This window comes from Petromyzon marinus, chromosome 51, assembly GCF_048934315.1.
Source record: "Petromyzon marinus isolate PM22_M1 ecotype Great Lakes invasive population chromosome 51, UKy_Petmar_22M1.pri1.0, whole genome shotgun sequence".
NCBI lineage: Eukaryota > Metazoa > Chordata > Hyperoartia > Petromyzontiformes > Petromyzontidae > Petromyzon > Petromyzon marinus.
Window position 1 is genome coordinate 947160 of NC_133717.1, and position 129137 is coordinate 1076296.

The window sequence follows — 129137 nt, forward strand, 5'->3', positions numbered from 1 at the left end:
GAGAACCCACCGCGTTATAGCAATGATCAGCTACGGCAGAAAAATTCGCCCTACCGTGTTTCAAATCTAACTTATGCTCGCGAATGCGGTCAGATACATGTCGTTTCGTTTCCCCAATGTAACAATCACCACAAATGCAACTCAATTTATAGAAACCAGGGTACTGTAAGTCAGGGATGATATCCTTTACGGATGGGATCAGATCACGGATTTTGTGTACTGTACTGAATTGGACCTGGATCTTGTGTTTGTTTAGAATTTTGGAAATATCTTTGGTAACGCCTGCTATGTATGGTAACGTGATGATTTTCATAGGAGTCTCAAGAGGTTGTTTCTCCATGGTAGGAGAAACAGCTTTGCGGATAGTACGGTCCGAGTATCCATTCATCTTAAGGGCCAGGCGTACATATTTCAATTCACTGGCCAGGCGGTGTTTGTCAGGGATGCAGTGGGCCCTATGGTGTAGTGTTTTGATGAGGGAATTCTTCTGAGCCGGATGGTGGTGGGAATCAGGCTTCAGATACGATCCTGTGTGAGTGGCCTTCCTGTAGACAGAATGTCCCAAAGAGCCATTGGACCTCCTCTCAAACAGAACATCCAAGAATGGTAGCTTGCCATCATTCTCCACTTCCATGGTGAATTTGATGGATGGGTGTATGGAGTTAATGTGGTCGAGAAATTGGTTCATTGCTAGTAGGCCATGTGGCCAAATGACGAAAGTATCATCCACATATCTCTTCCACAGGGAGGGACGTAGGGTGGATGTTTGGATGGCATCTATTTCAAATTTATCTATGAAAACATTGGCTATCACTGGTGACAAGAGGGAGCCCATGGGAGTACCCTTATTTTGTTTGTAGAAAGTACCACTCCAGGTGAAGTACGTGTTGGTGAGGCAATGTCTAACCAGTGCAGGGACATCAGGGTTCAATCCATGTTGGACTAAGTCTTCAATTATTGCTATGGTGTCAGGTACTGGAGCCTTGGTGAATAGAGATACCACATCAAAGCTAACGACGAAGACATCATCAGGGGACAGTGAAATGTCCTTGATTAGAGAGACCAAATGAGTTGAATTAAGAACTGCTGAAGTGGTCTTGCCAGTACAGGGAAGCAAAGTATCCGATAGGAAACGGGCTAGTTTGTAGGTAGGTGAGTTGATCGTGGACACAATGGGCCGCAGAGGGGTACCACCTTTATGGATCTTGGGAAGACCATAGATCTGGGTGGTCTAGCAGCCGAGAGTTTTAGGGAGAGCCTTTTGACTGGTTCGATTAGGGAAGTCGAACTGGTAATGATCTTGTTGGTTTTAGTAGTTAGGCTGTTAGTCGTATCTCTATTGATTTTGGAGTAGCTGCGATCAATGAGGTCTTGGATTTTGTTGTTGTATGTGGTTTATCCATAATGCAGTGGCATTGCCCTTGTCGGCCGAGAGGATGACTATGTCATCCCTCTTTTTCAAATTTGCGTGTTCAGAGCGCTCGTCTTTGCTAATGTTACTAGTGGGGTGTCTTAGCATTCTTGAGGATGGTGGCAATCTCAGCTCTAGCAACGTCTGTTTGTATGTGTCCCAAGCCTTTGAGGGCCACATCGACCTGGGAGATTATATCCTCCACTGGGATATGTTTAGGGGTAACTGCGAAATTCAAACCTTTAGCTAGTACCGATTTTAGATTGTCAGAAATTGGGATGTTACTCTGATTGATAACAATCTTGTTGACATCTCTTTACTGTGTGGTTCTGTTTTTTTCTTTGATAGGAGGTAGAATTTAGCGATCAGGTTTGCTTTGCATTTGGCTGACAGTGAATCAGCAGAGGCAGCAGTTATGTTGTCAACGTGGTTCCAATTAGAAGGGGACATTTTTTGTGTTAACATTAAATGTGATTGTAAGATAACCTTGTCTAAATTATCGAGTTCAAATCGGAGCAATCTTATTCTCTCTGAGATTAGTGATAGGCTAGCTTTAAACAAAATCCGTTTAGCGTTCGGTGAAGAGACAGCAGCAGATGTGAGCGTGAAAGCGATGGGTATTACCTTATTGTCGCGCCATCTCTTAAGGAAGGTTAGCGTCTCGATTAGCTGTGACTTCTTGTCTCATTGTCTGTTAAAAACTCTAACATATAAGTGGAATTCCTCCCCGTAGAGGTGGTTAATTCTAGATTTGAAGTTTTCGTGACTGCAATGATCCATACTCTTTGGTTCTTTCGGTAAAGTCACATAGGTAAAAATAAGCTCTTATTACAAAATAGCTCTCTTTACAGTAATTTTGCTGTGCTAGTTACACCTGATGACGGAAGTTTGTTGCCTCCAAAACGTCGTGATTTGATTTTTTATTTTTACCTACGTGACTTTACCGAAAGAACCAAAGAGTAAGTACAGATATATTTTATAATTTCTATATAGTAATTACATGCCCATGTCATTTATGTACTTATCTTCCCTTCAACTAATATACTCTGACCAAGAACAGAAGTTACCATAGGAAGTTGAGAAAATAATAATGGGTAAGGTTTACTTTTGATCACTTTGCAGTCAGCTGTTCTTAAAAAAGCAGTTCAACACGGAAACGAGTCGAAAGCGCTAGTAATACGGAATTAAGAATGATACTCAAAACACTTGTAAATGTTCTACACTTCATCGCAAAGTTAAATGACATTATCAACGTTTTCCCTTCTACTAAAATTGATTGAAAATAATTTTGAGATAAATTGTATCATGGAAATAAACCAAAAAATTCTAAATAAACTCATTTTGCATAAAAACATATATTTGAGCGCCCCACGGTTTTATTTTTTAGTTACAAATGTCCAAAAATATTCTGATCAGCTGGTGACGCCTTTTTTAGTTCACTTTAAAATAAAACCGTTGGTTTTAAAAGAAAATTATGGAGTTTTTTTTTACAGATGTCCAGTCTGGGCGGTTTGGTCTACAGTGGAAAAGGTGGCAAACCTTGTGCACCTTTAGCGGCTTCAGTCTCACACTGGAGATTGACACCCGCAACTGCGAAACACCCTTGGCGATTAAATTAATCATCGCAATTCGATCGTGAGTATATATTACCACTTCCGACACTGCAGCGCCCTCTAGCGTCTGCAGGGGGTCATGCGTAACTCACTGCACCACATGACTCGGAAGCCATGTATCGTGGGGGAGCTTGTGGGATCGATTGGAACTGATGCATCGTCACATCCCTGCTGCCAGCGACACCGTATTGTACAGCCTGTTCTCAAATTTAATCCCATGCCCAGTGTTTGGTGTTTGAATAAAATATAGTGTCCGTAGAGGTGTCATCATGTTTGTAAAGCATTTCAATTAGACTGCGTTCTGAGCTGGGGTAATACAAAGATCCCCCGTATAGCCTAAGCAGACTGTTGGGGGCAAGTGCTGTTAGCGAGCACCTATGAAGGCCGGCACGGCACACGAGTGCGTGTATGTGGCCAACACCACGCCCGGCCACCTTTTTCTTCCCGGTGGCGATGTTGACACACCACACCAGGGACTAATTTGAGGCTGAGTCGATCGAGGGGAGGCCCATGATCGTTTCAGATAATCGTCACTGGTGTTGGCCGTGAGTCGGAATCGAACTCGAGTCGCCGGGGTTGGTAGCGCAGTGTAGCACTATCCGCTGCACTGCCAGAAAAAAAGGGGAAACCCTACTATCATATTTTGGAACTGGCAAAGGAGGTTCCATGATGTAGATGCTCACCCCGAGCCCTCATTACTCTGATAGTGGCATTGTCTTTGGGCTGTGTGCGCCTTTTGGCGTCCTCTGGTCTAACACCGTTTGAGACGAGGCTCAAAAGAAAGCTGTCTCTGGTGTGTAGCAATCAGTTTCAAGGACAATGCATCATATATTATCAGAGTATTTTTTTGTTTGCATTCTGACCACAAGCATTGTGGTTAATGCAGACATGATTCCTTATAAAAGGTTTCAGTTTGGTGTTTTAACATCTTAACACCTGTTTTGTTGCAAGAAAAAAGGGGAAAACCCTATTATCACCTATAGCTCGGTCCGAGCTGTTTTATTGCCAGAAAGGATAAAACCTAATCCTATTTGTCATCATTCTCACAGTGCTGTTTGTTGCTGGCCGCTTGTTGATGCGGTTTTTTTGTCGTTGGACCTTTGCGGCCGGTGCACAGCAACTGTGGGGATACCCCAACATCGATAGCTCAAAACTTTCCGTCGAAATAGCGCGAAGCGCGTCATTCATTCAGAGCAGCCGCTCCCTCCCACAGACGCCCAACGCGACGAGACACACGCACACCCTGGGACAGCCAGACACAATCTGGCTGCAGGAAAACCATTGCGAGAACTAGACTTGCGATATATATTTTTTTAGGGTACAATAAAAAAAATGTCCCGATACGGCGATTATCGCGATATCAGAACTTAGTAATTGTCTTTAGCAGTTGTATTGATTTGGGCATTTGGTTATACACGCGAATTAGCGCCCTGTAAATGAAGGGAGTTTCTGCTGTTGTTGCATTTCTAGCGTGAATGAAGATCGCTTTGAAGGTCTTCAAATGCAGTTGTCCCAACATTAGCCCTGCCATGAACCTTTACAATGGATAACGCTTATATAATGCACATGCTGTTAGGTACACGACACATAACTACACAGACTTATTAAAACGACTCATCACTGATTGTTGGGGTTATGCCACGAAATGGATCTTAGCATATCTTGTGTCGCAAGACCCTCCACCACCTGACAGCCGAGATAGAGAGCAATTCTCGCCGCCAGATTGAGCAGCGATTAGACGCAAGTTACGACGTTTCGCTTGAAACTGCGCCAAGCATCGTCAGCACAAGATCCCCACTCTCGCTCTCCGTGTGAGTCACGTGCTTTCTCAAAAACACATCGGCGACCATGGCCTATTTAGCTCTGTCCTAGATGTATACTCAACAACTTGTTAGTCTAGGTGCAATGTTAGTCTATGTGCAGTGTTAATCTATCGTCAATGTTAGTCTATGTGCAGTTTTAATCTATTGGCAATATTAGTCTGTGAAATGCTCGTCTAAACTAAAACTATTTTTTCTTTTACCAGGTGAGGTCAACTTAGCTAAGTAGCTCTTTTTCAGAAACGACCTGTCACAAATGATAGTTCCACGAAGTTTCTTGTAATGTGGACACTTATAGCAGTCAAATACTCTAAACGCGTGTTGATTCTAAGTATGAAGGGGAAAACTGGAGGATCCGCAGAAAAATCCACGCAACCACGGGAGAGAGACTTGCAAACTCCAAATATACAGCAGGCGTCAGGGTCGGGATCAAACCCACGACCTCCTGTATACCTGGCGAGGTAGTATAACATCTCGCCCCTGTGGCGCCCTCTATGTGCAGTTTTAATCTATATGCAATGTTAGTCTGGGCAATGTTAGTCTATGTGCAGTGTTAAACTCTGGTAAATAAATGTTAGTCTTGGGCAATATAATCGTGACAAATTAATTAATACTATTTTTTTATTTTTCTTCGAAAGCCACACTAAGTCATATGACTCTTTTTCAGGAGGGTCCTGCTACACTGGGTTTTTATTTGAAGACGTTTACAGCCAACCTAATTTACATTTAGTATTCCATAAATATTGTTGGCAGCAAATAAAATATACATATGTACGCGAACGAGCACCAACAATCGCGATGTGATGATATATATATTTTTTATTGCTAAACGGAGGTTACGATTATCGCAGAACCGTGACATCGTGCGACGCCGAGTGGAGCCGCGTGGCGCCGCGTGACGCGCGCAGCGTGAATCCGCACGCCAGCGCGGGTCATGGGCGGCACCTGGTCGCGAATCGTGGAGCGAGCCGCGTGCTCCCTCCTCCGCCGTCTCCGCGCTGATGGCTCACTCATGCTGCCATACACACACAAAGACGAAGAGCCCCAGTATAGCCTTCGCGGACTATTGGGGCAAGTGCCATTCACGAGCACTGATGAAGGCCGTCATGGCACACGACGGCGTGGTGTTGGTTATAGCACCATGCCTAGCCATATTTGTCTCCCCACTTGTAATGTTTACACACAGCACCAGGTACTCATTTAAGGCTGAGCCGACCTAAGGGAGGCCCACGGACCGGTTCATAAAATCGTCACCCTTTGTGGACCATGCGCGGAAATCGAACTTGGGTCACCGGGTTCATAGCGCAGTGCACGTAACCACTGCGCCACCGCTTGCCAGGTGCGCACAACTAAACATGCACACACACGTACACACGCACATCAACAGAGGGTGCGTACTGTAATGATGGCTCCTCAGGGCACATATTTGCCCTGACTTGTGTTATCTTTGGGCACACCGTCTGCTGAACTACGCTCCATCAACCTCCAAACATTATAATGGGGTTGATGGGATTTCTGCTGAGTGGACAGCGTCAGCTGGCTTAGGAAGAGCCACTCTCCTGCTGTGTCACGCCTCGCTTTATCGTACCGTTGGACTGCGTGGCAGAGTGATGAGTCCCAGCACTCGCTCGCCCCCATGTGTGGCACGCGTAGTGGGGCCTGGGTTGCGCGTGTTCCTGAAGAGCACTGGAATGCATTCCAGCTGCCAGAAAATACCCACAATGCTGTTCTCTTTTCAAAATTACCCATATAAATCTGTCTAGAAAATTAGCCATATAGCCGTTTAAAAAAAGTGTCCATAATGCTACGTATGGAAAATAACCCATAATTCTGTCTAAAAAATGACCCGTAGTGCTGTCTATAAAATGAAACAATGCTGCGTATAGAAAATGACCCATAATTCTGTATATAGAAAATTACCCATAATGCCGTGTCTATATAATTATCCGTAATGCTGCGTCTATAATTATACCATAATGCTTTGTCTATGCAATTACCCATAATACTGCATCTAGAAATTTACCCATGAAGATTTTCTGCCTAGAAAATCACCCATAATGCTATTCTGCCCTGTCGTGAGTGGGGAGCACGGGGTGGGAGGATGGGGGGAGGATGGGGGGGAGCAAGGGGTGAGAGGGGTGGGGAGCAAGGGGTGGGAGGAGGGGGGAGCAAGGGGTGGGGAGCAAGGGGTGGGAGGAAGGGGGAGCAAGGGGTGGGAGGAGGGGGGAACAAGGGGTGGGAGGAGGGGAGAGCAAGGGGTGTGCTCCGTGGCAACCGTGGCAGTGGCGACGGCTGGCCGCACAGGCCTAGGACGTGTACGGGTAGCGGCACAGCGCTCTGCCAATGAGCAGGAAGAGCACTCCGGCCAGCACGGCCTGCGGCACGGCCAGCGCGGCCACGATGAACGACCAGCCATAGTGCGCCCCCACCGCGCCGTCGGGGCAAGCGGAACGCGCCGGAGGCGACACGCCTCCCGCTTCTGCGGACACGTAGCCCTCCAGGGAGACCAGCGCCTCCAGCCACAGCACCAGCAGCAGCAGCACCAGCAGCAGCAGCACCCCTGCACCAGCGGGGGAGGGCGGGGGGAGACACGGGCGTGCCCACACAACACACAACGAGTCGTGATCCACTCGGCCGTGAGAGGTCTCGGAGACTCTGCAGTCTCATTCACGCAGAGTGGATGGGAAAAATGCATGCAGTGGGTAATGGATGGCAGGAGGAGATGCGTTTGAGTCAAGGCCGTAGCCATGGATTCAAAATTGGGGGGGATCAAATCTTCCAGGGGTCTGGGGGTCCCCCCCCCCCAGAAAAATAAATAAATTTGAAAAGAATTTCCTGCCATTTCTTGCCTAAAATATTAAAAACTTCACTAACACATAGGATGGACTTTTTATTTATTTTTTACAATAATGTCTAATAGTGTATTGTAATTATTACATTGCTCTGTTTTTCTTTTTCCTCATCTTGTTTCATTGTATGTAATGGCAGAGCTTAGGGATTAATAAAGTACAACCATAACCACAATCATATTAACAGAAATCTATTTTATAGCAATATATCGGGGGTGACATTTTGAGCATATAGTATAATTACGGCCTTGGTGTGAGAAGTTGTGTGGAAAGAGCGGTAGTTTCGCGGTTAGTGTACTGCGATACGAACCTGGCTATCCGAGTTTGATTCCCGCTCATGATCAACAACAGTGGCGAATATTTAAACCGCTCCAGGGCTTCCCCTAGGTCTACTCAGCCTCAAATGAGTACCTGGTGCGATGTGTAAACATTGCTAATAGGGAGAGAAAGGCGGCCAGGCGTGGTACTGACCACCCATCCCCTCTTATGCCATATCGGCATTCATAGGCTCTACTCACTAACAGCACTTTCCCCAACATTCTGTTAAAGCTATACGGGGGACCTTTGTCTTCTTGTCTTTGGGGTTGACATCAGACCACAAGGCCACGTGTTTAATACCCACACGGGAATCCGCTCTGCTGGTGGATGCAGAGCCCCCCAGCGTAGACAGTGGGGGGCTCCCGCGTGGACCCCTCTACGGGCGCCTCGACACGCCGAGTGAGCGACTCGCAAGCGGAAGGATGCGAGTTTAAATCCTGGTTGGGGTGGGGGGTGGGGGGTGGCTGACTCAGCCCATCATCCCTACCTCTGTGGTCGTTAAAATATGTTCTGCTTTGTGGGGAAGTCAACAGCGGTTGGCCTATAGATTCGGCTCTCAGAATCATAATATTTATTTAGACTGGAGGAGAAATCCGATGGGCTATGAAGCTCTTTTTCACAGGATGTCCAGTAGGGGTGGGTCAGAAAGTTACAACAAGTCCTGGTCCACAGCTCTACGACTACTATTTTTTTTATTTTACCAGGTAAGACCCACTGAGCTACGAAGTGGCTTATCATCACGTGGACATCATCGCAGCAAAAAGTCTCTAAACGCGTGTTTCTAAACGTGGAGGGAAAACCTGAGGACCCGAAGAAAATTCGGCACGACCACGGGGAGAACACGCAAACTCCTAATATAGAGGCGTCAGGGTTGGGATTGAACCCACGACCTCCTGTATATCGGGGCGAGGTCGTTAACATCTCGCCACCACTTCGCCCTGCAGGGCTGGGCACCAAGATGAGCAGCAATGCCTCCCACGCTGACTGAGCGGCAGCGAACCGCTCGCGATGCCGGGCCAGTGGTGTCCTCACCAGCGGCGACGAAGATTCCGCCTGCCACCTTGTAGGCCAACGCGCTGTTCTTGGGAGAAGCGCAGATGGCGAGCAGCCCGGCCACCAGCACCAGGCCCAAGGCCACGAGCAGCAGCACGGTCCACGACTGGCGCAGGGCTGCGGGGACACGCACAGAGATGACAAAGGTCACCCGTGTCGCCTTTAACAGGCCGTTGGGGGCAAGGGCTGTTAGCGAGCAGGACGACACACGAGGGGGTGGGTGGCCAACACCACGCCCGGCCGCCTTTGTCTCCCCGGTGGCGATGTTAAAACATCGCGCCGGGTACTTATTGGAGGCCGAGTCGACCTAGGGGAGTCCCAGGCCGGGTTCGTCGCGCGAACCGCCGCCGGCTCCCCCGCCCCCCACACGCACGGCGCTTGCGGCGCGCAGAGGGCGGCCTGCGGCTGCTGCTGCCCCCCCCCCCCCACGGCTCTCCTCCACTCGCGCGCGGGTGTGAGCCGCAACACACGGCAGGGTGTCACCCCTCACCCCGTGCAGGTGAGCACGACGGCCTCCCGTGTAAGATGATAGCGCACGTGAGATGATAAGCGAGTCTTTGTTATACCCGGCAGTGATTTTCACCCATGGGGTGACGCGGACCCCTAGGGAGTGCGTGGCAATGTCCCAGAGCGTACGTGAGGTGATTTGTAAATGTGTGGAATTACTCATTGGTTTTTTCGGTAAAGTCACGTATGTAGGAATACCATAAAATTATATTAAAACAAATCAATCACGACGTTTCGACCGCAACACAAGCGATCTTCATCAGGTGTAAAAAAACAAATTACGGAGGTAAATACAACAAGAAGATGAGAGACGAGAATTCAACAAACCTAGGAAAAATTACGTGATGCACAACCAGTCAGGTCAACAACACCGTTAGACACTTACCTGGCGGACCACGAATTTCAGAAGAGTGTTAAATTTCGTGTTTAACCTCTGGATTGAACATACCAGCATAGATAGAATGAACAAATACGAGGTACAAGTCAAAAATACAAATACAGAGACACCAAGAGGCAAGGACGGACAGAGAAGCAAGGTCGGATGAACAGAAGCCTTAAATAAGAAGTGAAGGTGAGGGGAGGGGGCAGAGAGAGAGGGAGGAGCAGGAGGAAGCACGGGAGGAGCAGGAGGGAGCACGGGAGGAGCAGGAGGGAGCACGGGAGAAGCAGGACGGAGCACGGGAGGAGCAGGAGGAAGCACGGGAGGAGCAGGATGAAGCACGGGAGGAGCAGGAGGAAGCACGTGAGGAGCAGGAGGAAGCACGGGAGGAGCAGGATGAAGCACGGGAGGAGCAGGAGGAAGCACGTGAGGAGCAGGAGGGAGCACGGGAGGAGCAGGAGGAAGCACGTGAGGAGCAGGAGGGAGCACGGGAGGAGCAGGAGGGAGCACGGGAGGAGCAGGAGGAAGCACGGGAGGAGCAGGAGGAAGCACGGGAGGAGCAGGAGGGAGCACGGGAGGAGCAGGAGGGAGCACGGGAGAAGCAGGAGGGAGCACGGGAGGAGCAGGAGGAAGCACGGGAGGAGCAGGAGGAAGCACGGGAGGAGCAGGAGGAAGCACGGGAGGAGCAGGAGGAAGCACGGGAGGAGCAGGAGGAAGCACGTGCTGCTGCTACTCAGCAGAGGCGGGGGGGGGAGGGGCAGGAGCAAGTAAGGGGCACACCACGTTTAGGACAGAATTGCACAGGTAACTTCCCCGTAGAAGTGTGTTAATAAAGAAGTAAAGCTTTTGTGACTGCATAATTTTAGTCACTGTTTTTTTCGGTAAAGTCACGTATGTAGGAATACCATAAAATTATATTAAAACAAATCAATTACACCTGATGAGGATCGCTTGTGTTGCGGTCGAAACGTCGTGATTGATTTGTTTTAATATCATTTTATGGTATTCCTACATACGTGACTTTACCGAAAAAAACAATGAGTAATTTATGCAGTCACGAAAGCTTTAATTCTGTGTGGAATTATATCACACTTGAGTCATTGGTGAATAATCATGTAGGAATATGCTAATTTAAAATAACTACGATAACATTTTAAACCCACATGGTAACTTAGAACGATATAAAGACCTTTCTAAACTCATTCATCGTAAACAAAGTGGTTACCAAGGGTAACCAGCGAGTGGTTACCAAGGGTAACCAGCGAATGGTTACCGAGGGTAACCAGCGAGTGGTTACCAAGGGTAACCAGCGAATGGTTACCGAGGGTAACCAGCGATTGGATACCGAGGGTAACCAGCGAGTGGTTTCCAAGGGTAACCAGCGAGTAGTTACCAAGGGTAACCAGAGAGTGGTTTCCCAGGGTAACCAGCGAGTGGTTACCAAGGGTAACCAGAGAGTGGTTTCCCAGGGTAACCAGCGAGTGGTTACCGAGGGTAACCAGCGAGTGGTTTCCAAGGGTAACCAGCGAGTAGTTACCAAGGGTAACCAGAGAGTGGTTTCCCAGGGTAACCAGCGAGTGGTTACCAAGGGTAACCAGAGAGTGGTTTCCCAGGGTAACCAGCGAGTGGTTTCCAAGGGTAACCAGCGAGTGGTTACCGAGGGTAACCAGCGAGTGGTTTCCAAGGGTAACCAGCGAGTAGTTACCAAGGGTAACCAGAGAGTGGTTTCCCAGGGTAACCAGCGAGTGGTTACCAAGGGTAACCAGAGAGTGGTTTCCCAGGGTAACCAGCGAGTGGTTTCCAAGGGTAACCAGCGAGTGGTTTCCAAGGGTAACCAGCGAGTGGTTTCCAAGGGTAACCAGCGAGCGCGAACAAATTGCGTCACTCGTGCAGAGCGCTTTTTTATTTGCTGGCGGCGGTTACTTGCGACTTAGGACACCTCACAAAATTGACAATTGGTTAAAATATTTACATTCATTATTCATACATTTATTTTCATTTATTTTCACGTGTGAAGGCACACACACACACGTGTGAAGTCACGCACACACACACACACGTGTGAAGTCACACACACATACGTCTGAAGTCACACAAACACGTGTGAAGTCACAGATAACGTGTGAAGTCAAACACACACACACACACGTGTGAAGTCACGGACACGTGTGAAATTACACACACGTGTGAGGAGTCTCTGTGTGTGGAGTCTCTGCGTGAGGAGTCTCTGCGTGAGGAGTCTCTGTGTGTGGAGTCTCTGCGTGAGGAGTCTCTGTGTGTAGTGTCTGTGTGTGGGGTCTCTATGTGAGGAGTCTCTGTGTGAGGAGTCTCTGTGTGAGGAGTCTCTGCGTGAGGAGTCTCTGTGTGAGGAGTCTATGTGTGTGGAGTCTCTGCGTGAGGAGTCTCTGCGTGTGGAGTCTCTGTGTGAGGAGTCTGTGTGTGGAGTCTCTGTGTGAGGAGTCTCTGTGTGAGGAGTCTCTGTGTGAGGAGTCTCTGCGTGAGGAGTCTCTGTGTAGGGAGTCACTGTGTGAGGAGTCTCTGTGTGTGGAGTCTCTGCGTGAGGAGTCTCTGTGTGTGGAGTCTCTGTGTGAGGAGTCTCTGTGTGAGGAGTCTCTGCGTGAGGAGTCTCTGCGTGAGGAGTCTCTGTGTGAGGAGTCTCTGTGTGTGGAGTCTCTGTGTGAGGAGTCTCTGTGTGTGGAGTCTCTGTTTCCTCCGGGGTCTCCGGTTTTCTCCCATAAGATAAAATAAGAATAAAAATTAAGTACAACGTAACCGGTATTGCTAAAACATGCCAATGCTGAAACATTATAATGTAAATTAACTAAATTGCATAGATGTTAACCCATACAGTTTACCCCTTATTCTTGTGTTGGGAAATTTAATTTTTAGGTCCATATGGTGTATAGGCCTTTCAATATGGGAACTTTGCGTCTGTTTCTCCCTTGTGATGGGACTTTGTAAGATGAACGTTGAGATTCATAAGGACACGGGGTGATCAATAAGGTATGAATTGGTCTGTTATAAGGTAGGCACTGATAATTGGTTGACAGATTTGCAATTGGGATTGCACAGCAGCATCACTTCCTCCTGCAAAAAACATGGCAGGACCCTCCTGAAAAAGAGTCTTGAGACTCGGCGAGGCTTTTTTTTCTGGACAAACCAGCAGAATAATAATACTCCTACACTGTTGCATTTGAGCCACACTCACCGAACAGCTCGTGGCTGTCAGACGTCGAGTTTCCCTGCAACACTTGGTCCGGCAGGGGAAAGAGGCGCGAGGGGGAGCAGTTCTTCCTCCCGTGGGGGGCTGTGGGGAGAGGGGGGGCGGGATACAGACACGAGAGCGGGAATCGTACTGCTGTAGACCCCCAGAAAGTATTCTATCACCTCCTCTCATCCGGGGCCACGGGGGGTGGGTGGGAGGCGATGGGACGTGGAGTCCGTGGCGGGACAGTTCGCGGGCGTCAGCAAGGCTCCACGGGGTCAACCTTCTTTCCAAGGGGCCGAACGAGAAACTTCCCAGGGTGGAGGGCAGGCGGAGCTTTGAGGTGGTCCAAGAATTCCAAGCTTTTAAAAACGGGCCCCTCTACATGAATAAAAGATACAGACGCATTCAATTAATTTCGTCTGGTGAATGTCAATAAAATACAAATGCTTGGGGGTGGTCTGAAGGAGTGGGGGGGACGGGGACGATCGACTCCCCCCCTCTCCCCCGCCGTGGGTCCCTTGGATCCACTCCTGACAGCACGAGCATTGCAGCCGCGTGCCCCCACGACTCACAGCGTTGTGTGGCGAGCGGTGGTGCAGTTGTTGGTGATCGGAAACCCGGCGACCCGAGTTCAGCTCCTGTTTCGTGGCCGATGTAGTGAGCGGTTTCGCTTTAAATCGAGGAGCCGATGATTGCCGACTGCACGTCGCCACGGTGGCTAGGAGATGTTAACTACCTCGCCTGGTATACAAGAGGTTGTGTTTTCGATCCCGACCCTGACGCCTGCTGTATATTTGGAGTTTGCGTGTCTCTCTCACCATGGTCGCGTGGACTTTTTACATTCGGGTCTTCCGGTTTTTCCCTCCACATTCAGAAGCATGCGGTTAGAGTATTTGGCTGCTATAAATTTCCACATGATAAGCAACTTCGTTGATCTATCATTTGTGATGGCCAGGTCGCTTCTGAAAAAGGGCTACGCAGCTCAGTGGGGCCTTATCTGGTAAAATAAAAAAACATCGCTTAAATAGTTAAAAAGAATGTCCCAGAGCTGCGAGTGGAGTGAGGTGAATACTCTCTCGTGTTCACGTTCATTCTAGAACGGTGCCAACGTTGGTTCAAAGGTACCAACCAACGCAAATTGACTGGGATGGCCGGATACACCAACGCAAATTGACTGGGATGGCCGGATACACCAACGCAAATTGACTGGGATGGCCGGATACACCAACGCAAATTGACTGGGATGGCCGGATACACCAACGCAAATTGACTGGGATGGCCGGATACACCAACGCAAATTGACTGGGATGGCCGGATACACCAACGCAAATTGACTGGGATGGCCGGATACACCAACGCAAATTGACTGGGATGGCCGGATACACCAACGCAAATTGACTGGGATGGCCGGATACACCAACGCAAATTGACTGGGATGGCCGGATACACCAACGCAAATTGACTGGGATGGCCGGATACACCAACGCAAATTGACTGGGATGGCCGGATACACCAACGCAAATTGACTGGGATGGCCGGATATCTAACCTGCAAGCGGAAGAAAGTCGCGAGTTCACAACCTGGTGCAGGGGTCGCATCAGCCCATCATCAATCTGACGTTGATAAAAATAAGTACCATTCCGCAGAAGTCTGCAGTAGCTGTCCGGTGTAGTTTTTCGTCCTGTCATAGGAATATGGAATTTCCAGCACCTGAGATGTAGCACAGATTGGGTGGCATGAGGCAGGCTGTTTTGCGACAGAGCCACCCACGAGCCGATTAATATTAATTGCGTCTTGCGTCTTTGCTTGCTGTCATGAACGCTAAACAGATTATCTTCATTAGCGCTTCTCATTTTCTTAATTACAATATATCGATTGCAGTGGAAGGCATCTGAGATGCAACACAACTCTAAACAAGTAAAGAGTCGACAAGACGTGATGTGCCGCGATGATGTCCCGTGCGACTTGGCGGCAGAGCCTGCGGGACATTCCAGCGAGGGCGCTCAATCGCGATGCTGGATCGGGGAAGTCGTGTCACTGCTGCTGGGCTCGCTCGCCCTGGACGGCCGTGTCTCAGTGACCACCCCCCCCCCCCCCAACACACACACACAGCTGTGCAACAACAAACCTCAACCTCTCAGACAGTTCATCCGAAGCTGCTTCTTCTGCTCGCTTCGCTTTCGCACAAACGCCCTGCCACACGACGAGGGCCGCCGCCGCCGCGGCGAGCGTGGGCGTCCGTGCTGCGTGGGCCCCCCATGCAGCGCCACGCGATCCCGCCGCCAACACCGACCGGCGGACGCTGCGACAGTCGCCGCAGCACTTGTTGCACTTGACGACAAATGACGATGACGAGGAGGAGTTGGAGGAGAAGGTGGCGGTGATACCCGTGCATCACGTGGGTGGGGGGCTCTCTGTGATTCGCTCCACAGCGACCAGACTCGGCAATTCAGCACCCCCCCCCCTCCCCGCCGTGGCTTGATTCGCGACGGCGAGCGCACGGGCGGGCCGAGGTGCGGGGGAACTGGCGGCGGACTCACCCAGCCAGAAGTTCCAGAGGCTGCCGCGGTTGTCCTCCCCCGAGATCCAGCAGCGGAAGAAGAAGCCCTCGTGGAGGAAGAAGGCGTCGCGATGCTCCTCGGCGCCCTGCTGCTGCCCGCCAGCTCCGCTCGTGGTCTCCGCGCTCAGTGCTGCGTCCTGCAGAGGAATCGGCAGCAGCAGCGGCGGCCGCTCGCTGTGCGCACTTGGCCCCAGGCCACGGGAACCCCACCCCCCCCCAGGTCTCGAGTTGGTTTCGTGCGACCCAGGCGAGAACTCAAAACGACCACAGCGTGAGTCTCATTCGCGAGAGTTGAGCTGGGTCACCACGATGATGAAGGCAATCCCGTGACAAAATGAAACACCAAGTACGGCAATGAAGCGAATGGCTATGAGAGCAACAACAACAAAAACAGCCAAATAGAATTCAGAGCCAAAACAAGAACATTGAAATCAACCGATAAACAATTGCATTTTAGAATAAATTGAAAACGGGACACAATCGGAGTTATATTCACTCAAACAACATTCTCGGCAACAAAGGTGGTTCATGAGTAAAATTAAGTTGCAGAAACATCGCAGTAGATTCGCGTGATTACTGCGCTCGTGAATAAACAGACAAGAACGTGCGTCAAATACGAACACAAGTAAATTTATCATAAAGAACTGACAGTATCAGTTCTTTATGATGACTTTGATAGCAGTCTGATACTTAAGATATCCATCCAGTACGTGGGCAGCGTGTCAGGGTTCACGGAGGGGTCGTTAGCAAGCCGTGCTTCTGGAACACGGAGCACCTCCTGCTATTCCAACTGAACTATTAAACTAGTTTTATTTACCAGGCAAGGCCCACTCAGCGATGTAGATCCTTTTCAGAAGTGGCCTGACCACAAATGGTAGCCCAATAAAGTGGCTTATCACGTGGACATTTAGAGCAGCCACATACTCTAAACACGTGATGTTGATTCTAAATGTGGAGGGGAAAACCGGATGGCCCAGAGAAAAATCTACGCGACCACGGGGAGAGAGAGAGAGAGACACTACCTGCTACCCGAGGCCCTGCTGTCCGAACGAGGTTACACCAGGCCCTGCCGTCTGTACGAGATCGCACCTGGCCCTGCGTGCGCCGCGTGCCCCTCATAGCGGGCACGCCGCGCACGCGCCAGGCTGGCACCGACCAGCCCACGCTCTGCAACCCGAGCCACCCCCCACCACGCACGCGGCACGACCCCGCACGGGAGTCCGCAGAGCAGGGCGCCCAGAAGGGGCGTCGCTGCGAGGGCTGGGCTCTTGTCAACAGCTCATGATGCTGGATGTCAGCTACAACGAAACGTCGTGCAGATTTGTCAAAAACGTAGCTTTCTCTTCAACATTACTCCCGCGGTTCGCTGAAAAAAATTATCAATTGGTACATTTGCCCTCGTGACTTGATTTGGTTGGCTCAGTCGGGTGGTGGAGGGTTATTGTTAAAACATTGATCTTATACCTTCAGGATCTAACCAAAAACAAATGCTTCATGAAAAATTATTTGTGAATTATGAATTTATGAAATCATATAATTGGCATACCGTGAATTGCAGTTTCTAAAGCAAACGTTTGATGGGGAAAAACAATTTTTGTTTACAACTTTATTTTCCTGAGTTGTATTATTTCATGAAAATGTTGTCAGGGTTCTGTCCACGACCGCCTGCCGAGCCTTCCTCTCGCGTCGCCAACGGAGGTGTCCAGGGCCTCCAATGCTGCCACGGGCGTGCTGGGCTTGGTGGGGAGTTGCCACCTGTGTGCTGGTTTTCCCCGGCGTTGTTGCTATGCTACGCACTTCTAAATCTACATTGAAAACTACTTTCTTTAAAACTGCATTTTTGTGTTTAGCTTGTTGTCCTTCCCCCCGCACCCCCGATTAGCACGGTTGGTTACATAGGGTGCGAAAGAAGTTTCTACATACATACATTGAAAGAAGTTTCTACATACATACATTGCAAGAAGTTTCTACATACATACATTGAAAGAAGTTTCTACATACATACACTGAAAGAAGTTTCTACATACATACATTGAAAGAAGTTTCTACATACATACACTGAAAGACGTTTCTACATACATACATTGAAAGAAGTTTCTACATACATACATTGCAAGAAGTTTCTACATACATACATTGAAAGAAGTTTCTACATACATACACTGAAAGAAGTTTCTACATACATACATTGAAAGAAGTTTCTACATACATACACTGAAAGACGTTTCTACATACATACATTGAAAGAAGTTTCTACATACATACATTGCAAGAAGTTTCTACATACATACATTGCAAGAAGTTTCTACATACATACATTGAAAGAAGTTTCTACATACATACATTGCAAGAAGTTTCTACATACATACATTGAAAGAAGTTTCTACATACATACATTGAAAGACGTATCTACATACATACATTGAAAGAAGTTTCTACATACATACATTGAAAGAAGTTTCTACATACATACATTGAAAGAAGTTTCTACATACATACATTGAAATAAGTTTCTACATACATACATTGAAAGAAGTTTCTACATAATACATTGAAAGAAGTTTCTACATACATACATTGAAAGAAGTTTCTACATACATACATTGAAATAAGTTTCTACATACATACATACATGGAAAGAAGTTTCTACATACATACATTGAAAGAAGTTTCTACATACATACATTGAAAGACGTTTCTACATACATACATTGAAAGACGTATCTACATACATACATTGAAAGAAGTTTCTACATACATACATTGAAATAAGTTTCTACATACATACATTGAAAGATGTTTCTACATACATACATTGAAAGACGTTTCTACATACATACATTAAAAGAAGTTTCTACATACATACATTGAAATAAGTTTCTACATACATACATTGAAATAAGTTTCTACATACATACATTGAAAGAAGTTTCTACATACATACATTGAAAGAAGTTTCTACATACATACATTGAAAGACGTTTCTACATACATACATTGAAAGACGTATCTACATACATACATTGAAAGAAGTTTCTACATACATACATTGAAAGAAGTTTCTACATACATACATTGAAAGAAGTTTCTACATACATATATTGAAAGACGTTTCTGCATACATACATTGAAAAAAGTTTCTACATACATTGAAAGACGTTTCTACATACATACATTGAAAGACGTTTATACATACATACATTGAAAGACGTATCTACATACATACATTGAAAGAAGTTTCTACATACATACATTGAAAGAAGTTTCTACATACATACATTGAAATATGTTTCTACATACATACATTGAAAGACGTATCTACATACATACATTGAAAGAAGTTTCTACATACATACATTGAAAGAAGTTTCTACATACATACATTGAAAGAAGTTTCTACATACATACATTGAAAGAAGTTTCTACATACATACATTGAAATAAGTTTCTACATACATACATTGAAAGAAGTTTCTACATACATACATTGAAAGAAGTTTCTACATACATTGAAAGACGTTTCTACATACATACATTGAAAGACGTTTCTACATACATACATTGCAAGAAGTTTCTACATACATACATTGAAAGAAGTTTCTACATACATACATTGCAAGAAGTTTCTACATACATACATTGAAAGAAGTTTCTACATACATACATTGAAAGAAGTTTCTACATGCATACATTGAAAGAAGTTTCTACATACATACATTGAAAGAAGTTTCTACATACATACATTGAAAGAAGTTTCTACATGCATACATTGAAAGAAGTTTCTACATACATACATTGAAAGAAGTTTCTACATACATACATTGAAATAAGTTTCTACATACATACATTGAAAGAAGTTTCTACATACATTGTTGAGCCGGCTACTTGTCCTTGGACATCTGTGAGTCTTCCCGGGACATTAAAAGTCCCGGTATTGTCATTTACATATTACAAAAACAATATTACACTGCTCGAAAGGGTGCGTTATAGGTAGATCTCCCCACGTTCTGGCATTGTGAGATATTCCTCTTCCCACGACACGCCATTGGTTTTTTGTTGTTGTACCTCGGAGGTTTCAAACCCGATCCGTGTGGGTTAGAGGTCAGGGCCTCATCTTGCAAAGGGAATACCGCGAGCTCCCAGGATGTGAGCTATCGCATGGCACTGTCACGCAGATCGATGGCCCTCTGCACGGCGCCACGCGCTTCCCCGTATCTCCGCTCATGGTCAGGGGCTTCTGGTGCAGAAAAAAAATCCGCGGGGCAGCCAAGAAGGCAACGCCCATACCAACATGGCCACTGTTCGTGCTGTCATCGCTCCGTGCGTCGCTCAGCCAGTCCCAGCTCGAGGTAACTCGCTGACCCGTCCGTACTGGACATCTGTGATGAAGAGCTTCATAGCTAATCGGATTCCTCCTCCAGTCCATGTAAAGATTCTGATTCTAAAGTTCAGTCGGTTAAAAAACAAATCTAGATATAGCGTTCGATTGACGTTAGGATCACGTGGCTTGATTGTACACCACGAAGGAGAGAGGTATCGGGCGAGGCATTCTATTTCCAGATGACCTTGCGAGGGTATTCCCCGTGGTACAAGCAGAGGTATGCAGACGGAAGGCTGCAGGCAGATGGCGGAAGGGGTTTTCCCAAACATTTTGAGCCAACGGTGGCCACTCCACCAGGCACTGTGATGATTCGTTCTGGCGGATATCTCATGACCAACAATGAGCCGGATGGTACACTGTTATAGAGGTGTACAAACCGATATACGTTCATTTTATTGACGACGATGCGTTATTGCGTTCGTTAACAATTAACACATTCTTGTCAGTTTGTCTAGTTTGTTTCGTTATTACGGTTTTTTTCGCTATTAAAATCCCAAATTAATATTTTTTTGGGTGGGGAAAAAAAGCTAAATAGCATAGAGTAAATGCACGTTGTGTCGTTTGTCTGCGTGTGCATTTTATACGGTTCCAGGCTGTTTGCCTAGCTGCTGCGTATTGTCGCCTCACCGCTCATTGTATGTACTGTGTATGTTGAACTTCTTTCGCACCGTACGCAGCCAACCGTGCTAATCGGAGGTGCGAGGGAAGGATAACAAGACATTCGTTTTCAATCTAGAGGATTTAAAAGTGTATAGCTCCAGTGGCGTCCTAATATCGGAAGAGCGTTCCAGACGGCCGCAGAAGTGCATCCCGAAAGCACGCGGTGGCGGCGACCACCGTCTTGGTTCGATGGCCAGCCTGAAGCCGCTGCTGTGAGGATGTCGACCAGAGTTTACAGACCAAGGCGCGTAGATCAACCTGCGGTTCGTTGGCCACGCGGCTCCCTCCCTCGTCCTCCCACGATTATGATTCTTCGTTTATTTGTGGTTAAGGCCAGGGCCGTCCATGGTGGGAAGGAGGGGAGGCTGGGGGAAATCCCACCGTGTGGGCCCCCCCCTATGTATTCAAACTAAAGCTGAAGTATGACATCTTACACCGTGACGTCGAAGCACAGGGGGGGGGGGGGGGGGGCAAAGCGCGGGGCCCCGGGCGGTCAGCCCCAGATTCGCCGTACCCGAGGGACGGCTCTGGGGTTAGGCCACGCAGTGATCTGGTCACTTTGGTGTCGTTAAGACCTTCTGACACCCGACACGGCCAAACAAATTCAACTGTACAAGCGTTTAACGACGCGCCAATCGTTATTGATTCAGAACAAAAAAATCCAGGATCTTTATTCTGACTTCCTAGACCGTGCGCTGAAGATGCTGGTTGCACTTTTACGCTGAGCGTCGCGCATCTAATCGCTGCTTCATCCGGCCGTGAGGATCGTTCTTCAACTCGCCGGCGTGCGGGCTAAAGCAGTAATTATCGTTGGTGCGCTGAATACTTGCACACCACGTGACAATTCAATTTGGCTGTGTCGAGTGGTGGAGGGTCTCAATGACACGGGCACACTGACACACGAACATGTGCACACTGACGCAGGGACACACTGACACACGTGCACACTGACACACGTGCACACTGACACACGGACACACTGACACACGTGCACACTGACACACGGACACATTGACACACGTGCACACTGACACACGGACACATTGACACACGTGCACACTGACACACGTGGACACTGACACACGTGCACACTGACGCAGGGACACACTGACACACGTGCACACTGACACACGTGCACACTGACACACGGACACATTGACACACGGATACACTGACACACGGACACACTGACACACGTGCACACTGACACACGTGCACACTGACGCAGGGACACACTGACACACGTGCACACTGACACACGTGCACACTGACGCAGGGACACACTGACACACGTGCACACTGACACACGTGCACACTGACACACTGACACACGTGCACACGGACACACGGACACACTGACACACGTGCACACTGACACACGGACACATTGACACACTGACACACGTGCACACTGACACACTGACACACGTACACACTGACACACTGACACACGTACACACTGACACACGGACACACTGACACACGTGCACACTGACACACGGACACATTGACACACTGACACACGGACACACTGACACACGTGCACACTGACACACGGACACATTGACACACTGACACACTGACACACGTGCACACGTGCACACGGACACGCTGACACACGTGCACACTGACACACGGACACACTGACACACGTGCACACTGACACACGGACACATTGACACACGTGCACACGGACACACGTGCACACTAACACATGTGCACACTGACACATGTGCACACTGACACATGGACACACTGACACACGTGGACACTGACACACGTGCACACTGACACACGTGCACACTGACACATGGATACACGGACACACGTACACACGTGCACACTGACGCACACTGACACACTAACACACGGACACACTGACACAAGTGCATACTGACACACTGACACACGGACACACTGACACACTGACACACGGACACACTGACACACTGACACACGGACACACTGACACACGGACACACTGACACACGTGCACACGAACAGCCGGGGGCCGCTGGGAGCCACTGACCGTGGGCGCCGCGGCGGTGGCGACGGCCGTCGCGTTGGGCCCGGGCGGCGCAGGGCAGAGTTTGGTGACGAGCAGCCAGTAGTCGGTGCCGAACGCCAGCAGGGCGAAGAAGGCGGCCCCTGCCGCCAGCAGCGCGGCGATGAATGTGGCGACGCTGAAGCTCACCGTGGCAGCTCCCCGCCCCATCGCGGCGCTCCCGATCGGCGCTGGCGGTGCTGGCGGCGGCGGCGGCGGTGATGCCGATCACACAGAGAGACAGCCACCGCGGTGGCGATTCCTATTTCTCATCATTCGTTTGGAAATGAGAATGAGTCGTCGTGTTTGATGATGAGAATGAGTCGTGCTTGATGATGATAATGAGTTGTGTTTGGTAAGAATGATTTGTGTTTGGTAAGAATGAGTCATGATTGATAAGAATGAGTTGTGATTGATAAGAATGAGTTGTGATTGAGAAGAATGAGTTGTGATTGATAAGAATGAGTTGTGATTGATAAGAATGATTTGTGATTGAGAAGAATGATTTGTGATTGATAAGCATGAGTCGTGTTTGATGATGAGTATGAGTCGTGCTTGATGATGATGAGTTGTGTTTGGTAAGAATGATTTGTGTTTGGTAAGAATGATTTGTGTTTGATAAGAGTGAGTCGTGATTGATAAGAATGAGTCGTGATTGATAAGAATGAGTCGTGATTTGATAAGAATGAGTTGCGATTGATAAGAATGAGTCGTGATTGATAAGAATGATTTGTGTTTGGTAAGAATGATTTGTGTTTGATAAGAATGAGTCGTGATTGATAAGAATGAGTTGTGATTGATAAGAATGAGTCGTGCTTGATGATGATAATGAGTTGTGTTTGGTAAGAATGATTTGTGATTGATAAGAATGAGTCGTGATTGATAAGAATGAGTTGTGATTGATAAGAATGAGTTGTGATTGATAAGAATGAGTTGTGTTTGGTAAGAATGAGTTGTGATTGATAAGAATGAGTTGTGTTTGGTAAGAATGATTTGTGTTTGATAAGAATGAGTCGTGATTGATAAGAATGAGTTGCGATTGATATGAGTCGTGATTGATAAGAATGATTTGTGTTTGGTAAGAATAATTTGTGTTTGATAAGAATGAGTCGTGATTGATAAGAATGAATCGTGATTGATAAGAATGAGTTGCGATTGATAAGAATGAGTCGTGCTTGATGATGATAATGAGTTGTGTTTGGTAAGAATGATTTGTGATTGATAAGAATGAGTCGTGATTGATAAGAATGAGTTGTGATTGATAAGAATGAGTCGTGATTGATAAGAATGAGTTGCGATTGATAAGAATGATTTGTGTTTGGTAAGAATGAGTTGTGATTGATAAGAATGAGTTGCGATTGATAAGAATGAGTCATGTTCGATGGAGCCGCTCTCCTCAACACCGGAGGTGTAAGAATGAGTTGAGGTGTAAAGGAGAGCGCATGCCTCATCGCATCTCAACACAGAAGGGGGCACCCCCAGTGGCATCAGCCACAAAGCCATCGTTCTCAGGCTCAGCTCACAGTATTGAAGTGCTCCGTGTCATCCGCTCACTTATCACGCCACTGATTTTTGCCAAATATCACAATGTAGCACCCTCGTGAAAATGAGTCCTGAGACTCGGTGGTATTTTTTTCTCCTCCCCGAGATAAACCACGTTGGCTATTGCTGCCGGTATAAAAGACTTTGGTTTTAGACGTGAAGCTCACGGTGCACGCGTTATACGATTTGTTGGTGCCCACGTGATCCCGGCAGCCACTAGAGGCGCTCCCGTTCACCGCGATCATCCACTGCTGGACGAGGCTCTCCCAACGACGTGCAGATGTTGGGGTGCGGCGGGGAGGGGGGGGTTGACCATACTTCACCACGCTGGTCACTACGGGTTGGTGAAGCTAATCGGCGAGCATAGACGTATTTGGAGCACAGTAGAGCCCTCTGCTACCCACATTGCCCAGCAGCAGCAGCCTATAACACCTGGTATTAAATGCATGTTGGTCACCCATAGACGCTTAGCTTCCGCTCAGGCGCTTTCTGGGGGTGATGTTGGTTATAGGCTAATGTGAGATGCATAATCGAGTAAACGTCCTAAACAACAACAAGACGAGCAGATGAGTGAGGCGCAGAGTGAACGGCTCCGTCTCCCTTAGTCTCCATGAGTGATGCCCGCTGCTCAAATCAGCATTGAGGCATTGGTGCACATCTCCTGTTCACCGCCCTACAGTGCTAGAGAGTCCTCAATCCTATAGCGGGGGCCGAGTCTATCCACGAGACCAGCACTGCTGACTTCCCCACATAGCGGTACTCAATTTAGTGACCCCGGAGAGAGGGACGATGATGATGCGCTGAGCCGCCCCCACAGCCAAGGGTTCAACTCGCAGCCGTCACAATTGCGAGCCGCTCGCTCGACCGCTGTAGCCGTCGTGACGCGCGCGGCTCAAACCCCGGAGCCACGCCGCCACGAGTACAAAACCTCGACACATTCATCAACAACGGTAGGCGACGTTTCGGCCAATGGACCCTTATTCTGTTCACCAGGCTACGAAGGAATGGGGTCCCACCCACTCTCCTCCACTGCACCCCCACACGCACCTGCAGTGGCCGCACCACGGAGCTCCGCTCGCGTGAGTTGTGGCCGGGGCCGTCCTCCTCTCCCGGGGCTGGAGGTCGTGCGAGCCGCCTGAAGCGTTTCGGATGTCGCGGAGCCGAGGGTGAGGAGGGGCTGTGGTGAGGATGGTGAAAGCTCAGCGACAATTGGCGAGGCTGAGTGGATTTTGGCTGCCACGGGGTGAGGCTGGCGAGGTCTGGCTGACTTGGGGTGAGACTGGCCTGGTCTGGCTGACTTGGGGTGAGGCTGGCGTGGTCTGGCTGACTTGGGGTGAGGCTGGCGAGGTCTGGCTGTCACGGGGTGAGGATGGCGAGGTCTGGCTGACACGGGGTGAGGCTGGCGAGGTCTGGCTGACACGGGGTGAGGCTGGCGTGGTCTGGCTGACACGGGGTGAGGCTGGCGAGGTTTGGCTGACACGGGGTGAGGCTGGCGTGGTCTGGCTGACACGGGGTACGAGTAACGATGCTGGTGAGGCTGCGAGCCGTGGTCGAGGTGGGGCCGCTATTTTGGGACTGGTGGCGGGCGGGCGGCCGAGGCGAGCCGCTGGGTACCTGGCATGCAGCAGCAGCAGCGGCGGCTCCCTCCGCACTCTCCCCCACCTCCCGACAGCCAAACTTGGACTTAAACTCCGAGAGGGAGAGAGGGAGGGAGGCGCAGATCACCACCACGGAGCCCTCGCAGCCGGGCAGTGCAGAACGCCGCCACCCCAGTCAGCATGCCAGCGGTGGCCCAACGTTGGTATGTGGTTGGAACTGTTGGATTAACGTCGTGCCAACGTCGGCTAAACGTTCCCAACGTTGGGCCAATGTCGTTACAACTCTCCGTGTTTACCGGGACACATGTGCATTTCCAATTGTAATACTGCAGTGTAACACTACACGTGTGTGTGTGCAGCAGTGTCACACTACACGGGTGTGTGTGTAGCAGTGTCACACTACACGGGTGTGTGTGTAGCAGTGTCACACTACACGTGTGTGTGTGCAGCAGTGTCACACTACACGGGTGTGTGTGTAGCAGTGTCACACTACACGTGTGTGTGTGTAGCAGTGTCACACTACACGTGTGTGTGTGTAACAGTGTCACACTACACGAGTGTGTGTGTGTGTAACAGTGTCACACTACACGTGTGTGTGTGTAACAGTGTCACACTACACGAGTGTGTGTGTGTAACAGTGTAACACTACACGAGTGTGTGTGTAGCAGTGTCACACTACTACGTGTGTGTGTGTAGTAGTAGTGTCACACTACACGAGTGTGTGTGTGTGACAGTGTAACACTACACGAGTGTGTGTGTAGCAGTGTCACACTACTACGTGTGTGTGTGTAGCAGTGTCACACTACACGTGTGTGTGTGTAACAGTGTCACACTACACGGGTGTGTGTGTGTAGCAGTGTCACACTACACGTGTGTGTGTAGCAGTGTCACACTACACGTGTGTGTGTGTGTAACAGTGTCACACTACACGTGTGTGTGTAACAGTGTCACACTACACGGGTGTGTGTGTGTAGCAGTGTCACACTACACGTGTGTGTGTGTAACAGTGTCACACTACACGTGTGTGTGTGTGTAACAGTGTCACACTACACGTGTGTGTGTGTAACAGTGTCACACTACACGTGTGTGTGTAACAGTGTCACACTACACGGGTGTGTGTGTAGCAGTGTCACACTACACGCGTGTGTGTGTGTAGTAGTAGTGTCACACTACACGCGTGTGTGTGTGTAGCAGTGTCACATTACACGAGTGTTTGTGTGAAGCAGTGTCATACTACACGGGTGTGTGTGTGTAGTAGTGTCACACTACACGCGTGTGTGTGTAGCAGTGTCACACTACACGCGTGTGTGTGTAGTAGTGTCACACTACACGTGTGTGTGTGTAGCAGTGTCACACTACACGTGTGAGTAGCAGTGTCACACTACGCGGGTGTGTGTGAGTAGCAGTATCACACTACACGGTGTGTGTGTAGCAGTGTCACACTTCACGTGTGTGTGTAACAGTGTCACACTACACGGGTGTGTGTGAGTAGCAGTATCACACTACACGGTGTGTGTGTAGCAGTGTCACACTTCACGTGTGTGTGTGTAACAGTGTCACACTACACGGGTGTGTGTGTAGTAGTATCACACTACACGGGTGTGTATAGCAGTGTCACACTACACGTATGTGTGTGTGAGTGGGTAAGTAAATACACGACAATGTGTAAAGAGGGCGAGTGAGTGGATGGGGTGGTTTGAGTGAGTGATCAGGTGGGTTGGTGAGTGGCTGAGTGGCACGCTAACACACTATACCTGTCTGTGAAACATAGCACCTTACCGAGAGACAGCCTGGCGCTATGCGAACGACAGCGTGCCAATGTCGCGCGTGCTGGTGCTGTGATTGACAACCGACACAGAACGCGCTCGCAGCACCGCTGGTCAGCAGAGTTGTTGCCACAAAGACAAAGATCCCCCATATAGCCTTAACAAACTGTTCGGGCAAGTGCTGGGAGCGAGTCGCACCTATGAAGGCCGGCACGGCACAGGAGGAAGTGGGTGGCCAACACCACGCCCGGCCGCCTTTGTCTCTCTAGTGGCGATGTTTACACACCTCATCAGGTACTCATTTGAGGCTGAATCGACCGAGGGGAGGCCCACAACCACTTCAGATTATCGTCACCGATGTTGGCCGTGAGCGGGACTCGAACTCGGGTCGCCAGATTCGTAGCGCAACTCGCTCACCGCTCCCCTCCCATCGTCCCCCCCGCCATGTGCTCTGCATCGCTCTTGGCATCTGATACAATGCGCACAGTCTACGCTGTGTCCGTGTCAACCAGTGGCGCCAGGCCGTGGTCAAGATTGCGCAATTGTTATTATGTTACGCGCTTGTTTGCCCGTCCAAGATCGGGTGTATATTGCAGTAAATCTGAAATATTAAAAATTGTTCAGCTCATGATTATTAATGGTGGGGGGGGTTGCCCCATGTGGAGTGACGTCACCCCCTCATGGTTATTGGGTAGGAGTGCGGCATGTGGAGTGACGTCACCCGCTAATGATAATTATTAATGAGGAGGGTGCCTCACGTCATCCGCTCATGATTATTAATGAGGGGGGGTGCTTGATGTGGAGTGACGTCACCCGCTCATGATTATTAATTACGGGGGGGTGGTCCTCATGTAGAGTGACGTCACGCGCGGGACACACACATTCTTGGCTTATTATATTAGTAATGATCAATCTGCCATGAGAGCCTCGCCGAGTCTCCAGACCGGTTTTGTTTTATTTCTATTGCTAATTTTTCGCAGTAGAGGTGCAATGTCGCTGCTGATGTTTAATCCCAATTGGAGTTTGTGTTTAGCGTTGAGATGTTTGTCTGACACCACAGCCACATTGTATTTGTGTGTCTGTGTGCAGTAGTGTAGCAGTTAGCGCGCTGCGCTACGAACCCGACGACACGAGTTCGATTATTGCTCACGGCCCACACCAGTGACGATTATGTGAACCGGTCCTGGATCTCCCCTCGGTCTACTAAACCTCAAATGAGTAACTGTTGTGGTGTGTAAACAATCCCGTACTCTCTCCCAGTCCCGTACTCTCTCCCAGTCTCGTACTCTCTCCCAGTCCCGTGCTCTCTCCCAGTCCCGTACTCTCTCCCAGTCCCATACTCGTCTCCCAGTCCCGTACTCGTCTCCCAGTCCCGTGCTCTCTCTCAGTCTCGTACTCTCTCCCAGTCTCATACTCTCTCCCAGTCCCGTACTCTCTCACAGTCCCGTACTCTCTTCCAGTCCCGTGTTCTCTCCCAGTATCGTACTCGTCTCCCAGTCCCATACTCGTCGCACAGTCCCGTACTCTTTCCCAGTCCCGTACTCTCTCCCAGTCTCGTACTCTCTCACAGTCCCGCACTCTCTTCCAGTCCCGTGCTCTCTCCCAGTCTCGTACTCTCTCCCAGTCTCGTACTCTCTCACAGTCCCGCACTCTCTTCCAGTCCCGCACTCTCTTCCAGTCCCGTGCTCTCTCCCAGTATCGTACTCGTCTCCGAGTCCCGTACTCTCTCCCAGTCCCATACTCGTCTCCCAGTCCCGTGCTCTCTCCCAGTCTCGTACTCTCTCCCAGTCCCGTATTCTCTCCCAGTCCCATACTCGTCTCACAGTCCCATACTCTCTCCCAGTCCCGTACTCTCTCCCAGTCCTGTACTCTCTCCCAGTCCCATACTCTCTCCCAGTCCCGTACTCTCTCCTAGTCCCGTACTCTCTCCCAGTCCCGTACTCTCTCCCAGTCCCATACTCTCTCCCAGTCTCGTACTCTCTCCCAGTCTCGTACTCTCTCCAAGTCTCGTACTCTCTCCCAGTCCCGTACTCTCTCACAGTCCCGTACTCTCTTCCAGTCCCGTGCTCTCGCCCAGGCCCGTACTCTCTCCCAGTCTCGTACTCTCTCCCAGTCCCGTACTCGTCTCACAGTCCCGTGCTCTCTCCCAGTATCGTACTCGTCTCCCAGTCCCGTACTCTCTCCCAGTCGCGTGCTCTCTCCCAGTCTCGTACTCTCTCCCAGTCCCGTACTCGTCTCACAGTCCCGTGCTCTCTCCCAGTCCCGTGCTCTCTCCCAGTCCCGTACTCGTCTCACAGTCCCGTGCTCTCTCCCAGTCCCGTGCTCTCTCCCAGTCCCGTACTCGTCTCACAGTCCCGTGCTCTCTCCCAGTCCCGTGCTCTCTCCCAGTCCCGTACTCGTCTCACAGTCCCGTGCTCTCTCCCAGTCCCGTGCCCTCTCCCCGTCCCGTACTCGTCTCACAGTCCCGTACTCTCTCCCAGTCCCGTACTCTCTTCCAGTCCCGTACTCTCTCCCAGTCCCGTACTCTCTTCCAGTCCCGTACTCTCTTCCAGTCCCGTGCTCTCTCCCAGTATCGTACTCGTCTCCTAGTTCCGTACTCGTTTCCAGTCCCGTACTCTGGCGAAGACTCCAGCAGCACGACGGGGAATCCCACTCCACACGACAGCCCCGAGGTCCCCTCCCGGTGCCCCTCTTGTACTGTCAGCGTAGCCTAGCTCCGCCTCCGGCCACGCCCCCCTTCTGGAACCTACGAGCGGGCTCTCGATGTGACCCTTCCGTGACCTTTCCCCTCGATCCCTCTCCGGTCTATCACGTGGCCTGCTGTCAGTCAGGGTTGCTGTGAGCTGCAGATCCCCTTCCCTGCCAGCAGCCAGCGCTATGCTGCTATGTGACCGATTCTATGTCACTACACTTGTATAGTGAGTTCCTTGATTTCCGGATGACCGCTGCAAAGTATTATCTGTATTTTGATTTAGTGTGCTGATCTTAAAGGTGCATTGAAAAAAGTGATACTCCGACTGATGCTCCTGTTGTTGTAGAGTGACTCATGCAGCCAGCTATGGCTACAGGGTTTGATGTTACATGTTGTTTATGTCGTTTATTATGAAAATTTGGTCACAGTTCGTATGGTCACTGTTACATTGCTTTTATGGCTTTATTTTGGTGATTTCGAAAAGTTTTTTGGTTTGGCCATGTTTCTTTGTTGTAGTATGGAGTTAGACTGATGGCCTTAATCTAAGTTGTCTTGTGGTTGTTGTTGTTTGACTTGCATCCCACTGGGATTTTTGCACAGCGTTGGTGTATGGTGCTTTTTCAGGAATATTTTGCTGTTTTTTCCTGGGTTTTCTGTTTGCACAGTCACATAGTCACTTTAAGATGTTTTCTTGTTCATGTTTTTTTGTTTGTTGCGGTTGCACCCGATTCAAGAGCCGAATGGCTCACAGGGCTATACCAAATAAATGAAACTCTCTCCCAGTCCCATACTCTCTCTCAGTCCCGTACTCTCTCCCAGTCCCGTACTCTCTCCCAGTCCCGTACTCTCTCCCAGTCCCGTACTCTCTCCCAGTCCTGTACTCTCTCCCAGTCCTGTACTCTCTCCCAGTCTCGTACTCTCTCCCAGTCTCGTACTCTCTCCCAGTCCCGTACTCTCTCCCAGTCCCGTACTCTCTCCCAGTCCCATACTCTCTCCCAGTCCCGTACTCTCTCCCAGTCCCGTACTCTCTCCCAGTCCCGTACTCTCTCCCAGTCTTGTATTCTCTCCCAGTCTCGTACTCTCTCCCAGTCCCGTACTCTCTCCCAGTCCCATACTCTCTCCCAGTCCTGTACTCTCTCCCAGTCCCGTACTCTCTCCCAGTCCCGTGCTCTCTCCCAGTCCCATACTCTCTCCCAGTCCTGTACTCTCTCCCAGTCCCGTACTCTCTCCCAGTCTCGTGCTCTCTCCCAGTCCCATACTCTCTCCCAGTCCCGTACTCTCTCCCAGTCCCATACTCTCCCACAGTCCCGTACTCTCTCCCAGTCCTGTACTCTCTTCCAGTCCCGTACTTTTTCCCTAGTCTCGTACTCTCTCCCAGTCTCGTACTCTCTCCCAGTCCCGTACTCTCTCCCAGTCCTGTACTCTCTCCCAGTCCTGTACTCTCTCCCAGTCTCGTACTCTCTCCCAGTCTCGTACTCTCTCCCAGTCCCGTACTCTCTCCCAGTCCCGTACTCTCTCCCAGTCCCATACTCTCTCCCAGTCCCGTACTCTCTCCCAGTCCCGTACTCTCTCCCAGTCTTGTATTCTCTCCCAGTCTCGTACTCTCTCCCAGTCCCGTACTCTCTCCCAGTCCTGTACTCTCTCCCAGTCCCATACTCTCTCCCAGTCCCGTACTCTCTCCTAGTCCCGTACTCTCTCCCAGTCCCGTACTCTCTCCCAGTCCCATACTCTCTCCCAGTCTCGTACTCTCTCCCAGTCTCGTACTCTCTCCAAGTCTCGTACTCTCTCCCAGTCCCGTACTCTCTCACAGTCCCGTACTCTCTTCCAGTCCCGTGCTCTCGCCCAGGCCCGTACTCTCTCCCAGTCTCGTACTCTCTCCCAGTCCCGTACTCGTCTCACAGTCCCGTGCTCTCTCCCAGTATCGTACTCGTCTCCCAGTCCCGTACTCTCTCCCAGTCGCGTGCTCTCTCCCAGTCTCGTACTCTCTCCCAGTCCCGTACTCGTCTCACAGTCCCGTGCTCTCTCCCAGTCCCGTGCTCTCTCCCAGTCCCGTACTCGTCTCACAGTCCCGTGCTCTCTCCCAGTCCCGTGCTCTCTCCCAGTCCCGTACTCGTCTCACAGTCCCGTGCTCTCTCCCAGTCCCGTGCTCTCTCCCAGTCCCGTACTCGTCTCACAGTCCCGTGCTCTCTCCCAGTCCCGTGCCCTCTCCCCGTCCCGTACTCGTCTCACAGTCCCGTACTCTCTCCCAGTCCCGTACTCTCTTCCAGTCCCGTACTCTCTCCCAGTCCCGTACTCTCTTCCAGTCCCGTACTCTCTTCCAGTCCCGTGCTCTCTCCCAGTATCGTACTCGTCTCCTAGTCCCGTACTCGTTTCCAGTCCCGTACTCTGGCGAAGACTCCAGCAGCACGACGGGGAATCCCACTCCACACGACAGCCCCGAGGTCCCCTCCCGGTGCCCCTCTTGTACTGTCAGCGTAGCCTAGCTCCGCCTCCGGCCACGCCCCCCTTCTGGAACCTACGAGCGGGCTCTCGATGTGACCCTTCCGTGACCTTTCCCCTCGATCCCTCTCCGGTCTATCACGTGGCCTGCTGTCAGTCAGGGTTGCTGTGAGCTGCAGATCCCCTTCCCTGCCAGCAGCCAGCGCTATGCTGCTATGTGACCGATTCTATGTCACTACACTTGTATAGTGAGTTCCTTGATTTCCGGATGACCGCTGCAAAGTATTATCTGTATTTTGATTTAGTGTGCTGATCTTAAAGGTGCATTGAAAAAAGTGATACTCCGACTGATGCTCCTGTTGTTGTAGAGTGACTCATGCAGCCAGCTATGGCTACAGGGTTTGATGTTACATGTTGTTTATGTCGTTTATTATGAAAATTTGGTCACAGTTCGTATGGTCACTGTTACATTGCTTTTATGGCTTTATTTTGGTGATTTCGAAAAGTTTTTTGGTTTGGCCATGTTTCTTTGTTGTAGTATGGAGTTAGACTGATGGCCTTAATCTAAGTTGTCTTGTGGTTGTTGTTGTTTGACTTGCATCCCACTGGGATTTTTGCACAGCGTTGGTGTATGGTGCTTTTTCAGGAATATTTTGCTGTTTTTTCCTGGGTTTTCTGTTTGCACAGTCACATAGTCACTTTAAGATGTTTTCTTGTTCATGTTTTTTTGTTTGTTGCGGTTGCACCCGATTCAAGAGCCGAATGGCTCACAGGGCTATACCAAATAAATGAAACTCTCTCCCAGTCCCATACTCTCTCTCAGTCCCGTACTCTCTCCCAGTCCCGTACTCTCTCCCAGTCCCGTACTCTCTCCCAGTCCCGTACTCTCTCCCAGTCCTGTACTCTCTCCCAGTCCTGTACTCTCTCCCAGTCTCGTACTCTCTCCCAGTCTCGTACTCTCTCCCAGTCCCGTACTCTCTCCCAGTCCCGTACTCTCTCCCAGTCCCATACTCTCTCCCAGTCCCGTACTCTCTCCCAGTCCCGTACTCTCTCCCAGTCCCGTACTCTCTCCCAGTCTTGTATTCTCTCCCAGTCTCGTACTCTCTCCCAGTCCCGTACTCTCTCCCAGTCCCATACTCTCTCCCAGTCCTGTACTCTCTCCCAGTCCCGTACTCTCTCCCAGTCCCATACTCTCTCCCAGTCCCGTACTCTCTCCCAGTCCCGTACTCTCTCCCAGTCCCGTACTCTCTCCCAGTCTTGTATTCTCTCCCAGTCTCGTACTCTCTCCCAGTCCCGTACTCTCTCCCAGTCCCATACTCTCTCCCAGTCCTGTACTCTCTCCCAGTCCCGTACTCTCTCCCAGTCCCGTGCTCTCTCCCAGTCCCATACTCTCTCCCAGTCCTGTACTCTCTCCCAGTCCCGTACTCTCTCCCAGTCTCGTGCTCTCTCCCAGTCCCATACTCTCTCCCAGTCCCGTACTCTCTCCCAGTCCCATACTCTCCCACAGTCCCGTACTCTCTCCCAGTCCTGTACTCTCTTCCAGTCCCGTACTTTTTCCCTAGTCTCGTACTCTCTCCCAGTCTCGTACTCTCTCCCAGTCCCGTACTCTCTCCCAGTCCTGTACTCTCTCCCAGTCCTGTACTCTCTCCCAGTCTCGTACTCTCTCCCAGTCTCGTACTCTCTCCCAGTCCCGTACTCTCTCCCAGTCCCGTACTCTCTCCCAGTCCCATACTCTCTCCCAGTCCCGTACTCTCTCCCAGTCCCGTACTCTCTCCCAGTCTTGTATTCTCTCCCAGTCTCGTACTCTCTCCCAGTCCCGTACTCTCTCCCAGTCCCATACTCTCTCCCAGTCCTGTACTCTCTCCCAGTCCCGTACTCTCTCCCAGTCCCATGCTCTCTCCCAGTCCCATACTCTCTCCCAGTCCCGTACTCTCTCCCAGTCTCGTGCTCTCTCCCAGTCCCATACTCTCTCCCAGTCCCGTACTCTCTCCCAGTCCCATACTCTCCCACAGTCCCGTACTCTCTCCCAGTCCTGTACTCTCTTCCAGTCCCGTACTTTTTCCCTAGTCTCGTACTCTCTCCCAGTCTCGTACTCTCTCCCAGTCCCATACTCTCTCCCAGTCTCGTACTCTCTCCCAGTCTCGTACTCTTTCCCAGTCCCGTACTCTTTCCCAGTCCCGTACTCTCTCCCAGTCCCGTGCTCTCTCCCAGTCTCGTACTCTCTCCCAGTCCCGTACTCTCTCCCAGTCCCGTACTCTCTCCCAGTCCCGTACTCTCTCCCAGTCCCGTACTCTCTCCCAGTCCCGTACTCTCTCCCAGTCCCGTACTCTCTCCCAGTCCCGTACTCTCTCCCAGTCTCGTACTCTCTCCCAGTCTCGTACTCTCTCCCAGTCTCGTACTCTTTCCCAGTCCCGTACTCTCTCGCAGTCTCGTACTCTCTCCCAGTCTCGTACACTTTCCCAGTCCCGTGCTCTCTCCCAGTCTCGTACTCTTTTCCAGTCCCGTGCTCTCTCCCAGTCTCGTACTCTCTCCCAGTCTCGTACTCTCTCCCAGTCTCGTACTCTCTCCAAGTCCCATACTCTCTCTCAGTCCCGTACTCTCTCCCAGTCCCGTGCTCTCTCCCAGTCCCGTGCTCTCTCCCAGTCTCGTACTCTCTCCCAGCCCCGTACTCTTTCCCAGTCCCGTACTCTTTCCCAGTCCCGTACTCTCTCCCAGTCCCGTACTCTCTCCCAGTCCCGTACTCTCTCCCAGCCCCGTACTCTTTCCCAGTCCCGTACTCTCTCCCAGTCTCGTACTCTCTCCCAGTCCCATACTCTCTCCCAGTCTCGTACTCTTTTCCAGTCCCGTACTCTCTCCCAGTCCCATACTCTCTCCCAGTCCCGTACTATCTCCCAGTCTCATACTCTCTCCCAGTCCCGTACTCTCTCCCAGTGCTCTTTCCCAGTTCCGTAGTCTCTTTCCCAGTCCTGGACTCTTTCCCAGTCCTGTACACTTCCCAGTGCTGTGCTCTGACAGGGCACCGACACGCTCACAGCAGGCCCGTGCCTGTGGGGGATGGGGCTACAGCCACGGGCTCCCCGAGGGCGGCCTTCGTGAACAGAGACGTTGAGGATCCTCGTGTGAGCGATGCCACGATATCGACAACTCTCTTGGAAGCTCACACGCTCGTGCTGGGATTGGAGAGGATTCCTGGACGTGATGGAAGTGCAAGCAATGAGGCACTAGCTGGGGAGATCGTTCAAGTGACAGTGGCGTTCCTCTAAAGGTGCAGAGATTCAAAGATATAGACAAATAGAGACACATGGAGACCCAAAGAGATACATAAAGACCCACAGACATACACAGATACATTAATGACAACCCACAGAATTGCGATGTGGCCACGCAACCCACACTACGGACCGCACAGGAACCCCACTGTGGTCCACGCTCCTTCAACGGAGGAGGAACAGCGACACGAACTCTCGCTCTCTCTGCTGAATCCCTCTCGTCGTGGCCAGCAGCTGATCTCAACATTTGCATCGAGCCCTGAACACATTTCCATGGGCAGTAATAGAAGATATTTATATATTAATATCTGAATGCGTGCTGATCGTCATCAACTTTACGATGGCACCGGCGCGGGATTGTTCGTGCAATATAAACACACGTGCGCATTGTGTGTGCAGGGTAATGTGCATCGCAAGTGTAAATATACCCACCGTGTGCTGCTCGCTGCTCCTTGTACACAGAGCACATTCCTGGGGGTGGCTGCGCTCCTGGCAGCAGAGGGTTTCCATTTCAGTTGCAGTCCGATGGGATGTGCTAATTTTAGCCATGGGAAAAATAACATTGTAGCAACGATACCCACAGAAAGTGCCACGTGCATGGTAACTCGGTACACACACATCGCACACACATCGCACACACATTACACACACATCGCACACACATCACACACACATTACACACACATCGGACAAGGATGCATCAGTTTCGCGATTAAAGTGGATTTTGCGCACGGCACATGCATCGATCCCGTCATCATGAGGCCTAAGGTAGTGGCTGCGCTCGCTGCACGCGGCTGCTGCCTGCAATCCAGTGCTATGGAGGCAGCAGCGGGGGAGGGGTTGGTGGATCACCGAGTGAATGTTCTGAAACTCCCGTCCCCGTGGGCGTCGAGGAGCAGATGGCGGTACAGCAACAACGGAGACTCCGTTTGTTCCAAATGTGTGGGACTGGCCAGAGGTCGGCCACCTGCGGCTTTGGAGCCGCACATTGCGGCTCTTCGACTGCCCCCTTGCGGCTCTTCGACTGCCCCCTTGCGGCTCTTTGACTGCCCCCTTAGGGGCTCTTCGACTGCCCCCTTGCGGCTATTCGACTGCCCCCTTTGGGGCTCTTTGACTGCCCCCTTAAGGGCTCTTTGACTGCCCCCTTTGGGGCTCTGACTGCCCCCTTGCGGCTCTTTGACTGCCCCCTTTGGGGCTCTTTGACTGCCCCCTCAGGGCTCTTTGACTGTCCCCTTGAGGCTCTGACTGCCCCCTCAGGGCTCTTTGACTGCCCCCTTGTGACTCTTTGACTGCCCCCTTAGGGCTCTTCGACTGCCCCCTTTGGGGCTCTTTGACTGCCCCCTTTGGGGCTCTTCGACTGCCCCCTTAGGGCTCTTTGACTGCCCCCTTTGGGGCTCTTTGACTGTCCCCTTGAGGCTCTTCGACTGCCCCCTTAGGGCTCTTTGACTGCCCCCTTTGGGGCTCTTCGATTGCCCCCTTGCGGCTCTTTGACTGCCCCCTTTGGGGCTCTTTGACTGCCCCCTCAGGGCTCTTTGACTGCCCCCTTAGGGCTCTTTGACTGCCCCCTTTGGGGCTCTTTGACTGCCCCCTCAGGGCTCTTTGACTGTCCCCTTGAGGCTCTGACTGCCCCCTCAGGGCTCTTTGACTGCCCCCTTGTGACTCTTTGACTGCCCCCTCAGGGCTCTTTGACTGTCCCCTTGAGGCTCTTTGACTGCCCCCTCAGGGCTCTTTGACTGCCCTCTTGCGGCTCTTTGACTGCCCCCTTGTGACTCTTTGACTGCCCCCTCAGGGCTCTTTGACTGTCCCCTTGAGGCTCTTTGACTGCCCCCTTTGGGGCTCTTCGACTGCCCCCTTGCGACTCTTTGACTGCCCCTTTGCCTTATGGCCCAGTGGAAAATGTTCATGATGATGAAGGCCAATTTTGGGATGCAGACCTTGCGCCAAAAGGGGCACAACATTGAGCACACGCGGAAGAAGGGTCAAAGGACACAACTAGATCGCGAGAAATATTTTATCGTTAGTTTTCCTGGATGTGAATATCGGTGAAATAGACCGCTCTTAAAATAAAATGATTGCAGCACAAATGTTCAGCTGCAACAAATATCGAGCCGTGGGTCTCAATCTCAACTGAAATAAGGTTGACCTTGCGAGGACACTTTCTTTGGTGGCATTATCCATCTTACGTGTGTAATACACGAGACCACCTTTTTTTTCTGGAAGATTTGCTGGTTTATCCAGGATGTTTCTGTTGCGCGTCGTCGCTTTAAGTTGTTCTCTGTTCATATTTTGTTTGTTGTGGTTGCACCCGACTCAAGAGCCGCATGGCTCACAGGGCTATACCTAATAAATGAAACTTGAAACCAAAGCCTCCTTGCGGCTCTTTGGCTGCCCCCTTGGGACTCTTTGCCCCCCCGTTGCGAGAAGCCGTTTTTTGTTGTTTTTAAAACGTAAATCTTAAAACGTAATTGAACGTAGGGATAACTGAGAATGGGATCACCGTGGAATGACTTTGTGACGACAGTCAAACTGTGTTGTTAAAGAATAGCTAACGAGGACAAACAACGAAATAGACGCAGTTTATTACAATCGCCTCTGTTGTTTATTCAAGTGACAGTATGCTGTTGCTGTTATCTTGCTGTGTACCCGCTGCTGCTATGTCTGTGTACAAGTCGCTCTGCGCCGTGTGATGCGGCTCTCGAACAATTTTGGTCAAAGACAAACACACAAACACAAATGTTGCTCTGCATCATTGAAAGGTTGCAGAGCCCTGGGACAGGGTGTGTGTTCCCGCTAACACGCGTGGGGGGGGGGGGGATGTCCGCGTGCTCCGCTTTCCTCCAACATGAAACCACTCGCTCATTGGCCCATAACATCGCATATGTAGAGGCCCGCTGAGCTTGGGCAATTGTTGGTGTGGGCTATCGTGTGGCTGCTGCCTTCCGGTCTGTGGTTCCTCCTCGCGTCTCTTGAGTCTACGAGAGCGAGGGAATACACATTTTACTTGCATGTTTGTCTGTATGTATGATGTATGTGTTCAACTTTTTTCGCACCGTACGTAGGCAACCGTGCAAATCGGAGCTGCGGGGGAAGGACAACAAACTAAACACTAAAAAACAATGGTTGATCATCAGCGGCAGCCAATACACGGATCGCCATGCACGGGTGGATGGATGTTGTTGTGTATCTCAGGACAAATCGGAACACTGACAGAAGCAGGACAGACAATTCTCGATACGGCTGATGGCAAAAAATAACCTCCGATTTAGAAAACGTAAAAAATAAATAACGTCCACCAACAGATGGCGCTCGTACATGGTATGTGTATAGTAGAGCGGGGAGCGGTGGTGTAGCGGTTAGCGCGCTGTGCTACGAACCCGGCGACCCGAGTTTGATTCCCACTGACTGCCAACACCACCAGTGACGCGAATTTGAACCGGTCCTGGGCCTCCCCTAGGTCGAGTGGTCACTCACCCCCTCGTGTGCCACTGTGTTGGCCTTCACAGCTGCACGCTAACAGCACTTGCCCCAACAGTCTGTTAAGGCTAGACGGGGGATCTTTGGGTTTGCAGAGGGTAAAATCCATCGGGGTAAAAATCCACGCGACCTTGTAGTCGCGTGGATTTTTCTCGGGATCCTCCGGGTTTCCCCTCCACATTTATAATCAATGTCACCACGCGTTTAGAGGATTTGGCTGATGCTCTACATTTGCACGTGACGCTGATGATGATAAGCCACTTCGTTGAGCTATCATTTGTGATAGCCAGGTCGCTTCTGAAAAAAAGAGCTACCTAGCTCAGTGGAGCTTTGCCTGCTAACACAGAGCCGCAAGGGGGCAGCCAAAGAGCCGCAAGGGGGCAGCCAAAGAGCCGCCAAATGCGGCTCCAAAGCCGCAGGTTGCCGATCCCTGCCCTATCCCACACAGACGGAACAAGCCGAGTCTACGTTGTTGCTTACCGCAAACCACATTTAGAATAACAGTTTAAGATTCCTCTGCACGGGACACCTCTCGAGCGTCCGCACGCACGGTCGTCCCCCTGGGCGGTGGGGGAGGTGCTTCCTCGAGTCCAGAAGCCCCCCCTAACCACCACCACAGGGATCCCGGCACACAGCCACCCGGTGCTCTCATGTCTACTTGGCGTCTGGTGGGCTTGACTCACAACAACGTACACTACGTGTATAGATACACAAAAAACACTTGAACAAAACGATTCTCGAGCTGCGTACAGCTCAATGAGCGTACACGTGTGCGCGTGTGCGCGTGTGCACGTGTGCGCGTGAACACGTGAACACGTGTATAGTACAAACGCTTCATACCACGCAGCATCCACCGTGTACACGGATCGCGCACGCACGCCGCGACGAGAGCCCGCGCACGCACGCCGTGAAATACGGGCAGGAGCGGTGGTGCAGCAGATCGCGCGCACTGAACTCCGAATCCGGCGTCGTAGAAATTTCGAAGCCCCCGGCAGTCAACGGTTGCCTTCAGTGTGCGAGTGATACCTGAAGTGGTCTTGGGTCACATCACCAAGGCCACACGGACCAGCGTGGTGAAGTATGGTCAAACAACCTCAACTGGGATGCACTTCAAACAACAGCGGATCGACAAAGGGGCATGCATTGCTATTTTACATTAACATTTACAGTATATATGTAATGCAAAGGTATATATTGCATAAAATAATACGATTATTACCGATTGCATAACTATCTTAAATATTGAGTTAAAGCTTTCGTGACTTTACCGAAAGAGCTAAGAATATATCTTAAATATATTTCGTAGTCCTCGTCACCAAAGCCCAGATGCTCGAGAAGGCCGCTGTGAGACTTCCACCCAAAGCTGTGACCGAGGCCGCCTCTCCCCATCGCCTCCCAATCACATCCCGGATCCACGACAAAATCCCACTCGCTGTGTTCAGCTTCATCCATGGACTCCCTCTGCCTACCTCATGCCTCTCTCTCTCTACTCCCCTCCACGCACTCTCCTACCTCTCCCCTCTCATCTCACTCTAACCCCCTCCACACACTATACCTCTCATCTCACTCTACCCCCCTCCACACACTCTACCTCTCCCCTCTCATCTCACTCTACGCCCCTCCACACACTCTCCAACCTCTCATCTCACTCTACGCCCCTCCACACACTCTCCAACCTCTCATCTCACTCTACTCCCCTCCACGCACTATCCTACCTCTCCCCTCTCAACTCACTCTACCCCCCTTCACACACTCTCCTACCTCTCCCCTCACTCTACCCCCCTCCACGCACTCTCCTACCTCTCCCCTCTCAACTCACTCTACCCCCCTCCACACTCCTACCTCTCCCCTGTCATCTCTTTCCACTCATTATAATTTGGTATGTGATGATGTATCCCTGCGGACGAGCTGTCGTGATTTGATTCAATCATCAATAATTTTATGTCCCATTAGTATCTTCTGCTTGGTATTGTTTCTCAGTCGATCTCATTCCTACCAATTGTGTTCATTCGTTTATAATTTTATTGTTATTAGTTTTTCTATCTACGTGACTTTACCGAAAGAACCACAGAATATTCATTCATTAGCCCAAGGGTTGCTCTGAGATGGCTGTCAAAAGGGCGTTGGCTGTCTCAGAAGCTTGAAGTTAGTGGTTTTGTTATCCTCGGTTTCATTGTTTGTAAGGGTATGTATGGTCTTTGTGATGCAGGAGGGTTGGTGGCTCACGAGACCGATCCCGCTGTGACAGATTCATTCCGCAGTGACCGCAGGCAGGAGGCGTAAGCGGACACGTGGTCTGTGTCCCTGTCAGGGGTAAGCAGACACCTGGTCTGTGTCCCTGTCAGGGGTAAGCGGACACGTGGGCGTCTTTGTCTCTGTCGGGCGCTATGAAGATTCGGATCCCCACCCGTCCGGCCGTCCCAATCCCCGTGTGCTCCGCTTCTCTCTCGCTCATCCTCCTGTTGAGCTACCACCTGCCAGCCAGGGAATTGGAAGGCCACGGTGCATTCGTGTTTATTTATTTACGGTCTTTCCAACGGCTAGGGGACGATCTCGTGACCGGCTGCACCGGTCGAGTTCGCCAGTCCCGAGCTGCTGCAATGGAATGGGATGGATCGTCTGAGATCCTCGCAACGTCCCGCTCATCGCAGCTGATGCCGGTTCGGCAGTGCCGTACTTCAATCTCCAGAAATTGGCCACCCTGCCCAGCAATTGGCCACCCTGCCCAGCAATTTATCGCTGGTCAATCTCTCGGCCGAGTGGATACGTGGGATATAACGTAGGACAGAACGAAGGATAGAACGTAGGATAGACAACATATGGCGCTGCTGGAACCTGCGTATCTTCCTGATTTTGGTGCTTATAAAGGGCCCTATAACAATGCAGATATAAAATTTCGATTTAAAGCTTTCGTGACTGCAAGGATTCATCTTCTTTGGTTCTTTCAGTAAAGTCACGTAGAATGAGAATACAATAATAAATTGATAAAATAAAATAACACAATAAGAGAATATTATTGTGTTATTTTATTTTATCTATTTATTATTTTATTCTCATTCTACGTGACTTTACCGAAAGAACCAAAGAAAATGCAGATATAGCCACTGCCGATAAAACGTTGGCTTGAGAAGCTATACCACGTGATGACCGCAGCCTCTCCCACAAGCAACCAAACGCGAACGAGGCATTCAAGGGGCGGTTGTCCGGTTCTACAGTCAGAACGCAGATAACGGCGATGGTTGTTTCCCAGATACCCGAAAGGACTTCGTGTACACAGATTATGGCTTTCTCTCTACGATGGAACTCCGTAGGATGGCTTTCAGCACCATCGCACCTCTTAGCTTCTTGATGTCTTAGTGACCACATTGCCGCAGTGAAGCTCTCCGCGACGTTCCGATTGGGCCTGTGCAAGATAGCGCCACAAGGACACCGTCATCTGCAAACAAATGGTTTGCAAATTTGTTTTGCAAACCATTGAATCGTAATCTGTGCTCCCCATACACGGCTCCACAAGAAGCGATAGTCGATGATTGAGGCACTGCGGTATCTTCACGATGGGGTGTGGCATCTTGAAGTGTGGGTTCATCAATGGCAGTTACCTGAGCTCACGATTGACACACGATGCTTCAATGTCAGATTGACTTTCTATCTCTATGTTTTAAAGGATTTAACAAGTAGGCTTTCGCGACCAATATTATTCATAATAAAGGTTTTTGGTTAGATCGCATTATTTATAAATGTGTCGTAACCCTCCACCACCCGACATGGCCAAACAGTAAAAAATGTGTCACGTTTACAAAGGGCAAATAGTTCACTACTTTAGCCCACCGGTGTGTGTTGAAGAGTGAATCAACATCATTTAAAATTTGAGTACGACGTTTCGCTGGTAATTACATCCAGCTTCATCGGGCAATTCGCCAGAATGGTAAAGCCCTCACTAGCTCCCGGTCTTAAATAAAGCAGCAGGGTGACGTCATCATTTAACGTATTCAGGTGCAGCGATTTTAGGCGGAGGGGGGGGGGGGGTTGGAATTATATAATCGATTGGTAATCAGTCAATGGTTATGATTAGCAATGAGTTGTTGATTAGTAATCAGTTGTAATGTGTGTTATTGTGATTATATGCTACGTTAGTAATCCGTTAATTAGTATGCGTTTCCCCTATAAGGAATTGCAGTATGTATTATTTAATACGCTTCCAAGCCGCACTAAGCCTGTAGCTGTCAGAGCGATTAAAGTTATTTCTATTTCTCTCAATTTCAATGGATCTCTAATTAGTCTTTGCCAGTAATAATTCGTTTTACACAACACTTCAACGTTATCAAAATCAATTGAGTGTCCTTGTTGACAAGCATGTTCTGCCACTGCTGACAGTTGTGTTTGAGATAATTTCATATTTCTTTGGTGTTCTTTTAGTCTTATGCTGGTGTTACGTCCCGTCTATCCAATATAGCATCTGCCACATAAACAGTTAATCCGATATACACCTTCTGTTGATAATTTAGGTAATTCGTCTTTAGTGCAAGATACTAGATTTTGAATTTTGTGTACTGTACCAAATCCTACTGTAATGTTTTGCTTTTGCAAAACACGGGCTAATTTGTCAGTTACTCCTGAGATATATGGAATTTTAATTGTTTTAACAATCTGATCGCTTTCACCAGTGTTGCTTTGCGATCGTGATTTGGCATTCAGTGCTGTTAATTTGAGTATTATTGTAGCCATTCTGTCGTAATGCTTCTTTAACGTGTTTGATCTCTCTCACTAGACTTTCACCATCTGACACTGTTTTAGCCCGATGTATGAGCGTCTTGATGAAAGAGGATTTCTGAGCTGGATGATGATGATGCGAATCTGCATTCAGATAGGCATCAGTGTGCGTTTGCTTTCTGTAAACGCTGTGTTATTTTACCGTTTAGGCCATGTCCAAGCAAAATATCTAGGAACGAGAGTGTGTTATTCACCTCCATGTCCATGGTGAACTGGATGGCCGGGTTTTGTGCATTGAGATGATTTAGAAAATCATTAAGTGTATCTTTACTATGTGGCCAGTCAACCAAAGTGTCATCCACATATCTAAACCAAAAAGATGCTTTTAATGTGCTAGAGGCAAGTGCTCTTATTTCCAAGTTTTCTATGTACAGATTTGCTATAGCAGGAGATAAAGGAGAGCCCATTGCTGCTCCTTCCTTTTGTTTAAAGAAATCCCCTCTCCATAAGAAGTGTTATTTAAACAATGGTCAGCAAGTTTCGGAATATCTTTTGGTAAATCTGTATTCTTTACTAGTGTCTCAAGTAATTTAAGCGATTCGTTCACTGGAACCTTAGTGAATAGAGAAATCACATCAAAACTTACCAGAATATCATTAGGATTAAGTTTAATATCTTTAATCACATTCACAAGATGTTCTGAATTTCTTATGAATGAAGATGTCGTACCGATGTAGGGCTGTATTTGTTTAGTTATATATTTTTCTAATTTATGTGGTAGAACCAATTGTACTGACTATGGGTCGTAATGGGATGCTGATTTTATTAATCTTTGGTAGCCCATACAGTCTAGGTGGTTTTGAGGCCCTTGGCTTAATTTGGTATTGTTCATTCTTAGGGATTAATGAATCTGCAATTATTTCAGTAGTCTTACGTTCTAAAGTATTAGTTGGATCTCATTTAATTTTAATGTAGGTACTTTCCTCTAGTAAATGTCTAATTTTATTATCATAATCGGCTCGTGAGATCACTACAGTAGTGCGGCCTTTATCAGCTGCCAGGATTTGGATATCTTTATTTACACAGAGCTCTCTTAAGGCTTTTGCTTCGTTAGAGCTAATATTTACTTTTGGAACTTTGCTATTCTCAATTATTTTGAAGTGTTGTATAAAACGAATTATTACTGGCAAAGACTAATTAGAGAATCCATTGAAATTGAGAGAAATAGAAATAACTTTAATCGCTCTGACAGCTACAGGCTTAGTGCGGCTTGGAAACGTATTATTAAATAATACATACTACAATTCCTTATAGGGGAAACGCATACTAATTAACGGATTACTAACGTAGCATATAATCACAATAACACATTACAACTGATTACTAATCAACAACTCATTGCTAATCATGACCATTGACTGATTACCAATCGATTATATAATTACAAAAAAAAACCCTCCGCCTAAAATCGCTGCACCTGAATACGTTAAATGATGACGTCACCCTGCTGCTCTATTTAAGACCGGGAGCAAGTGAGGGTATTACCATTCTGGCAAATCGCCCGATGATGCTGGATGTAATTACCAGCGAAACTCGTTCCTGTTCCTGTTCTTCCTGAAGCACCACTGCCGCACACGTCGGCGTCCCGTGGACTCTCCAGCCACCCCGGGGTTTGCGAGGGCCCCAGGCCGGGCGGTCTGGGGTGGCCTTGCTGCCGGAGGGTGGGGGAGCCACACGCGTTGCGGGGGAGGTGATTCCACTGCAACGAGCATGGAGACGGCGAGGGAAGGAGACGGAGACGCGGCGTACGCCACGGACTATGGAGGGTGCGCGGGGAGCTGAGAGCGACCGGAGGGACGGCGCGGGCCCGTCTGGAGCGGGGGAGGTGTTGGCTGAGGTGCAACGTGGGAAGGGCGTGGAGAGGGTGGATGGGATGGGGGGAATGGGGAGGGAGGAGAGAAGAGAACGAAGGGAAGTGCCGGGAGGAAAGGGAGGGAGGGCCCCGGAGCAGAGTAGGGAGGAAGGAGGAGGAAGGAGCAGGAGGGATACCAGCAACCCAGGGGCCGTGGGAGGGGCAGTGGAGGGAGAGGACTGCGAATGCTGGCCCGGTGGGAGCGGGGAGACCCAGCGGAGGAGCGGGGAGGTGGCGCAGTGGAGCCGGGGCGAGCCTGACGCCGACGCATGCCAGGAGGCACAACTGCGTAAGGGTAGAATTCAAGGATGACGTGGAAGAGGAGGTGACTCTGGACAGAACAACTTTCGTGAGGACGGTGATGCTCGGGCTGCTGCGGGTGGAGACGGCGGACCTCTACTGCCTGGTTGCTCTGCCAGGGGGGAGAGCGTTTGACGTGAGTTTTAACTCAAATTTTCTGCTGAAGAACTTCCTCACCCGTTTCGAGGAGAGGGCAGGGGAGAAGCCCCTGACTTCCATGAGGACGCGACTGCTATCAGACCTGGAAACGAAGGTGGTAACCGTATTCCTATACAACGAGGTGCTACCCGACCAGGATGTGGAGGTGTGGCTGAGGCAGCACTGTGTGTTGTTGTCTGGTTGCAAGAGGGTGCAGGACGCGGCGGGGATATGGACTGGGGCCAGGCAGTGGAGGGTGCGCCTGAAGATGGAGGGGGGGTCTCTGAGGCACATCCCGAGCACTTTGAACATTGGGGGGAACAAGGGCTACGTCGTATACGCGGGCCAACCCAAATTGTGTAGGAGGTGTGGAGGAAGGGGGCACCTGGCGGCAGCGTGCGAGGCACGGATTTGTTATAGGTGCAGGGCGCTGGACCACACGGTGGAGGAATGCGGGGAGGCGGCCCGTTGCAACCTCTGTGGAAGCAGTGGGCACCTGTATAGATCCTGCCCAGAATCTTATGGCAACAGGGTGCGGGCATAACGGAATGGGCAAGCAGGGGAGGCGGAGAAGTAGACGGCTGGACGGGAATCAGGCCGGGAGCTTTGTGGGGAAGAGGGAGGAGAGGCGGAGGAACCACGACCCCCCGGCGAGGGTGAGGGGGGGGGGGGACCTGTGGGGAGGGAAACAATACCACCACTGGAGGGGGAGGGTGTGGAGGAGGGGGAGGGTGTGGAGGAGGGGAGGGGAGACAGGGAAGAAGACCCGGGAACCCGTGGGGGACTGGGCGGAGGTAATTGGCGAGGAGGAGGGCGAGGAGGAGCAGCGGGTGGAGGAAGGTGCGGACGGAGCATGGGAGGAAACGGCCGGAAGAAAGAGGAAGCTGGCTAGTGCCCTGAAAGGGACTGCCCCCCAGCATGACACGGGCCTTTCAGGCTCCTCGCCGGACACGGAGGAGTCTGGATGGAAGAGGGCGGAGGGGGGGGGGGGGGACGACTGAACCGGGGGAAGCCCCGGAGGTTGAAGGAGAGGAAAAAAGTGAGAGAGAAGGGGGACAAGGGCGGATGGGGCGAGCGCGCAGTGGAATCGGAAACAGAATAAAGCTCACCTCGGCATGGATATTTCCATGGCGTCTATAAACGTGAGAGGGATGAAGGGGAAGGGAAGGAGGGGGGCAATCATGACCTTGTTGGAGACCACCAGGAGAGATGTGATCTTTCTCCAAGAATGCCACCTACAATATACCCTGGGTCCGGAAACCTTGCTGGAGGATTGGAACGGCCACTACGTTTGGTTGGGTAGTAATGGGAACCGATGTACCTTAGTGGTCACCTTCCTAGGCAGGAGGGAAATGAGGTTGGAAGAAACCCAGGAGTGATACCGGGCCGGCTCCTCAGCGTGGATGTATCCTACCAAGGCGTGGAGTTTCGACTGGTAAGCATGTACGCCCCGGTATGGTGCATGGACAGGACTGAGGTGTGGGAGAGCTTGGCGGCTCTGCTGACCACCAGGAGACGTCATCGTGGGGGGTGATTTTAACTGCCCGATGTACTTGGCGGACCTGGTATCGGAGAAGGGGAGGAGGAAATTAGACTCTTCCTCCAGGAAATTGAAAGAGTTGATGGAGGACCTTGGGATGGTAGACACGTTCAGGAAGGTGTAAGGTGCACGGCCCGGGTATACGTGGTCAGATAAGAGCGGGGGAACGCAGTCACAGATTGACTTTATTTTCGTCTCTGCCAGGGTGGAAGTGGGAAGTGCGGGGGTGGAGCCATTTCCCCTCTCTGACCACAAAATGGTCGTGGCGAGGCTCGCGATCCCAGGTGGGGCGAGGAGGGGGAAGGGAGTTTGGAAAATGAATGTGGGCCTGTTGGAGGACCAGAAGGTGGTGGGGGACTTTGTACAAAAGTACAAAAGCTGGAGGACATTGCAGGACTGTTTCCCCACGAGGGTGGAATGGTGGGGCCAGGTATAGGATAGGATAAAAACATTATTTCAGCATCATAGTAGGAGGAAGGGAATGGGTAGGGATTTGAGGCAGTGGAATAATAGGTTAGAGAAGATGTACAGGCTGTTAGAGCTAGGGTTCCCGATGGGGGAAAGGATAGGAGAGTTGAAAGGGAGAGTAGCTTCAGCATTGGAAAGAAGGGTTAGGCAGTTAGTATACAGAGCGAGGGTCAGGGCCAAAGAGGAAGGGGAAAGATGCACAAGGTTTTTCCTTAAAGCAGGTAGGGAGGGGGATAATGCAATGAGGGAGTTGGTAAGCCCTACCAGGGGTAGACAGACGACGACGGTAGGGATGATAAGTGTAGCGGAGGATTTCTATAGGGAGTTGTATGAGAGGAAAGGGATAGATGGGGGGAGGCGGGAGGAGCTGCTGAGGGCATTGGGGAAGAGGGTTGGTAATCCGGAGGCACTAGAGGGAATAATTCTGCAGGGAGAAGTGGAAGAGGCGGTAAAGGGGTTGAATAAGAACAGAACCCCAGGCCCGGACGGGATCCCAGCGGATTTCTATATCAAATTCTGGGAGCTCCTGAAGGAGGACATACTGCAAATTTGTAGGGAACCTCTGGAGGGGCGGGTGCCGGACGATATGCGGGAGGGCCTGGTCACATTGATTTATAAAGGGAAGGGGGACCGTAAGGACCTAGGAAGTTGGAGGCCGATAACCCTCCTGAACGTGGACTACAAAGTCTTGGCAAGGATAGTCGCGGGGCGACTGGGGAAGGTGGTGGGTGAGGTGGTGGGGCCGGACCAGACGTGCGCGGTCCCGGGGAGGAGGATCGCGGATTCCTTGGTGGTTTTGAGGGAGGCGATAGAAGGCGAGAGAGAGAGGGGGTGCCCGTTGGGGATCCTGAGCCTGGACCTGGACAAGGCTTTCGACCATCTCTCACATGAATATATGCTGGCGGTGATGGCGAGGATGGGAGTGTGTGGGCCCCTGGTGGAGTGGGTGGCTCGACTCTATGGGGGGCTCAGAGCTAGACTCCTGATAAATGGGGAACGTTCCGGGATCATTCAAGTAGGGTCCGGGGTACGGCAGGGATGCCTGATGTCCCCAGTCCTATTTGTTATGTGTATGGAGCCTCTGGCGCAGATAATAAGAGATGACCAGATGATTAGGGGGGTGATAATACCGGGGAGCAAGGAGCAAGGGAAGGTAACCCTGTATATGGACGATGTGGCCGTGCTATGCAGGGGCGTTGCATCGGTATAGAGGGCAATGGAGGGGACAGGGAGGTTCTGCTTGGCCTCCGGCTTGAAGGTTAGCGTGAGGAAAAGTGAGTTGATGGTTTTTGGAGACTCGAGGCTGTTTGAGGGTCGGCCGCCGGAACTGAGTCTGCAAACAGAGGAGATAAAGGTGCTAGGGGTGTCCTTTTGTAGGGATAGGATGGAGGAAAATAACTGGGAGAAGGGGGTAAGGAAGACAAAGGGCTGTCTGGGTAAGTGGGCAGGGAGGCGGCTCACGATGGCCGGCAGGATCATGGTGGTGAAGACGGAAATATTGCCAACTCTAAACCACTTGGCGCAGGTTTTCCCACCTGGTGAGAGGGAGGCTAAGGCCTTGACCTCGGCGATCTTCAGGTTTATCTGGGGGGGAGGGATGGAGAGGGTGAGGAGGGCCGTGATGTGTTTGCGGGTTGGGAATGGGGGGAGGGGTGCCCCAAATGTGGGGTACACCCTGAAATCGACTTTTGTTTGCAACGCGCTGAGGCTGTTCTTCTCCGCAGAGCCGCGGGGCAAGGCAGCGTGTTATATGCGGTATCGACTGACGTGGCGGCTGCGGGGGCTCGGGATGACCGAGACAGAGAGGAGTGTTCCTTTGGACTGGCCGGGGGGCTGGGTCAGCGACGTGGAGGGGAGCTACATCGGGCAGCACGGCCTGAACCAGTGGGGGGGCCGGTGGGCCCCCAGGGAGGTACGGGCTGCAGCGGAGAAAGAGGCCTGTGATGAGGTGGCCGGTGCGAGGAGGGAGATGCACGGGAAAATTTGGAGAAACGTGTCGTCGGCGGCGCTCACGAAGGAGCAGAGGGACCTGTCATGGCTGGCGGTCCGGGACAAGTTTGAGACGCGGGGTTTTTTGTACAGCCGCCAAATGGCACACACCCACAAGTGCCCGAGGGGACGAAAGTGCAGCGCACGTGATGGTGGCGTGCCCTTTTGCCCAGGAGATATGGAGGCGGAGCAAGCCGTTGCTGGCCCGATTCGCGCTGTCGAGGGTGACGGCACGGGACATTATGTGGGGGGAATTGCGGGGAGTGGGAGGGGAGGACAGGGACCGGGCGTGGGCCATAATAGGCGCAACAAAGGAAGCCTTATGGAAGGCGCGCAAGAAGGAACTGGAGGGGTCCCAGATGTCCCCTTTGGAAACGTGCTACATGGCAAGGAGGTTGTTGGAGAGGGTGGTGGAGGTGGATCGGGTGAGGCTGGGACACAAACCCGCACGGGAAAAGTGGAAGTGGCCACTGCCCAGGGTGGGTTAGGGCGGCCTGGGATGGTGGGGGGGGGGCCTTTACTGGCGCCCGGGGGCAAGGTCGTGCGTGGCTAGAGGGGAGGTAGCCCCTCCATGCACAGATGTGCCCCAGTGCTGTGTCGGGGGTGATTCCGGTCTCGCGGATGGGTCGGTGGCCGGGTGGGGCCTTCGCGGCGCGCGGGAGGGGGCGGCCCCTCGATCTTTGTTTTGTTTTGTTTTCTTCGCTGTGGCACTGAATAAAGTTTTAAAAATCGTAATTACCAGCGAAACGTCGTACTCAAATTTTAAGTGATGTTGATTCACTCTTCAACACACCGGTGGGCTAAAGTAGTGAACTATTTGTCCTTTGTAAACGTGAGACATTTTTTACTTTTTGGCCGTGTCGGGTGGTGGAGGGTTACGACACATTTATAAATAACGCGATCTAATTCAAAAACCTTTATTATGAATTTTAAAGGATTGTTAGACTATACTTGTGATCTATATCAAGAAAGCTGACAGAACTACCATGCAGCATGTTGACGTGTGGTATTATCATATATCATGTGATCAAAGGGCGAGCTAACTCGTTTGAACGGAGCAGGCGCAATTTGCTGGTTCAAGTGATTATGAAGATGCGCACCTCTGGCGGCCTTGTGCCACGTTCCACCGAATTTGTCACATCACTCAATAGCCCCGAATGTGACAAAGCACATGAGTGGACATGTGCTGGTATATAACACATTACCGTAAAGATATTGTGCCGATTATATCCCCTAACTCGATATTTAAGCTCTAAATTAACTCCATGGACCCATGACACGCAAACATTTGCAGACATCTCAGGGAGTTTATGGTAAAAAACTAAAACATATATATAGATGCTGGAGACCAAGGTGCAGAGCGCATCTTGCCTCCCAAGTTTCGATACCCAAAATCATTATCGAGCCACCTTTTTGTTCTTGGAGGCACCTGCGTGGCCTAACGTTGCCACGGGGTGGCCTTACGTGGCCACGGGGTGGCCCGACGTGGCCACGGGGTGGCTTGATGTGGCCATGGGGTGCTGTGTCCCCATGGTGCCATCTGGGGGCCACCTCGGCTGTGGTAGTCGGCACATTCCACTGCGCTTGTCCTAATGCACCGCGCTCGCCACTGCTGCCCAGACCCATGACCACTGGGGGCTGGGTGGGTCATGGTGGAGGGGGCTGCACGAGCCCCCACTGTGATTTCCCAGTCTCAGCTATCGTGGTGTGCCGAGTTGTTAACAGTTGGAGCACAAGTTAATTATATTTTAAAATTATAAAAATATTAATTTTAGTTATAAGCATCGAATGACTATTTTTCAGAGGGGTCCTGCATTGGGTTTTATTATAAAGTAATATTTTTTCAGTCAATGAATGATAAGATGTGTTTATTGATAACTTTCTTGTTATTAATTATTTTGGTGCCATTTCTGAATTTGTTTATCCATTTTTTATTTGCTTGGTAGGAGTGGTAGGGCTTCTAATGCTCGGTGTGTACGTGTGTGTGTGTTGGGCTTCTTTCGCACTGTGTATAGCCAAAAACGTATATGGCATTTGGTCCTTATAAATAATTAATGTACAGCATTGTGGGATGCTGTTGGCATGAATGACACTGCTATATAAATTCAAAGTATTGTTATTAAGTGGGAGGAAACCGCAGCACCCAGAGAAACTCACGCATGCGAGGGGGCAATACTCTATCTCCCCCCCCCCCCACCCCATACAGATGGAATGAACAGATGGCGAATCGTCCACTATGCAGTGCTGACTTCTCCTGCGAGCCAGGGTACAGCTCCTCCTCGAAGCCCAACGGGTAAAGGGAGTTTCACACCCCATCTGTGCGGCGATCCACCAACCCCTTGCTGCTGCCTCCACAGCGCTGGATCACAGCTGCCAAGTGCAGCAGTGCAGCCACCACCGCCTGGGTGTGATGATGATGGCGATGCGCTGATGATGGAGGCACTGGCACTGCCGCACATTCCCGTTCCTTAGTCGTCCGCCTGGACTTGTAGCCCAAGAATGGAAAACCCTGATTACAGGAGCCAGCAGCCGCCCGTTGCATTACGCCTCTACATTAGAGGTTGCATTCTGGGGAATTAGCTTCACAATACCAAGATAATTTTATCATCAGTGAACTGTCATTTTTTTATATACTCGGCTGGAATACATTATCGTACTGCTAGAAAACTGGAGTGAAATGTTATAAAGTCAAAGTCTGCCGTTAAACATTTAGTATGATTCCACAAATTGCGTGATATTTCGCACAACTCTGAGGTTTTTTCTTTGCTCGCAGATTTATTTCTCACCTCCCCGGATGTGGCCAGCGTGACCATTCACCCTCGTCGCACAACGCAAGGGTGGCTGCTGCAACTGGAACAGCGAGAGGGAGAGAGGAAGGGGCTGAGCAGTGCACCACACTGACGCACACTCCAGGCGAGATGTCATAATTTTCTCTATGATGCCCTTAAGGTCCCGCCGAGTGCAGTCGTGGCATCCAGCGGGCGATCACAAGAGGAGCGGCGCAGCAAGTTGCACGTGCAGGGCCACGAGCGCTCATTCAGACGCGGCCCGAGCCCACGCGCGCTCAAAGTGCCGTTAACAGCCGAGCGCATTTCATTGGCTATACACGGATCGCATCTGGAACTGTACATGACTACCGCACCGAGAGAGAAAGTGATGAGAAAGTTATAATAAAGAAAGTGACGAAAGATAAAGTGATGAGCGAGATAAAGAGAACTTCTTGAAGCTTTACAAGCATCCGCAGACGCTGCGGGTACGATATTCATAGAGCCAATGTCATTATCCACAACATGTACTTTTCACGAACATCTCCGGAGCGGATCCCTTCCAAGTAACGATGGAATACTGCACAGCATGATGGGAGTTTGGGCGCGGTAACGCCTGACTAATGTCTACCCCTGCTTCCATTGTTATCTTAACTTGCAAATACAGCACTGGAGTGACGTTGCGTGTAGCGGGGAAAGCTGCGGAATATGCTATTTGTGTTTGACTGGGCAAGACGAGAGACAACCAGATATATCCTTGCTTCATCTCCCATCTGTTAAAAAGAAGAAAAAACACAAAACATCGACCTGGCATTGCTCAAAGTGCTGAGTGCATTTTTTTTTTCAAAACACAGGGCAGCGAACCTGGCTAATGGGGTTGCTGCTGGCACTGCCGGAAGCTCTCGCGGCTGCAGCAGGTGACGACACCTCCCCGACCCTCTGGAGTGCAAAAACCACGCGGGTGCTCGCGCTGCCCGAGTGCAAGGGAGGGTGAGTGGGGGAGTGCTGGTTCCTCCTCCGACCGTGACGTTGGCTCCCCACCGTCGCCGGCGCCGAGGAACCGCGCGCTGGTGCTGCGCTTCGCCGTCACGACCGCTGGAGAGCCACGATTCCTCTGCCTTGGTCTCGCTGGAGCGGAGGGCGACACAGGGAGGGACATACCGGCGTGTGGCGAGCGGCGATCAAACCCCGCTGACGCTCGGAGGCCCCGGGTCCGACACGGACCTCGTGGTTAGCAGAGGGATGACCTCCCTCCCCGCAAGCTCACGTCCCCGGCACGCGGTCCCCACGGCTCCAGCGGCCCCCGCCCGCTCCTCAAACACGTCGTCGTCTTCGTCTTCGCTGCCTAGGCCACCCACCGAGCGGCCCACGTAGGCCGGCGGCCTGACCGTGCGTGCGTCCACCAACCCCGTCGCCGCGTTCAGCGTGGCCAACAGCGCGGGCCTCGCCTCGCGGCTCCCCAGAGTGGCAGCAGCGGGCGCAGCGGACCCCCCGTTGGCCTCGCACGTGGTGGGGATGCGCAGGTCCGCGCCGTTGGCCGTCCGGTTTCCCTTCTGCGGCCGTGCCTCGGGCTCGCCGCGGAGCCGCTCGTTCGGCCACTGCGAACGGGCCCCGGGGCGTGGGTGGGCGCCGCCGTTGACCTCAGGGCAACCTCCGGGCGCTCCGCTCTGGCAGAAGGTCCCCGGGTCGGTCTCGGGGCTGCTCGGGGGGCTCATGACCCCCCAGATGACGTCGCCTGAGAGCGGCGATGCCAGGTCGACGACGATTTTGGGCACGGTTTGGCCGCCCCACTCGCCGGATTCTCCATCCTCGCTCACTACGGGGGGACACAGGGAGGAGGCCGGCTCGTGACGGCCGCGATGTCGACGAGGTCCCATCCCAGCAGTTATCAACTAAAACTATAAACTATTTTCACCAGGTATGTAGCTCTTTTACAGAAGCGGCCCAACAAAGTGGCTAATCATGTGGAAATTTATAGCAGCCAAATCCAAATGCATGATGTTGATTCTAAATGTGTGGGGAAAAAAAGGGGAGAAAAATCCACGCTACCACGGGGAGAGAGACACCGCAATCTCCAAATATACAGCAGGCATCGGAGTCGGGATCGAACGCACGTCCTCCTGTATACCAGGCGAGTTCGTTAGCATCTCGCCACCTGGCCACAAATGATAGCTCGTATAGTTATGAAAGAGTACATACAGTAAAGAAAAGTGCTCTACAATAGTTTGAGTAAATAAAGCAGTTTTTTTTCAATAACAATCATAACAACAGTTTGGTTACGTAACAATGACGATCCTGTGACTGCAGTGTGAACGTTGAAGCCGCCGCGTGTGTTGGGAGCGGCGCCACTGACCTGATAAGTGGCGTGGGAGGTGGCGCAGCGTCGGCGGCGTCCCCGGCATGGGCGGCACGCACAGCAGAGAGCGGTTCACATCCTGCTCCGCGGAATGGGGGGAGGGGGGGGTCAGCGGAGGCGCCACGGGGGCGGAAAATATGTTGTCATTATGTGCAGCCCGGTTACTGGGCGTAGTACCAGCACTAGCGGGGCTTGGGTGAGCGCTGGTTAGTGCAGAGGCACCATGTACAGTGTGCGGTGCGGGCTCCCAGTGAGGAAGCAAGAGGGAGTGTCAGCCAACCAGGGTTACGTTGGGGCATGATACGCCGGTTGACCTGCCGACACGTGACCGGATGATATTGGAGGGGGACCACCGGTGGATGGGGGCCGCTGGGTGGTCACGTGGTATAGAGGAGCTCTCGGGAGCCTTCGGGAAAGAGCTAGAAGGTGGACGGGGCAAGAGGCGGAGCCAGCCCCTGCCCGTTGGCGAGTGAAGATCCACGTCGGGTTGAAGAAGCCTCTAGCCACGCGGTCCGGGACCCAGCTCGTGGTCCGAACCGGGATAGCGAACCGTGTCGAGTTCTGCCGTAGCGTGGTTAGATGGGCGTTCAACACCCGAGTGTAGGTTACGTTATGTTGTGTTGAGTTGATGTAATAAATAGTGTTGCTCCCAAGACAACGTCTGCGAGGCAGAGCGGCGGTATGGGCTGAGGTGCGTGCAGCGCCACTCACCTGACGCTGCATGTCCAGGAACTGCTTCCTGCGGATGAGGATCTCCTTCTCCTGCTTCTCCTGGTCCAGCGGCAGCGTGTGGCGGCTGTACGACGCCAGCTGCTCGCGCACACGCACGGTGACCGTGAGTCGCCCCGTTAACTCTCCGCTCGGTGACACGCGCGGTAACCACGCCTCGCCCTGTGAGCCCGGCTCGCTTCAACAAAGGCTTGGTAAGCGAGAGCGCATTGCGTCGCATCTCAGCGTATACGCAGGGCAACCCCCAGTGGCAGCTGTCCCTGTGCGGGCACGAGGCGACTCGGCGCCCGGTCCCGCGAGCGGCCATCGGCCTGCCAGTAGGCAGGGGCGGGTTGACGATCGCTCCTCTGCGTGTAATCCCAACTGAGCAATTTGCAGTGTACATTTCTTTTTTTTGGAAAATCTTGACCGTGACGCCGACGCACAACGGCCGACTTCCCTTATCGAACGACGCCGTAGGACCTTTAACGTCCACTGCGAGTGAAGTAGAGGGCACGCGGTTGTATTTAGCGGTCGAACCGCGGACTCCCGCAACAAGCGGTGACCGAGGACGGATTGCGGCATGACCGCGATGGCGGGCCGCGTGGAGACCCGGACGCTGCACGCATGCGGGGGCGCAGCAGCCCCGGCTGTGAGTGCGGGCGTTGCTCACCCTCTGTCGGGTCCTGTACATGTGCTGGTTTAGAATCTTGCGCACGTCCACCACCTGCTTGAGCGCCACGGGAGCCGGGCGAGACGGCTCCGTGATGGCTTCATTCCTACAGAGCGGCACCACCGCCACCACCGCCACCACCGTCAACACCATCAACACCATCAACACCACCGTGGAGTGAGCGAGTGGCCGTGCATTGTGAGTGAGTGGGAGTGAGTGAGTGGACGCGAGTGTCTCACATGAATGTGGCGGTGGACGGCACACGGCTCAGGTTGCCGCTCTCCACCAGCTCCAGCGCCTGCTTCACCTCCAGCTTCTGGTAGATGGCCACGAAGTTAAACTCACGTAGCGTGCGCTCGCGGATCAGCCAGCGCCTCAGGTACCGGTTGTTGAACTTCTCAAACCTGACGATGGCGAAAGCGAGGGAGGGGGGGCGATGTTAACGCCGTTTCTCCCACACCCTGGGGAAGCGCCGCGTTCGGGCAGAAGAGGTGCGCGCTCCTCGACTCAAAAAGGCACGGGCAGGGCTGATCGACGCGCGATGTCAGATTCTGTAGAACGCCGCGCGGTAACTGAAAAATGTATCAACAAAGGAATTGGAATGTGGTTCCGTATGACAGCCGACGACGACGATGAATGAATTATTCGGGATCCTTTTTATAACCAAAAACTAACTTTGACGTTTAGTAAAACGTGACACATCGCTTCACTTTGCGTTGCTGGGAACGAATCCACAACGTTCGGTAAGTTGCCTGAACTGCTTGCTTCCTTGTGTCTCGGGGCAACGCAGGGACCGGTACGATCAACCATTGGTCACAAATGTTGCTCACTCTCTTCAGTCTGAAGAAAAACTTAAGATTAAAAAACCAAATCAGGTGCCATATTTTCCCATGTGGCAACTTGATTTGATTGGCTCTGTCGGGTTGTGGAGGGTTATAGTTACCATTTTTGTTTACATTATACCCACACGATTTAACCAAAAATCAATCAATTCCGAATCATCTCTCCCAAATGTTAATAAAATAAAGTATTTCGTGGGCTCTTTGTAAATCCACTGCTGAATGATGGCCTCCCCGCACCGTGCCAGTCAACGGGATGTTTGACCATACTTCACCACTGTCGGTCAGCGCGAGACGGTGAAGTACGGTGGGGACCCAGCAACCGGTTCGGATGTCACTCAGCACCAATGTGAGCCGTGGATGGGAATCGAACTCGGGTCGCCTGCTTTGGAGCACAGCATACGAGCCACTCTACTCGTATTCCAAAGTAATGTCATTAACATCCCCATCACCTTCAGCTGCCACGGACGCACGGACGCACGGACGCACGGGGCATGGACGCACGGGGCACCGGCGCACGGGGCACGGACGCGCGCCCTTACTTGTCCTTCCAGTAGTGCTGGCCACAGTGTCCACAGACGTCCTCGATACCGACCAGCAGGTGGTCCAGGAACTGCGAGGAATTGCAAACACGCACGCACACACATGAACAGCAACACACCGCTAATACAAAGATCCGTGTAGCCTTGAACGGACTGTTGGGGCAAGTGCTGTTAGTGAGTCGCCGGGTTTGTAGCGCAACGTGGTGCTAACCGCAACGCTACCGCACACACACCCAGAGACACACACACTCGGCATCACCACCGCTAATACAAAGATCACCCATGAATCCTTCAGACTGTTTGGGGAAATTACTGTTAGCATATGGCTATAACTAAAACTAAACTATTTTTTTATTTTACCGAAGGTGCGCACCCGCACACACCCAAGGCTGGAGTGCAACAGCCCTCCCCCCGCTCAGCTGTTGATGTTATTTGCGTGGAGTCGTCAGTGATCATCAATTCTCCGAGGTCCACAATCAAGTTTTATCGTGGGCAGCTAAACACCCAGGATTCAAACTCTCAGGATCTTAATGTCGCCAGGCTCAGGCAACTTTGGCCACCTCCCATGCAATTTATTTCCTAAGTCCAACTGCCACCAGGAGCTTGGAGTACATTTGGAAACCTGAACATGACGATGAAAAGTATTTTTTATGTTACCAGGTAAGGCCCACTGAGCTATGTAGTTCTTTTTCAGAAGCGACCTGGCCACAAATGATAGCTCAACGCTTAGGCTTATGTGGAAATGTAGAGCAGCCAAATACTCTAAACGTGTATTCATTCTAATTTTGGAGGGAAAAACCGGAGGACCCAGAGAAAAATATACAGACATCAGGGTCAGGATCAAACCCACAACCTCCTGTTTTCCAGGCGAGGTAGTTAACATCTCGCCACCGTGGCACCCTATATGAAGGCTGGCATGGCACACGAAGGGGGTGGGTGGCCAGCACCACGCCCGGTCACAATTCTCTCCCCAGTGCCGATGTTCACACACTGCACCAGGTATTCATTTCAGGCTGAATTGACCCTGGGGAGACCGGTTCACATATTCACTACTGTTATTTGCCGTGAGCGGGAATCGAATGAAGACCCACCTCTTGCTGTTAAGCAAGAGGATGATTGTATGTGTGAGTGCGTTGAGTTTTAAGTGGGGAGTGGCAGCTCGACGATTATCTGAACCGGTTCTGGGCCTCCACTAGGTCAACTCAGCCTCAAAATTAGTACTTGGTCCTGTGTGTAAACAGCGCCACTGGGGAGACAAAGGCGGCCGGGCGTGGTGTTGGCCATCCACCCCATCGTGTGCCATGCCAGCCTTCATAGGTGCTCGCTATCAGCACTTGCCCCAACAGCTTATACGGGGGATCTTTGTCTTTTTGAGGTCACCGCCACCTAGTGGTGAATGATGGATGTTGTTTTTAAGTTCCATGCGTGCGCGTGTATTGGGCGGTGGCGAGCAGGGCTCACCTGCACGGTTATGGCCTCGCTCACGGTTGGGGGACTCCTGCTCTTCCTCTTCACCTCCAGGAGGTCGACGAGCGGCCGGATCGTCATCCCCTGCGGTCGCGGCAGAGGCAAAGCAACGCGCGGCCGCGAGACTTGGACGGCTTCACACGGACACGCCGACCCACGGACTCGCCAATACCGGTTACGCTCTACATTTTGTTTATCTATGGGAGGAAACCGATGCAGGACAGGGGGAGATCATACACCCCTGAAAGGCACCTAAGTCTGGAATCGAAACCAGGCACTTCTTGCTGTGAGGCACGAGTGTTACCACTCTGCTGTCACCCTTCCCTCCCCCGCTCCACCCTGCCTCCCCCGCTCCACCCTGCCTCCCCCGCTCCACCCTGCCTCCCCCGCTCCACCCTGCCTCCCTCGCTCCACCCTTCCTCCCCCGCTCCACCCTTCCTCCCCCGCTCCACCCTTCCTCCCCCGCTCCACCCTGCCTCCCCCGCTCCACCCTTCCTCCCCTTCCTCCCCCGCTCCACCCTTCCTCCCCCGCTCCACCCTGCCTTCCCCGCTCCACCCTTCCTCCCCCGCTCCACCCTTCCTCCCCCGCTCCACCCTGCCTTCCCCGCTCCACCCTTCCTCCCCCGCTCCACCCTCCCCCGCTCCACCCTGCCTCCCCCGCTCCACCCTTCCTGCCCCGCTCCACCCTGCCTCCCCCGTTCCACCCTTCCTCCCCCGCTCCACCCTTCCTCCCCCGCTCCACCCTCCCCCGCTCCACCCTGCCTCCCCCGCTCCACCCTTCCTGCCCCGCTCCACCCTGCCTCCCTCGCTCCACCCTTCCTCCCCCGCTCCACCCTTCCTCCCCCGCTTCACCCTGCCTTCCCCGCTCCACCCTTCCCTCCCCCGCTCCACCCTGCCTTCCCCGCTCCACCCTTCCTCCCCCGCTCCACCCTGCCTCCCCCGTTCCACCCTGCCTCCCCCGCTCCACCCTGCCGCCCAGCATGACGGAGGCCCCAGTGCGCGCGATGGGGACGGCACCACAGAGCGTGCACACCTGTACGAAGACGGTGAAGAGGATGACGATGATGGTGGCTGTGATGAGGAGCTGCTTCTTGGGGAAGTCAGCGGGCAGGAGGTAGACGAGCGAGAAGCAGATGGCGCCGCGCAGGCCGCCGTACGCGATGATGAACTGGTCCTTGGCCGTCAACGACACCAGGCGGTAGCGGTTGATGATGAAGGTGAGCACCACCACGCCTGGGCACATGGCGGCCGCGTCGCCCATCGTCAACGCCCCCGTGACGTCGAACCCGCGACGAGGGGCCACGTGAGCGGGACAGACGCCCCCCGCCTCCACCCCCCTCGCTCCGTACGATGACGTCTACATCCCTGCCCCCCCCCCGTGTGGTCCTCCCTTGGACTCGTTCCGATGTCGCCCGCTCGAGCGTTTGTAATGTGGCCCCGGCGCCACGTTCGCCCAGTGTTTACCCAGTGTTCACCCCGCGTTCACCCAGCATTCACCTAGCGTTCACCTTGCGTTATCCTCGCATTATCTTCGCATCCGTGGTGTTTGACGGCGCGGTTCTACTTATGGGCAGATTCATGCCGTGACCTCGGCACTCTGGCCTCTCACTGGGTTTATTTGAAATCTCCTCCATAATTACAAAGCCAGGGCCACCGATTAAAGAATAATATCATTAGACCTCCTTCGCCAGTACCAAAATGTAAAAATAGGGTTTTTCCCCTTTTTTCTGGCAACAAAACTGAAACCTTTTTTACAAGGATTCATGTCTGCATTAACCACAACACCTGCAGTCAAAATGCAAACAAAAAACATACTATGATAATATATGCATTGTCCTTGAAACTGATTGGTCCACACCAAGGGACGGCTTTCTTTTGAGCCTCGACCCAATTGGTGCTCGACCAGATGACGCCAAAAGCCGTCCCTTGGTGTGGACCAATCAGTTTCAAGGACAATGCATATATTATCATAGTATGTTTTTTGTTTGCATTTTGACTGCAGGTGTTGTGGTTAATGCAGACACGAATCCTTGTAAAAAGGTTTCAGTTTTGTTGCCAGAAAAAAGGGGAAAAACCCTATTATTACATTTTGGTACTGGCAAAGGAGGTCTAATGATGTAGATGCTCACCCCGAGCCCTCATTACTTTGATAGTGCATTGTCCTTGAGCTGTCCGCCTTTTGGCGTCATCTGGTCGAGCACCAATTGGGTTGAGGCTCAAAAGAAAGCCGTCCCTTGGTGTGGACCAATCAGTTTCAAGGACAATGCATATATTATCATAGTATGTTTTTTGTTTGCATTTTGACTGCAGGTGTTGTGGTTAATGCAGACATGAATCCTTGTCAAAAGGTTTCAGTTTTGTTGCCAGAAAAAAAGGGGAAAAACCCTATTATTAAAGAATAATAGTTACACTGTATATATTTGTGTGTGTGTGTCGCAAAACGGGGGTGGGGGGGGGGGTTGGGGACGACACCTAGGAACTGGTTCACAGAGCGCTCGTTGCAAGAGTAACGGTACAGTGTGCCAACCAATAAACCAAATATGTAAATAACAACACCCCCTTCCTGCCACCCCCCAAGTTAAATTGCCATGCGCAAAATCACGATCGGACCGTCGTTGAGCACTTAAGCACCACGTGACAATTTATTTTGATTGGCCACATCGGGTAGTGGAGTGTCCTGACGACACTAACTGAGTCAGAACGTTACGCGGCCCAACCCACGGTGGATCATCTCGAGCCGAACGGGGCTGGCGGCAATTACAGGAACGTGCATTGCAGAATGAATTCGCGAGTTCTGCTTTTCCAGTCAGGCTGGCAGAGGTGTATTAAAGTCTCCTGTGCTCGGTGCGGATAATGAATTTGTCCAGATAGTGAGACGACGTTTGAGTTGTTGAATCGCAAACGTTGCACGTGCGGTTCAAGCAACGCCGCTTCGAATCAACGGTACACGCTCCTCAGCGGCAGTGACGGGGGGAGCCAGGGAGAACGACGTCGACTGAGGTGAGATTGCCAGTTTTTTTTGCGGAGGGTTTGTGCTCGCTAAAAAGGAATGGCCACAAGGTTCCACCGCGTGCGGTGAAACATGGACCGGCGGTGCCGGAAGCCACGTGGGAGTTTAAATCGCTTGCTTTCTTTCTTTCCCACCAATCAGTGCTGGGCAGTGCGTCAGGCCAGCCTGGCACGGCTCTGGGAGCACCGTGCATTGCTTTTCGACTGCAGAAGTGAAGCCGTGCCACCGACATGCGACGTGTGACTAACGAGTCAACACGCGGGGTAGATGATGCACGACGGTGTAACAGTCCACGGTGGACAACAATCGACCGTTACAGATTGAACAGTACTGGGGTAACGGGAGCTTTAACGCGGCCAGAATCTCCAACAAATCGATCAAATCATGGAGACGCACATTCACAGACAGGGCCCCAAATGCTGGCAATTGGTTCTAATGCCCGACACCGACGAGTCCCACGAGCGCGGCTACGTAGCGTCGAATGCAGCGGTGGGGTGGAGGGAGTTGCGTCGCCGGTTTCGGCCAGACGGAGAACGTGAAACAACGATCCGGGTGTCACCGTGAGGCCAGAGAATCGTCGCGGGTTCGGTTCTGGTGCAGCTCGGGAAATCAACGGCAGGAGGAAGGAAGGGGAAAGAAAGAAAAAAACGGGCACAGCACGAGGGCCGGAGGAGGGGTGCGGCGTGACCGTTGACTCCAGCAGCCTTACCGAGGGCCCTCCACACGAGGCAGGCCACCAGCGTGAGAGAGAGGAAGGCCCAGTTGAACTCGAGGCTCCCGTTCACCGTGGCCACGCCCAGGAATATGAAGATGAGCGTTTCGCTCACACTGCTCAGCATCTTCATGAAGTACTTGATGGTGGTGTGCGACTTCTGCGACACATTCGCCTCCACGTACTGCTTCATGCTCATGGCGCACGCCACCATCCTGCGTGGCAGGGAGAGGAGGGGGGGAGAGGGGGGGGGGGGCACGTGCGGAGCGTTGGGTCAAAAGGGGCATCGCATGAAGCAGGGCGACGTGTCGCACGGAGCATCACATGGAGCGTCGTGATGCCCACTGGCACACAGCGGCCTCCTTGTTGAGCCGCGTCACCCTCCAAATGTTTCAAATTACTCAACCGGGATAACACGCAGCTATACAGAGCTACAGGCAGCTTCAAAGGAGCAACATCGCCCCCTGCTGTGAAACTATTGCAGCCTACGCGTGTGAGACGCGGCAGCGCCGTCCTGCGTGGTGAGAGCCTTGCGCTATGAGAAGGATTGCGCCAGTGCCATGCACACGGCTAAATCGCTCTCAGAGAGGTGATTCTGCGTGCGCAGCCGAGCCAGAAGCCGCAGGGTCTGGGCAGCAGAGCTAAATGGGCACAGCGAGGTCACCGTCAGCCATGGCCTATCAACTGCTGGACGGTCTCCCCACGTAACCGCCATTCTTAACAGATCCTGCGATGCCACGGATCGCGCGTCACCGGCTCCTGCACGGGGACCGACCCCCGTCGCTCCGTCTCCGCGGTGGCAGTCGTGCTCTGCGCGATGACCCCTCTGCCGGAGTGGTGGCACACCGGCGCTCGGCCACCCGGGGAACGCCTCGGAGCCATCCTCCACGAAGTCCGATCGGGGATTTTACAAGTGAGAGAGCGAGCGTCTTCGTTAACCCAGCCCCATTAGCAGTGCAGCGCGAGCGTCGTCAAGTTATACGCGGTTGCGCCTTTTACAGCGGCATGCGGCTGCTTCATCGATTGGGAAAATAACTCTTGTGCAGGAGGATCAATGAATTGAGAAGAACACCTTTGAAGAGAGGCTTGTGTGTGTAGCTTCACAGGCAACTCGGGAAGGACAAGTTAACCCATGGACATCTGTGTTATGGGCTTCCAGAGAGGACACACGCAGCCAAACAACAGCATCAGCAGCAGCAAAGAGCTACTGCCACCGGTCACTTACATTGGCGATGGCATCATAACAGTCCCTGTCATCAGGCTCGATGCACTTCAAAGGCACATGGAATGGGTTGAGTCACAAAATCAATAAGCGGACAAGACGCCTTCCTTCCCATCCACATTCATCTGTCCAAGCAATACATAAATAAATAAGTGTTTTTGCATCCCACCAGTCGCACGACCCTCTGACAGCGAATTATTTCTTTCAGCAACAATGGTTCAACCCAAGCAAACAAGCTTCACTTTTTTTCTTTGAATCGTTATATCGAGAGACAGATAGCGGGAAGGCAGGCATGACGACCGCTCTATGGTGGCGCCGCCGACCGTCACCTCTTGGAACCGTTGGGAGGCTCACCGAGCGGAGGTAACTGGGAAGACGCAGGCATCGCTATGGAAACACGTGCCGCCACGCAACGCTCGCCCGCAGACCGACGCGGCTCGCCGGCAAAACCGTGGCCTGCTGAAGCCGCCCGGCGGAGCGGAAGTCGACGCTCGTGCCTCACGGCAAAGAGGGCTTGGGTTCGATTTCCCGACTCGGGTGCCTTTCTGCGTGGAGTTTGTCCAATCTCTCTCCCCCCGTTCAATGTGGGCTTCCAGGTTTCTTCCCATAGCTAAAAGAGACGTTATGGAACTGGTGTTGGCCAAACATCCCAATGCAAGAAAAACATTTAAACATCCAGCGGTAACATTGCCCCCTGACTGCAAAAAACCTGACAGGGCCGTCCAGTAGGAGAGGCTTCAGACTCCTGCAGGTAAACACGGAGAATGATAATAATCAAAATAAGAGCTGAGAGCCGCTTAAGGGGCGTCACGGTGGCTAGATGTTAACTACCTTGCCTGGTATGCAGAGGTTGGGGGTTCGACCCTGACGCCTGCATATTTGGATTTTGCATATCCTCCCCGTGGTCACGTGGATTTTTTCTCCGGGTCTTCCAGTTTTTAATTGATATTATTTATATTATTTTGGTGCTATAAATGTCCAAATGATACGCCACTTTATTGAGCTATCCTTTGTGGCCAGGTTGTTTAAAAGGATTGGGATGTTTCGTGTTGTATTTGTTAGTGCTTGGGTGCTTTGTTTACCTCTCTTGTACTTTGCACACCAAATCACGTGTTGTTGTGTTGTTTGTTGTTGTAACGTTCTTACCCCGTGCCTCGACTAAACATCTGTGAAAAAGAGCTTGATATCTCATAGGATTCCTCCAGCATGAATACATATTCTGATTATGTATGTTGAACTTCTTTCTTACCGTACGTAGCCAACCGCGCTAATCAGAGGTGCGGGATGATGCACAGCATGACACAAGCGCAGCCTCTCACATTCTCCAGCGTCCTAAAGTGTCAGAGCGAGTGACACAAGAGGTCCAATTAATCGACGTTTGAAACCCACTATGGCTGGGGACGCTCGGTTGTTGTTCGGACACACCGCCGGAGACGGTAAGTGAAGTGAAAATTTCAACTTGCGCTCGGCCGACTAATAGATCGCCACAAATGCGCCCAATCCCAATTCCGCCCTCAGGTGCTAAGCAGGGCTGTGTTTGGTTAATCCCTGGGTGGGAGGCTGCCAGAGAACTCTAGGTGCTCTCGGCTGGCATTGTAAGCTGGCCACAGGATGACAGGAACAGCAAAGCAACGGTGACTCAATCTACGGCGGAGCCTTGAGGGTTTAGCCCCCGTGTAGGCGCGTGCATTCTCCAGATTTTATTACCATGCTCTTCTAAACCTGGACGGGAGGCCTTCATCCGGCAGCGGACTGATTGTGGCCGATAATGACTATGAACACGGCCAGCATGCTCTTCAGAAGCTCGCATTCGCACCGGCGTAGTAAGCTATCAGGCTGTTCGCACCGCGGCCACCGTTCCCGGTTTGCTCGCGGCGTGGGGGGGGGGGGGGCGTGGGATGCCATGGATTGCCACGATCTGTCGAGATTCAATTCAGGATCAGAATCCTTGTTTATCCTGGAGAAATCCGATGAGCTATGCAGCTCTTATTTGTTTATGGATGTTCAGTAGGGGGCGGGTCAGAAAGTTACAACAACAACCAATACAAACAAAATGATCGGAGTGCAAAGTAAGGGAAAAGCAAGCAAGTCACATGCATGTAAATAAATAATCCACCTCCCACCAGGTGGTGCATGAGGCAGGACAGCAAGTAGGCGTGTGACGTACTTGTATTGATTGTGGGGCATCGTTCCATTTACAATTCCTTTGGGCCTTACCCCCCACATTTTTATATTCCAAAAATCGATGCTCTTAGCATAGCGTCTCGGGGAGCTGAAGAATCGATTTGGGAATTTCATTGGGCAGTGCATCCCGTGTGGCCTTCAGGGTTGGCACCTAGTCAGACCAGTGGAGGAGGAAGGGGGGAGGAGGAAGGAGGAGTGATGGAGGAGGCTGTAGTAGTGATTTTTCCACTGGACTTCTTTAAATACTTCTAAGGAGCCTCCTTATCCTGAACAAAACCAGGCAGCGCGTTCCCTACACTGCTAGGAGGTCGGCCCTGCTGGGATGTGATGAGTTCAGTCGACCCCTGGCTGGGATTTGGTACCACGGTGGCGAGATGTTAACTACCTTGCCTGGTATACAGGAGGTCGTGGGTTTGATCCCGATCCTGACGCCTGTTGTATATGTAGAGTTTGCGTGTTCTCTCTCCCTGTGGTCGTGTGGATCTTTTTCCGGGTCTTCTGGTTTTTCCCTCCATATTTAGAATCAACATCACGCATTTAGAGTATTCAACCACGATACATTTCCACACAATAAGTAACTTCGTTGAGCTATCATTTGTGGACAGGTCGCTTCTGAAAAAGAGCTCAGTGGGCCTTACCTGGTAAAATAAAAAGTTTAGTTCAGTTAATTTGTTGTGTGACAGCCGATCCAAAATGTTTGGGTTTTTAAATCCTAGAGCTATAATTTTTGCCAAATTAAATGTTGAACGAAATTTGTATGGGACGCTTTTTTCCATGCAGTACTTGCCGATTCGGCAGAGATCATCAACCGGCTGCTGCAGCGCTGGATAACCCGGTCTAAACCGCGAATGGTCTGAACCTGGACTTGAACCCAGGATCCTGGCGGTTCCGGCTCCATGCTCTGACCTCTGAGGCACCTGTGGCCACGTCACCGCTTGCCCCCACACTCGACTCCTATCCCCTGTGTCCCCGCAGCCCCTCTCTATGCACAGCGGTTTTCGTGCCATCTGCACACTTTCATCATCAACAGCAGTAGCAGCCGATACCCTATGAAGGGTTGTTTGTAGATAAGATATCGAACGTTCCCTCAATGAGATACGAGCGTTACACGAATGGGGCTGGAATTGAAAATGACAATTAAAAAACCCAACCCCGCAAGCGTAAACACACGACCACCTCTTCACGCTCGCTCAGCAATTCTTAAAACGCCACGGGCGCCGGTGTTTATGGCAAAACACCGGCAAACAAACCCTCGGCCATCATCCCAACCGCGCTGGCACTGGTGCTGGTGCTGCTGCCCAGCGCCGGGACAGATAGGCGCCCCCGCTCGCGGCCCGGAGCTGCGGCCCAACTAGCGGCTGTTTGCGAAGCAGCACCGGAGCCTGCCGCCCCCCCCACCCCCGAAGTGGATCTCGACAGCGAGCGGCGACGCAGAAAGAGTGAGCGCAGCTTGCACCCCACCCGGCGTGAAGGTGGTGAGGTCAGTTACACAAAGACAAATATCCCCCCCACCCCCTCGTATAGCCTTAACATACAAAGGGGGTGGGTGGCCAGCACCATGACCGGCCTCCTTTGTCTCCCCAGTGGCGATGTTTATACACTGCACCAGGTACGCATTTGAGGCTGGGTCGACCTCGGGTTTAGATAATCGCCACTGGTATTGGCCGCAAGCGGGAATCAAACTCGGATCGCCGGGTTCATAGCGCAACACACTAACCACTACATTACCACTCCCTTTAAACACACATACACACGCACAGACTGTTTACACACACGCAACAGAGACAAACACACCACGTAGCCACGTGTGTGCGTGTGGGGGCACTCACGCCATGATGCCGGACAGCTGGAACATCTCGGCGATGAGGTAGGCGAGGTAGCTGTAGAGGAAGACGAAGAGGGGCTCGATGACGCGAGTGTGGTCACTGAAGCGCGTGGTAAGGGCGGCCACCATGCCCAGCAGCGCGCCAATGAGCACCCCGCCCAGACCCACCACCAGAAACTTGGTGGCGCCGAGCAGCACGTCCACGGAGGTGACGACCTTCATCGTGGAGAAGGCCCGGAACAGGTTGTATAGCACCTGGCGTGAGGAAACGCGGTGGGACGCGGCATCACGAGCCGTGCGGAGACACGCGGAGCCACGCGGTGCCACGCGGAGCCACGCGGAGTCACGCGGAGCCACGCGGTGCCACGCAGTGCCACGCGGAGCCACGCGGTGCCACGCGGTGCCACGCGGAGCCACGCGGAGCCACGCGGAGCCACGCATTGCCGCAGGCACGGACGATGCTCTCGTGAAATCCGGCGGCCGGCGAGCACAGCGTGATGCGAAACGTTGGAAGAGAAAACGTAGAAAGATTCCCTTTCAAAACATTTCCAAAACGTAATTCTCATCGTTCACTTTGCCTCTCTGGCCATGAAGAAGGGCCATTGCCTGAAACGTTGCCGATTATATATTTTTCTTTTGAGTCTACAGTGCTCTTGACGTGTTAAATCATGTGTGCTTGGGCACCACTGCCAACGCAGCAGCGGTAACCAATATCAGATTATTTCGTGATGGCTACACGACGGAAATTCGGGTGTCCTCGTGAGACAGCGAGGCCGTGGGCATGGCTTCGGTTGCTAGGCATAACGTCATCACTCCCACGACTCCAGCCAATCAGCTGCAAGAGCGATTGGAGCTGCTGAGGTTGCTGCTGTAATTACTGCTGCTGCTTTTACTCTTACTGCTACTGCTGTTGTTACTGCTGCTGCTTTGACTGCTGCGACTGTTGCTGCTGTTACTGCTACTGTTGCTGTTACTGCTGCTGCTGCTTTGACTGCTGGGACTGCTGCTGCTGCAGTTACTGCTGTTCTCACTGCTACTGCTGTTGCTGCTGTTACTGCGACTGTCACTGCTGCTGTTACTGCTGCTGTTAGTGCTGCTTTTACTCTTACTGCTACTGTTGCTGTTACTGCTGCTGCTTTGACTGCTGCGATTGCTGCTGCTGCTGCTGTTACTGCTGTTCTCACTGCTACTGTTGTTGCTGCTGTTACTGCGACTGTTACTGCTGCTGTTACTGCTGCTGTTAGTGCTGCTGATGCTGCTGCTGTTACTGCTGCTGTTACTGCTACTGCTGTTGCTGCTGTTACTGCGACTGTTACTGCTGCTGTTACTGCTGCTGTTAGTGCTGCTGCTCTTACTGCTACTGATGCTACTGCTGTTACTGCTGCTGCTGTTACTGCTGCTGCTGTTACTGCTGCTGCTGTTACTGCTGCTCTTACTGCTACTGCTGTTGCTGCTATTACTGCTGCTGTTACTGCGACTGTTACTGCTGCTGTTACTGCTGCTGTTAGTGCTGCCGCTGTTACTGCTGCTGTTGCTGCTGCTGCTTTGACTGCTGCTGTTGCTGCTGCTGCTTTGACTGCTGCTGTTAGTGCTGCTGCTGTTACTGCTGCTCTTACTGCTGTTGCTGCTGTTACTGCGACTGTTACTGCTGCTGGTACTGCTGCTGTTACTGCTGCTGTTAGTGCTGCTGCTGTTACTGCTGCTGCTGTTACTGCTGCTTTCGCCTCAAGGTCCTCAGGGCGAGTGAGGAGGTCGAGAAGCAGCACCGTCACGCAGATAAACCGCCGGCGTCTTCCCCCTAGACATCGGCAAAGGGACCGCGCGCTGGCAGCGGTGCACAAATTAAAGACGAAACTCGCCATCACGCTGGTCGCCTAACGCTGCCATCTCACTGCTGGTCACCGATGGGCAAGACTTTGGCGATGGAATGGCCGGCGAAGGGGAGAATGCCACGACCACCATGGAGATAGAGATGCGAGGTCGGCTTGGTTGCCGGGAGGGAGAGACGCAGGGAGAGAGAGAAACGGATTGTGGTGTTGCAGGACCGCGAGAGGGATTGTGGATTCACCACCCATTCCATACCCCATGGACATCCCTGCCATCGCACAAAACCAACCGCAGAGGTCGCGCAGCTGCGGAAGATAATTCCCTGGTTGACTCCAGGTCATGGGTTACGCAACCTGGAGTCCTGCAGCTGTGCCTCGTGAAATGTGCACCGTGTGGCTCACCAGCAATGACACTATAACGCGAGATGTACGATTCATGGTTCTCGTGCTAACCTGGGGCAACTACCCGGCCAGGACGGCGTCGGCATCCACGGCCGCAAGGTGGACTCTGAGTGGTCGTGGGGCGTGAGCGCTCGCGTGGAGTGGACACGACGGGCCCCCTCACACCGTCGTCATTATTCTCAAGAGCAGGCCACGAATGTAGAGATTAAAAACGACGAAAGCGAGAGCTGGCCAGGTGCTCCAAGCACTCAAAGAGCGCTGGGGCGGCATCACTGAGGACGCTGCGTTCGTAGCAGGTCACAATGAAATCCGCGCCCCCTCTTTTGCAGCGGCGAGCCGATGGCCTCAGCCTGGCCATGCGACGAGTCTCTCGTCACCGCCGCGGCGTCAATGATAAAATAGAAATATATATAAACGTTAAAAGCCGTGTCTATTACCGTGCGCCCTGAACGATGCAGAGGCGGTGCACTTTAAATACCGCGGCGAGCCAGACGGACGGACGTGGTGGTGCCTTGTGACTGCAAAGCCAAGGGAGATAATGACGACAAATATAACCCCAATGGCCCTAAATATAACCCTAACAGCCCTACATATAACCCTAACCCAGGTCCACGTGCAGCCCACGGGTGACCTCTCTGGCATGGAAGCAGCCTCTCTCTATGGGTGCACACACACAGTGGCCAAGGTTTGATGGTCATACACCATCGCTTGATTCAAAACTAGCAGACTGCACTCAGTCAAGCAGTAAATGCTCAACTACCAGTTATTACTGCGTGGGGCTCATTTCACCAGCCTCAGATTTGAGATGATGATAATGATGATTTCATAATGATGACAATGATTGTGATGATGACAATGAGTGTGATGATGCATTGAGTATGAAGCCTGTAACCCACATTCACATCGATGCAAGCAATTCCAAAAATAGAATTAATCGAAAACCTGTTGCAAATATTCTATCCAGGATATATTATCTGTTTAAAATAAATAAATATCGTTCCATTAACCACAACCCCCCACTGGGCCGCACTGCCGCGTCACAACGCCATGCCGCGTCACAACACCACGCCGCGTCACAACACCACGCCGCGTCACAACACCACGCCACGTCACAACACCACGCCACGTCACAACACCACGCCGCGTCACAACACCACGCCGCGTCACCACATTTGGTATTCGTCACAACGGCATTCCAGCCGCCTGTCTTGACGGGCGATGATTCAAGGAGCTGCACAAAAGCGCTCTGCGACAGAATTTGGGGAACGCGCCGGCGGTCGCCAGCGGAAAACCCCACCCGCGGGGGGCGGGGGACTCACGGAATATTGTCGACAGGACCTCGTGCTGTGGTTTGGCGTTTGTGTGGACTAAACATTTGCCGCGTGGACGAAAGTCTCAGTTTGCACGACAACATGTGATTGTTCCCCGTTGATTTTGTTTGTGCGAACTCTCGAGAGGACCGGGACAGGAGTCTCCACTTGTACGAGCGATAACCCAGGGGGGGGGGGGGGGGCGGGGGAGAGCACGCCCACACCTCTCCCGGTTGCTGTGGCGCCGCGTGCATGCTTTTCACATTCCCTGCCCGCGGGTTGTGTCGTGTGTGTCAACGTAAACCTCGCTCCGACCCGAAGCTCATTTAACTCCTACGCTCGTTTACCCGGGGGAGGCGTGTCAGTCGCGCCAAGCTTGTCTAGTTTGCGTTTGAACGTAATCCGAATCCCCCCGGCGACCCCGGGACGGTTACCAATCAGGACGTTACCAACCGCCCCCCGGTGGCCTCCTCACGGCCACCACCAGAGCAGGGACAGGAATGGGGCGCGACCGGACCGAAGCGGCCGCTGCGCCTGCCAACATCCCCTCAGCGGGGCAGAAACCTCAACGGCGACGAGGGAGCTCCGACACGAATCACGAACACGAGCGAAGCTCGTGACTGCAGGGCAGCTGGAGACCCGAGATAAAACGCATCCACTCTGAGAGAAGGGATGAGAGTTCTAGGCTCTTTAAACGACGCCGAACCGCGCGTTTACTGCCAAAGCGCGACGTCGCTACGGAGTCGACGATTCCTCTCTCCTCTTTAATCCCCAAGAGCCGCGGCAGCTCCCCGTCTCATCCCCCAGCACCCTCTACGCATCGCATTCCCCTTTGAGGGCGAGGACGATAAAGACTTTAACTCTCTACCCAAACTGCCCCACTCTGTTATATACACCCGCGCTGCTGCGCCGCGTTATGGAAATTATTTAAAAAACGTTCCCCGCTTCACCCGAAAGGGGTATCATTCAATTTAATAAACGCGCGCGCACACACGCTTGAAATTTAAGGTTGTAAAATCGCAACGGGCTCTCGCCCAAACAGCACGCTCAATCGAATGCGGTAATGGACGTTAATTAAATCGCTCAGACCCACTCGTGCGGCACAACCGCCGGCAACGGAGGAGATGCAGTCCAACGAAGCGAGAAGCAGAGAGAGGCGGTAGTGGCGGCGAGCATTTGGCTGATGGGAACACGGGGACACGTGTGCGGTTTAAGCGGCCTGGGCGAGAGTGTGCACCGCCTCCAACGCGTAAAGACCTCCGGGGGGACGGCCAATTCCGATTGGCCTTTCCCCTCATGGCATTTGTAACCACTACAGTGGCCAAATGGGGGCTCTGGACAGGTGCGGGGGGCTGGTAACCCCTCCACCTTCAATTAATTACCACTAAACCACGACGACAACATTTAATAAATAAGCTTGTGCCGGAGGCCCCGGGGGGACTGGCGTCTATGACGTCTCCTGGCCAAACCCCACTTGGTGGAGCCAGGAGACTGAATCTTTACCCTCGGGGCTCCTCCAGAAACAACAAAAAACCACTACGTGTGGCCATGTGGAATGTTCGAACGCTCACTGCGGAGGAGAGGCTGCCACTCCTCTGTCGGGAGCTGGGCCGGTACCGGCTAGATCTTTGTGGTATTCAGGAAGTCCGGTGGACTGGCTCTGGCTCCTGCCACCATGAGGGGTGGACAGTCCTCTACTCGGGGCAGGAGACACAACAGAGTGTGGCTCTTCTTCTGAATAAAAGAATGAAGGGGGCGTGGGAGCGTGGTGGTGTGGTGGGAAGCTGTAAGCCCCAGGCTACTTTGGGCTCGCCTTACCATCAACCGTAAGCGAGGAGTGGAGGTCGTGGTTACTTATGCCCCCACTAAAGACGAACATCCGTGGAGGGATGCAGGCAAGGCCGATGAGTAAAATGCCTTCTATGACCTCCTGTCACAGGTGCTAGCTAAAGTGGCCCCTCGGGATAGAGTCATCTTGTTGGGTGACTTTAATGCCCGAGTTAGTCATGATGCTGGTATCTGGTCTGGAGTAATTGGAAAGCGTGGGCCAGATCAGCTCAATAACAACAGCAGGAGGCTGCTAGATTTTTGTGCAGCCCATGGGCTTGTAATTACCAACACGCTGTTCCGGCATCGGCGCATCCACACCACATCATGGATGCATGCTGGGTCCAAGCAAGAGCATCTGCTGGACTACATAGTGATGGAACAGCGGATGCGGGCCCATGTCCTTGACACCAGGACCTACCGTGGAGCTGATCTGCCCACTGACCATCGACTTGTCATCTGTAAGATGTGCCTGCCATTCTTCCACTCCGGTGGTGGGTGTACACCCAGAACCCCATTCAAACCCTTAGTGGCATGGTCTCAGCTAGCTGATGAAAGTTGTAAGCGAGAAATTCATCATCGCTTGCAGCTGGGGTTGGCAACGTCCCCCACTCCTCCTGATGTCGAGGGGAAATGGGCGAGGTTTAGGACTGTGGCTCATGCAGCTGCAATGGCTGCTTTGGGTACACGGTCCAGACCTCTCCAAAGACCCTGGCTGACAGAGGTGTTCAAGCGGGCTGAGAAAAAGTGACAGGCCCACTCTCATCAGCTACAGCATCCCACGTTGGTGAATGAGGAGGCTTACCGCAGCCTTCGCTCGGAGGTTCAGAGAGCAATGAGGTGCTGCAAGGATGGGTGGTGGTCGCGGGTTGCTGAGGAGATGGAGTTAGCCTCAATGGCCTGCGATCACAAATCGCTCTTTAATTACATTAAAAAAGTAACCTGCAGCGCCACACCTATTAACATCATTAGGGGAAAAAACGGTGATCCAATCTCCGACCCCCAGGAACAGGTTTGCAGATTTGCTGAGAATGTCCGTGAGGTCCTGGGGGAGGGAAAATCTCTCAGCCAGGAAAACAAGGTGGGACAAAGTGGGGATGACCCTGCTGAGGCTGCGGTGCCTCAAATATTGGAAGAAGTCACCCCCTGTGAGTGGCTGGCTGAGGTGCCATCTGTTGAGGAAGTACTGAAGGCGATCCAGAGTCTGAGACCAAGAATGGCACCGGGCAGAGATGATCTCCCAAGCTAAATGCTGAGGGAGGGTGGCGTTTGTGCACAGACTGCCCTACATGACATCATAACAACAGTCTGGACCACTGGGAAAGGTTCTGGCAAGGATTATTCAACATCGCCTTGCTAGGCACGCTGAGGAGAGGCTTGCAGAGCCCCAATAAGGTTTCAGGAAAGGGCGATCCTGCACAGATGCCATATTTTCTGTCCATCTGCTACAGCAGAGGTGTAGGGAATTCCAACAAGACCTACATCTCTGCTTTATTGACCTGGTCAAGGGCCTATGATACCATCAGTAGGCCTGGGCTCTGGGTTGTTCTTCATGCTTTCGGAGTCCCTGACCCTCTGCTCACGATCATTAAGGACCTTCATGATGGTGAGCGGGCCCAGGTTAAACTACATGGACGGGAGTAAGAGCAATTCCCTGTACACCTTGGGGTGCGACAGGGATGTCCTCTTGCTCCCACATTATTTAACATCTATTTTGACCACGTAGTTCATGAAGCTTTCAATAGCTGTACCGGAGAAATTTCAATCTGGTACAGATACAATGGAAGGCTGATCGATGCCCGGGTGTGGTGAAGGGATGGCTCCCTATTGCTCAACCATGTTATGTATGCCGAAAATCTGGTAATTGCTGCTCACTCAGAGGAGGAGCCCTTTGTGGAGGAGGCTCGTGAAGGACGCTACTGGGCAGTTGGAGGCAGACGCCCTCCAACAACAACGGAGGGCTGAAGAGCGATGCTCACAACAACGAGCGGAGCGCTGGGTGGCTAAAGCACAGCAAGTTGGTACAGTAGGGGCCACACGTGGTGCATCAGCCAGCCGTCTCAGTCAGTCGACCTGTGGCATCTGGGTCTGCCCCGTGACCTCCTGCCAGCGGGCGTTTGACACTTCACGTGGCTTCAAGGTGCACATAGCCTGGCACAAGCATCGTGGTGACATCACCGGCACTTAGTGGCAAATGGCGGTTGTTGTTGTTGTTGTGTGGGGAGCGGTCATGTCACAGTTAGCGCACTGTGCTACAAACCCGGCGATCCGAGATCGATTTCCACTCGCTGCCAACACCAGTGATGATAATCTGAACCAGTTCTGGGCCTCCCCTAGGTCGACTCAGCCTCAAATGAGTACCCGGTGAGGTGTGTAAACTTCGCCACGAGAGAGATAAAGGCAGTCGAGAGTGGTGCTGGACACCCACCCCCTTGTGCGCCGTGTTGGCCTTCGTAGGTGCTGCTCAGGAACAGCACTTGCCCCAAAAGTGTTCAAGGATATAGGGGGGATCTTCGACTTTGTATATAACGAGAGCCGGGGCCAGCATGTTGCTGCTGAATTGGTCCCCTGCACTCCGTGTCACTCGCTCACTGGGAGGGTGGCCTGTACTCCGTGTCACTCGCTCACTGGGAGGGTGGCCTGCACTCCATGACGCTCTATGGGAGGGTGGCCTGCACTCCGTGTCACTCGCTCACTGGGAAGATGGCCTGCACTCCGTGTCGCTTGCTTGTGGGAAGGGTGGCCTGCACTCCGGGTCGCTCGCACTCAGGTGCTCACCGGACCTCTCTCTGCCGCTATCCATGTGAGCGCCTGGTCGTACTTTAACGTCTCGGCTCCAAAAGCCGGCACAAAGCACATGGTCGCCCAGTTCCTCCTCTTCTTCTCCCCGAACAACGGGAGAGGGGCTCACGGCGGCACGTCCAGTGTTGGCAATCTGCTTGCTGGAGAATTGAAATGCTCAATAATGATTTGAAGCTTTCGTGACTGCAGGAATCCATACTTTTACGTAAAAATCTTGAATAAACACAAGATCCAGGTCCGTTTCAACACATTACATAAAATCCGTGATTTGGTTCCGTCTGTAAAAGATGTGATTCCGGACATACAGTACCCTGGTGTCTACAAACTAAGTTGCCTCTGTAGCAGTAGTTACATTGGAGAAACCAAACGACATGTCTCGGACAGCATTCGTGAACACAAAGCAGACCTTAAACACGGTAGGACCAACACCTCGGCCGTGTCAGATCACTGTTATAATTCAGTAGGCTCACATGACATTGACTTCTCCAAGACAGAGGTTCTTTGCAAGCCATCTGGCTACCATGAGAGATTCGTTCATGAGGCTATCCACATATACAAACACAGAGACAATTTCAACCGAGAAGATGGATTCTGGCTTAGCAATCATTGGAAGGATTTGATAAACCATTTCGGGTCTTAATTGAGTGTTCACGCTTACAGTGGCTTTCAGACAGCATACATTCATTTTTCGTCTCCCCCTCCTCTTTTCCTAATATAGATGGACTCGTCCATCTAAACAAACTGTCAAATCGCTATCCGTGGTGCTAACGTTTAAAAATAAATAAATTCAAACCGCCACTTCTTTCCAATGTTCTTGCCGTTGGTTTTCACACCTGATGATGACTGCTTGTGTTGCAGTCGAAACGTCGTGAGAATTTTATTGTTTTATATATATTTTATTATTTTATTGTTTTCCTTCAACGTGACTTTACCGAAAGAACCAAGGATATGAAACGACATGTGTCGGACTGCGTCCTTGAACACAAAACAGATCTGAAACACGGTAGGACCAATACCTCTGCTGTTGCCGATCATTGTTCTAACGCTGTGGGCTCACACGAAATAGATTTTTCCAAGACGGAGGTACTCTGCAAACCTACCGGCTACCTTCAGAGATTTGTTCATGAAGCCATCCAGATATATAAACACAGACACAACTTCAACCGAGAAGATGGATACAAACTCAGCAATCATTGAAAGGACGTTATTGACGAGGGAAAGTCTTAACTGACTGTGATGTTTCCATCCAACCTGCCTATGTCAGCTGTTATTTCCGACTCTCTGTGTGTCTCTCTCTATGCTTCTCTCTTAGATCTCTCATGCTCAAATGTCCTTTGTATTGCACTCTCATGCCTTTGGATTGCACTCTCATACTCACAGGCCCTTTGGATTAAACTCTCATACTCACAGGCTCTTCGGATTACACCCGTTGGGTTGCACTCCCTCGTTTCGGAGGCCGCTCTTCTATCTTACAGTTACATGCTAATATATCACATTAACATCACTAGCCCCGGCCACTTCTGATGATGGATGCTTGTGTTGCACCCGAAACGTCGTGATTTATTTTATACCTACGTGACTTTACCGAAAGAACCAAAGAGTATGTGCTCAATAATGTTTATAATAATGGTGTCAATGCTGTGCATCTGACGTGGTAATCAAATCTGTAAATGATGAGAAACTCCATCACAACAGTGTGGTATCAAGTGGGGCAGGGTTTCGTGAAAATACAACACCACTCTAAAATCAGATTAATTCATGGGACTTACCCCCCCCCCCCCCCACCCTCGTCTAGACACGCGGGCACCCCACACGGGACTCGGGCCATCTCGGGATGGAATAAATCAGCAGTACGAGCCCACGGACGGAGATCAATGCGGCCGACGCGCTGCCAAGGCCACGATCCCTGGGGACCAATGAAGTGGAAGAGCCCAGGGCACCACCTTGGCGTACCAGTGTGCTACACTGGTGACACGAGTTCAATTCCTGGTTGGGCTGCCACCTGTCTTAGTCTTCCCAGGGCATCGTCTTTTTGAAGACAAAGAGCCACTCCCTGTTGTTTGGCAGTTTCCTGCACCCATTGTTGACTCCTCAGGGTGACCGGAGCCAAAACCAGCCCACCGTACCTCCTGTGTCCCAGGCGGTACCAGTCCAGTTCCCAAATGCACGCACGAATACAAAGATCTCCGGTATAGCCTTAACACTGTTGGGGTAAGTGCTGTTAGCGAGCAGCACCAATGAAGGCCGGAATGGCACACGAGGGAAAGGGTGGCCAGCACCACACCCGGACACCTTTGTTGATGTTTACACACCGCACCAGGTACTTGGTGTTGGCCGTGAGCGGGAATCGAACCCGGGTCCTCCAGGCTCGTAGAGCGCTAACTGCTACTCTACCGCTCCCGCACGCACACATATACGCACACACACGCACTCACACACGCACACATACAGGCATTCATGCACGCACACACACATGCGCACACTCACTCACACGCACACATGCACTCACACGCGCACAAACACTCACGCACTCACACATGTGCATTCATACACACGCACACACGCACTCACGCAAGGCACTCTCCCTCTCTCGTGGACGGCGTAGTGACCCCCCGACCCTTCCCGTCTCTCACCACAGTGACGGCGTCGTTGAGCAGCGACTCCCCGAACACCAGGATGTGGAGCTGCTCGTTGACGTGGATCTCCTCGAACACAGCCAGCACGGCCACCGGGTCGACGGCCGAGATGAGCGACGCGAACAGCAGAAGGTGCACCAGGCCTAGCGACGCGAGGCCCAGTGAAGGCACCAATGCGCACACCGCGTGCAGCGTCAGCCCCACGCCGAACACGTTCCACAGCGTGCCCAGCACCGCGTACCACAGGATCGTGCCCAGGTTGTCCAGGAAGGGACGCACCGGCATGAAGTAGCCGGCGTCCAGCACGATGGGCGGCAGCAGGTACAGGAAGAACACCTGGGCGGGGGGGGGGTACAGACAGTGCGCACGAGGGTTAGTTAGGGTGGCAACCAGTGGCATTCTGGGGTTCTGGGAGATTCGGCCAACTTCTGCGGGGTTGCAGAAATGCATGAAAAGCATCGTTATTGATGAGACACTGCATGCTGAAACCGGTCCTGAGTTTTGCTCGTTTTGAAATAACGCTGCTCAAATTGTGCACTCCCAGAAGGCTGTGCAACCGATGAGTTGTGTATGAAACAGCTGTATATGTTATGTGGAAACAAAGAAACGTGTAGACAAATTATCTGCTAAATTAAATTGTTATTATTATTGCGCTTGCTTGCTCATGAAAGCCTCACCGAGTCTCAAGACTAATTTTGTGTGCATTTGGGGGCGATGCTGCTGCTGTGTACGATCCCAATTAAATAACAGGGTGGCACGCGATGTTGAATTCGTGGCCTCACAGCCTTGGAGCCAGACAACGACGTGGAGGAGCACGGAAACTCGCTGCCGCTTATGGCGCGAATCCACACTATAACCGGAGCGTTGCATCGCGAAAACGAGAAACCGAATTTGAGTCGCGTCCCTTGGCAACGGTGCGGGGGGGGACGCAGAAAATGCTCTCCGCAGAAGAGGAGACCTCCAGCCTCCGCAAAGTTTAAAAAGCGGAACTCGTGAACGAAATTTCCGCTGCGGCGATGACCTGGGCCTCCTCTCGCCACGCCGGCCACCCCAAACCCCTCCCCCCGCCCCGGCAAGGCAAACACGCAGCTTCCGTGAGACGACAAACAAACCCCAACGCTGGGACACCTGCCAAGGTCGAGTGAGTCACACACGCGCTGGAGAAATGATTGCCGCCAGGGTGCTTCTTAATTACATCTGGGTCACGATCAGAGCACGTGCGTGCGCTTAAGTTAGCCGCGTGTGCCTACACTCGTGTTTGTATGCCCCCAAAGCAGTGAAGAGCATCGTTCGGGTCTTCTCTCTTCTTTCTCGTGGCATCCGAACAACCAACTGAGAAAGCAGTGGGAGCGCTTGTCAGGTTTGGGGATTCTATTAGCCGGCACCAGGAGCTGCTGGGTGCGCAGCGGTCCGCGAGCGAACGCCGCGAGCTACGCACGGTTACGCGACGAGCAGATGGCACCCCGCAGCAGCACGAGCGCAGCGGGCGATGCTTTTCATTCTCCACGTGCGCGAAGGTTGGCAGCCCGTCACCACCCCGTTACAGCTCAGCACCGTCGCCTCCCACGCCGGCCACAGACCGGTGATAGGCCCCTGGCATGTTAAATCTTATTTTACCACGCAAGGTCCATTGAGCTACTAAACAGCTCTTTTTTTCAGAAGCGACCTGGCCACAAATGATAGCTCAACGAAGTGGCTTATCATCACGTGGACATTCATAGCAGCCAAATACTCGAAACGCATGTTGATACTAAAATGTAGGGAAAAACCAGAGGACCCGGAGAAAAATTCACATGACCACGGGGAGAGACATGCAAACTCCAAATATACAGCAGGCAGAGCCCATGATCTCCTCCTGCATACCAGGTGAAGTAGTTAACATCTCGCCACCGAGGCGCCCAGGTCAACACATCGGGAGGTCGTGGGCCGTTCAGCTGTCATGCCACTCATCTGGGACTTCTCTATTTTGGCCACGGGTAGCATCGGCATCAGAATATTGATTTATACTGGAGGAATCCGATGAGCTATAAAGATCTTTTTCACAGATGCCCAGTAATTTTCACGGGCGTCCAACATCTCCGCTCAACCCCAGAGAGGTGTGCGGCACACGTTTTGAGTGACTCGTTCCGTTAGTGCGTTCGTGATAGTGCATTAGCGATAGTGTGTGAGTGATAGCGAGTAAACGATAGTGCGTTAGCGATAGTGCATTGGCGATAGTACATTAACGATAGCAAGAATGCGTTGCCAATAATGCATTGACAATAGTGCGTTGGCGATAGTGCGTTGGTGATAGAGCGTTAGCGATAGCGATAGTACGTAAGCGATAGTGCGTAAGCGATAGTGCGTAAGCGATATCGAGAGTGCGTTGGCGATCGTGCGTTGGCGATAGTGCGACAGAGAGGCCCAGTCGTAGGTTCATGGTTCAAGTCCATTGGCCGCCCTGGCGAACACTGCGGTGCGAACTGACCGCGAAAAGACCATGCGCCGTCTGCTTCACAGTGGATGTTATAGACCCCATGACGCCATTCCAAACGAGGTTCAAATTGATAAATTCAAAAAAGTACACCGCAAATTACTCAAAATGGCTATCACCCAGAACTTCACATCGCAACATCGCACACATACTGGCAGACTCACGCCGCATGAAACACAGCAGATCCTTCCTCCGTCATCGGCTCTGCACTACAAGAATGGCGCAAATACCAAATGTGCTCAATTATAATCGTAATTATTATACTTGCTTGTCCCGTGTGTCCGTTCTGGTGGGCCGACACAGCCCGAAAGGCTTTCCCACCTTGAGCGCACAGATGGGTCACCAGTTATGAGACCGGTGGTTCATCCCATTGCTTCATAACATAGCCACCAGGTAGACTCGGCTCTGTGTGCCGTCATCGCTAATACTCCGCTCGTTCCCAGGAAGGTCTCACCGAGTTTCAGGGCTCTTTCGTTTCAGGAGGGTCCTGTCGGACGTATGAGAGTGGATGGCAGGCCTACTGCAACATCTCACTCATTGGCTGTACGGCCGCCTCGTTCATCACCAAGGACGGCCGCTCAAACCCCTCCTCCCTGTCCGCGCGTATGCGGCATTGTTAGATGCCGAGAGTTTGCAGGCCCTTTGTCTGGGCTGCCCCTGGTTCTCCACCGGCAGTCTCGCTCGCTGGCTCTGTGACCCCGTTATTTAGACGATGATCCGGGCCCTCCTGTCATTGATTGGCGCCTCGCTTGTTTGCCCCGAAGGCTCATTAGCTAAATGGACAAGCGGCCTGTGAGAAATTGACCGCTTCCGCCCCGCCGGCTCTGCGATCGCTCGCCCCCGCATCATTCTTTCCACAAAAAACATGGTGAGAATGTGCGCCACGATGCAGAGACGCAGGCCGTACTTCTAAAAATACCGCGGCAACATTAACTTATGTTCCCCAATTAATAACAAGGTCACGGAGACAGTCTGCGCCCTGTGCACAGTGCACTCGCACACACACGGCCGTGCGTGGTAGGGGGAGGAGAGGGGTGGGTGTGTGGGCACAGGGGCTCATCCTCGTATTGCTCTCAGTCCCCACATTTGTGTGAGGACGACGCGGGTTCGAGCACCAATGTGACCGATACGACTGTGGCAGCTGTTGTGGACGTGGAGCCGCAGTGGCGAGGTGCGCCCAGGAGATGGCAGTGGTGATCGTGCTCCTCCTTCATAATGCTGTGCGTTCCTCCAGGTATCTCCGATTTTCCACCTCATACCAAGCCAAGCACTCGATCGTGGAACTTTCCAAACTTCGATTCAGACCTCTTTCGAATCAGAATCAAGGATATTCCTGGCTAAATAATTGGCATTATATTTATTATTATGCGGGCGACTCAACCTTGCATACGTCGGACCACGTACGGGGGTTCCCTGCCGCAGCAGCTCGCAACGGAACGATCGCCGCTCGGTGACACTACACCCCGCTCGGTGACACTACACCCCGCTCGGTGACACTACACCCCGCCCGGTGACACTACACCCCGCCCGGTGACGCTACACCCCGCCCGGTGACGCTACACCCCGCCCGGTGACGCTACACCCCGCTCGGTGACACTACACCCCGCTCGGTGACACTACACCCCGCTCGGTGACACTACACCCCGCTCGGTGACACTACACCCCGCTCGGTGACACTACACCCCGCTCGGTGACACTACACCCCGCTCGGTGACACTACACCCCGCTCGGTGACACTACAACCCGCTCGGTGACACTACACCCCGCTCGGTGACACTACACCCCGCTCGGTGACACTACACCCCGCTCAGTTACACTACACCCCGCTCGGCCGACGACATCACAGTTTACACTTCTAATCAAAATGTGCCCAAAATGGAAAACTCCACCAACTCCTATCTAAAACGGCTCAGCACTTTCCTAACCAATAGATCGCTTCAACTCTCAAAATTCAAATCAACAGTCACCCTGACCCTCATCAAGCCAACTTACATCCCAATATCATAATAAACAACCAACGCCTCCTACTTGCAAAAACCCCAAAAATTCTAGGTGTAACTTTTGACACCATGTTCAGCTTTGCTCAACATGACGGAAACGTTCATGCAAAAGTTAACAAACGAAATAACATCTTACGAGCTTTAGCCGGCACATCTTGGGGTCAACAAAAGGAGACTTTACTCCTAACCTACAAAGCCATTGGACGTCCCATCAATCATTTGGTGCCCAAACCTCACTTCTACAGGTTACCAAAAGCTCAAAACCGCCCAAAACCAAGCACTTCGCCTAGCCACAGGATGCCACCTCATGGGGCCCATTGACCATCTCCACCAAGAAACCATAGTTCTTCCGATTCAAGAACACTGCAAGCTTCTCACCGATCAATATCCGGCTTCATGCCACTTGACAACGCATCCTTGCGCAAAGCTACTCAAAGCCCCTGCACCTGCTAGGAAAATGAAATCCACCTTGCTTTCCTTCAGCTCTGGCAACGTGCAATCTACTTTAAACGCTCTTCCACCAAATAGCACCAGCAAATAAATGTTTAACCACTTGCACACCGCTGCCACCATGCACTGCCCGAACGCCTAAAAGCCCCCAATGTCGTGCTAGGGGGTTGGCCCCCACCCATAACAGACGACGAGAAAACCCAGACGCGGGCAACTGGCACCAAACTGGCTCCCCTCCGTTCAGGTTACTGCTGCTCCATGCTAGCCGATTACCAAAATGGAATCGACCCAAACGCCCCAAACTGCTGCTGCCCTTTGTGCCAAGCAACCCCAGAAGACGTCTCCCCATTTTCTCAGTTGCCCAAAACGCGGACCAAAAATTAAATCGATTGATCTCTGGCTAAACCCTTCCAAAGTGGCGACACAACGCCACCTTTAAATAGAAAGTGCGGGGAAAACAACAACCCGCTCAGTTTCACTACACACCCCGCTCGATTACATCCTGCTTGGTGACACTGCACAACCCCGCTCGGTTACACCTGACCTAACTCAGTTGCACTACACCCCGCTCGGTTGCACTACACCTGTCTCGGTTACAGCCTGCTCAGTGAGAGACGTAGTGTTTTAGTTTTGACAGCGGCCGTCAAACTCTGTGACGCCGCAGCGCCGGGAACGAGCCGAGCGCACGCTGCGCATCCCATCATTAGCGTCAACGAGTGGCAGGGATTGTTTGTTCAAAGCCGTCTCTCCCGGTTAATAGGCGGGCGGGCGCGTCACGGCGGGGAAGAGGAGACGCGCGCCTAATGAGGCCTTCGCTGCAGGTGGGGCGATTGCGACACGGCACGCGACGGACGGGCTCCGTGACCCGCTGCTTCATCTGCAGAGGCCTCCACGCAGCCTGCTGCTGCTGCAGCTGCTGCTGTGTGAGAGAGAGAGGATGAGTGTGGCGCCCGTACCTCGGAGGACATGAAGGAGCCCTGGTGCTCGCTGCTCGAGGTGGCGCCCGTCAGGGTGAGGATGCCCCCGGCCAGCAGCCCCACCACGATCAGCAGGCAGCTCTCGGGCACCAGCGAGGAGAGGCGTGACGACAGGTGGAAGCCTGCAACGCCGGCGCCACGTCGGGAGGTTAGCGCTGGCCGAGTTATCGTAAAGTCGTCGCGTGCCCTTGCGCCGAGGGGCGCCGGGACGGGTTGCTGGCACCGAGCGGTCCGGCGCGCGTCTGCACGGCCCCGGCGGTGCCTCGCTCAAGGGCCCGAGAACTTTGTGTCAATGCTGCGGTGCTTGGTGACGCCTAGCGGTGCCCGTAATCCTCGTATTCATCTCCTTTAGTAGTCGTATTAGACGTGGAATTGTCTCACTGGCATGCATTTATTGATAAGCACATACATACATTCATACTACACGTAACAATACTGTAATACGAGTCAATATACTGCCCAACGTCAATTCACTGCAGGAAAAAGGCTTAACCATATTGAGTTTGTCATGGGAGTTGTCTGACCATACTTCACCACTCTGGTCAGCGCAGATTGGTAAAGGGGCAGAGACCCAGGACCGTGGCTGAGAATAGAACTGGGAACACTAATTTAAACACCAATTTAAACACCAAATAAACACCAATTTACAATGGCGAATCAAAATCCACCGCTGCCTCCATGACCATACTGTATCACACCCGACTACTGTACGATCCATATTTATTTTTGGGTTAAGCTACGTGGTGGTAGTTCCACACATAATCTCTCGTAATTAGAACTCTCCACCACCCGGCCAGATTGTCACGTCGACACAGACATTTTCATTATTATTGACACAGCTGCCAACGCAACGATCGGACTCGGACTGATAAGGCCCCCCCCCCCTCGCGGGAGGCTCGAGATGTCTCATGACGGACTTGAGCATCGACGTTGCGATCAAACCGTGGTGCACGTGCGCACGCCGATACAGCACGGTACGGCTACCCGCAGCGCCGTCAGAGCGTGTGCTCGCTAAAACATCTCTCGCAGTGGCTATTAGTGCTACTTGCCGCGTAAGGAGTAAAATGACGAATTGATCTTTAAATCACGGAGAACGTTTCCCCGGGCAATGGGAATGCTAATTCGTAGCTGGGGTCAACCCCGCACGGTCAAGGTGATAACAGTGGTGGCTACAAGTCATCAGCTGTCCGGGCTCCCCCCACGATAGCGCGCGGCACGCGCCACCCTCGCCGGCGATCCCAGCGCAATCCTAAACCGAAGTGAAATCCACGGCAACTTGAGGGAATCCTCCCTCTCGTCTGTTGCCCTATTATCCGGAACTTCTACAATCCACGTATTTTTTTGTTGTTACGCGATGAACCACGCTCAACGCCGGGGGTGAGTGGCGCCCGAAACGCCACCCTGTCCCGCGGGCGCCACGTCCTTCCAAATTGCATTTTAATTCCATGGGAGCCACCGCCGTCGCTGTCTCTGGCCGTCAAACCTTGTCCCGCGGGAGCCTGGCGGAGCTCCCACGTGGAGTGGCCTTGTCCCCTCCCGAGTTTCCCGTGAACCGGCGCTTCACCCGGCCGCCTCATCAACTCTGCCCCCTCAATCGATTGCGCAGCGAGACCAACGGCGCAGGCAGCCCCCCTCCGGGGGCGGTGACGCAACCCAGCCCGTGGCGCGTTCGCTGTTCGATGGGAGAGGATCGCGGCTCGAATCTGACAGGCCGCCCTGGGCGTTACCACGGCGATGCGGATTAACCGTAAAGATCCCCGTGACGCGATTGGTAATGAGGAGGCCATCGTGTGCTGTAGGTGTCACAGTTTCAAATTCGCTCAAAATTCGAAAAAAAGAAACCTCTTAGCTGCCATGACACACGAGCAACATTGTCCCCCTAGCGCGGAACTACGGCAGCCTGCATCTGTGAATCACGGCGGCGCCATCCTTCACGACGATCGCCTTTGCGCCGTTAGGGCAAAGCGCCAAAACCAAATCTAGTCAACGATGAGTAATTAATAGAGAGGGTAGGACGTCCCTTGCTATGCGTCACTGTGCCTGCGCACGATGATGGCGCTTGTTGTTTATGTTACAGTGGCCACGGTTGGATGCGAGGCGGCACCGGCGATATCAAGAGCAGCGGCAGCAGCCTCATTCTGCTGATTTATTCACCCAGTCCGATTAAGGAGACCTTGAATTCACTACCAGATAACGGTCCACGCACCCCATTAACCCCGATATGCAGCTATCTATTAAATGCAACATCGCTCGGCATGCTGCACACATTCTAAGGGATATATTCATATGCCAACCTGACGTGCGCGTGGGATAGACAGCCTCGATACCGCACGTCTCCCCCACCACGCCGCCCATCGCGCCAGTTGGCTTTTAATTGACGGACGGCACAGGAGCAGAGGAGGACGGAGATCAAGTTTATAAATAACAAAAAGTGGACGAGAGGCTAAAAAAAGGATAGGATACAGGCTGTCGATTGGCGATATTGTTTATAGCTGGACGCAAGCCCACAAAGAAAAAGATCCCCCATGTAGCCTTAACGGACTGTTGGGGCAAGTGCTGCTAGTGAGCACCTATGAAGGCCGCCATGGCACACGAGGGGGTGGGTGGTCAGCACCACGCCCAGCCGCTTCCTAGTGCCGATGTTTACACACCGCACCAGGGACTAATTTGAGGCCAAATCTACCTAGGGGAGGACTAGGACCGGTTCAGATAATCGGTGTTGCCCGTGAGCGGCAATCGAACTCGGGTCGGCGTGTTTGTAGTGCATCGCGCTAACCACTACACTACCGGGCACAAGATCTGGGTGGTGGCTGGTTGGTGGGTTGGAGACCTTAAAGACGACGCGATTTGTGGATTTGAATGGGAATGGGTGGAGAATGTGGGGTGCAGTTCGGGGGTGGAATTGCTGCGAGCGGTGGTCGATCGTGCCCAAGCGACCATAGTGATTCACGCGCTGGCGCTTTGTCCGAGTGGCCAGGGCAGAACGAGCGGCAGACAATCCCACAATCACACAAAGACCAATGTCCCCCATATAGCCTTTGCATGTCTACATGTATGTTAAACTTCTTTCGCACCGAACATAGCCAACGGGGGTAAGGACGACAGGCTAAACACACGAAAAGCAGTTGGAAAAAATATACTTTTCTAAGTGCATAGCTCCAGCGGCTTCCAAATATTGGTCAGGAAGATCATTCCAGACGGCCGCAGAAACACATCCGAGAGCGCTGTTAGAGGAAGTGTTGTGAGTGAGCACCTATGAAGGCCGCCACGGCACACGAGGGGGTGGGTGGCCAGCACAATGCATGGCCGCATTTGGCACCCGAGTGGTGATGTTTGCACATCGCACCAGGTACTAATTTAAGGCTGATTCGACCTAGGGGAGGCCCATGACCGGTTCAGATAATTGTCACTGGCGTTGGCCGTGAGCGGGAATTTAACTCGGATCGCCAGGTTCGTAGCGCAGTGCGCTAACCGCTACACTACCGCTGCCTAGACTGCACACGCGCACAATACGCATCTACGGGTTACACACCATGTGACCCCTACACCTGCCTCCCGTTACTCACGGAGAGTCGGGGATTCCAGGATGAATCACCACTCAATTCCTCTCACTACGATGAACTACAGCCCCTGGGTGAATCCATTGGTCGATGAAACTACCCCTCTCCCCCCCACCCCCCCCAATGCTGCGTTAGTTATGGGGGGTGGATTGGCCATTCATCACCAATGCGAGTCGTGATGGGGTAGGTGCAGGACCATTTCACAGCTCACTCACCATTCATGTCAGACATGGCCTAGGAATCGAACCCTGGCAGGCGGCTTCACATTGCGTGCAGCACACTAACAACTCGTTTTACTGACTGAGCAACTAAACTCTTTACCGTTCGAATACTGGCTGGAGCCTTCAGCACCACAGCGGTCTACAGAGCCCACGCAAGCACGGCCCCATCGCTACGAGGTGGCAAACCCCCCGTGCCGTCACCAACGCACGGGCGGGCTGAGCACGCGCGTTGGTGACGCTCCAGCGTCCCCCCTTGTGGCCTGCGAGGCGAATACCTGGCCCTTACAGAGGTCAGGTCAGGGTCGCGCCGCCCCCTGGGGGGTGCTGGACCGCGCGGTGGATTTACGCTTTGCCGGCATCGTAAATCTCTCGTCCGACTCAACGACCAACAACCGATAAACATGCGGCGCGCGTCCGCGGGCTCAACGCGACCCACGCTCGCTACGGCTTCACAAAACCTTAGCTTAAAACAAAAAATACGACGATGGTAAAATCAACAGCATAAAATCGGAGAAAAATCGCAAAACGGCTGAAAAATCGCAAAACGGCTGTTAAACGAGGAGCGAGGACTCTCTCAGAAGCTTCCAGGGCCAGAACGCAGCCAGCCGACAAGGAATCGTAATACCGGAGGTCACGAGGCCCGGAACTCCAGACCTCGAAAGGCGCAACAGAAAGGGAGCGATCTTCAACCACAGAGTTGGTGATGCAGATATGCAGACAGGCAACAGCCCGGGCCCACCGAGTCATCCAGCAGAGCGGGACGATCCCGGCTTTGCTCGCACTTGCGTGGTGGGCTGCTCCCAACGCGGCCGCTATTGCTCCCAGAATAGTCACCTGTGCGCACGTTCTCCAGCGGAGCCCTTTCACGTTGCTCCGTTAGCCTGGTCGGACTCTGCCTTCAGACCACTGCACACGGTGGCCCGCGGTGTGCCTAGCTTTCTTTGTTCTGAACGTGGGCACGCGAGCTTGTGACGATGCCAGCATGTGGGGCCAGGGGTTGGAGGTGGCGGCTTCGATGATCTCTGGCGGTCAAGTCCGGTGGCACCACACTTACTGGCGGCACCCGGCAACTCCGGGCAGAGCTATCGCATTCACCGAATTGCACCTCGCGGATTAAAACGGACAACGGAGACCCCATGATGTTGAACCTCGATTCAAAACCTGGATTATTTGGAACAGTTTTTTTGTATTTAGTATGTTATACTTCCCCCGCACTTCCAATTATATAATTATCACGGTTTACTATTTACGGTGTGAAAGAAGTAAAAAAAACACATACATACAAAACGGGCATTTGTTGACTTTATAGACTTGGGAATATTCGCGTCTGAATCCTTGTCTACAAACCGCAACAACGACCACCCTGAATCCAGTTTGATCTTACGCAAAATTTATTTCCTTACGAACGGTTGTTAAAAGTAATTTGTCCGAGAAAACTTTTGCCACTGGGCATTTATTAAATTCAAATGCTTTCTATATTCCTGCACTTGTTTTCAACGTCTTTTGCCATGCCATTCAATTTTGCTCCGACTTTACATTTTACTGAAATTGCCGTACTTAGTGTTCATGTCTTTGCTTTTGTTATTCTGGTAACCCAGAGAGACTCCATCCTGGTCTCAAGTTCTCACGCGGTTAAACTAAATTCATTTTAAACAGCTTAACTTAAAATAATGCCGACACTTGTAAGTATCACAGGCGTAGTCCTAAAATGTTAACTCCACGCCGTGGGTGTAGCTGCACAAATGTAGCAGCCAATCCGCGACCAGAGAGAGCACGCTGCCAGCCAGCAGCACCTGACATCGACTCTTCCTCCAAGCTCCGATAATAACCTCGCTAGACTCAACAGACGTGTTAATTCTCGTCCATTGCCATTCTGACGGTGCTGTGTGTGGCCGACTGCTCTTGGCGTCTTTGGGCCTTTGGGGTCTGTGCTCAGCAGCTGTGTTTTTACACACAAAAAAACAAAATAAATCACGCGGCCAGACATGGCCACCACTCATTGGAGTCCCTGTTTGTTTTAGTGGCCGTTCGTTTTTGTCCCATTGGTCTCGTTGTTGTTGCTGTTGTTGTTTGTCTTGTGTTGTGTTGCGAGCGCGGTGCCGTGAGATGCAATCGGAGGCGCCGTGAACAAAGACCGGACGCGACTCCTACGGCCCGGCCACACCACAACGTGCGGCAAGGTCGCAGCGAGCAACACGCGGCCCCCGCCGGGACGCTCGGTCACCACGGTCACGAATAATCCTTCACTCGCCCAGACACCATCAGCCTTGCGGGGGGACTGGGTGTCACTGTGCCAGAGCGATAGTGTGCTCTTAACCAGGAAAACGCCGGGGTACATGGGCGGTTCGAGTACTCAACTGCCCGCTGACAATAGCGACGTTCACCTACTCATAAAAAGGCCCACGGAGCCTCAAGGGGAGAGCCCAGCTATAGTTACGCTTGGCCAATTTCCATCGGGGGTCGTTCACCGTGCAATAGGATTATCCGAGTGGTCAGAGCAGCGGTCGCTAAGCCATCGATGGGGCCACCGTTTCGAACCCTCCCCCCAGGGAATCTGCTCGCGGTCCATCGTGATGATAATCAGCACCGGGTAGAGAATGGGCGTCACCATGGGGCGACAGAGCCCAGGCTCGCTTGGGGGTTCGTTCCCCGGTCCATCATTGACGCTTGGCCACAGGGTGAGGCAACCCGGAGTGTCCGGGAAAAGGTGAGCTTGGTGAACGAATACGCCCAGATAACGGCGGATATATCCGAGTGCCCGGAGAGAAAACACGGGCAGAGCGCGACGCTCTTGCAGGGAGCCCATGAGAAAACCCCTCCGTAACCGAGTCGCCCGATGTAGAACGCTGACGCAGCGACCGCAGTAGTCGGCGGCGGTGGCGGCGCGCACCGTCAAAACCAAATCGCTCCATTGGGAGCTGCTGATGAAACCTGGGGGAAGGTCACGACCAACCGCTGGTAGCTCAATCTCGTTGGCCAGAAGCTTTGATGAGTAGCTGCTGCGATCCTCCGCAGCTGCTGAGACATGGCCAGCCTGCCGCATGCTTTACCTGCATCTTCCCGTTCTTGACGCCTCTGTCCCCCCCTGGTATTCTGGGGAACTTTGTGATGCCACAAATTAACACTGCGTCCCGGTTTGTTTTTTTTGCACTTCAAAGGTGGCAACACCGAGATATATCATAGGATTACACACACACAAACGATTTTATACACAAACACGCAATCACACTTACAAAAATCAAGATTCCCCCATATAGCCTTAACAGACTGTTAGTGCTGTTTGCGAGCACCTATGAAGGCCGGCAACGCACACAAGGGGGTGGGTGGCCAGCACCACGCCTCGCCGCCTTTGACTCCCCAGTGCTGATGTTTGCAGATTGCACAAGGTAATCAATTAAGGCTGAATCGACCTAGGAGAGGCCCAAGTCAGGTCAAATATTCATCACTGTTATTGGTCGTGTACGGGAATAAAACTCGGGTGGTCGGGTTTGTAGCAGCGTGCACTCAGCACTGCGCCACCGTTCACCATACATACGATCACACAAACATAAAGATCCCCCGTATAGCCTCACTAGATTGTTGGGGCAAGTGCTGTTAGCAAGCACCTATGAAGGACGGCATGGCACACGAGGGGGTGGGTAGCCAGCATCACACGAACAACAACAACCGCCATTCGCCACTAAGTGCCGGTGACGTCACTACGACGCTTGTGCCAGGCCATGTGGACCTTGAGGCCACGTGAAGTGTTGAACGCCCGCTGACAGGAAGTCACGGGGCAGACCCAGGTGCCACGGGTCGACTGACTAAGATGACTGGCTGATGCACCACCTGTGCCCCCTACTGTGCCAACCTGTTGTGCTTTAGCTACCCGGCGCTCCGCTCGTTGTTGTGAGCGTCGCTCCTCAGCCCTCCGTTGTTGTTGGAGGGCGACTGCCTCCAACTGCCCAGTAGCGTCCATCACGAGCCTCCTCCACAGAGGCCGATCTTGACACCGCTGGTACCAGTCATCGGCAAGTCCACTCAGCTCTACATCCTCTTGTACCACATCACTTCATCTTTTCTCTAACCCGTGTGTGTGTGTGTGCAATCGTGTGTGTTAGAATTTTTTTATATCAAACACACGACCATACACGATTACAGACACCGCACAAGAGGAAATAAGAGCCTCTTCTCAATGCCGCGTTGCTCACTCGCACGCTCACTACATCGAGACGAGAGGACCGGGCAACGTTGCGTGGTTTGTCCCAACACATTCCCAACGTCGAGGGGAGGCGTTTGAATCCGTCTCAGAATAATCGTTCTAAACGAGACTCAAGGCCACAAAAGTAATTAATCTGTCAGCCGCCTTCACTCTGGTGAATATTTGCACCCCGAACACTGCGAGACAAATCTCACAGCCAGTACGCAGCAGCTCCAAAACAAATCCTGTCCACCCACTCGGGGTGCTCACCACGTAGCCTCACCCCCCCCCCCCCCCTTCAAATTGATTCATTGTCACAGCTCAGGGTTGCAATGCTATATTCTATTCTTGCACGTGATAACAGCAGCAGCAGCAGCGATGTGTTCAGGAGCTGAATGCCAATGTGGAGGTCTGCTGGCCGAGACAAGAGGGCTTCGAGAGAGAGGAGTTTGTGACGTTTCGCCATTCCTCCTCCTCCGCTGAAGGAACGCAGACCACAGCGGGGTTACTGTGTGGCCCAGTGTGGGTTACATAACCACAATCACACTACTGTGGCTTATGTTTAATAGATCTCTACTAGCTTCTATTCTAGATTTGAAGCTTTCGTGACTGCAAGGATCCATACTCTTTGGTTCTATTCGGTAAAGTCACGTAGGTAGGTAAAAAAAACCAACACGTTTCGGCCACAACACAAGTGGCCTTCATCAGGTGAAGGGACCGTACTGTCACGAGGACAGCGTTTCCAACGCTGTCCTCGTGACAGGAGGACAGTGTTTCCTGTCACGAGGACAGCGTTTCCAACGCTGTCCTCGTGACAGTACGGTCCATTCACCTGATGAAGGCCACTTGTGTTGTGGCCGAAACGTCGTGATTTTTTTTTTTTTTACCTACGTGACTTTACCGAATAGAACCAAAGTATCGACTCTACTAGCTTGTTTGCCCGTCCAAGGACGGGTGTATTTCAGTAAATCTTAAACTTGCAAGCGAAAATCAGGCCGTGACGTGATATTCATTGCATCAATTCGTGTGCAATTTGTAAGGCCGCGGTGACAGACTTATTTAATTTAAAGGGTATAATCCCTTGTTCATCATGACGTCCTTTTTACTTCTATGTCTCAATAGCGTTATGGAGATCGCGTGACGTGAGAGTTCTGCCTTTGTAGTGAGGGTTGTAAGTTGACGCTGAGGAGGGGGGAGGAGGCGCCTCGCCCCCCCCCATGTGGAGTGACGTCACCCGCTAATTAATATTAATGGCAGGGGGGTGTCTATTTGGAAGACGTCACCTCTTCATGATTATTAATGAGGGGGGTGCTACATGTGGAGTGACGTCACCCACTCATGATTATTAATGAGGGGGGTTCCATGTGGAGGACGTCACCTGTTCATGAGTATTAATGAGGGGGGCTGGCCAACGTGGAGTGACGTCACGCGTGGGACACAGACATTCTTGGCTCATTATAGTAGTAAATGAATGTCTATGGATCTCTATGTATATCTATGGGTCTATGTATGTCTATGGGTCTCGATGGGTCTTGATGTATCTCTATGGGTCTCTGCGTGGCCAGAATCGCACCACTGTGGTTCACGTCTTTAATATCCCATGCATAGAGGAGATGTGTGCATCGGCTTGTTGTTGATGTTCTGATGCGACTGATGGTTCCACCACCGGTGTCTTCGAGGAGGAGGAGGAGCCATCGTTGAGGTGGTGCTTGGTAGTGGTTGTTGGCAATTCCTTTGCGCCTTGCGCATCTCCATTCTATTCGACAATCCTGTCGAGAAACGTAAGACGTTGTCACTCTTCCAGTGGCCGCATCGTGCACACATTCCGTGCACGTACGCAAAGCTTAATAGTGAAGGTTTAATGAAACGTCATTTACCCACCGCCCCCCCCCCCACCTCATATTTGCGAAATGTCACGAAGTTTTATTCGTGTACTTGGTCCAGTAAAACGTAATTTATCATCGTCAAATTGAAACTGACGAACAGCGGGTGCCGAACAGCGGGTGCCGAACAAGGATTTAACGTTACCCAGAGACAGCGGGGAGTTTGAGTGTTATTATACAGTCAAGGCAATCGTGCAGAAAGCAGAATTTCCTTGACATAGTTCCAAGCCAGCTCTGTATGACAGCCCCCCCCCCGCCCATTAGCAAGATTGGCATCAACAGAATTCAGCAGGGCCCTACCTAGAATGCATTACCCTTTGTGTTGCACGCGCGTCAAATCGCATGTCAAGAGGAGTCGCGCCGAAGCCTGCCAGGCGCGCGGGAGGAGGGAGGGAGGATTTGAAGAGGAGGAGGGGGAGCGCAGCAGCGGTGTCCTGTGAAGAAGGCCCGCGGCCGTAGCGCGCATCCTTCGGACGTTGCTAATCAAACATTACTAATCAAGCGTTGCTAATCAAACATTACTATCAAGCGTTGCTAATCAAACATTACTATCAAGCGTTGCTAATCAAACATTACTAATCAAGCGTTGCTAATCAAATATTACTAATCAAGCGTTGCTAATCAAACATTACTAATCAAGCGTTGCTAATCAAACATTACTAATCAAGCGTTGCTAATCAAACATTACTAATCAAGCGTTGCTAATCAAACATTACTAATCAAGCGTTGCTAATCAAACATTACTATCAAGCGTTGCTAATCAAATATTACTAATCAAGCGTTGCTAATCAAACATTACTTATCAAGCGTTGCTAATCAAACATTACTAATCAAGCGTTGCTAATCAAACATTACTAATCAAGCGTTGCTAATTAAACATTACTAATCAAGCGTTGCTAATCAAACATTACTTATAAAGCGTTGCTAATCAAACATTACTAATCAAGAGTTGCTAGTCAAACATTACTAATCAAGCGTTGCTAATCAAACATTACTAATCAAGCGTTGCTAATCAAGCGTTGCTAATCAAACATTACTAATCAAGCGTTGCTAATCAAACATTACTAATCAAGCGTTGCTAATCAAACATTACTAATCAAGCGTTGCTAATCAAACATTACTAATCAAGCGTTGCTAATCAAACATTACTAATCAAGCGTTGCTAATCAAACATTACATTAATAATCAAGCACACAAGCCGTACAGCAAAACCCTTGCACGTGCACGATTTTTCTTCCGTATTCTGTGATGCAAAGACCCTTCAATTTCAGATTTTTACAGACGCAATTCTAAATCACGAAAACCTCTTGCGTGCGTGGCCTATCGTTATTATGCATGAGGAGAGCAGATTTGCTTCTGCTTGGCATCATCACAAGTGAAAGTTTAACTTCCGTAAAAAAATATTATTAAATTATTATTTTTATTATTACAGATGCGGAGATTTCCCCCCCCCCCCCCCAATTGCTTAGGAAGCGATACTCGTAGATTTCTATTAATCAGCTGCAAGCTCTCAGCGCTGCCGGCCGTCCGTAAATACGCCACAAATACTCTGAAAATACTCCGTAAATACTCCGGCCACGGTGCTTGGTGCGATGTCCCTGGCCACCGCTCGGATTCAATTTCCTAAAAGCCCACGCGGCGGAGACAATGCACGCTGATCTCATCGCCATCAGCGACTGCTGCTGCTGCGTAATGCAACGGGAGTATTTAATGTCGTTATGAGCACTGCGCCATTTTTCTCTGGGACGAGGTTCAAAATAAATCTCCCAGTTCCAGCACAAAGATTGATGGATTGCGGGACGCACGGGAACTGCAAGCGACGTACATTTTTTTTGCTTTTTTAAGTTATTTTGTTCAAAAGGATTTAGAAGTCCCTTCTCGTACGGTCCAGCGAGCGGCACGGCCCCCTCTTACATGACAGTGTCGAAGGGAGATACGTCACGGGTATTTACAACAAGAGCCAACTTGGATAATCACTTAATGGCACGGTTCACGTGCTATGAAGAAGGGCCATTTCCCAAAACGTCGAAGGTTAAATTTATCATATAAATCAGTTAACGTGAAATCTGAGTTGCAGCAAACGACAAGCCCTGCGATGATGTTGTTGGAACAGTGGTTGCGGTATTATCGATCAACTTCTGAAAGAAACGGGAAGCCCCATGGAGATGTCTGTAAAAATTAATCAACTAAGATAAACCCGGGGCAAAACTAAATCTATCAAAGAGCCCAAGGAATGTAAATTGGCAAAGCCTCGCAAACTGCCGTACAAAAGTGGCTCCGTTAAAACCGGACAGCCGTGCCAGAACGATGCAACAAATACCCCTGGCATAGCCGAGGGAGGCCAATCTGACTTAATTACCCCCATGCTTGCGAGGGTTTTGCTGTGCACCCGTTCCCTCTCCCTGCTCGCTCTCCCCGCTCTCTCTCTCCCGTGCTCTCTCCCCGCTCGGGAGTGAGACGTCCACTCGCCACCGCCGCATGCTGGTCACATAACGCGCCCCGGGCTCGTGCAGAGTCGGCACAGGAAATCCCTCTTCCCTCTGGGGCTCTCCGGATCACGAGGCACGCAACGGCACACGCCCAGCCGTCCCATCAGTCGCAACTTTTTAAAAAAGGAGATGGGGATAAAGAGAGGAGGCTGAGAGACGGTTTCAGCCGCGGTGGCCATATGATGTTAACTACCTGGCCTGGTATACAGGAGGTCGTGGGTTCGATCCCGACCCTGATGTCTGCTTCTGTATATTTGTGGCCAGGTCGCTTCTGAAAAAGAGCTACATAGCTCAGTGGGCCTTACCTGGTAAATAAAAACATAGCTTGGTTTAGCTTCAGAAGAAGTCACAGATCACTTGATCCTCTGCACTGTAGGAGAACCCACGCACGTGGGGAGGGAACGCATCCATAAGGGGCACGCAAAAAGCCTCCTTGCCGTACTTCCTGGGTAGACACCTGCCGCCTCTCCAGGCGGGCGTCTCTCGCGCGTGTTGTCTCCCCATCGCTGGATTACAGGAGAGGGCCACTCACGGGGTCAATCGTGGGGCGAGCGATGCTCTCGGGGCCGTCTGCCTCTCTGTGTCGTCGCCGACAGCCGCCTGCGGCTCCTGCGAGCAACACGGAGGGAGCAGTCCACCCCCAGGCCCCTGCCTGAGAAACGCCTCAGGGTCCCTCGGGGGTTTACTACTCAGCACATGCTGCTGTTGTGCGTTAAGTTTGTTGTGCTTCACCCGCACCTCCGATTAGCACGGTTGGCTACGCACCGTGCGAAAGAAGGTCCACATACAAACGCACAGCCCACAAATGGCAGGAACTGCTCCGAGTTATAAACAACTTCGCTTCATCTCTGCAGCTTCTGGTTCCTTGTCCTCTCCTGTTTACGGTCAAAACTCCTATCAGCGCCTGTGCAGGCTCAGATGGCTCCTCCAGTGACATTGTCGACTGGCACACATGTAGTGAGTCCAACTGAGTCGCAGACGTTATCTTGGGAGCAACACTATTTATTCACATACAGTGAGGGAAAAAAGTATTTGATTCTCTGCTGATTTTTTACGTTTGCCCACTGACGAAGAAATGATCAGTCTACAATTTTAATGGTAGGTTTATTTGAACAGTGAGAGACAGAATAACAACATAAAAATCCAGAAAAATGCATATCAAAAATGATATGAATTGATTTGCATTTTAATGAGGGAAATAAGAATTTGACCCCCACTCAATCAGAAAGATTTCTGGCTCCCAAGTGTATTTAATACAGGCAACGAGCTGAGATTAAGAGCACACTCTTAAAGGGAGTGCTCCTAATCTCAGCTTGTTACCTGTATAAAAGACACCTGTCTACAGAAGCAATCAATCACTCAGATTCCAAACTCTCCACCAGGGCCAAGACCAAAGAGCTCTCCAAGGATGTCAGGGACACGATTGTAGACCTACACAAGGCTGGAATGGGCTACAAGACCATTGCCAAGCAGCTTGGTGAGAAGGTGACAACAGTTGGTGCGATTTTTCGCAAATGAAAGAAACACAAAAGAACTGTCAATATCCCTCGGCCTGGGGCTCCATGCAAGATCTCACCTCGTGGAGTTGCAATGATCATGAGAACGGTGAGGAATCAGCCCAGAACTACACGGGAGGATCTTGTCAATGATCTCAAGGCAGCTGGGACCATAGTCAACAAGAAAACTATTGGTAACACACTACGCCGTGAAGGACTGAAATCCTGCAGTTCCCGCAAGGTCCCGCTGCTCAAGAAAGCACATATACATGCCTGTCTGAAGTTTGCCAATGAACATCTGAATGATTCAGAGGACAACTGGGTGAAAGTGTTGTGGTCAGATGAGACCAAAATGGAGCTCTTTGGCATCAACTCAACTCGCCGTGTTTGGAGGAGGAGGAATGCTGCCTATGACCCCAAGAACACCATCCCCACCGTAAAACATGGAGGTAGAAACATTATGCTTTGGGGGTGTTTTTCTGCTAAGGGGACAGGACAACTTCACCGCATCAAAGGGACGATGGACGGGGCCATGCACCGTCAAATCTTGGGTGAGAACCTCCTTCCCTCAGCCAGGGCATTGAAAATGGGTCGTGGATGGGTATTCCAGCATGATAATGACCCAAAACACACGGCCAAGGCAACAAAGGAGTGGCTCAAGAAGAAGCACATTAAGGTCTTGGAGTAGCCTAGCCAGTCTCCAGACCTTAATCCCATAGAAAATCTGTGGAGGGAGCTGAAGGTTCGAGTTGCCAAACGTCAGCCTCGAAACCTTAATGACTTGGAGAAGATCTGCAAAGAGGAGTGGGACAAAATACCTCCTGAGATGTGTGCAAACCTGGTGGCAACTACAAGAAACGTCTGACCTCTGTGATTGCCAACAAGGGTTTTGCCACCAAGTACTAAGTCATGTTTTGCAGAGGGGTCAAACACTTATTTCTCTCATTAAAATGCAAATCAATTTTTAACATTTTTGACATGCGTTTTTCTGGATATTTTTGTTGTTATTCTGTCTCTCACTGTTAAAATAAACCTACCATTAAAATTTTAGACGGATCATTTCTTTGTCAGTGGGCAAACATACAAAATCAGCAGGGGATCAAATACTTTTTTTCCCTCACTGTAACAGTACGTAACATAACACAACCTACGCTCGGGTCTCGAATGTCCATCTAGCCACGCTACGGCAGAACTAGACACGGTTCGCTATCCCGGTCCGGACCACAAGCTGGGTCCCGGACTCCGTGGCCAGAGGCTTCTTCTCCCCGACGTGGATCTTCGAACACCAACACTTGAAGAACCCCGAACTCCTCACGGAGCTCTCATTATATGCTCCCGGGCTGGGGCTGGCTCCGCCCTTAGCCCCGCCCACCTTCCAGGCTTCTCTAGCTCCTTCTCGAATGTTCCCGAGAAGCCCTCGGAACCACGTGACCGCCCCTCGGCCCCCGTCCACCGGTGGCCCCCCTCCAGTATCGTCCAGTCACGTGACAACAGGTCAGCCCGAGTGTCATGCCCCAGAGTGACCCTGGCTGGCTGACACTCGCTCTCGCTCCCTCACTGGGAGCCGGCAACGCACACCGCTCGCGGTGCCTCCGTGCTAACCAGCGCTCACCCAACCACCGCTAGAGTTGGTACTGCAGCCCATAACCCGGGCTGCCCGTAATCACGTTAACAGCCATGACTTCGCAAGCCCAGCAGCATAGAGTGACAAGCACAGTCACTAGACACACACCAGGACTGCTGGTATCCTCGCAGTCGGGCAGCGATGGCTATGCACGTGGCAGCTGTGATCCGGGGCTGTGGAGGCAGTAACGAGGGTTGGTGGATCGCACACAGATGTTGTGAAACTCCCTTCCCCGTGGGCATCGAGGAGGGGTCCGACCCTGGCTCGCCAGGAGAAGGCAGTGCAGCCAATATGTGGAATCCACCGGTTCCATCTGTGTGGGATACAGCGCTGTCCCCTCGCACGTTTGTAATTTCTCCGGGTGCACCGACTCGGGTGCCTTTGTGCGTGGAGTTTGTACGTTCTCTCCCCTGCCCTCCATGGGTTTACCTCCAAGTTATCAGGTTTCCTCCCATAGCTACAATAAACGTACAGTGTCACCGGTATTGGCCAACACCTCTCAATAGTAAAGAAAAATAGCCGGAAATATACTCAATAGAGATTACACAGAGCACCTGCGAAGCTCCTGAACAAGAGTGGGGGTTCAGTGAGGCCTTCCTGGGCCAACAAGCCAAGTGACAACCCTGTAACAGGAGTGGGTGGAAGCGCTGTTCATCCCCCTGGTCAATAAGTGCAGTGCTGGTTTACCTTTAACACCCCCACACTCACCCAAATCCCGTGGCCCATCACCCACAAGGCCATCACCCCCTGCTCCGTCCTGTGGATTGGCCGGCTTGACAGGCCGACAACAACAGCAAGGCGCTTTGTAAACAAAAGCCGATTATGTAACCTCTTGTCAAGAAGAGGGTCAAAGAGAGAAGACTGGAGCAATCGTGAACTCAACGTCCGACGGGCAGGCGTGCGTTGTGTCCACGCTGCTTACGTCGCCTCCACTCACCGCGGGGGCTGGACTCCCCCCCCCCCCCCCGTGAACGCACGCCGCACCTCCGGTCTATTGTGGCGGACAAAGCGTTCCGTTTGCCAGAGCTACGAATGCCGTGGCACGGTGCACAAGAGAATGGCGTGGTCACAGCGCCACGCACCCGGCAGTCTTTGGTCTCCTCCCCAATGCTGACGTTTTGCACACCGCATTGGATACTCATTTAAGGCCGAGCCGACCTAGGAGAGGCCCAGGACAGATTCACAATATTCATCACCGACGTTGGCCTTGAATGGGGATGGAAGTCGGTGGGGGGGGGGGGTCGCGGGCGTCGCAGTGCGCGGTGCGCTAGCCACCATGCTTCCGCTTCCCCACAATCAACACCCAAGCAGCACTAAGGTGCCTGAAGGTTCCTGAACACCCAAGCAGCACTAAGGTGCCTGAAGGTTCCTGAACACCCAAGCAGCACTAAGGTGCCTGAAGGTTCCTGAACACCCAAGCAGCACTAAGGTGCCTGAAGGTTCCTGAACACCCAAGCAGCACTAAGGTGCCTGAAGGTTCCTGAACACCCACGCAGCACTAAGGTGCCTGAAGGTTCCTGAACACCAAAGCAGCACTAAGGTGCCTGAAGGTTCCTGAACACCCAAGCAGCACTAAGGTTCCTGAAGGTTCCTGAACACCCACGCAGCACTAAGGTGCCTGAAGGTTCCTGAACACCCAAGCAGCACTAAGGTGCCTGAAGGTTCCTGAACACCCAAGCAGCACTAAGGTTCCTGAAGGTTCCTGAACACCCACGCAGCACTAAGGTGCCTGAAGGTTCCTGAACACCCAAGCAGCACTAAGGTGCCTGAAGGTTCCTGAACACCCAAGCAGCACTAAGGTGCCTGAACGATCGTGCCGCCACCGGCCTCCGCGGCAGGGTACGCCGGGACGATGATCTTATAGCCACCGGCTGCCTCGAGTCTTCCGAGAGGCGGCCGCAATTTGCTTTCTTGAACGAACCAATTAAAAATATACATTCAAAAACTGAACACTCGTCAATTATGCTTCACACGCTTTTGGGGCAGCGCCAAATGCCGATGGCATTTTCCCGATGCCCAATCCCCGAGGGCAGGGGGAGGGCAGTTGGGTTCGGTGGGAGTTGCTCGTGACTTGGATTGTCATTAAAAAATGTTTTTTGTTTTTCACATAACTGGTAACAGCGTGAAACATACTTGGTATAAAGCGGTTTAAATTTTGATTTAAAGCTTTCGTGACTGCATGGATTCATATTCTTGGTTCTTTTGGTAAAGTCACGTATTTTTTTATTATTTTATTGTTTTCCTTCTATGTGACTTTACCAAAAGAACCAAGAATCTAAAGCGGTTTGTTACACATCTAGAAATATCTCGAAGCGATAAATAACATTTTTTTTTATTTTGTTCCTGAGAAACCGAGGGAGCTGCTGCTGCCACGGTGAGCAGCACACTGGATGTGCAATCCAGAGGTCGCCGATTCGAAGCCAGCTTCAGGCGTCAGTGTCAACAAGGGGGCCATGTCTCCGAGTCAGCAGGGCAAGGGTCTGGTGAACGCCGGCCACACTGCGTGGGCGTGTCCAACGACGGGAGGGGAGCCCGGAGAACCCGGGAGAAAACCCCACGGCAGAACAGGGAGAGAGAACGTGGAAACTCCGCACGCAAGAAAGGTGCCCGTGTCGGGAATTGAATCCAGGCGCACTTCCTGTGGTGCGTTAACACAAGCGCCACCGCCCTGCTATTGTGGTAAATGTATATCCCGTATACTATACGCACGAATATTTTTTGTTACATTTTAAAGTATCAACCTGCCGAGACTGCTCGTGTCAATTCAACGCTGCGTATGTCCTGCACGGCGATTACAAATCTCCCACTCTTCTCAGGGCCGTGACAGTGTCCAAGCGTCTCTTCAACATCTCACGCCCGTCTGCTCCGAAGCAGAAGCCATTGCCCGAAGCTTCAACATCGCCGCGCGTGCGTTCCGACATCGCGGCGGCGTTACAGACCGCGGCGGCGGCGGCGGTGTTGGCTGCGCCCGTGCGCCGCTGCCAACGCGGTCGCCCGGCAAGGGAAACAAACCGGGCCGAGTGGTGGCGGGCGGGGGCGAACTCATGTTCCCCCACGTTTGTGGTTTCGCGCACTTCCACAAGCTGCACAATCGGCGCTGGACTCACATCCGCAGCTCACGGCCACGAGAAACCGTTGCATGGGGGTGAATAATTACAGCACCGCACCGCACGCAAGCGCACACGCGGCAGCATCGCGACCGAAGCGGCCCCCTAGGCAATTTATAACGACTGGACATCTGTGAAAAGAGCTTCATAGCCCATCGGTTTCCTCCAGTATAAATACATTATTCCGCTTCGGAGCTTCTCGGAAGCGAGCCCTTTAGGTCCTATGAAATCCTTTGCCATGGGATGGAAGGCTGAACGGACTTCAATCTGCCGGGTAGGTGCATGTCACTCAGGCTGGCAACCCTCACAGGTCACGAGACACCCTCGGACGTCCCACCGACGTGACCCACGAGGGCCTCCCCCCCCCCGCCCCTCCCCCATCTCGGAGGGGTTAAAGCGCCGGGGCATTTGCAGGGTCTGGCGACGGAGCAGCGAGACGGGCAGCCACCCCGACCACCGTGCGTGGTGCATGCGTGTCTGAGTGACGAGCCAAGACGCACGGTACGCCAGACCGCGTTTTGCTCCCGTTGTTGTCGTTTGCAAAAGGCGAGAATTTACAATCCGTGGGCTCATCTCTGGGTGGTGATCACTGTGTTTACTTTGTCAAAAAAATCAGTCTTGCCTAGTCAGTAGCTCATATCAAGATAGGGGGTCATTTGCACTGCAGCGTTGCAAAGTTCTTCTGCACAACGGCAATGGTGACATGAGAGCCAAATCGACAACGCTCCCAAACGTGCAGCGCAATGAACATTGCTCACGTTCAAATTGGCCTCACTTGGTGGAGATACACGGTAGAGGATGGAGGAGGAGGTGACACGTGGGTTCAGGTGAACGGATGGTAGCGTTTGAGTCGTTCACTCACCCGCGCATTCAACCGTCAGGATTCGGATTCAGGACGGCGATTTCAGTTTAAAACTTTTCGCTCCCGTTTTTGCCAACCCATTCACATCATTTCTCTCTCATCCCCGTCTCGCATGCGCAGTTCTGTTCACGGCTGCATTAGCAAGCGTACACCACGCACATGCAATTTTCATAAATTATAAATAATCCCTTGCATAATTTATGCACGAAAGCCTCATGCCTGACGAGTCACGTGGAGGTTACTGGCTGCTGCTGCTTCGTGTGAGCCCCCAACACGAGAGCCGTTTACTTCCTCCTCGAGTTTTTGTTTTCGTTAAATCGTTGCCCACCGCTGCGAGTCGCAACAGCTCGAACGACAATCATAATTTGCGCACTGTGGGCCGGACTCTCCGCGCCGGCACGCCGAAACAATGCATTCGTTGTCCACTCGCTCGCGTTCGCTGTTCCGGTGTTTTTCGTGCGAGTAAAATGGTCGCGAACCAAACCCACGGCCGTAGCTCCCTTTATTAATCTTACACTGGAGAACCAATATGGCTCTTCCTGCGTCGTCTAAACTGTACCCTAATCACGCGCGAGCACGTTTCAGCCGGCGGAGAGCGCAACAAATAAGGGCACGTGCCCGTGCACACTCAACAAAGACAAAGGGCTCCCGTATAGCCTTAACAGACTGTTCTGGCAGTGCTGTTGGCGAGCACTTATGAAGGCCGGCACTGCACACGAGGGGTGGGTGGCCAGCACCACGCCCGGCCGCCTTTGTCTTCCGAGTGGAGATTTTTACACACTGCACCAGGTTTTCCTTTGAGGTTGAGCCAACCTAGGGGAGGCCCAGAACAAGATGTTGACCGTACCATGGGCTAACTGACTGAGATGACTGGCAGATGGACCTACTGTGCTCCCTACTGTGGCAACTCGCTGAGTTTTAGTTGCCCGGCGCTGTGCTCGTTGTTGTGAACGTCACCCCTCTGCACTCCGTTATTGTTGGAGGGCGACCGCCTCAAACTCCCCAGTAGCGTCCTTCACAAGCCTCCTCCATAGAGGTCAATCTTGACACGGCTGATTCCGGTCATCAGCAAGTCAACTCAGCTTCACATCCTCCTGTACCGCATCATTCCATCTCTTCTCTAGCCTGTGCAGCGCCCGTTTAGACCCCTCTATCCAGCAAATCAGAAGTTGCTTAGACATGCGGTGGCTGGGCATACTTGCTACATGCCGCAGCCAATGCAGCCTCACCTGCCGGAGAAGCTCACTAACGGAACTGTCCAGATTTCTCACAGTATTTGTGAACTCCTCACACAATCCAGTTTGGTTAAACCCAGGATCAATTGTTCGCAGGCCAGCCTGCATTTTTCAACAGGCGCAGATGTTCATTTACAGGGCTGCACATTTCGCAAGCATAGAGGAGCGAGGGCATAACTGTGGCCGAGAAGACCCGGAGCTTTCTGTGGAGCAAGAAACCAGGTAGCTTCCACACAGCGCTATGCAGCCGATGAACAGACAATGCCGCTGCATTGCCAAACGTGATCCGGTCATGAGCACACTTCTTGGGTATGGAAACTTCTCCGCTCTCTCCACAACTTCCCCATCACCCATGGGCAGATGAAAAGGGGGCGGAGGGTTTGACAACAAACAAAAAAACCCAGGCGGGTGCCGACGCGAAGGCGAATGAGACCGACAGCAGCGCGGAAAACACGAACAAACTAACGTGGAAGAGCAGAGCCACCGGTCACTCTCAGGAAAGGGCGAGCGATCATCACAACGCAAAGTGGCCACCTGAGAGCACAAGCGGACGGCTTTCTCAACCAAAGACTATTGTACAGTGGACCCAACCGTGCAAAGAAATGCAACAAACTTTTGGAGCAAGACATCAGCTGTCTTAATATGAGCCAAACGCTACCACGGTCGAAATATTGCGATCGTAACGGACGCAAAAATAGGATGTGTGTATGTTTGAACTTCTTTCGCACCGTACGTAGCCGACCGTGCTAATCGCAGGAGTGGGGATTTGAAGGCGAGGTCTCGCGGACCGACCGCCGAGCGCCATGGGCTCGGCAGCGCGGTGACGACAGCGCCAGCTTTGGTCTAATCGCCGGGATTTGCTTCTCGGCAAGGTGCCGCGTCACGGAGTATTTTGAGAAGAGAATTTTTCCACGAGCGGCGTTGCACTCGGGCCGACTGGGAGCCACTTGGGAGGGAGGGGGGCTTCATGTCACGGCATTCACATTTGGCCACGTGCGTGGTGGCGCATGGTGGCGCGTGGTGGCGGCCCAACCCCCTGTAGCGGTAGGGCATTCGCCGCCCGTTGTTGAGGCTTGCAGTTCGAATCTGGCGGACCGCCCTGGTTATTGCTACATGCGTGTTAACTGTAAAACACGGCTCTGTCCACTTTAAAGTGAACGATAAAGACCAACCTCGGTCGTTACAAAAAAAGCCAATTGTGTGCTAGCGTCACGGTTCAAATTTGCCTTTTTCTTTACTCCACTTCAAATGACTCAATTGAGATTACACACGGCAGTGACATCGCCCCCCTACTGCAAAATTGCTGCAGCCCGTGGTATATGAAACAAAGCTATAAGAATGAGTTTGCGATACCCGCTAGCACGGCCTGACGGTCCGTGTCACGCGTGTATTGGCGCTCGCTCGGTCGCGTTACAGGTCTCAACCCCGGATATTTCTAAAGAGCCCCGCTCTTGTGGTGTGGCCAGCAGGCAAAGGCGTGGGGACCTCCCTCCCTCGTTCTCGTTTCACTGCTTCCTTGTTTACATTTCTTTAGTTTATCTTTTTTAGCATGCTTCGAGTTTGTGCTCTTCGGGAGATTTCTTCCCCCGCCCATGCCAGAAGACATTCTCGAGTTAGCGGCAGGATGCGGTCCTCGGGTCTGTTCACCTACTACTTTACCCTGGGTAACTTTGAATTACTCTGGATATTTGGAATAATTGTGCTGAATAATTTAACTTATCCGAGGTCTGGACCCCGGATATTTAAATGGCCATGTTCCCCAGAAATTTGGAAAAGAGGACCGGGTCTTTCCGACTCCAAATTAATGAATTAAAATAAGGTCACGGAGATACAGTGAGGGAAAAAAGTATTTGATTCCCTGCTGATTTTGTACGTTTGCCCACTGACGAAGAAATGATCCGTCTAAAATTTTAATGGTAGGTTTATTTGAACAGTGAGAGACAGAATAACAACAAAAAAATCCAGAAAAACGCATGTCGAAAATGATATAAATTGATTTTATTAAGGGAAATAAGTATTTGACCCCCTCTCAATCAGAAAGATTTCTGGCTCCCAGGTGTCTTTTATACAGGTAACGAGCTGAGATTAGGAGCACACTCTTAAACGGAGTGCTCCTAATCTCAGCTTGTTACCTGTATAAAATACACCTGTCCACAGAAGCAATCAATCAATCAGATTCCAAACTCTCCATCATGGCCAAGACCAAAGAGATCTCCAAGGATGTCAGGGACAAGATTGTAGACCTACACAAGGCTGGAATGCGCTACAAGACCATTGCCAAGCAGCTTGGTGAGAAGGTGACAACAGTTGGTGCGATTATTCGCAAATGGAAGAATCTCCCTCAGCCTGGGGCTCCATGCAAGATTTCACCTCGTGGAATTGCAATGATCATGAGAACGGTGAGGAATCAGCCCAGAACTACACGGGAGGATCTTGTCAATGATCTCAAGGCAGCTGGGACCATAGTCACCAAGAAAACGATTTGTAACACACTATGCCGTGAAGGACTGAAATCCTGCAGCGCCCGCAAGGTCCCCCTGCTCACGAAAGCACATATACATGCCCGTCTGAAGTTTGCCAATGAACATCTGAATGATTCAGAGGACAACTGGGTGAAAGTGTTGTGGTCAGATGAGACCAAAATGGAGCTCTTTGGCATCAACTGAACTCGCCGTGTTTGGAGTAGGAGGAATGCTGCCTATGATCCCAAGAACACCATCCCCACCGTCAAACATGGAGGTGGAAACATTATGCTTTGGGGGTGTTTTTTTGCTAAGGGTACAGGACAACGTCACCGCATCAAAGGGACGATGGACGGGGCCATGTACCGTCAAATCTTGGGTGAGAACCTCCTTCCCTCAGCCAGCGCATTGAAAATGGGTCGTGGATGGGTATTCCAGCATGACAATGACCCAAAACACACGGCTAAGGCAACAAAGGAGTGGCTCAAGAAGAAGCACATTAAGGTCCTGGAGTGGCCTAGCCAGTCTCCAGACTTTAATCCCATAGAAAATCTGTGGAGGGAGCTGAAGGTTCGAGTTGCCAAACGTCAGCCTCGAAACCTAAATGCCTTGGAGAAGATCTGCAAAGAGGAGTGGGACAAAATCCCTCCTGAGATGTGTGCAAACCTGGTGGCCAACTACAAGAAACGTCTGACCTCAGTGATTGCCAACAAGGGTTTTGCCACCAAGTACAAAGTCATGTTTTGCAGAGGGGTCAAATACTTATTTCCCTCATGAAAATGCAAATCAATTTATAACATTTTTGACATGCGTTTTTCTGGATTTTTTTGTTGTTATTCTGTCTCTCACTGTTCAAATAAACCTACCATTAAAATTTTAGACGGATCATTTCTTCGTCAGTGGGCAAACGTACAAAATCAGCAGGGGATCAAATACTTTTTTCCCTCACTATATCTCCGTGACCTGATTTTAATTCATTAATTTGGAGTCGGAAAAACCCGGTTCTCTTTTCCAAATTTCTGGGGAACATGGCCATTTAGATATGCGGGGTCCAGACCTCGGATAAGTTAAATTATTCAGCAAAATTATTCCAAATATCCAGAGTAATTCAAAGTTACCCAGGGTAAAGTAGTAGGTGAACAGACCCGAGGACCGCATCCTGCCGCTAACTCGAGAATGTCTTCTGGCATGGGCGGGGGAAGAAATCTCCCGAAGAGCACAAACTCGAAGCATGCAAAAAAATATAAACTAAAGAAATGTAAACAAGGAAGCAGTGAAACGAGAACGAGGGAGGGAGGTCCCCACGCCTTTGCCTGCTGGCCACACCACATCACAAGAGCGGGGCTCTTTAGAAATATCCGAGGTTGAGACCTGTAACGCGACCGAGCGAGCACCCATACACGCGTGACACGGACCGTCAGGCCGTGCTAGCGGGTATCGCAAACTCAAGAGAATCATCGCTGCAGCGTTGCCGCACTGCATCAGGGAGATTCAAGCAGGCCGCCAGCGTCAATCACCGCTGATCGATCGATCGGCGATGTCCCTGAACTCGTCCTGTTTTTTTAATTAAAAAAAATCACTGCCGGCAATGTCCTTACAAAAGTGCGCCTGCCACAACACCCGTGACTGCCGCTTCATGGGAGACGACCCCTCAGGATCTCTCCCCCTGCACCCACATCTGGAGGAGTGCTGCACTCTGCAAGCATTCACATTCCGAAGTGTGACCCGCACTCACCAGCGTGGTGAAGTAAGTTAAACACATCCACGTGACTGGCATGTGGCATGGGGGAGGCCGTCATCCAGCAGTGGATCAATTAAGTCTGCATTTCATTGCCACTGTTTTAAACAACACATAGTCCGCATTTTTTATGAATTATGCGTTACGATTCAAAAACCCGCGAGTGGCACACAATGCAGCCACACCGTCCCGAAGCGTAGTGGGTTAAATCTCTCTCATTGTTTGGACTGCAAAATCATGGACCCAGCGGCGCACGCCACAATCTACACCACGCATGGAAATTCAACCTCGCGCCTTCTGAAAGCGGCGCAAAATCGATATCAATGGCATAACGGAAACTTTACAGGCCTCGCTGCCACCGGTAACGAGAGGGCCCCTGATGCATCGCCTCTCACGCCAAAAATACTGCCGCACTTTTGATCTCTTAAGTGGGACTGGCTGCGAGGGTGTTACAGTCAGGGGCCTTTGCCGTTGCTAAGTTACTCCGTTCGCCATTCCAGGTCGACCTTGCTGGGAGCTGTTCATCAAATTGCTATTCTGGAGGAAATAACAGTGCCTGGAGAAACCCTGCCACCTACTAGGCCCGCAGCCTACTTGGTGTACTGCTGCTCACAGGCACCTGGTTTTCACTTCAAGTGGAGGTGGCTTGAGTGCACAAGTTCAGTGGCCGGGTTACAGGCAAGGTCAACCACGCCCGGTGTGATGTGAAGACTGGATAGATGCAGGTCACGCACACACAGACAGAGAAAGTCTCTGTTTCATGTCCAAAGTAAAATAATAGGGTCCATTTAATAATAGGCATCGTAAATCAATGCTTTCCAACAGTTTATGTTTACACAAAGTAAATCGTGGACAAGTTCCAACCTCTCGGTGCGTTCTGTTAAACAAAGGCGGCCAGGTCGCCGGGTCGATAGGCACTCGGCAAACACCGCGGGGCCCGGCGTCACGGCCGGCCAAGCGTCCGGCCGATCGTCACGTATCCACGCGACACACTCGCAGGCTGCTGCAGGAACCACTGCACCTCCACTCTACCCCATCAGGCAATGACAAAGTGAAGAAGCCTGTGGTTCCTTCTGCAGGATTCCACGCGGGCCTCTCTCTCACCACGTCGTGGCCACTCGCAGAGACCTGACAGCTCAGGCCCCTTGCCGACGCGTTAACAACGCGTCGCACCGATGTGTGCCGATCGTCACGTAGTCCCACCGGCCAGCGCGCGCTGCTATCTACGAGCAATGGCGTTTAGCGGCACCGGCGTTTGCGTGCAACACACAGGACACGTAGACGCCCCCGCGCGTTGCAGCAGCAGCAGCAGCCAGTGGATCTATGGCCCCATATTCTCAGCTCTGGCTCCAAGGCCATGCGCTTAACTTGAGCCAGCTCTGGGCACGGTCTCCAAAGCATGGCTCAGGGTTTCTGTGAGCCAAGTCGGAGCCGAGCGTGGCATTTGAAGTTGAGCCAGCTCTGGGCCGTGACTCAGTTATTATTTGGAGAGAAGTTTGTTAACGTGGCCTTGAGATCAATAGTTATTCTGCACAATCAAATTATAAACAAATGCTGTTCTGCAACATTTCCATTTCCATAACAAGAGTGCTTTCGTCGTCACGTTACGAGATGGAAGAGATCCACGAGGAAGCTCGACTGCGGCTAGCGGTGGATCACCTTGTGCTCCATACAGCCCTGCACGATGACGCCGCACGTCAACGCCTGCGGCCCACAAGAAGAGGCGCTGCCGTTCGGCACCGGTGCGTTGCAAGACAACGCAATCACGGCGTAGCTCAGGGAGCGACTCTGAACCGCGACGATTCGTGGGACTGCCTGGAGAGGGCTGTGAACCGCTCCACCACGAGCGGGCGAGCCTGTGACGCTCACCAACAGCATGCCAGGCTCGCTCAACGAGAGACGGGCGGCTACGCACGCGGTGGCTCAGGTGCAGCGCCACCCCCGCACGGTTACACTTCCGCTCCTGAACACTTCCCAGGCCCATTGGCACCTGTTACCAATGTACATTCGAATGAAAATGTATAATTATTAATTATAATAAATTCATGATAAAGTTTTTTGGGTTAAATTGCGTATATGTAAATGTGTCGTGAACCCACCTCCACCCGACACAGCCACTTAGCTACTCCTTCAGCACACACTAATGGACAAACCTCACCGATTGGCTGTATCGCGTGGAGGTGGGTTTACTGTGCATTTATATATTCCCATTCTAACCCAAACAACTTTATTATTAATAATATAGGTCCCGGAACTCTACGTGTTAAATTAATAATGTATTGGTCTCAGTGATGTAATGACTCAAGATTTATCTGAGCGATATAATTTAGTAAATAAAATAATAACATTTACAGTACTTTCTCAATCCACTGCTGGATGAAGGGCTCCCCATGCGTTTTGGTCAAGGGGGTTGTTTGGCCATACTTCACCACACTGTTCAATGTTGGGTTGGTGCAATGTGGAGGGGATCCCGGCAGGGCCAGCTCAGCGATCATTCGCCACTGACGGGAACCGTGGCCGGGGAATCGAACTTCTGGTCAGCTGAGTCCACCGCAGCTTTAACCGTCCCAAGCCTCGCCCTCTGCTCATGAATATAATTGTGGCATCTTAACCCAGGATAGCCGGGACGGCCCAGTGCCATTAGGGAGTTTGGCCGCCGATTATATTACTTGATGATCATTTCACTTGCGGAAGAAAGCCAGAGACCCCCAACTAAACTCACTGCCAGGACACCACGTGGAAAGTTTAACGAGTCGCGACCAGCACCTGGAGTGACAATTTTCCTCTATTATGTTTCCCGCGTGCCAGTTGTGTTGTGTATAATCCGCACGCACTGTGAGGAAGGGGTTCCGTTTTCCCCCACAAAATAATTTGCTTTAATTTCATTCCACCGGTGTCACGTCACGAAGCGGACGCCAGCGTCCATTCGGAAGCCTCACACCGTCCGATTGAGAACAAACTGTGAAAGGAGATATCACAGAACTACTCCTGAGAGCCCTTCAATGGACCTCTCATCCACATTGGGTGATGCCGCACATTTCCCACAGCCCCTGCCCGCGAGAGTCGACCTTTGTCGTCGTGTGGCGGCGAAACAAACATTTAATTTGTTTACATTCTTGGAGCCAATGAACATTGCCTCGCTACGCGTGTGAACCAGGTTCAAATTGAGGGGCGGCCGAACCCCGCATCGACAAACCAGGAACTCCGTGGTGCAGCTTGACGCCCCTGACCCCACACAATATCTCGCTGAGCTTGTCAAGGAGCATAAACCATCATCACGCAAACTCCAGTCACCCTGGTAGCAGAGGCTTTTGGCTGGCCATCGAACAAAGACAGTCACCACATTGTGCGCTTTCAGATGCGCTGCTGTGGCCGTCTGGAAGGCTCTTCCTTCTGGTATTAGGAAACCAGTGGGAGCTACGCACTTTTAAATCTACTTTTAAAACTCGTTTCTTGAGAACTGCTTTTTGCATTTAGTTTGTTGCCCTTCCTCCCGCACAAATCCGACGAGTGCGGTTGACTACGTACGGCGTAGTCCAACACACACACATACGAGCCACTTCCTTCACCGCAAATGCTTTGAGATGACACCCTCAGGGTTTGCACAGACGGGCCACAAACCGACTTTGCTGTACTCACACCTCCTGACCGCCACGTCTTGGGCCAAGCAGGGCGGGGAGCCGCACAGCCCCGTGGACGAGCACCGCGCGAGCTGCGGGGCTGGCGGTCCGCAAATTTGAGGCTTTGTAGATATAGCCCCACCATGATAGCATAAACAACAACGATAACACTCAATGGGTTTTCAAGGTGGAAGGGGTTGCCCCCATGGCCGCCGCCCCCGCGCCCCCCAATGTATCCACCGCTGTTGTAGAGGAACCGCTTACACGTTGACGAGAAATGCAACTTGCGCGGGCGCCTGTTTTGGCAACAGCTGCCGCTGCCGAGGAGGAAGTTAAAGACAAAACCAGAGACCCTCGGGCACCCCACGGAAAAACGGGCTGCACTGGCTGCACTGGCTGCTATCAGCAGCGGACTGAACATAGCTGCATCCACGGGCAGCCCTAGACGAGCTGCCAGCCACTGACGCCCTAGGCAAACCATTAAATCGGTGCCCCCACCCCCAAAGCCCAAGGGAAGGTCTAGGCTGAGGTTTTGGTAAAATGGGAAACATTTAGCTGCTATTTTCCATTTAATGTTTTTATAAGCGTATTTTTTTTAAACAGTGGCATAATTACTTGGTTTGTTCATCTGTCCAACCAATACATTCCCAGCAATATTGGGAAATGAATTATGATTCATATTCCCTCTGTATACGCACGGGGATTGAAATAATGACATCTTCGTTTATTTTGTTTGTATTATTTTCCTAGAATTTGGGGCCCCACTGAACTTGGCCACCGCCTCGTTCACCTGTACGGACGGGCCGCCCCCGGCTGCACGGGCGGCAATCAACAGCGGATAGAACGCAGCTGCTGTCGATTACGTACGGTGTGAAAGACGTTCAGCATACATACTGCACATACGTGAAAAGGCAGATATTAATTATTCAGGTTGACGAAATACTGCACAACCACAATTCACTTCGCTTACGTCTATCACGGGGGGCTGCTGTTGTCATGCAAGCAGACCGCTCACTGGACGCAGAGCCAAGGCGACAGGGCGAAAGGAGCACAGCACAGACAGCGCACACACAGACAGCACACAGACAGACGGCACACAGACAGACAGCACACAGACAGAGAGCACACAGACAGCACACAGACAGGCAGCGCACAGACAGACAGCACACAGACAGGCAGCGCACAGACAGACAGCACACAGACAGACAGCGCACAGACAGACAGCACACAGACAGACAGAGCACAGACAGACAGCGCAGAGACAGCGCACAGACAGACAGCACACAGACAGACAGCACACAGACAGACAGCGCAGAGACAGCGCACAGACAGACAGCACACAGACAGACAGCGCACAGACAGCGCACAGACAAACAGCACACAGACAGACAGCGCACAGAAGGACAGCGCACAGACAGACAGCGCACAGACAGACAGCGTACAGACAGACAGCGCACAGACAGACGGCGCACAGACAGACGGCGCACAGACAGACGGCGTACAGACAGACGGCGCACAGACAGACGGCGCACAGACAGACGGCGCACAGACAGACGGCGCACAGACAGACGGCGCACAGACAGACGGCGCACAGACAGACAGCACATAGAAGGACAACGCACAGACAGCGCACAGCCCACGAGGCTGTCGCCTCCACAGCAGACGCAGCGTGACGGCCGGCAACGGCAGCGTCACCGCCAACCCCCTGTGCCGTAACACTCTCACCTCCTGCACCTGTGGGCAATTCACTTCCAATGCATAACCACGCTGAGCAGTTCTGGTGAAGTATGGTTAAACAGTCAGACGCCAACCCCCCCTCCTCCCCTATTCCCACAACAAACTCCCACGGGAGACTCCTTCGTCCAGCAGCGAATTGACGACAGCTGGGAGGGGTTCGCGTGACCCCTGCAGCCGCAAGTGGCCGCCAGTCACCGCAGTGGAACAGCGCCAATCAGAATCGATTCTCTTGAATCCCCAGACTCTGAATGGCGACACTCCCAATCACAGTCGGTGGGGCTTGCCCATCGTGACCTCTCGCGAGTGAGACTCCGCACTGGATAAAGATCCGCCCACCGCGACCCGCATAGTCCGGACTGGTGGGGGCAATCGGTGTTAGCCCGGAGCGCCTCTGAACGCCGGCACGGCACACGAGCTGGTGGGGTGGCCAGCACCACGCTCGACCGCCTTTACCTTCCTAGTGGCGGTGTTTACACATCGCACCGGGTCTCGTATTAATTTGAGGCCGAGTCGACCTAGGGGAGGCCCACGACCGGCTCTGATATTCGCCACTGGTGTTTGGTGGTCGAACTTAGGCCCGCCAGTTTCGTGGCTTAACGCGCTCACCGCTCACCATTATGTGATCGGACAGTACCACACTCACACACACGCGCGTGCATTATTCAGCTTTCACGGCCGCGTAGAGCTCAGCAGCCTTCCGACATTTAGCACAAAAGTTTAACTCCCGGTCAGGGTCGGTTTCAGCCCATCACCATCATAAACATCGCCACCACAATCGGCCTCATCATCCACCTGCGGTCGGTAAAATGAGCATTACGCGATAAAAAAAAAGTTATTAACGTGTCGATTGAGAAGCTCGCGACTGTGGCATGGACGGACCGGCCCCCGTCATAGGTACGTGGAATGTATAGCGGGGCGTATTGCTTAACGCCGTGAAAACAAGTGGAGGGCGGCGGCGGGCTGCCCCCCGCCCGCGGCTGGCCGTGGAGAAGGGGCCTTGCCCTGCTCGCCCCTCCACAGAGGGCCCCATTAACTATTAAATATGAAGGCACCGCCACTGTAGCGAGTGACGCGGCTCCATTACCGCGCCATTCGACATTGAGAAGGGCAGAATGGTGGTGGTGATGGCCGCGATGTGTGATGGTAGTGCTAGCGATGGTGTTGCATTGCTCTGGCGGCACAGCCAACAGTAACACCCCCCACGATACGCACCACCGCGCGCCCATCCTCGCCGATCGTCACTCATCCTCAACCCATCCTCACCGATCTTGGCGAGCGACGCGAGCAGGATCCACAGGGTGATGCCGAAGGGCACGCGCACGTGGTGGAAGTCCACGCTCACCACGTGGATGCCCGCGGTGAGCACGTGGTGGTGATCGTCGCTCGCGTTTGTGGTGGAGCACGGCGGCTCGGCCGAGCTGCAGCCGTGCGGGGCGGACTCGGCGCCAGCGCACGGGAGCGGCAGCGCGAGCAGCAGGGACGCCGCCAAAGACGCCGAAGCCGCCGCCGCCACCACCAGCGGCGACGGCGGCGGCGCGGTCAACGACATCGCGGGACCGGGGGAGGAGGAGACGTGGACGAGGTGGAGTGTGAAGGTGTCGGAATGCGTGGAGGTTCCGGGTGGAGGTCCTGCAGTGGAGGGAGGAGTCTGGGGTGGAGGAGTTGGGATGTCGGCACTAAGTGGAGGTCACGGAATGGAGGAGGGAGTCAGGTGGAAGAGTCGGAGTGGAGGTCCCGGGGTGGAGCTCGGGGTTGCTGGGAGCTCCTCGCTCCGGACGGGTGCCTCTGCGCAGCTGCCGGCAGCGCGATCTCATCTCGGGTGCCGCCCCCGTCCAGGTGCTGGCGCCGTCTCTGTCGTAGCGGGGCCACACGCAGCGCGATCAGCAGCAGCAGCAGCAACTAACACCGCGGGAACCCCACGGGGGTACGGGGGGGTAGGGGGTAGGGGGGGGTAGGGGGTGTAGGGGGTGTAGGGGGGGCGACTTCCCCAGCCGTGAGGTTGACCGTGCAGCCTGCCAGTCGGCTCCTGCCAGGAACCACGCAAGTCATTGCTTCTTTATATCAAATCTCAGTGATCTGTTGTCCACTGCTGGACGAATGCCTCCACAATTAAGTCATCACCGTCCCTCCTCCACGGTTTCCGCTCCATCTCCGTCGTGGTTTCCCCCGCGAAGCGTCTCCTCGCTCGGCGGACACGCGCCTACGTCGGCCTCGACCTCCGCTTGGCCATCATCGATCCTTCCTCACACGCAAGGCGCCCACGACAGTACTCTACAGTATGCACGTAGACTGCACTATACCGAACACCACGGTGAAAGCCTGCCATTGCACTTTAGTTCTCTTAATCGATTAAAAGTTGCGACGTTGGAGCCAGCGGTGCAAATTCCACATTCGCACGGCCGGTGGCGAGGACATCCACACGGCGACCGCTGATGATCGCTTAACGAAGTGGCAATATCAATGGCCCGACCGCGTCTGCTTATATAACCGTACTGTACAGTGGTACATCATCAGCGCTTTCCCAAGGACACGCCGCTGCTGCTGCTGCTGTCCGCGTGTAGCAGCAGCAGCAGGAGCAGCAGGAGGAGGAGGGCACTCGGCACCGCTCACCTCCTGCGGAAACCGCATCACAACGCCAGCGACCAGGTCGATGGCAACCGCAGCGGTGCGATTGTGGCCACGCAACCCAAAATATGGGCCGTGAAGTAAACCCATAGAGACCCATAGAGATTACAGAGACCCATGGAGATACATAGAGACCCAGAGGTACAATAGGGATCCGTAGAAATACATAGAGATACATGAATGACAAGCCACAGAAGTGCGATTGTGGCCACGCAACCCAAAGTACGGCCCGCACAGTGGTCTGCGCTCCTTCAACAGAGGAGGAGGAGGAGGAAGAGTGGCACGACACGAAGTCTCTCTCCGCTGAAGCCTCTCGTCGTGGCCAGCAGCAGCAGGCACCGAGCCCCTTGACCTTACTACCATAATTCGCAAGCATAGAACTGCCTTTAAAAAGTATATAAAAAGCGACGTTTCGGGTAACAATGCTCTAAAGATCACACTACCTCTATGGCCTATGTGCTGTGAAGTGCCATTGCCCCAAACGTCACAGATTATGGAGTTTTATTTTTAAGGAAGTGTTATTGTTGACCAAGGTGTTGCGTGTTTCAGCTGCTCACGACAACACCCACACCGCAGCTGTAATCACACCTGCGCCCAGATACATGCAGAGAACCCCATCAGCGCATCCAATCAGCCATTTATTCATCCAATCATTAACTCGTACATTAGTGTAATTCAACCATTCACGCATACAATACATGCACTGTATTCAACCATACAGTCACTCGTGTATTCATTTATTCAATGCGGTGTTATCAATTCAGCTATTCACTCAACGCGGATGTACACGGAGCACACACAGCACTGCGCTGTGGGTGCCGGCTATGCCTCCTAGAGAGCAGCAGCAGCAGGCTATGTGAGCAGCAGCAGGCTATGTGAGCAGCAGACGGCGGTGCAGCTGTGTAGCGAATGCTGCCCGGCAGGCTCCCTACCTACAGCAGCAGCATCATCGCGCTGGCAGCGGCCCGCACCACGCCCGCAGTGCACGCCGCGGTGAGCGGCCCGCTCCGCGCTCCGCATTTATACCGCGCACCCCCCTCCTAGCGCAGCAGCGACAACAGCCGCACCCTCCCCTCCACCCATCCCTCTGTCACAGCCTCCTGCCCGCTTCGCTCCGCTACCCCCCTCTGCCGACCGCTCGTTTCTCACCGCGCATCCCGTCTCCCGCTCCTCCCGTACCCCCTATCCCATCCCCCCTACCACCACCGCCCCACTCCTTTCCTCCCTCCCTCCCTCCCCTTCTCTCCCCTTCCACCTCGGTCCCCAACTCACGGCGGCCTCTTTCCGTCGCTGCATCCCACCCGCGTCTCCGGGGCCGCGACCCGGCCAGCCTCGACACCGGCACTGCGCGGTGTTACAACAACAGCAGCAGCAGCAACTGCGCGCATCCGCGTGCGTGTGACGCGTGCGTGCGTGCGTGGTATCTGCAGCAGGCGTCCCCGGCACGGGAACGTCGCGGCGGGGGTGGATGCGAGCCCCGTGGTGACTTCTCGGTGGAGCCGCGGCGTGGTGGTGCCGCGCGCCGGGGTCTCGCCGCCTCGTGCCTCGGAAGCTGTCGCCACAGCCCACCCCGGGCGAGGTCCGGCTCGGCTCACAATCACTCGGGGTGGGGGGGGTGCCACGGAGCCTCCAGCCCGTGGCGGCTCAGCCAGCGGTATAGAGCGAGCGGGAGGTCGCGAGTTTAAATCGTGGTTGTGAAGGATGATTCAGCCCATCATCCCTTCGCTCGGTTTTCGTTAAAGTGTCACTTTGGGGATCGATACAATAGGTACTGCTTTGGGGGGGGGGGGGTCAACAGCGGTTGCCCTGTGGATATTTCTCGCCCCACCACTGCCTCTGCAGCAGGGCTGTGACCGGGAGATGAGCACCGATGCCTTAATGTGGCTCCTTTGTGAATACCACTGCTGCCGCTGCGTTGGCAGTGGTACACAAACAACAACACAAACAACCTCAACACATTCGTCAATAACTACGTGGCCTCATAAGAGAACAACATACAAAGTATAGTTAGCGACGGTTCGAGTCTTATCCTGTCTCCATAGCACGTGTGCCAGCCAGCACGTCGCCGATTGCACTGCCTGCCCCTCTCCTGCACACCGCACGGCGGTGGCTGCTCGACCCGCTCGGGCACTCTGCCCGATGTAGGAGCGAAGCGGAAAATCAAATCTCTTGCGCTCACATGCCAATGGATCGTCATGAAGTGCGTCCGATGTAAGGCACGGATGGCGTCGCGTTGGGGGAGCCGGGGACGATGCTCGCTTCTGCTTTGTTGTCTTAACTCGGCTGCTGCTGCATTTGATTTACCTTGCCCTGAGAAGTGAATCACCTCCCTGTTCGCGTTGTGCACCAGCAACGTTCATTATCATCACCACCACCATCGGCCCTACCGCGGCAGAAACAGCAACAACAGTGGGGAGAAACCGCCTCCTGTGCTTTCCGCGATCTCAAAAGCACAGACAGCGCTCAATCGCACGGCTCCGTACGGCTTGATTGACCCAGCTGCCTCGGGGGGGGGGGGGGGGGTTGGGGGTTTTTGGGCTAGGGGGTTATTGAGCTATGGAACTAGGGGGACCCCTAGGTGACTAGGGGGTTATTGGACTAGGGAACGAGGGCGTTATTGTGCTAGGGGGTTATTGGGCTAGGGTTTTTTTGGGCTATGGGGTTATTGGGCTAGGGGGTTATTGTGCTGGGAGGTTATTGTGCTAGGGGGTTATTGGGCTAGGGGACTAGGGGATCCCCGAGGTGACTAAGGGGTTATTGGGCTAAGGGACTAGGGGGTTATTGGGCTAGGGGACTAGGGGGTCCCCGAGGTGACTAAGGGGTTATTGGGCTAAGGGACTAGGGGGTTATTGGGATAGGGGGCTAGGGGGTTATTGGGCTAGGGGTTTTTTGGGCTATGGGGTTATTGGGCTAGGGGGTTATTGTGCTAGGAGGTTATTGGGCTAGGGAGTTATTGGGCTAGGGGACTAGGGGGTCCCCGAGGTGACTAAGGGGTTATGGGCTAGGGGACAAGGGGGACAAGAGGTTATTAGACTAGGGGTTGAGCTAGGGGACGAGGGGACTAGGGGGATAGCAACTGAGCTGCTGTAATTCCACTCTTCCTGCCCCCCACCCCCCCGCCAGTTTTTCAGTCGCGTATCTCACTCCAGTGCTCGTGCTCCTAAACAAGAAGTAATGTTTATGGCCTTCATCAGAACCTTTATTTAGACTGGATAAATCCCATGAGCTATGATGCTCTTTTTCACATATGTCCAGTAGATCAAGCCAATGCTGGATGAAAGTATCTCCACACATGCAGCGTCGGCCATACAGGTTAGCTCGCCCATACTTCGCCACGCTGGTCAGTGCGAGTTGGTGAAGGAGAAGTGGCCCATGTGAGGACCAGTTCGAGCATGGCCGTTCGCGTCTGCCGTGGCAAGCAACCGAACTTTCTTCCCACGCCTCGGCGCATCTCCACCGTGACACCGCGTGCTCTGTGCGTTGTGTTGCACCAGTGTCAGGTGGCATAGAAATACCGCGTACCGAATGACAACATCAACGCGCTGTTCCTCTCGGCCCGCTTCATTTCTCTGCATGATTCGGGTCATGGGTTGAGGGGTACGGATTGGCATTGATCGGGCGCAAAGAAAACTCGGCTGTGAGCGCCTCGGGGTGTCCATCAACCTCCCTTGCCATGGGGGTAATCGTTCATCACCCACAGCAGCAACAGCAGCGACTCGTTTCGCGTTTGTTTCATCTGTCAGATCGAGAGCCCAGTGAGTGTTGTGGGAGCGGTGGTGCGGTGGTTAGCGCATTGCGGGACCCGAGTTCGATTCCCGCTCACGACAAATAATCACGAATATTTGACCCAGTCCTGGACCTCCCCTAGGTTGACTCCGTCTTAAATGAGTCCCTGGTGCGGTGTGTAAAACATCAATCACTGGTGAGGAAAAAAAGGGGGCCGGGCGTGGTGCTGAGCACTCACGCATTTCGTGCGCACTTGCCCCAGCAGTACGTTAAAGGCTATACGGGGGATCTTTGTCTGTGTGTGTGGGTGCTGCCGCTGGCCAAGTGCCAACAGCGCGCGCTGTGGAGTCGTGCGGCCGTCTCGCTGGCGCCCCCGCGTGGCCGCGTGGGGGTGGGGAGGAGCACTCGAGAGGCAGAGGCGTTCGAGTGCTCCACAACCCAGCCGCCGTGTCTCTTCTACAAGCAGTCCGCACGTCAGCGTTCGTCCCTCACTCCAGCCAGCCAGCCAGCGAGACAAACTTTGTTCCAACGTAGAATAAGACTAAAAGAACCACAGTTATTTTTCAGAAGCGACCTTGCCACAACAAAATGGCTTATCATCACGTGGATGATGTATAGCAGCAGCGTGTTTCTAGATGGGCAGGGAAAAAACGGAGGAGCTGGAGAAAAATCCACGTGACTTCGAGGAGAGAGACATGTAAACTCCAAATATACAGGTGTCAGGGTCGGGATCAGGATCGAACCCACAACCTTCTGTATACCAGGCGAGGGAGTGAACATCTCGCCACCGCGGCGCCCATTTTAAATGAGCACAAAGTTCCACTTCCTTCCCATAACACATTTTAAATAAAGTGTTTTACACATCCCATCAGCCATGCATTTGTCGTTCTGGGGAGTGCACAACTTAAGTAGTTCGCTCAACACAAGCAAAACTCTGGACTGGTGTTCAAGTGTCTCATCATCAGCAGTCGGGCTCGCTTGAACCTTGTGCTGGTGAGAACTGCCAGACGTTTACACTCGGCACGGACCCTCTCTGCGAGTTCGTGACCCCGCGTTCTGAAAAGCATCGCGTTCACCTCGCCGGCGCCCCAGCGCCTGGCGGCCTCCAGCTCACGGGAGGTGCTGCCCCGTGTAGACTCACGTGGCACGGCTGTTGCCATTATCATCATCATGCATAGCGCTGCATTCCAAGGGTAATATTAACACAAGTAGACACGCAGTGTCGCTATTTCGATAAGGTTGAGAACCAATGTTGAGGTTTGGTTTGGCAGGTGGAGAGCGGTCATCACGCAGGTAACACCCTCCTGGCTCGTAATGGCTTGTGCTGGCTCGGCTGCATCATTCCAGTCCATGCGGCGCTTCTGTTTAAGCAGCTGTGTCTGAGACCATCACCGCTCATCATCTATTTTGGAAGAGAAGCCTTGGTTCAAGTTAAACAAATAGATCACGGTGCTGTAGTCAGAGTGCACGTGTTCGGGATTCAGAGTCCTGAGCTCAGAGTTGAATGCAGGGTCAGAATTCATTGCTAAGAAGCTACCAGGTATCGAGGCTCTGGTTTAAGCCTCTACATTTAGGGTCCAGTGTGCATTCTTATTTTATCCAATTAAATAAAGACCTTTGTATGTATATCTCAAAAACCTCTAAGGTACTTCCCGACAAGGCAGAAAGGTGAAATTTGGTACAAAGTTAGCTTTTAGGACACAAACAGGACAAATCTGAAAATCCGAGATTTTTCATTTTAAGGCCCACAAATCTCAATTGAAGTGCCCCATAAACATGTTTGTGCCTGGTTTCATTCAGAAACCTTTCAAAGTGTGAAATAGCGTTTTTTTTAGTTTGATAGAGCGTTAAACAGCAAGTAAAATTAAAGCGAGAAACATTCTATATTTTATTGTTTTTGAGATATTTCGGATTCAAGCGGGTTTGAACGAAAAAAAATACGCATTTTATGATGTTCAAATCTAAATAATTAGAAAAGGTTAAATATAGTAAAGCTTTCCCTCATAGAGTATTACGTTAATACATTTTTGTTCTTTCTAATGAAAAAAATGGAATGTTTAAATTGAGCGGTTTCCAATGGGTACGTCTTTAAATATAAGAAGTTAAATCAAGTCAACAATTTTTGTGTTTTTTGCGAAAAAAATACATTTTTTGGAGTAGTTAGTGTCTGATCGTAGATACAAATTGTAAAGATCATATCAGGCGAATTATAATATTTATTGAAAACGTTTGCCTGGCGAAGACAATGCTTTATGAACGAGTATACATAAAACAAGCTTGGTGGCTATATGCAATCTATGGTTAAATGTATTTACACGGGAAAGCCACACCAATTACAAAGACTCTCTTTCAGCATTAGGATGTTGACCTTGTATGTTTTAGCTAGAGGAGAAAACCGGAGAATCCCTTGGCGATTAGGGGAAGAGAGATCATACCAACTCCACTGTAGAACGGGGGGAGAACATACGAACTCCACTCTCTATACAATACAGACTCCATTAACTCTGCAGAACAGGGGGTGAACATACAAACTCCACACAGAGATGCACCCGAGTCGGGAATCAAACCCAGCCGTTTCTCGCTGAGAGGCGCGAGCGTCACCAATGACAGTGTGGCATCTCGCTGTGAGAGGAGCACAATAAGACTGCGATACTGCAACCCAGCTGATGACCTACATTGTAAACGCTCCCCTTGCAAGAATCGCATTGTGTGCCGGGGCATATTTATAGGTGAGGACATTGAGGTTCGATGCGCAGATAAAACCATTTTGTTTCACGATTTTTTTGTACGGTCCCATCAAATGGTGAAGTTTGCTTTATCCCAGTGCGATAAGCTTAACTACTAAACATGTGTTTTATTCTATCAGTTAAGGCGCTTTTAACTATATGACCTTTTCAGAAGTGATCTGGCCACAAATGATAGCTAAATAAAGTGGCATGTGATGAAGGCCGCTTGTGTTGTGGCCGAAACGTCGTGATTTTTTATATTTTATTTTCACCTACGTGACTTTACCCAATAGAACCAAAGAGTATGGATCCTAGCAGTCACGAAAGCTTTAAATCTAGAAGTGATAACCTCTATGGCGAGGGTTTTCACCTATCTGTTAGAGCTTTTAACAGACAACGGGACAAAAAGTCGCAACTCATCGAGACGCTGACCTTCCTCAAAAGATGCCGCGATCACAAGGTAATACCCATCGCTTTCACACTCACTTCTGCTGCTGTATCTTCTCCGAATTCTAAACAGATTCTGCTTAAGGCCAGCCTATCTTTAATCTCAGAGAGGATAAGGCTACTCCGATTTGAACTCGATACTTTAGACAGGACTCTCCTACAAGCTCATTTAATGTTAACACAAAAAATGTCACCTTCTGATTGGAATCACGTAGACAACATGACTGCTTCGTCTGCTGAGTCACTGTCAGTCAAATGTAAAGCTAACCTGATTTCTAAATTCAACCACCTATCAAAGAAGAACTCAGTTCCACATATAACAAAACTAGATGTTAACAAAATCATCATTAATCAGAGTAGCACCCCGATTTCGGACAATCTGAAAACAGTACTGGCTAGGGGACTAAATTTTGGGGACTAAATTTTGCTGTCACCCCAAAACACATACCAATAGATGATATCATCTCTCAGGTCGATGTAGCCCTCAAAGGCGTAGGACACATCCAAGCAGACGTTGCGAGAGCTGAAATAGCCACTATTCTTAAGAATGCTAAGACACCCATTAGTAACATCAAAAATGAACGCTCTGAACTCGCGAATTTAAAAAAACAAGTGATATAGTCATCCTCTCAGCCGATAAAGGCAACGCTACTGTTATTATGGATAAAGATTCATACAACAACAAAATCCAGAATCTGCTCAACGATGGAAGTTACAAAAAAATAAAAAATGACCCTACTAATAGCCTAGCGATAAAAACCAACAAGATCATCACAAGTTCGACCTCCCTAATCGACCCAACTAAACGTCCCTCCCTAAAACCTTCTGCTGCAAGACCCCCTAGATTGTATGGTCTTCCCAAGATTCATAAAGAAGGCACCCCACTTCGACCCATCGTATCCACGATCAACTCCCCTACCTATAGACTAGCCCGTTTTCTGTCAGATACCTTGCTGCCTTTCACTGGCAAGACCGCCTCAGCAGTACTCAACTCAGCCCAATTGGTCTCTATGGTCAAAGACGTTGTACTGTCCCCTGACGATATCCTTGTCAGCTTCGATGTGGTCTCTTTGTTCACCAAGGTCCCAGTACCTGATACCATTGAAATAATTGAAAATTTGGTCCAACATGGACTAGACCCCAACACACCTGCACTGGTTAGGCACTGCCTCAACAATACCTACTTTACTTGGAATGGCTCCTTCTACAAACAACATGAGGGTACCCCCATGGGATCCCCCTTATCACCAGCGATAGCCAATATTTTCATGGAGAAATTTGAATCAGACGCCATCCAGACTTCCACCCTCAGACCTTCCCTGTGGAAGAGATATGTGGATGACACTTTCGTCATTTGGCCACATGGCCTCCCAGCTCTGAACCTTTTCCTACACCACATCAATTCCAGACATCCCGCCATCAAATTCACCATGGAAGTGGAGAAAGATGGCAAGCTACCATTCTTAGATGTTCTGTTTGAGAGGAGACCTGATGGCTCATTGGGGCATTCTGTCTACAGGAAACCCACCCACACAGATTCCTACTTGAAACCTGATTCCCACCACCACCCAGCCCAAAAGAATTCTCTCATCAAAACTTTATACCATAGGGCTCATTGCATTTCGGACCAACACCACCTGACCAGTGAATTAAAACATGTACACCTGGCCCTCAAAAGGAATGGTTACTCTGACCGTACCATCCGCCAAGCTGTCTCTCCCTCCATACAGAAACAACCACTTGATACTCCGGTCAAAACCATCACACTTCCATATATAGCAGGCGTTACTAAAAAGATTTCCAAAATTCTAAACAAACACAAGATCCAGGTCCGGTTCAATACAGCACACAAAATTCGTGATCTGATCCCATCCGTGAAGGATGTCATTCCTGATTTACAGTACCCCGGGGTTTACAAATTGAGTTGTACCTGCGGTGATTGCTATATCGGGGAGACAAAGCGACATGTCTCTGACCGAATTCGCGAGCACAAATCAGATTTGAAACACGGCAAAACGAATTCTTCTGCCGTGGCTGATCACTGTTACAATGCTGTGGGGGATCACGATATAATTTTCTCCGATACCAAGGTTCTTTGCAAACCCGCGGGCTTTAATCAGAGATTTGTTCATGAAGCAATTCAGATCTACAAACACAGACACAATTTCAACCGAGAGGATGGTTTCAAATTAAGCAACCATTGGAAAGATGTTCTAAATCGAACTAAACATTATACTAATTTCAATGGTACAGTATATTTTTCAAGTAGTGGTACCCCAAACTTTCGCAGCTCTTATAAATTCGCCCTTTTCACACCATCAATAGGTAAACTCCCCCCTTCCCCCCCCCCCCCCCCCGCGCCAAACTGCGAGTCCACCAGCACGTACACCACCTCTTTCCTAAAATCCGCCAATCAAATGCTAATTTTTATGCTAATTTCTTTGTCAGAACACCTTGTGTGCTCGCACACAGGTCCGATGTCTGAGCGTGGTTGTGTTTCGCTAAATTCTCCTGTTTGATGAGTACTAGGTGCCTCGGTGAATGTATATGCTCTAACTTTAACATAGCTATTTCTGTGACCAGTTACAAGCTAATCACTCAGCTATTTCAATGCTAAATTCGATGCTAATTCCTTTGTCAAGGAGTACCTCTGCGGATGTGTATACTTTAACTTAGCTATTTCAATGAACCATTTCAATGCTAAATTATATGCTAATTCCTTTGTCAAGGCACTTGGCCTTTTTCTTCTCACACAGCTTAAAGGTCGTGATCTAAGCGTGGCTTCTTCCACTCCAGCGCTAATTCCTTTGTCAAGGGGTACCTCTGCGGATGTGTATACTTTAACTTAGCTATTTCAATGAGCCATTTCAATGCTAAATTATATGCTAATTCCTTTGTCAAGGCGCGTGGTCTTTTTCTTCTCACACAGCTTAAAGGTCGTGATCTAAGCGTGGCTTCTTTCACTCCAACGCTGTCCTCCAGACAGTCTCGTCCCTTCACCTGATGAAGGCAGCTTGTGTTGTGGCCGAAACGTCGTGATTTTTTGTTATTTTATTTTCACCTACGTGACTTTACCCAATAGAACCAAAGATTATGGCATGTGGTAATTTATAAACACATGTTTCTAACCATGTTTCTAACCATGCGTTTATAAATATATGGGACACATATCCTCACATGAGCGGAAGATGGTGAGGTTTCTGCTTTCACTTTGTTTTGAGAGGAATTCAATAATTGGAACATATCCTGCGATGGCTGAAACAGCCAATCGTTTCTGGTAAGGGCAGGGCCTGCTGCTGCCGCCGCCTCAAGAGTCTTGACCGTACTTGGTCATGGTCATGCCACAGCTGCCGACCGACACGGCCGCTCAGTCTGCCGTTGCTGCTGTGCTGCCAACTTCTCGCATGTTGACGATGTTAAAGGTGGATAGTAAATGTTAACTATCTCGCCTGGTATACAGGAGGTCGTGGGTTCGATTCCGACGCGACGCCTGCTGTATATTTAGAGTTTGCGTGTCTCTCTCTCCATGGTCGCATGGATTTTTCTCCGGGTCCTCCGATTTTTCCCTCCACATTTATAATCAACATCAAACGTTTAAAGTCTTTGGCTGCAATACATTTCCACATTATAAGCCACTCAGTTGAGCTGTCATTTGTCACAGCCAGGTCGCTTCTGAAAACAATCTGTGTAGCTCAGTGGGCTTCATCTGGTAAAGAAAGTCTCTGAGATCACGCTTGCAGAGCATCCACGAGT

General features: G+C 52.0%; 3 protein-coding genes across 6 annotated transcripts; 1 reads left to right on the forward strand and 2 right to left on the reverse strand.

Annotated features, from left to right (window-relative positions):
- Positions 1-4315: 4315 nt before the first annotated feature.
- On the reverse strand, positions 4316-28092 carry TMEM182 (transmembrane protein 182). Its single transcript, XM_032973513.2, has 7 exons — positions 27723-28092; positions 25393-26160; positions 22789-23065; positions 15699-15855; positions 13159-13257; positions 9044-9181; positions 4316-7404 (listed from the first exon to the last, which is right to left on the reverse strand). Exons 3-7 carry the CDS (start codon positions 22972-22974, stop codon positions 7151-7153), a joined length of 834 nt encoding a protein of 277 aa, XP_032829404.1. The 5' UTR covers positions 22975-23065; positions 25393-26160; positions 27723-28092; the 3' UTR covers positions 4316-7150.
- LOC142931210 (uncharacterized) lies at positions 25871-30309 on the forward strand. Its single transcript, XM_076074882.1, has 2 exons — positions 25871-25955; positions 28929-30309. The coding sequence occupies exons 1-2, from the start codon at positions 25871-25873 to the stop codon at positions 30296-30298; spliced, it is 1455 nt and encodes a 484-aa protein (XP_075930997.1). The 3' UTR covers positions 30299-30309.
- Positions 30310-38685: 8376 nt separating this feature from the next.
- Positions 38686-119849, reverse strand: LOC116953344 (Na(+)/H(+) exchanger beta-like). 4 transcript variants are annotated; one of them, XR_012947217.1, is made up of 15 exons: positions 119418-119540; positions 117124-117711; positions 85626-85768; positions 79744-80082; positions 68948-69198; positions 63710-63927; positions 61024-61223; positions 59985-60074; positions 58524-58594; positions 57382-57546; positions 57143-57248; positions 56473-56571; positions 55759-55840; positions 41943-55221; positions 38686-41908 (listed from the first exon to the last, which is right to left on the reverse strand). XR_012947217.1 is itself a non-coding variant. In XM_032973467.2 (14 exons), exons 2-14 carry the CDS (start codon positions 117407-117409, stop codon positions 54587-54589), a joined length of 2685 nt encoding a protein of 894 aa, XP_032829358.2. In that variant the 5' UTR covers positions 117410-117711; positions 119758-119849; the 3' UTR covers positions 38686-54586. The 4 variants fall into 4 exon arrangements, 2 of the variants coding, with proteins under 2 accessions (XP_032829358.2, XP_032829357.2); XM_032973467.2 differs by lacking the exon at positions 119418-119540 and adding an exon at positions 119758-119849 and having other exon boundaries at positions 38686-55221; XM_032973466.2 differs by having other exon boundaries at positions 38686-55221.
- Positions 119850-129137: the final 9288 nt, after the last annotated feature.

Excerpts from the sequence above, each read along its gene's own strand:
- LOC142931210 (XM_076074882.1), top strand. The coding sequence starts at position 25,871 with ATGCTGGTGAGGCTGCGAGCCGTGGTCGAGGTGGGGCCGCTATTTTGG. Across the intron at positions 25,956-28,928 it reads CGGCCGAGGCGAGCCGCTGG|TAACTGTTGTGGTGTGTAAA; the intron begins GTACCTGGCATG and ends ACCTCAAATGAG.
- TMEM182 (XM_032973513.2), bottom strand. The coding sequence starts at position 22,974 with ATGGGGCGGGGAGCTGCCACGGTGAGCTTCAGCGTCGCCACATTCATC. Across the intron at positions 15,856-22,788 it reads CCACCGCCGCGGCGCCCACG|GACGCAGCACTGAGCGCGGA; the intron begins GTCAGTGGCTCC and ends ATTCCTCTGCAG. Across the intron at positions 13,258-15,698 it reads CCTCTGGAACTTCTGGCTGG|CCCCCCACGGGAGGAAGAAC; the intron begins GTGAGTCCGCCG and ends CTCTCCCCACAG.
- LOC116953344 (XM_032973467.2), bottom strand. The coding sequence starts at position 117,409 with ATGTCGTTGACCGCGCCGCCGCCGTCGCCGCTGGTGGTGGCGGCGGCG. Across the intron at positions 56,572-57,142 it reads TGTACAGGACCCGACAGAGG|CTGGCGTCGTACAGCCGCCA; the intron begins GTGAGCAACGCC and ends GTGCGCGAGCAG. Across the intron at positions 55,841-56,472 it reads TCCTGGACATGCAGCGTCAG|GATGTGAACCGCTCTCTGCT; the intron begins GTGAGTGGCGCT and ends TCCGCGGAGCAG.